The 121,896-nt window shown below is 42.9% G+C and overlaps 5 protein-coding genes and 1 long non-coding RNA gene across 11 annotated transcripts in view; 2 read left to right on the top strand and 4 right to left on the bottom strand.

Moving 5' to 3' along the window:
- Positions 1 to 6,381: 6,381 nt before the first annotated feature.
- Positions 6,382 to 15,965, top strand: LOC115567991 (cortexin-3). The gene is made up of 2 exons (XM_030394978.1): positions 6,382 to 6,681; positions 13,889 to 15,965. The coding sequence occupies exon 2, from the start codon at positions 13,967 to 13,969 to the stop codon at positions 14,216 to 14,218; it is 252 nt and encodes an 83-aa protein (XP_030250838.1). The 5' UTR covers positions 6,382 to 6,681; positions 13,889 to 13,966; the 3' UTR covers positions 14,219 to 15,965.
- Positions 11,383 to 31,111, bottom strand: LOC115567992 (uncharacterized). 4 transcript variants are annotated; one of them, XR_003981310.1, is made up of 7 exons: positions 30,995 to 31,111; positions 28,938 to 29,033; positions 26,573 to 26,722; positions 24,563 to 25,319; positions 22,128 to 22,667; positions 21,571 to 21,784; positions 11,383 to 14,224 (listed from the first exon to the last, which is right to left on the bottom strand). It is a non-coding gene; the product is annotated as an uncharacterized LOC115567992 (long non-coding RNA). The 4 variants fall into 4 exon arrangements; XR_003981311.1 differs by having other exon boundaries at positions 21,571 to 21,781; XR_003981313.1 differs by having other exon boundaries at positions 22,128 to 22,261.
- Positions 31,112 to 36,049: 4,938 nt separating this feature from the next.
- Positions 36,050 to 52,036, top strand: ptpn23a (protein tyrosine phosphatase, non-receptor type 23, a). The gene is made up of 24 exons (XM_030392691.1): positions 36,050 to 36,133; positions 38,065 to 38,139; positions 38,463 to 38,590; positions 39,240 to 39,316; positions 39,766 to 39,815; positions 39,902 to 40,033; positions 40,119 to 40,199; positions 40,297 to 40,428; positions 40,561 to 40,608; positions 41,405 to 41,461; positions 41,568 to 41,626; positions 41,749 to 41,828; positions 42,753 to 42,867; positions 43,374 to 43,439; positions 43,709 to 43,854; positions 44,291 to 44,608; positions 44,821 to 44,975; positions 45,081 to 45,412; positions 45,715 to 48,262; positions 48,625 to 48,809; positions 48,935 to 49,039; positions 49,327 to 49,465; positions 49,839 to 49,952; positions 50,644 to 52,036. The coding sequence occupies exons 1-24, from the start codon at positions 36,050 to 36,052 to the stop codon at positions 51,238 to 51,240; spliced, it is 5,823 nt and encodes a 1,940-aa protein (XP_030248551.1). The 3' UTR covers positions 51,241 to 52,036.
- A 1-nt stretch (position 52,037) lies between these two features.
- Positions 52,038 to 85,910, bottom strand: scap (SREBF chaperone). 3 transcript variants are annotated; one of them, XM_030392694.1, is made up of 23 exons: positions 85,693 to 85,910; positions 78,885 to 79,085; positions 75,206 to 75,326; positions 74,551 to 74,708; positions 73,875 to 74,095; positions 71,989 to 72,094; positions 71,220 to 71,392; positions 70,569 to 70,695; positions 68,743 to 68,855; positions 68,506 to 68,600; positions 68,293 to 68,391; positions 67,071 to 67,283; positions 65,724 to 66,109; positions 65,338 to 65,487; positions 61,057 to 61,258; positions 60,156 to 60,271; positions 59,469 to 60,015; positions 58,620 to 58,705; positions 58,412 to 58,494; positions 58,083 to 58,249; positions 57,831 to 57,911; positions 57,492 to 57,698; positions 52,038 to 56,234 (listed from the first exon to the last, which is right to left on the bottom strand). In XM_030392694.1, the coding sequence occupies exons 2-23, from the start codon at positions 79,004 to 79,006 to the stop codon at positions 55,989 to 55,991; spliced, it is 3,819 nt and encodes a 1,272-aa protein (XP_030248554.1). In that variant the 5' UTR covers positions 79,007 to 79,085; positions 85,693 to 85,910; the 3' UTR covers positions 52,038 to 55,988. The 3 variants fall into 3 exon arrangements, with proteins under 3 accessions (XP_030248554.1, XP_030248553.1, XP_030248552.1); XM_030392693.1 differs by lacking the exon at positions 85,693 to 85,910 and adding an exon at positions 83,596 to 83,835; XM_030392692.1 differs by lacking the exon at positions 85,693 to 85,910 and adding an exon at positions 82,423 to 82,955.
- Positions 85,911 to 86,441: 531 nt separating this feature from the next.
- On the bottom strand, positions 86,442 to 89,987 carry elp6 (elongator acetyltransferase complex subunit 6). The gene is given in 9 exon segments (XM_030392682.1): positions 86,442 to 87,516; positions 87,669 to 87,701; positions 87,703 to 87,834; positions 87,989 to 88,048; positions 88,050 to 88,206; positions 88,385 to 88,509; positions 89,128 to 89,198; positions 89,286 to 89,364; positions 89,535 to 89,987. Coding segments are annotated over 9 exon segments (837 nt in total). The 5' UTR covers positions 89,589 to 89,987; the 3' UTR covers positions 86,442 to 87,390.
- A 16,348-nt stretch (positions 89,988 to 106,335) lies between these two features.
- Positions 106,336 to 121,896, bottom strand: part of LOC115567787 (chondroitin sulfate proteoglycan 5-like) — a 35,049-nt gene continuing 19,488 nt past the window's right edge. Inside the window, exons 4-6 of the mRNA XM_030394633.1 lie at positions 115,925 to 116,003; positions 112,096 to 112,152; positions 106,336 to 107,418 (exon numbers count right to left, since the gene is read on the bottom strand). Of these exons, the coding sequence (XP_030250493.1) occupies positions 107,251 to 107,418; positions 112,096 to 112,152; positions 115,925 to 116,003 (304 nt within the window). The 3' untranslated portion in view covers positions 106,336 to 107,250. The remainder of the gene's footprint in view (positions 107,419 to 112,095; positions 112,153 to 115,924; positions 116,004 to 121,896) is intronic.

Genomic DNA, 121,896 nt, shown 5'->3' with positions numbered 1-121,896 from the left:
TTCCGGGTCGGGGAAGTCCCGACGCGACGATTACCGAGTGCGGTTAGAAATGCTCAATTCCGTTCTTTTCCCTGTCCGCTCTCGATAATAACTGTTATAAACTGGCAGGTAAGACACATATGAACTTTGATTGCTTTTCCATGGAGTCATAATCATACATTTTCATCCATGAGCCTCGGAACTCTACTGCACTCGGTAATCGACTCGTCGGGACTTCCCGTCAATAGGAAGCTGCTGCAGAAGAGTGGTAAATTTAGTCAGCTTTTCAGTAGAAATCCAGCTAAGCTAGCGGAGGTTAGATGCCCCGGACTATGTGCTGAGACCCTATTTGTACTGTTGCTGAAGTTTGGTGCTGTTCTGAGCATTATTTGTGGCTTTTTGGTGGCGGTTTATATTTGGATCCGTTTACTGCAGTGTATTGTTGTCATGCGGTCGTTTCTGAGGTTGATAAAACTCCGTAAATTAGCGGTCTGCTAACTTGATCTCTCGAGAGGGAGTCTAACACAGTTTCATGGTGTGTTAGACCATGGATTAAACTTACACCGGAATATCCCTTTAACAAAGCGACTGAACGCATAGCTTGCCAGTGAATCCCAAAACAACATGGAGACTTTTCTTGTGTATACTACTTTTCCTGACTGCCTCCTTTGCTGCCTTAATAATAACTACTGCCACTAGAGGTCGCCGTCTAATAAACTGCTGTCTTTTCTGTTGGTTTTCAGCTCTTAATAAGTCACTCTGCTGGAATTTAAATATGCATGTGATTTGGAGGCACTCAGCTGAGCTCATATAAATTAACATTCACAGCCGGCTCTAAACAATAATGTGCCCGCTGTTGGTTTTGGTAGATGATCAGTATTCGCCTCACTCTCATCCACTTCCTGTGGTTTCTCGGTGCAGCTGCAACATTTAGCAGTCAGACAAATGGAAATTGGTTCCGAGCCCAAGGAGGTATCGAGGCTTACAAGGTCAGGTAGCAGCTCCTCTGCAAGGTTTTTTTCTTTATGGAGCGCTGACAGGAGCGAGCGGAGATGTTTCACCCTGCAGCGGCTCCAGGATGAGCTCAACCCGCCTCGCTCCTCGGTGTCGCGGCGTAACGAAAATGAAAACACAACAATCCACCGAATTGAAAAGTTGCCCGGCCGTGAGATATTTGACTCGTCGGAACGACTCGACTTTACATTTACTGAAAGTTCAGAACCAGTCAACGAAGAAGTTTCGGAAGTTTTCAGCTGTGAAAGTTTAGCAGATGCAGATTGGGGTGACTCGGTGTCGTCAGTCGGACTTGGAGGCCTTAGTGTGAAGTGCTTCTGAGCAGAAATGGAATATGATTATTATAATTCTGTCTCCATTACCTGAAACTAAGGTTTATTGTATGTTTGCTGCCATCGTGTTCCTACAGTAGCCCAGAATGGACAAACACTTGATCGAGAGAGGGGCATTTTTAGCGCCCTGTGTAGGGGAGGTTGAGGCGAGGTGTATTCACCTTCTGGTTGCACTATATGCCACTAAATCCTGCACACTGAAACTTTGACTTTTTGCCTACGTCTCGGACAAAATCCAGCAAGCCGGATGTTAAATATTGTTGTATTGTGTGCTTGTAGTCGGAGCAGCTTGGAGATGAGACGGGGATGGAAGAAAAGCGATTATCCGACGGATGCACAACAGGAAACCACACAAACACACAGCCGAATTGAAAACACACACAGGCTGTAATTATGTCTCGAACAGGAGTCTACTATTCTGTAATCTGACTCCGGTAATAGCACTCATTAAACAAGCTTCATTGTATCCATAATTCATTCTGAGAATCGTTTTTTTAATGTAATTTCTTGCAGTGAAATAATCAACGCATTCCCATACCTAACGACGGAGTGCGTCGAGCTGACTAACGGTTTCTTTTGACTTCACTGTGTTGCTCTCCGGATTCTGATGTGTTCGCTGTTTGACATCAAGTGAGATAAAAGATTAATCAGTGTTTTTTTATTCTTTGTCTCCACCACACCCTCCCTCGTGGCATGTGTGTCTCGATACCAGCTCTGTTGTTTGTGAGGCTGCTCTTTTTGTTTGATATAAATAACTGCATGTGTCTGAGGCAGAAAGCATCAACATCTGAACCTTAAAGAGCGACTTCTGCTGCAAGACAGTGACTTTTGTTAAATATCTCGTAATCGGTACGAATTTGTCTGGGATCAGTTGTGCAGCAGGACCTTAAAGTCTGCAGTGACATGCCAAAATTGTATTTTTAAATGATCCTTTTGATGCAGAAAGCTTTTGCAGACATTTCACAGTCTCTGATTCATTAAAACGAATCAGAGACCTGATGAGTGAAATGAGCTCGTGTGGCGAACGTAACCGTGTGACAGCGAGATTCAGCAGATTATCTTTAAAATATTCAGTGGGAAACGATCACATGTTGCTCAATCAAACTGTTGCAGTGCAGAGGAGAGACGGATGCATTCGTATGCTGAATATTACACATCTCTCTGATTCAGTGCTCAGTGAGAATTCACAGATCTGCTCCAGAAACTCGTTATAAACGGTGAATTTGAGCGAAGGTGTGCGCTTATTCCTCCTCTGATCTTTGTCTTCTGAAGCGTGAACCGAGGGGCTGAGAGACTGACACGGCAGCAGCGACAACCAATCGGCCGCCTCCTCTGTCCGAAGCTGTCCAATCGGGAAAAACTCTACCGCTCAGGATTTCATAACCACGTTGTGTCTGGCGTGTCACACATGTGTTTATCATACCGTGTGTGTGAAGTGGCAGTCAGGTCTGGAGTTTATAAAAATGTCATGATAACAGAAACTTACAGGCTCATCTTAGATGCAAATGAACTAAAACACAGTTTAAATCTCATTTATTGGACGTGAGATTCTCAGTAATGCAGCTATTAAACAGATGTCATGTAGTCACATTAAGACAAGCATACCCATGCTGTGATCTAAGTGTCTAATTCATCTTATTTATGCAACTTATTTGTGCACAAACAACATATGAACAGCATTTCAAGCAACCCAAAATCGGCTCAAGACCCCAAAGTTTAGACACTTACAACTAAAACCGAACAGAATCCACTTATTTTATGCTTTTAAAACATTTCCCTTCATGATTAAGATGATATATAAATAAAATAAAGACATTTGCGGGGTGAATCAGTCTGTATTTGATCCTCGTCTTGTCATCTTTTATGTGATTATGGGTCTGATGGCTAATTATCATTAAGAACCTGCTTCTTGCCAGTAGTTGGATGGGAAGATCATGTTTGTAGGCTGATTAACATCAATAAAAACATCAAAACTATCAATATCTATATTGATATTGGGGATCCTGGCTCATGGGACTGAAACCAAATCTTGTGGTTTTGCCCATCCATGAAATAAGAAGCCATGAACCATCAAACATGGAAACATGAGACACAGCTCGCCCACGTGGAATAAAATCTGCCTCCCGACACTTCTGAAGTCTCATCCTGACTCCAGAGGAAACAAACCAGATGAAACACGCCAGTGATTTTATGCTAGCAGCTGGATTTTATCACCTTCCCTCCCTCCTGCTCTTAGTCTTCGCACTAAGTTAAGATCGGCTTCTTATTTACCGTACAGACGTGAGAGTAACATCTATCTTCTCTTCAAACTCTTGGCAAATAAAAAAGCAAGATAATCCTATTTCTCAAAATGTCTCAACTATTCCTTCAAGGGTTCAAATCTGTTGAGGCGCTCTGAAACAACAAACGTTTGGCTAGAACGAGGAGAGACGAGGCACATGAGAACACGCGTGAAGTCACATCGTTTGCACCGTCACTAAAAATCCACCGGGAGTCGTTCTGAATAGAAATTCACCATCCAGCAGCATTTAACGGTTTCAACACATCCTCCACAGGCTTGCAGGCAGCCGAGAGGAACAGGGAAGGTCTCATTATTCACCTCTTGTTATAATCTGCTCACATGTGGCCAATAAAGAAGTGATTCATTCAGGTAAACTGCTGCAATTTGTTTCAAAGAGCCCCTTCAATGGCTCCATGCACACATAAAGAGATCCACAAATACATTCTGCTGCAATGATCTTTGGATGCTACCTGTCAAAACATCTCATTACGCGTTAAAATTCCTGTAAATTCAGCTTCGGTGCATTTTCTGCATCCGCCTCAGCACCTCCTATCCTCACTGCCCTCCACCAGGTGGAGACGCTGCACAACATTTGGCTGCTGACAGCTGATTGGAGACATTATGTAACCACAGATTTCCCCCCTGACTGCTCTGCAGCGTCACTCTGTGACCCCTTCATGGACCGTCACGTCCTCCCACAGCTCTGAGGGGGATTTGGATCGGGTCAGAGTGAGACAGCAAACGCCCTCTCGCCTGTCACCGGGAAGAAAAAAACAACAAAATAAACAATACACAGGCTGAGTGTTTTTCTGCTTGAGATGCTCAGCACATCAACATCAGCACAGTCGCTGCCCACATCCGGCCTGAGCTACCAGCAGACCATCTGCAGCGAGGTCGGGGCTGATCTCCCCGTGGGCGTGCGAGTGTTTCCTGGATTTTGCTCTTACAAAACCTTTTTTCTTGGAGGCTAAGCTGCCAGTTTTACACCATAACAAAGTGTCTTCATAATGAAATCAAAGGATTGTGGTAACAAGATACGGGCTGTTAGAACGGCACTTTAAAACAACCGCCCTCTAAACCTGCATTATTTTTATGATGTCAGCAAGGTGACTCCACTGGTTTCATAAAGATGTCTGATTGTATGTAAGCTTATGAGAAAATGAGCCTACTTCTCACTTGGTTTATCACCTCAGTAAACAGTTTCCTGGTGATTTCATGATCTCAATCGTTAGTTTCAAGTCTTCTCCAACACAGCAGGATGTCCATTTTGTAAATAACAAACCCGTTTAGAGTAAAATAAAGCAGAGTATGCTTTAGGGGCGTGGCTACTTTGTGAATGACAAGTTGCTGCCACCGTGTGTCTGATCCAATCAGGATATACTCGACCAGCCTCGCCCCAAATATGGTCACTTCTGGGCTCCAGAAGTTCGGAAGTTTACTTGGTCAATTCTTGTCTCACTCTAATTGGACAGAACCATCTGAAAAAGGAGCCACTGGCAACACTTTGGAAAAGGTTAGCAGAGCGCTACCACCGGCGCCGTCCTCTGTAGCAGCCGCTACGCTAAACTCTGCTCAACTCTGCCGTGTTGTTCTCAAGTGAACAGTCGCTTCTTCTGCTGGTTGTCGGATCCAAAACCACACCTGTAGCTGCCACTAGTTCCCTCAAACGAGCGCAGTTTAAAGCCTGGCAATATGGATTTGCAAGATCGTACGACCATGTGAGCTGCATCAAAGGATAACAAAGTACCAGAGTCCACCTGTTGCACCGCCATGTTTCTACAGAAGCCCAGAACGGACAAACCAGACGCTAGAGTCTAGAGATGGTCTTTTTGAGTTTTGCAGTGTTTTTATCGGCCACTGTAGGTGAGCGTGAGGCGAGGGGTATCCAGTTGGTTGCAATATACAACCACACAGCTGCTGTAGAGGCTACTAAATCCTAAACACTGGACCTTTAGCTGGCTGAGGTGCTCACTCGATAACTTTGTCCGGAAAATATAAACATTGACTCTACCGTCAACGGTTTTGTCTGATTTTAGTTTAGTCTGCGTTGTTCTTTGACGAATTGGCACCAGACCGGTGGTTTATATTTGGATCCATTTACTGCAGTGTATTGTTGTCACACAGTCATTTCTGAGGTTGATAAAACTCCGTAAATTTGCGGTCTGCTAACTTGATCTCTCGAGAGGGAGTCTAACACAGTTTCACGGTGTGTTAGACCATGGATTAAATTTACACCGGAATATCCCTTTAACCTTCATATCCTGCATAAATTAAGCGATACAGGGAATACTTCTGCATATTCACAGTAAGAAACTTGTGATAGCACACGGACATCTCAGACGAGGATGCAGCTCACCTCAGCTGGGAAGCACAACAGCAAAAAGGAGGAACGTGGGAAACATAATAAACAGGGGGGACCCACAAAAATGAACATCTGGGTCCAAGAACTGAGTCTCAAACACTCCACATATTAAACTCTTGTTTGTCTACAGTATGTACATCATACAGAGGCGTCAGTGTCTGTAAAAACTTCTTAACGAGCCTGTTTTTTTAATCAACCTTCTCCTCTTTAAATCAGTGTTTATGTCACATCAGTGATTTACAGATATCACATGAAGGACCACACCTTTCCCCCCCCCCCACACACATACACACTCTCATCAGCTTGCAATATATATAGCCTACCTGGAGGATTGCTATGGCAACAGGTTGCCAGTAGCGACGGGGGGGTTCCACCACATCTCGGGGATGAGCGGCGCGCGAGGACGAGAAGAGAAAAAAGAGAAGAAGAAGAAGAAGAAGAAGACAACAAGCAGCAGCAGCAGCAGCAGCAGAGGGTGAGGTCTGCCCGGCTCAGTCAGCTCAGACAGAAACACACAAAAACAACCACACAGGATTTTTTTTGTTGTTCTTCCTGTCATGAAGTGAGGAGCCCGGCGGCTCTGAGAGGACGCGTCCGCTCGACGGTGCTGTTGTTTCGGTTGAGGAAGAGAACAAGACACGTCGGTGATCCAGCGGAGAGATGGAGAGCCAGCGCTGACGGAGACCCCCGAGCCCCCCTCCCGAGAACAACAGGTTAGTGCTGGCGGACCCGGCCACTCTCACCTGCAGGCGGCTGCTGCACCTTTCACCTGTAGGGATTTTATTTTTATTGTCTGTTTGATGTTGTGCTGTCCAGGTGTGAGAGATTAAAAAAAAAAAAGGTTTTGGTGCATCCACGTGCGCGCTGAGGAGTCCAGCTGATCACACACCGGCTCGTCACAGTGAACTGCAGCACACTGATCATGTGCAGTTTATTCATTATTTTCTACTATTAATGTTCATTTAAATGGCGGCTTCTCATTTCGCAGTGAGTTGTTGCTGCGCTGCTGGAGCTGCGGGTGTGTCTCACCTTTGGAGCACAGTTGGATTAAATGCATCCTGAAGGAGCAGCACACGTATTAAACTTTATCAGCGTGACGATTCATATTATTTTACATTTATACGTTTATGAAATGCCTGTTTATGCTCATACTGACTAGAATGGCGTCATATTTGCACCTAAAGTAGCAATTTTATGGTATTCAGCCTCCTGTTCTCCATATGAAAATATGTAATTCTTTACATGATATTATTGGAAATGATGTTAGGAAGGAAAATGGTTAGAAAAAAAGGGAAATATAAGGCTTTAATGTTTTTATCGGCTCGGTTATGGGGTGTTTTTTCATTGCAGTTGTCAAAACGTGCTCAGTTTGACTGGTTTTTGTATTGAAATGTGAGAATTTGTTGGCTTATAATGATTCAAATGATACTTTGTCACATGCATAAACAGCTTGTGTGGAATTCCCTCTGAAACAGACTTAATATGAGATCAAAATGCTAAATAATATACATATATTTGTATTGTTTCACTGCACAGATGATTGTTGCATCTCCATTAAGGAGATTTACAGTCATTTTACTAATAGAGGACATTTTATATCATCGAATGATTGATAACTTGTTGATAAATGATCCATTAATTCACCTAAACCATTTCACTTCAACTCCTCTGACACACACACAAACATAGAAATGACAGTTTTCTAAATCTTGATCAGTTTTACTGGTTTTGTTATTGAAATGTGAACATGTGTTGGATTATGGATTCAACAACATGTGTGGAATTATCCATGAAAAAGACTCAGTAAGGGAGTTAATATAATAAATAAGATAAAGATGGACACAAACAGACTTCAAATGTACATTTAATCACATTTATGATCATTTGTTTGATGGTTTTAAGTGTTTTAGTGTTTAATATCGTGTGTGTTTACATTGTAAAAGCTCCTCAGTTACCGTTTGACAGTCGTCTCTGCAGTCATGTGACAGAACAGGTCATTTTGTGTAATGACATGATTGACAACTTGCTGGAAAATGGCGTCTAATAATTCCCCCTAAACCATTTCCTTTCACTTCACCTCCTCTGATCCACGCACACGAAATCTTTCTTATATGTTTTGGCTTATAAGGATTCAGAGATTCAGATACACAAACAATATGTGTGGAATTCCCTGTAACCTGTGAGATTTAGTATAATAAATAAGATAAAGATAGAAACAAATATGTGTAATATGTGAATACGTTTCATGTTTATGACCATTTGTTTTAGAGTTTTAATATGTTTTAGCGCCTGTTATCGTTCCTCAGTGGCCACTCAACAGTCGTCTTTGCAGTCAGGACCTTTTATGTCTTGAAATGCTGAGAAATAAAGTCGACTAATTCTCCCAAACCATTTAATTTCATCAGTCAGAGTCGCGAAACACACACTCGCACTCAGCCCTGCAGGTAACATCAACTTTTTAACATAATTGGCTCCATTTCTAATTCCGTCTCCGTGTTTGTATCACGCTCAGTGTTTAATGGCGCCGTTTCATCGTCCTCGCCGCAGCGACCGTCGATGATGACAAATAAAATAGCTTGTGCACTTACATAACGCTGGTCACCATCTGAAATCAGACATAGTGTATTTATTTTTCTCCCCTTAAACGCAGCTGCTGATGAGCGAGGCAGACAGGTGAACGTGTCGCTCTTCAAACGGTGCAGACCTTCCTTTTGAAACGGGAAGTGTTGCTCCCCTCTCTCTCTCTACAGTTGTCAGGGGAAGATTAAATGTGTAGCGTGTCTCTGTGCACGACTGTCAAGTAAAGCTCCAAACTCTGCGTACTTAGCCGTGGAGTCGCTGATGATGCAAATGTTGGGGAGTCTTTTGAAGTGCATTACATAACCCGCTAACAAACAGTGAGTGATTTCTGGCCTCGGAGTGCTAATGCCCCGTAACCTCACTGTGTCCTTGGAGGGCGAGATTATGATTTTGACAGTAAACGCTTATGGAAGACCAGCAGACAAAGAGAAAATGCCCGTTCCTTATCATTTTTTCACAACGAGGGCAATGAATCACTGCTGTGAAACATCATTTTTTTGAGTTTTAAGTGTGATGGATTACAGGCCGCTGATCAGCGAGGCAGGGCTGAAGGCTGCTCCCTCTCTTGTCTCTCTCCTGAGAGCTGCCTACAGAGGGTTTCTTTCATTTTTTATTTCTAAAGGCAGAAAGAGACAGCTCTCCTGCCCGTCCTGTCACTTCAAGCGGCCTCATAACATCCAGCCAGCCCCTCCCGTGCGATTGTCAGTCTGTATGACGGCCCTTCACGCTCGCAGAAGCGTGACCGAAGGACACAACACGAAGAGATTGGAGTTTGGGTTATGCAAACATCTCTCAGAGGCCACTGATGATCTGGTAACGAACTAATTGATCTGAAAGTGATAAATGGAGCCAATTAAGAAAGTTCTTCAACATTCGAGTGAAGCCAAGGACACGCTCAGCAGCTTGAGTGTTATTTTCTTCATCTTGGCTCCTTTTTAGTGATAAATCTTACTTACGCAGAAAAAACCCTGAAGATCTGGTGACGCAGCAGAGTTATAAACCTCCTGTTTGGAGATAAAAGCAATGAAAATTGCTTAGTTGTAATGTGCACTGTATTTCTACACGGCTATTTTTGGTTCAGTTTTGAGCTACTGTACTTATCATATATATGAGGATTCACGTTTTGTCAATACAATGCACAACCGTAAAGCACAACATGGTGCGTTTATACGGATGATTTGGTTGAGAAAAGCGTTTCAGAAAAGTTAAATCTGAGGGTTGTGAGAAGACGAGCAGAGAAACAGCCGTTTCTTCATCCCACCATTCTGTTTCAGGGTCTTTTCAAAGATATTCAAAGAAAACAAGGAAAACAAAAACACTGCTTTCGTTAAATCAGCCGCTATTAATAGAAGTCATTACTGTGTTTTACGTGATCACCAGCCAAAGAGTGGAAGGGAAACTCTGGTTTAGATAACTGCATCTGACCCTCATGTTGCAAGATTTCATCACAAATGATGTCAGTTGAGCAATTTGAGTAAAAAAAAAGCTGAATCTTTGAAAAATATCCATAATTTTAAGTATTATCTTAGTATTTGTTATGTCCACATTTTGCTTGAAAATGACAGCATGCACTTGAGCTGGCATGGACTCCACAAATTTGTATGAAAACCTGTAATCCCAGTGTGATTGTTCCACAAACTGGTCCACTTCAGGTTGTTCTTGCAAAGCTTTGTGTCAAACCACGCTTGGATAACACAAGTCATCAGATTTTGCACAAACTTGTGGAGTCCATGCCACCTCAGGTGCATGGTGTCAACTGAAATGTATCTGACTTAAGTTGTTAAACTGCTATTATCACTGGAAATCAAAAAAAAGAAAACTGCATCCCACTCAAAACAAATGCACAACAGAACATTTTACCTGTAGCGGTCTCAGACTTCTGGACCCGGCTGTATTTATGTATCGCGTGAGACAAAAAGGACGCTCAACAGTCCTGCTGGCTGTATCTGGATTGATGAATCCTCCCCCTCCTGCCTGCAACCCTTTTTATAGAACAGACAAGCCCACGATCTTTTCCAAATTCAATGTATTGTTCCTCTTTTAGCCAGAACAAATGATCCACGCAGAAAGCCCCAAGCTGCTCTTCTTGTTCAAACTACATTTCACCACATTTTGGTAAAATGGAATCGTTTTGTGAGAAAATTTCGTCCACTGCTAATGAGAACACTGCCAAGGCAACTAAACTGACTAACCTGACTGAACCACCTGTTGAAGTATTTACTGAGCTGAGCTTCATGTGTCATTACACCTTTAATTAATCATAATCACATTAATTACTTTCATTTATGTAATAACTAAGTCATTGTGCGTTGACTTCTGCAATCTAATCATAACTTAATCCAACTAATTTAACCAAATCCTACCGAGCTAAGTTAACATACTAATCATGCACTGGATGAAACAAGAACTGAACCCACATTTTTGAATTTAAAGGTGTTTTTTGTATGCCTTTAGCTCAGTGTGACCAAGAGCTACTGCAAATCTATTTCAGGCAAATCTATTAACCCGCCAGGCTGGACTGAGGCAAAAGCTGTTAACCTGCCGTTTCCCCGAATTTCTGGGTAATCGTATGTTTTTCTTACTGTCAGCGAGTCCCATTAAAAGGATCACTACGCACCTACAACAGCTGTTCTGTGTGGTTTTAAGAAAATGTTACTCAAACATGAGTAAACACTGCATTTGTCTGGGACTATTTTTAACTCTGGATTGATACACATTTGCTGCTCTAGTGAGTATTTTTTTGGCAGCGGGACAGTTTATGTGTGCCTGACTCAAAAAAATATACTGGAGTGTTTGTGTTGCGGTAATGAAGGAACACATCACTCAAGTGCAACGGCAAGGCTCAATGATGTGTTTTTTAATAGTTTTTGGACAACAATGGAGCTCTGTGGCACAGACGGATACACAGACGAGACTTATTAGTATTAGTAGCAGAAATCCATCTTTTGATTTTGTCTGTTCATGGGATCGGTTGACGGTAGGACAAATACAGAATATCTCTGGCCTTTTCCTCAAACCACAAACCACAGATTATCACTCTACTTGAGGGGGGCACACAAAGAGTAACTAATGATTAAGTAATAAGTCATTAATGAGTCTACTTAGTAACTACTCAGTATTATGTTTCACTTTACTTGAGGGGGCATACAAAGAGTACTTAATGATTAAGTAATAATTAGTTAATGAGTCTACTTAGTAACTAATAAGTGAGGGGACACACAAAGAGTACCTAATGATTAAGTAATAATTAGTTAATGTGTCTACTTAGTAACAAATAAGTATTAAGTATCACTACTTGAGGGGGACACACATAGAGTAACTAATGATTAAGTAATGAGTCATTAATGAGTCTATTTAGTAACTGCTCAGTATTATTTTACTACTTGAGGGGGTCACAAAAGGAGTAATTAATGATTAAGTAATAAGTAGTTAATGAGTCTACTTAGTAACCACTCAGTATTATGTTTCACTTTACTTGAGGGGGCACACAAACAGTAACTAATGATTAAGTAATAAGTCATTAATCAGTCTACTTAGTAACTAATAAGTATTAAGTATCACTACTTGAAGAGGGCACACAAAGAGTAATTAATGATTAAGTAACAAGTCATTAATGAGTCTACTTAGTATCTACTCAGTATTATGTTTCACTTAACTTGAGGGGGCATACAAAGAGTAACTAATGATTAAGTAATTATTAGTTAATGAGTCTACTTAGTAACTAATAAGTATTAAGTATCACTACTTGAGGGGGGCACACATAGAGTAACCAATGATTAAGTAATGAGTCATTAATGAGTCTAATAAGTAACTGCTCAGTATTATTTTACTACTTGAGGGGGGCACAAAAAGAGTCATTAATGATTAAGTAATAAGTAGTTAATGAGTCTACTTAGTAACCACTCAGTATTATGTCATTTTAATTGAGGGGGCACACAAACAGTAACTAATGATTAAGTAATAAGTCATTAATGAGTCAACTTAGTAACTACTCAGTATTATGTTTCACTTTACTTGAGGGGGCACACAAACAGTAACTAATGATTAAGTAATAAGTCATTAATGAGTCTACTTAGTAACTACTCAGTATTATGTTTCACTTTACTTGAGGGGGCATACAAAGAGCAACTAATGATTAGGTAATAAGTAGTTAATGAGTCTGCTTAGTAACTAATAAGTATTATGTTTCACTTTACTTGAGGGGGCACACAAAGAGTAACTAATGATTAAGTAATAAGTAGTTAATAAGTCTGCTTAGTAACTAATAAGTATTATGTTTCACTTTACTTGAGGGGGCACACAAACAGTAACTAATGATTAAGTATTTAGTGATAAGTCTACTTAGTAACTGCTCAGTATTATGCCATTACTTAAGGGGGGCACATAAAGAGTGACTAATGATTAAGTAATAAGTAATTAATCAGTTGACGTAGTAACTACTTGTCATTGTCACTCTACTTGAAGGGGAGGCACTAAAAGAGTAACGAATGATTAAGTAATAAGTCGTTAAAGACTGTCCTTAGTAACTCCTCAATATTATGTTTCATTTTACTTGAAGAGGCATAAAGAGCTACTTCTTATGAAGTGATTTGTGATCAATGAGTCGTTACTAGTTCGTGCCACCCAGCAGCTGGATCATAGTTAATCAGCAGGAATTAAAGAAGAACGCACTCAGCATGTTCACAGATACTTAAACAAATTAAACAAATTATTATAACCTACTGGCTCATTAATAAAGTATCTGCTAGTCACTTCTCTGGTACTTCACTATCATCAACAATTCATCATCAAATCGTTCTTGATGAATTCTTTGCATGTTCCTTCCAGCTTTGTGAGAGAACAATTTCCCCATTTTCCTGGTTTGTTATCCATTCTTAAAATGAAACGGTGACACGGACTTTGGTTTGCAGATACAGATTGGTTGCATTTCAATTTAATTTGTTGAAGTCAGGGTCTGAATTTTCAAACAGCAGGCTGTGTTTTTAATGAAAACAGTGACAGGCCTGCCTTCAGTGTTGCCGCCAATAAATGTCGTATAACTAAAACTCCAAAGTGCCATTTCAAACCTCCTGAGCAGCAGAAATTCAAGGCCAAAGGAGTCCCCGGAGCCTTCTTAACTCACAGAACGGGCTTTTTGCCTGGAGTTCCGAAAATAAACCAATCTGAGCGTCACTTTGTTCTGGTCCAGAAACACATTTTGTTTTGTTCCTCTCCTCTGTTGTGTCACTTTTTCTGTTCCTACGATTACATTAGGTTGACAAATTGGTTTTTCTGTTTCATCTGTCAAACCGCAGAGGACACGATCTCCACTATAATCCGTCTGTTTGGATTCTCTCGCAGGTTCTTATCCGCTGAGCCCATCTTCCACTCCAAAATCTTTAAGCAACCGTCAAAGAGCTGGAGCCGAGACGATCAAGCATGGATGTGCCCAGGATGGCTGAGGGCCTCTTCAGCAGCACGCTGTCCTCGTCGGGCGGCGGCCATCACGTGCCTTCGTACCTGACGTTGGAGCAGAAGGCGGCGTTCGTCTTCGTGTTGCTGCTCTTCATCTTCCTGGCCCTGCTCATCGTACGCTGTTTTCGCATCCTGCTGGACCCGTACCGCAGCATGCCCTCATCCAACTGGACAGACCACACTGAGAAGGACACGTTTGATTACCGCATCGTCTGAGGAGTCCTGCGGGTGCACAAATTGGAGAAAAAAAATTAGAAATAAAAAACTAATTTGATGCTAAAATAAAAAAAAAAAACCCTCTAATGACCGGTGATTCATCAGGAAAACAACAGCTTTCAGGAAATCTTCTGAAAGTTTGGACTGAGAGGAATTTCGACAGCTCGTCGGCTAATCAGAGTTCAACAGCTTCTCCCTGCCAAATCAGAATATTCTCAACTATAACACGACAACCAGAACTATGCTATGAAGATTATCGATCAAACCACAAACTACCATGAAGTCCAAGTGTTGCACCAGAGCCACTTACCCATGACTCCCCCTCCCCCCGGCATCAGTTCTCTTGTGGACTACCTCGTTCCTCCTCCATCTCATGTGTGGAAGACTTTTCTCACATCTCACACAGGGTTCAACATCTTTCAAGGGTCCAAGCCAGTTGGATAATAACAGTGTTTACATCTTATCATGTTTACGTCGTTAGATTTTTATTGATAATGTAGACAATCAGTGTTTAAAACAGCTAGTAAAAATAAGACTTTGCAGAGTAAATAGTCGAGGTTTGTTGAGGTCCTTGTTTTTTTAGCGTATTTTGTCTTCATTTGTGGACAAACACGAATTAGAGGTTCCGAGAGACTTCGTGTGACTGATGTGATATGAGAGGAATTTAATGCCTTATGTCTTTGTGAGATATTCTGCGGTGGTCATTTCCTTCTAGGCAGTTAGATAAGACTTGTTTCAAGGCTTAGGCAATCACAGAGAAGGATTTAGTTGTGGAAAAAAAGTCCCTTTAATGTTCTGGAGAGGTCTTGACAGATAGAAGCCAGCAGTGAGTAACTGTAACTGTTCTGTGTGTGTGATAAAAAAAATACAATTTGTCCTTTCAGTCTCGGAGGGAAGTGCGGTGTCCACGTCTTTAGATGTCAGCAACCAAAAGAGGTATTGAAGAAAAACAAAAGTTTACTGTGCTGTACCGTGTGCCTAATTTGAAAAAAAAAAAAACTAAACGAAACAAACTAAAGTTTAGATTGATGTTTTAGGAAAAAGCGAAAGAAAATGGGTTTCATGAATTTTTGTCTTTAAATGTTTTTAGTTTTTTCGTGTGTGTTGTGCCCACTTAAAGGAACTAAAACAGCATTTTACTGCCTGCAGTTGGTATATTGACAGTTGGTATGCCAGATCTGCAGAGTGTTGGTGTTGAAGATGACGCATTTTCACATCGAACCCTTTATGAACTGATGTTGTGGCTCTTTCGTTGGGCAAATTTTTCAACTGTGCGCCTTATAGTGTAGATTGTTTACAGTATCGTAGGTAGCGGAGACACTGGGAAATCAGCCAATCACTGATGCGACTGTGTCTTTGCACTTCACGGAGATGTCATACAACCTGTTCAAAAGAAAAACAAACCCTTCCCTGCTCTTGTTCCTGCCGGGACGGGATGTGAACTCTGACCCTTTCGACGACATGTGATGTTCTTGTGATCTGCCGTGGCCTTTTCCTACCTATCGCAGATTTTGCGATGTTGTGCTGAGGTGATGTGTTCCCCTTTTATTATTTCTTTTCCGCATGTATTTCCTGCTGCTCTCCGTGCATGATAAATGGTGAAGTGCTTTAATCCTGATGTTGTAGCTGTGGGTCAGTCGCTCAAGCAGCTATTTCCTGTCTGTACTGGAGCCTTTTTTGTTTTCAATCTGTTTTTTCGCCTGGAGCCGACATTCTTTTTGTAATAAAAACGATCAGAGTGAACAACCGCCTTTTTAATGTGTTTTATTTTATTAGGTTCATTCACCGGGTGGTAAAAGTGGCAGGTGTTAAAGAGAAACAAAAAATGGATGAGAACTGAGAAAAAAATGGTTCTTCCAAAAAAAAAAAAAAAAACACACACTGCCCTTTTCAAGGCGGCCATATGTGCCGGAGGCCCGATATATTCTTTTCCTGTTTTATCAGCGGCTGGCAGTCGTAGCCGGCAGGTGTCTCGATTGGTTTTCTGTGAACCCAGACACTTTGTCTGGCTACACACACACACACACATTAGTCTCCAGGCTCCAGGCCGAGGCTGCTCTTTGAGCCGAGACCCTCCAGAACGCCATGCAGAATAACAATCTGCCTGACACCGACGCTGAATATGTTGATATGCAATCATCTGCTGCACGCCTCCCTGAGACACCTGCTTCATTTCTCACATTGAAGCAGAACGTGGGACCGATCGACCTCTGAATTCTGTTTTGCGAGAGAATCTGTTGTGTGTTACTTAATAATTCTGCTGATATCAGACATCCACAGGTTTTTTTTTTCTTTTCTTTTTTTTCTCCCCCATTTTTTTAGGGAGGGCCGTGAGCTGAAGCGGATCAGAATTTTAAATGCGAGCTGATCCCACAGAGGAGAAATGTGCAGTCTGCGCTTTCTGGATTATTATGTAACAGAGACAACCTACGTCTTTACCGAACCCTTTCTAAAAAAGTCTAAATAGTGGTGTGGATGCCATCCTCGGCTGATAACGGCTGCGATGTGGAAGCAGAACTAAACATGCATCATTTGTTGAGAAAGCTGCTCCTCGCTCGGTGCATGCTGGCACAGAGGAAAGGCAGCGCGTTACACAAGCAGCTGTGAGTAGTGAAGACAATCGTCTGGGAGGTAGGAAACACAAGCGAGGAGTGATTAGACATCCTTCATTTGACGAGAACGACACCATCCAGTCCTCCTGAAACCATTGCCTATCCAGAAATAGTTTTGTTTTTCTCTAAATATCACCTCAGACGTTTGAAACTCTGATCATTCCGAGCGATAACCAAAATAGAAACAAATCACTTTTTGGGAATTGAAAGCTTTCATTTTCTCTTACTGAAATCTCATTAGCTCCTGCCAAACAAAGATTATAATCCAATCTAAACACGTTGTTACACTGCCAGAGGGAGCGGCAGCCGGGAACATTAACCATTATGGATCAATATCGCAGTCATGCTTTATGCAACATGACTCATATTAAAAGAAAGACACTCATAATTGAATTATTTTCATTCTCTGCTGCGCACGCTCAAACGCCTTATACTGAATTTACTCCCTTTCCAAATGCCCCATTTCACTATTCAGCCTCCAGTTAATTTAATGGTCTCTGAGCATGTTGGAATGGACCGTTCCCTCTGTGAGTGTGAGTAGCTGTGCGTGAGGATATGAGAGGAACTACTGATATGTGTATAATTGATTTTTTAGCAGTGATTCCTCTTATTCCCGAGAGCCGGTGACGTTTACAAAAGTCTGCCGCCCGTTTCAGTGACGAATCGCGGGAGACTTCAGGGAACATTGGCACCAAAGAAAAGCTGATTGCCAGCATTGTTCAAGAGCGCTTCAAGTCTGCAGCCTTCAGAGGAAATATTAGATTGCTTTGTGTCTTTGTGTTTTAATATGCAGCGCGCCGTGCGTAAAGGTTTCTGCAAAATAAAAGGGAAATGAATCGACAGTTTTGATCATTTTTGATTCATTTTGACAAAAATGCTTGATATTTGTGGGTTCCAGCTTTTTTATTTTGAGGTTTTGCTGCTTTTATCTGACTTTAGTTCACTGCAAATTAATTAATTATGGGTTATAATACAAGTGTTTTACATGGGGTGGGTGCAATATTTGGCATGTGGAATTTATCGTTGTGACTGAAACAGCTAGTGCTGTTTTGTGTTATGTAGTTTATTTACTGCATGTTGGAGTGCGCAGCATTTCAGTCCAAGACAAATTTCCCAACAGGGACAATAAAGTATATCGTATATAGGCGGTTGGTATAGTCTTTGTTTTAAGTTTGATGGATTGGTTTGTGTAAGGGGGTATTTCAAATCCCCCCCTGTGAAAACAAACCAAGAAGGCAAGAGTCGGGTACAGCTGCATTTTAAGAGCTGATTCTAAAAGGACATCACTGATTCTACTAGCCGTTCTCCTCAGGCAGGACCTTCTGGGCCTCGGGCCCTAACAGATGAGGTGCTGTCACTCCTGGTCCCTGTGGGGCGGCCCGAGGGCCCCCGCCAGGTGATTTCAGGCTAGGTGAGTGCTCACACGACCTTCAAAGCGCCTGTAACATAGCGAGGACTCGGGCCATGTAGTGCCTTTTAAAGCTAAAATGTGAGATCCGTTCTGAAAATTACAGGCAGCCTGTGTGAGGAGGATGAAACAGGGTCGATGTGATCCGTCTCCTTCGTTTGGAGCTGGTCTGTCAGATTCATGTCAGCCACAATCTGCTTTAGTCCTTAAAGTGTGAAGACAGCTGCTGCAGAACACACATCACATCAAACAGCAGCACCGCCTCCCACTGAGCCGGGCTGTGCCCACATTTCAAGGGTTTTACGAGTGCAACGATATTTTTTCACCGCACTGCCCGACTGCTGGTCACTGGGAGCTGCCCAGTATAATGACAGTCATTACTGGTGACCACTGGAGAGATTCAGTGGCGCAGCTGGAGGATAAATACTTCCACTGGCTGCTGCACAAAATAATGTGGACAATTTACATAAACGACTGCATAAATTCACATGCAGATATTAACTAGCTAGTGTTTGGATTTTTATAAACATGATGCCAATTAGAAATTAAAACACAGCATTATTATGTAAGTGGAAAGAGATAAGTCTGTGTTTTGGATCTATTCAACTCCATTTAATACTGATTTCCCAAACAGAATGTTCTGCATTCACAAAGAAGGTCTGACTTTAGATTAAAGCTGCTACAAAGAACTTTTCTTTGTGTTGATAAAAGCGGTATGAGCACGACCGCCTCACTACTAAAGATCTTGACCACGACTATTAATCTTTTTTAAGTAGGTATGTAGGATTAATAACTGTAATATGACGATGGTGAAACAAAGTAATCCGAGTTTTCGTCTAACAGGGCGTTGAAGCCAGTTTGACATGGTGGTCAGATGATGTAATTACAGCATTAAATACGGGACCCAAAAATACTTTTTCCGATGAACTTGGATAGTGAGAGAAACATCTGTTAAATACATTTATATGAGCATCACAACCCCAGTGAAATGGGTCTCACCTGTTTATGTAGGTCATATAGCGGCATAAGTAATTGAGTTAAAAATTCCGTGTAGTACATTTAAACCTAGAGGGATACTTGATCTTTTATTTGAAGTGGGGTTTTTTTGTTTAGTTTTTTTTTTTGCAAAGAAATGACAGAGGAGATTATTCCCTCCTGCTTCAGCTTCAGGGATCGGAAGACTTTCACGACACCGATTAAAAATGGTTAAATTCAGAGCAACAGATGTGATGCGGTGAAATCTTTAATTAAAAACAGTCACTGTGAGAAACATCACTGACAACCGATATTGAGCTTTGACGACGGGAGACAACAAGTGTCAATGTGACAAAACTAACCATCCTGAATGCGACAAGAAATGATAGAGTGGTGAACTTAAATGAAAATACGGCTACAAAATGCTTTTAACTCCAACTTGTTTCACAGAATTGGCATTTCATTTCCCCCTGACAGACTCTGCAGTCTTAAAAGATTGGTGATGCGAGTCGATAATGTATTTCTTTGTATTTACCTTCTAAAGCGATGATTCAGCAGGCTTCTGATGAAGATGCCTCAAAATTGATTTCATGTATAATGACACAGATTATACGCAAGACTTTATCAGACCAGTCCCGCATAATGTGACAATTACTGTCGTGGCACAGTGCACCAGCGTCTGTAGTCTGCAGTACATCTTTCACACCTCCGACTGTAAACACGCTCTCTCTTATAAATCATCTTTGAGCTCTGCATGTTCGGCCATCACAACAACGAGCTCAGCTCCAGATCGCATGTTTCGTTGCTCCGGCTGGTTGCAGGTCCGTCCAGCGGCCTCCAGAGGCATTTAGGCTCGGGCCCCTTCATATTTCCCTTTGGAAATCTAAAATGAACTGAGAGGTTCCAAACTCATTTGCATTTGCAAATTGGCGTGGCGATGGCAGGCTATTCTAAAACCGATTTAAAAGTCAGTTTTCCTGCTCCTGAATGTTTGCCTCCTCACACAGGCCGCCTGACTAAAGTCCTTGGGTGCGAATAAAATGTCCCCAAATGTCACCTGACAGTTTCAATAAGGAGCGTATGGATGTGTGAATAAATAACCCCATTCCAAATCATGTAACACTGTTGACTGCAGTTGCTTTTCTCCCCTTAACCAAATGTTTTTTTGGCTCAAGATCCTGAACCTGCTCCCTAAATGTATTCTGTGAGAATTGTCTCTTTTGCTGCCATGTTTAAAGGTTGAATAATGATCACATTGTATCTGCAGTCTGCACAGAGTAAGAGCCATTTTGGGAGACATTTTTCACCTGCTTTTAGTTCTTTTTTCACCATAATAGTAAAAAGAACTGGATGAATGGTGGCTTAGCAGTTAAAGAGGCTTCTCTATAAACATAAAGGTCACAAGTCTGATTTACCAGAAAAGATAAGCTGTATCCATCAACTGCCGTGCATTCTGTATAAGAGTCCTTGAGCCCGACACCGAGCTCCTATCTGCTCGCTGTAGGTCACCCTGGATAAGAGAGCATGAAGTGCTCTTACTGTAATTGCTTCATGATTATTTTTGTCCGTATTGTGCACCTTCATTGAGGCACAGTGGCACATCACAGTCTGAGGGCCCTCATCACCGATCGGGTCGGGAAGAAGGACGTAAACACAAAGTACACAGATTGATTCATAAAAATAGATATAAGATTAACCGTGGGTCTTTTTTTTTTTAACACAAAAGTAAATTTGGTCGAGCTGTTACTGTAGAAGAGTTGGTAGGTTGAAGTAAACAAAGTCTAGTGATGCTAACTGATGTAGTTGTGACTTAATGTACTGTAACAAGAGAATGTGACATGAAATGTAACTCTTAATTTTCCTTTTCCCCCAAAAACACCTAAGTTGGAATAAGGTATTTGCCACATTCACACATGTGCGTTACTGTGAGACGTTCTCATGTGTCTGATCCCCTTTTTCCTCCCATCACATATAAACCCTCTTTCAATAAGCAGCTTTTTGCCACTTGCAGTAAAATTTATTCAGGATTTGTTCTAAGGTTTTTACACGAGTCGTGTTTGAATCCAAGAGGCAAGTGAACTGCAATGTCATCCAGAGGTTGCCGGAACGTGTCCCAGCAGGTATAAATAAGAGACTCTTTGTGTAATTCCAGCACCTCTGTTTTGTTTGAATTCCCCTACAGTGTCACAGCAAAGTCTGCAGAATTTCAACAATGTTACCAACTGATTGCGGACGTGTATCTCGTGTTAATTTCTGTTATAATCCTGCTGTTTTTAAATCAGTTTTTGTGACGTCAATGCATCCCTGTCCTCAGTTAGGTCCTGGTGTGTACTGGAGAGCAGTGATAGCCCACTCACTCTGCTGCCCCTGCAGGGTGACGATGAACCGCTCTCCCGGGGATTCTGGCTGCAGCCTGCCATGTTGGTCCGTCACTCCGGTAATGACCTTCCGCCCACCGTCGCCCACCACATTCTGAACACTCGACCTAGCAGCTGTCTTGCCTGAAGGCAACAGTTGGCTTGCATGGTTAGATAACAGCTGCCGCCATCGTCTACTCCCGATAATATGCTGCTGTACAAAAGAAGTACAGAATGTTTCACAACAAATAAAAGTTTTACACGTTGAGATTTTAATGTGCATGGCTGGATGAAATGAAAGGAACGAATGGATGGATCTTGATTGTTGTTCTACAACTGCCTGCCATTTTGTTTCTGTTCTAGATGGCGGCGTTCACTCCAGGTGTTGCTTGTTTGTTGTCAGATGTGATTATACGTCTCTGGAGATAACACAGTGAGTCTCCAGAGATTTAGTTTTTTTCCCCCCCCCCACCTGCACAAATTTGAATTTCACGTCCCTTCCATCTGCTCTTGATTCATCAATTCTGTCTCTTCATTTCTGCACTTAATCACTGCACCTTAACACAAGTGATGAATGCGTGTGCGGTCTTGTCTTGGTGGTGGTGATCAGTTCTGACGGGTTGAGTAGCCCACCTGCCGGGATGATGAAGTGGGAATCTGAGTTCATATTTATCTGGTTTCGGATGCCGTCCTGTGCAAACACACAACAAAAGCTTTTGAATTCTGTCGCAGTAAAGAATAATTTACAAAGTGATATACTGCACAAGAGAGTCCAAAACAAACACGAACATAACCCTCGATTAACTGATTTTGTTTTTACTCGGGCACAGCAGGAACAAGCTGTAAACACAACTAACTTGACTTACGATCACCTTCTAAGTTGGTTAACCTGTACTCAAACAATTGTTTATAGATCTTAGCAGTAAAGGAGCAGCATTAGCATTCATCTGGGGATGAGTTTTTGTCCAACACTATCTCTGTTTTGAAAAACATCCCAATCTTCGGCTTTTCAGTTCTCCACTTTGTTCACCAGCTAGTTGTGGTGCTGAGCAGATAGTGTGCAGTTGGCTTTCGGCGCTTCCACTGAAAACAACTGCCTGCAGAAGCCAAAAACCAAAGCAAGAAAGTAAGAGAGGATGAGAGGTTTAAAGTTGGATGCTGCAACACACCAAAACAATTAGCTGTCAGACACAAAAATGCACAATAAAGTGGTCGGGAACCATCTAATAATAATTACCCGTGGGTTCGTCAGTATGTGTGACACCTTTAACAACATAAATAGTCACGTGATACATTATTATTAACACCACATCTTATCTGAAAAATCTTTCCTTCGTTTAGTAAATCACCGCTTGGTCTTCACTGTAGATCTGAATTTAAGAGCTAAAATCTAAATCCTAATTTTTCATCACTTACACGGACATTTAAATGCCCTTCTGAGGGAGAACGTGGCATATAATAAAGTTTCTCATCTCTTATTACGTTTTAGATTAATGTGTCATCCAATTAAAAAGTGACATAAAGGCATAAAATGAAACACTGGAAGGCTTTGATGTGTAAAGTACGACCCTATTGTTTCCGTTTTCATCGGTCTGTAACTGACATCAAAGGTTTACACACAAGATAACAGAACAGTCATCTGCTGTTAGTGTCTTTAGCTGACACCACTGCAGTTTATCAGCATTACGTAACTGGAAAATGACACTTTTAGCCGCTAATTTCTTTCTATTAGAAAGAGTCACAGCCAAACAGTTTTAGCCCCGGAGAGCTGCAGGTGTGAGAGTCATTTATGGTGAGACGTTCCCATTTTTTCGGCTCAAAGCGATCAAGCAGTTAATGGTGGATAAAATATGACGGCTGCAGCAGGTTTCAAACAAATAGATCGTTTCATTATTTAGCCACTGACGATTCATTCTCAGAGCTGTTGGGCACCTTGTGGCATCTGCAGTGATTTCAAACAAAGGAAGACGTTTTTATCTGCACAGACTTAATGACAGAGAGAAAACAATGTCATTATTTTCTGGGTGGGAAACAAACATTTGTTCATGTGTTCCATTTTCGTCTCGCTTCTCACCTCATCAGAGCACAGCGGTAAGTTATCGTGTTGCACTAACGGTGATTCATCCCTTTCTAATTCTGACGTCAGGGGAGCGTTTTCACACTCGTGGCTGTGGTGGGTGTACATGTTTCATAAACACGTGTCACTGCACTTCTGTACGGGTCAACCAGCTGCTTTTGCTCAAGGCCCTACTATCTGTATCCTGGCTAGTTGAAGAGTCATGACCGGGGAGGGGAGTTATCTAACGCTAACTACAACCGCCTACGTAGCACCTGAAGGCCCACACACACACACCTCTCTTATATAAACCCTATGGAGGAGAGCATGTGGGCCTATTATAATCTCATTTTTCTGAAATACTGCATCTGCTCATTTCAACATAATCCTCAAACACAGTTCTGTTATTTCAATTATTAGTGTGGATCCTGTTTGCGCTCAAAGACGAGGTCCTAATCCCATCGTGTGTGAAATGGTGTCTAAATACGGGTGTTGTGGTAAGAAGTGTTTGCAACATGGCTGTCTGGCAGAGAGAGGCTGCATGGCCACTGAAACCATAGCAACGCCGGGGAAAGTCCGACCGGAGCTTCGCGAGTCGCACTTAGAAAACATCAAACGTATGTTTGAAATCACAGGGGTGCCGTGCAAACATGTCGGCGCCTGCAGTCTCACACTTTCGTCTTCTTATTTTCTTTTGACTTTTCTCCTCCTCTTTTGGTTAATCTCCCAGCTGCCTCCCCCCTTTTTCTCCCATTCTCTCCCCTCCCTTTGAGGAGCGCTCTGCTCTCCCCCCCTAATCTCTGTCCATCTCCCTCCCTCCCTGCCTGCCTCGCTCACAAGCCCCTCATTCATCCATCCATGTCTCCTTGTCTTCCCCGCCTTCATCTATCTGTCCATCTCTCTCGCCGCCTCTCCTCCCCCGTTTTTCATTTTTACCTGCATTGGCTGAAATCTGCTGGGTCATTTTCTGTCTTTTCCTCCCCGAGTGTCTCCCGTTCTCTTATCTTGTTTAATAACCTCGCAACAACGTGTTTGGTGTTTGAGAAACTGAGCTGACCCGACTTGACTCGTCTCTGCTTCTCTGTCCTCCTCCCTGCATGCCTCACCCTTCTTTTCCCCTCTCAATTGTCTGTCCTTCTATATCTATTTTTCCCTGTCATCAATTTCTCCTCCCTTTCATCCTCTCCCTCCCTTCATCATCTTCGTGGTGTCTCTTTCTCTTTCCCCTCTCTCTCTCTTTCTGTCTTCATCCATCCTCGTCTCCCCACCCTTCATCCGTCTGTCTCACTCTGACATCTGATTCATCTTTGCCCCTTTTTTGTTTTTCTCTCAACTCTGTCTGTCTCTCTCTCTCCCCTAGTGTGTCCCCCCACCATCCGTCCGTCCACCTGTAGCAGTATCATCAGCTCAGTGTTGCTGGTATCCATGGCGATGTCCAAAGGCGTCTCGTGGAACTTGCTGAGGCAGTCGATGTCTGCTTCGTACCTCAGCGGGAGCTCGGCCACCTCCCTGTGGCTGCGCTGAGCCACCCGGTGCAGCGCTGTCATCTTCGGCATGTCTTTAGCATTGATGTTGGCGCCATTCTGCACAGATGCAGTGCGCCCCCCAGTGGCCAGAGATGGAAAGGAAAAAAACACAGAAGAGAGGGAGACGGAGGGAGGTGATGAAAACAGATGTCTGTGATCAGGCACGTCTGAAAGGTAAGGTGGAGTGAACACAATATAATAATGTTGAAAACGGTGTTAGACGTTGAAAAATGTAATTTAGAGCAGATGTTGAAGTCTCTCAAACATCCAATATCAGACAAGCTTCACATGTTTTTATGTCTCCAACTAGAAAACTGTTTGATGGCTGTTTGCTGCACGTATAAATGATTTCAAACACTCAAACCAGGGTCACCCATAACACATGTATACATTATTTAGGATATGGTACAATATAATATCACACAGTATGCGGCCAAAAGTATGTGGACACATGTCTGAGGCTGTTTTTTCATGTCGTTTACTTCCACTTCAGATATTCTTAATTCAACAACAAACGGTCGTATTTCAGACCACACTTCACCTCCAACTTTATATAAACAGTTTGTTTTTGGTGTCTTTCATGTTTTAACAAGACTGTATGCTCCCACATACAAAGCCAGGTCCACAGAGACATTTTTTTCCAGTTTGGTGTAGAGGAATAACTGTGCGGATTTGCAAGTGGTTGCGGGCGTGGTTCAGGTGTGAGAACCAGCAAGAGAAGTGACTGTTTGAATACAACAATGGCGGCTCCCAAAGAGGGTAGCGCAAAAATGGCAATGAAGCCTTTTTTTGATGGGAAAGATGTTTTCACTCTTCTCCCGACTGACTTTGGTTGTTTTAACCGCTGGCTCCTGCTGTTGTTCTCACTGGTTGAAGCTACCACGTGATAAGCAGTGATAGGTAGATTGTTTGTCCAATCACATGCCAAGTATTATTTGAAAACAGTTTCAAGTGGCACCTTTCAAGGAGTGGCAGATTTTGGGAGGAACTCCTTCAAGATAAACTGGAAAAGGCCAGATCTTCTCACCCGACATTGGAGTTGGACCTCATGATGCTGTTGTGGTTGAATAACAGCAGATTCCTGCGGCCTGAGTCCAAAATGTTAGTGTAATGTTTGGGTGTCCATATATTTTTGGCATTGTCAGGCTTATGTCTAGAATATTGTTGTAGTATCAATGTAGTACATGACAGTATACAACCGTAAAACCACGCGATATTATCACATTGACCAGTTTACATGAGAACGCTCTGCAGAGAGTAAAACAAAAACTTAAATGACGTCTTTTCTTTTGATCTATTAAAATCATATTGTGTCTCACAATAGCTCAGAATCAATCACCTTTACAAAGTGAAAAACATTCATGTAACATGTAACATGATCTTCTTCATTCACATTCACCGAGCAGATGTCTCTTCTCACCCGCACTAACAGGTCCACCGCGATGGAGTGAACCTCTGAAGCGGCCGTGCGAAGAGGGGTCTTATTCACCTTGGTTCCTGATTACAGCAGCACCTCTGCAGAGGAGCGATGACCTTACTGGGCAGCAATGTGCAGTGATGACAAGCTCAGCTGAAGGAGAGAAAGAGGAGAAAGAGGGAACAAAATGTGTAAAGGAGAACTGGAGGTGATGAGATCTGTGAAATGATTTTTCATCATCTTTATCCCGTTTCACTTTACATGAGGTCCCAAAGTTTGTACTCCCACAGTTCAACACCATCAAGTCTGGATCCTGCTGAGTTCAGACAGCTTATATTCAATGTTTGAGGCACACTCGATACTCGTTATTGAAAAAAATGATTAAGTGAATCTCTATCATCTTCAGGTCAGAAAGCTCAAATCCTTGACTTTAGCACTAATTTATGTAAGTTTGAGGCTGCTGCTGAGTGAGTAACTGATACCAAAGACGACTGGATGAAGAGCATTAAAAGAGAAGTTACATAGTATTGGACTTCATAAAGTTGGAGAACTCTTGAGAGAATGACATAAAACAGAATAGTTTAAAATCCAGCAGACAGCAGTTATCCTAACATTTAGTCCGTTATACCAGTCATGCTCACTTCCCATAATGCAATTCAATAGCTTCTTTTGAGACACACTTTCTGCCTGGTTAACACTCACATTTTCAAACTGTGTTAAAAATCAGTAGTTTTAACACAAGCCAGGATATCTTCACTGATGTAATTTGAGTAATTAACCACCTCCAGAGCCACATATTATAAAACAACTTACTGTTACTGTTACAATTACTTTAAAATGTAATAAAACTGGAGGTTAAAAAGTAGTAAAAACTCCTCTACAGTACATCTACGTCTCTACGTCTGCTCAGGACATGTGCAATTTTCCACAAACACAAACTGCCAGCGAAGAAAAACTCTCACATTAGTTTCTTTCTGTGTAATTACGACTGATGCAGGAGTTTGTCAAAAGCTTTGAGGTCCCCCCCGTCCTCCGCATCATACATTACCACACACACGACAGCTAATCCACCAATGTTGACACGCTGGGTTAATAGAAATCTGAATTATCATCTGTCATATTCACACAGTCAGCTTTGCTTTGGAAACGAGTGACAAATCTGTTTCATTTCATCAATGATTGATAACGAATTCATACATATAAATGAAGTTGTAGTTGTAAAAAATTCAAGAGGTGAAAGCTCCTATTTCTGCCCACATTTTAAAATGCAGACGTCATGTGAACGTGGCATGAATTCACCAAATCACGTGCTCTTTAATGCTGCTGATACTCATTTTACGTATGTTTCTAAAAATGTGCCACACTGTGACGGATGGATGACAGAACTCCTGCTCTTAAATTAATCTCGACACCCTTCCATTTGTTACCTGTCCTCGTATAGTAGATACAGGTGGCATTACGGAAGAGAGAGTTCAATGAATTTGCATTAGTGATGTACACAGAGCCCGTGAGCAGTAAATTATAAATGAATGTTATATATAGATATGATAATAAGAGTCAGAGGAGATGCCTGTGGAATTTTGATGTGGACTTGTGTGTTTTAAAATAACACAAAATAAAATGTGAAAAACAATTATTTTACATTCTTGTATTAGGTACATAGAGGCAATAATATATAATACAGTCAATAGACATAGAATGATCTGTGCTTGTAGAAAAGCTCAGAAAAGCACCGTCAGTTTGGAAGGGCCAGTTAATGAAGGGCATCTATCTCCATAATCGATTAATTATTAATCACTTGAGTCATTTTTCAGCTTCGCAGGTTTGAGGATGTGCTGCTTTTGTTTTTCTTACTTGACTGTAAATGAATATTTTAAAGCTTAGGACTGCTGGTCAGACAACATGTGACATTTTATGACATAACCTTGAGCTTGAATTTTCTTCGCTGTTTTCAGATATTTTGTAGACCGAATGATCAATAGATAACACAAGAAAATGATCGGCAGGTTCGTGAAGTTTATATAATGTGCTAATTTGTCTTGAAGCATTGCAACACAGCAAACTTGAGCTGCTGCTACAGGCAATTTAGTTTGTTTTATCTTCCTTCAAAAGTGATAAAGCAGAAGCGATGTCCTGTGCGTGTACAGAAAGTGTATACAGAAAGTGTCTCGTCAATTTTCCTCTTGCTCCTTCTTGTCTTTTGATCTCAATATGAGGCCTCAGCGTTTCTGTCACACTGTCACTGCCAAGTTCAACGCGACAATAATAGCCGACAATCTCCGTTTCCTGGAAGCAGGCGAGCATTCACACTCATCTCATAATGGATTAGTTGGAAGATTATTCCATAATTAACCCATATCAACCTCACCCAGTCTGTGGCGAGCAGAGCCTCATTGGTCATCAGAGCCCTGACATCATCATCCTGTCCAGTTCCATGCTGCTGCCCAGGATACGCCAGTGACATCTGCTGGCAGGTAGGAGAAACACTAAGATGAGACAACAGTCCAGACAAGGAGGAACATTTGGACTGATCTAAGTTACATACAATCCATGTATTGTTCTTTTTGTTGAAATGATATTATCCATCCACCGTTTTATTACAGGTTTCGTCTTAAGTTTAGCTTTAAGTTTGCACTTCAGAAAATCATGATTTAATATCTTCTCTCAGTTTATCGGGACTGTAACACTGAAACTATAGACAGATAATTAGCAGTTCAGCAGTTAGTGGTCTGCTCGGCAAACCTGGTTATCATTCTTAGTTACAGGTTAGATTGACCGGAGTTCAGTTATCCTGCATTGTAGTGGCTCAGGCTTGTGTGAACCGACCAACCAGAGCAGACTTAGGCCCCAACTCAAAACCCACAGGGAGTCAGTGCAGTGATTTAAATAACACATTAAACCAGAACTGAGACAAACACACTGAATACATTCTGTGCAGACTACGATGAGGCTGCATACTGTGTGTTTAACTACTCTAGCTGCTCAAAATGACCTTCTAGATGCTGACATACTAACATACTGAGATATTATTAAACACAACACAGGGAGCCTGTTAGCTAACTGTGCTGTACTCTGATAACGATGCTAACAAGTTAACATTACACAACACGATAATGGCGTCACGCTAACACTCTCCAACAGACACACGCGTAAGCTAACATGTAAACCTGTCTGTAAAAACACGATGATTAAATGTCTCAGACCTCTTTATAACCTCATTATAGTGTCAGTACCCAGTTCTGACAATTAGTGGTGCGAGCTGAGGCAGAACCTGTAAACTTTCTAGACTAAAAAGCTTTTTGGATTAATTCCAAGTCAAATGTTCTCTATTATAATCGAAAGTAATCCGTTTTTAAAACAAGATTTCCTTAAGATTTATTTAAATATCTTCAAACAAATAAAACCTCACCTGACTTTACTGAGTTTGCAAGTTTACTGATGTACAGTGGCACCATTCAGACACATGCTTTACGTAAATATACATCTCAAATAATACAATCTGTATTCTTAATTCAGTTTGTGAATCCAGCGATTTGTCTTCTGCAATAAAAAATAAATAAATTTTAAACTGTAAATCCCTTTTTAATCTGAACAATTTATCGATGGATTAATATTTTCATTTATAATTCCTCATTTTATTACTCTTCAAAACATCAAACAATGACACATTTATTATAATAATATAGAAAACTTTGTAATTTAGTCTATTTTAGACTAATGATTTATTTTATTAATGCCTATATTTATTGAGCAATTAGTTAAATGCTTGATTACTATTTTACGTGACAATTGTGGTCTGTCTGTGAAAGACAAAATGGCCGACAGCCATGGACATTAGACTGACCCTAAGTCGTATTCAGTAACTACAAAATACTTATTAAAAACAAAGAAGGGGAACATTAATATTTGACAGGAGTTTCTGCCTTGATGAATGACAGAATGTTTGTGAGTTTGCTTAACACCTCCTGCCCGTATTAAAACACAGAAACTCTTATTGCAAAATTTTACATTGTGAGTGAAGGGAGATTCTGAATGAATTGATGTGGATTGGGAATGATGAAGGAACAACAGCGAGAGTCAAGAAAACTGATTCTGTTTGTTCTCCTCCAGACATTTAGGCTGAAATTGAACATGGCAGCTTCTGAGGGTCGGTGGCGCTCTTGTGTTTACAGCCGAGAGTGTGAGTCTGTTTGCAAGCAGCACAACACTTCCTAGTGATTTGATAGAAAACATTTGACAACACCAGGCTTGTAAAATAAGTTTGACTGATTTATTGCTTCATCACAGACGGACAGAAACCAAAGCAGTCTATTTTGTTGAGGATGTTCAGGAGTCTCACAGCCTGAGGACAGAAGCTACGTCAGCGGTTCCTTCTGGTTCTGTTAGTCTTTTCAGTATTCTTTGAGCTCTGAGCAGACACCTCACCTCTCCTGTCACTGATGCTCTGTGGATGGATCACCTGCTGCAGAGCCTTCCTGTCCTGGGCCGAGTACCAACCAGACAACATTCAGTCAGTCCATAAAACTTGATTACAGGAAATCAGGATTCAGTTCAGGAAACCCACACAAAGTGCCCACACTTTCAGCTCCTGGTTGCTCTCGTTCAGGAGAAACAAACAGTGACCATCAGGACTCTGCAGATATATCAGCCATGTTTGATCCCCCTCGTAAAGTACAGGTGAAAGAAACTCACACTTTCCCTTCAGGCTCCTGTGGCGGCTCGTCTCCATCGTTTGGCTCGTCTCGCTCGTCTTGGTGATTCGTCCTTTCAACCGTCCATCACCTGCAAGATGAGAAAGAAGAGCAGTGGTAGTTTCATGCCTCTTTGTGCAGGTTTTGTGGGGATTTTGAGGACGTTTTTAGTGAATTTGTGGAAGTTTGAGTATATATATGAAATGTTTGTATATTTGTGGAAGTTTTTAGTGAGTTTGTGAAGTTTTGTGGAGTTTTTATGTGTATTTGTGAAGATTTTTAGTCTTTTTTGGGAGATTTTGAGTGTATTTGTGGAAGTTTTGTGTGTTTTTGCGGAAGTTTTGTGTTTATTTGTGGAGGTTTTGAGTGTATCTGTAAAAAGCATTCAACATGTGTATGCACTGAGAGCCACAACATTACAACCAGTGACAGGTGAAATAAATAACATTCATCATTGTGTTCCAATGCCATGTTCGGCTGTGAAACCATGAGTCCTAGCATTCATGTGGATGTCTCTTTGACAAACACCAGTCACCCAAACACAGCTGCAGACCGAGTACACCCCCTCATGGCAGCAGCACTCCTTGATGGCAGTGCCCCCCCAGCAGGACAACGCGCCTGCAACACTGCAAAAACTGCTCAGGAACGACCCGAGGAACGTGGGAAAGAGCTCAAGGTGTCAACCTGGCCTCCAGATTCCCCAGATCTCAATCCAACTGAGTTTCCACTGGATGCAGTCAGAGCCAAGAACGATCCACGGGGGCCCCAACATGGATGGGAGTTGGTTCTGGCACATCCAATACATGCTCAACTGTATTGGGATCTGGAGAATGAGGAGGCCAGTTTGACACCTTGGGTTCTTTGCCATGAGGGGGTGTAGTTGGTCTGAACGGTGTTTAGGTGGGTGGTGTTTGTCAAAGAGGCTCCACAGAAATGACAGAACTCAAAGTTTCCCAGCAGAACATTTGATTGTAACAAGATGATTAATGCTCACTTCACTTGTCAGTTGTTTTAATATTGTGGCTGAACAGTGGAGATATACGTGTTAAATAAAATAGAATTATATCATTTATATTATATATAAATGAGATCAAATAAATGCAGGCGTTCTGAACAGACAGGCTGTTTATATTCCCTCTCAGTAAACAAAAAACATGTAAAATACCACTAAATTTAAAGAGTAGTGTCCCAACAGAGACACTATAGTGGCTTCTACCAACCCAAACTGTCGGTATTCAACGACCTGTGAATGAGACTCGACTACCCTCTAGAATCATTTACTGATCCTAGAGTATTAATGAACAGCAACTGACAAATCTCACACTTTCTGCCTTTAATTTTTGCACCTCCACTGCACTGACCTGGCTGGACCAGGTGTCTCTCCTCTCCAGGTCTGATCATCATACAGGTCAGAGCTGTTCCACCTGAAGCTGAAGACACGTCCCACTGTTCACCTGGAGAGAGGAGGAAGTACTTTAATATAACATGATGACTACATGCATATGTGTGTGTGTTTGCATATATATACTCTGATTATAGTAGTAAAAAAGAAGATGTAATCAGATTACAGACACATCTGGCAAAAAGGGGATTTCTTACAGGATTATAATTTCATAATAAAGAATGATATAGCAGTCTGTAACCATGTGCATGACATCACTTCAGGAGTCTCACATCACTCTGCACTATAAAATCTGCTATAATCTGATTTAATAAATGTGTTTTTAAAGGTAAACCAAAAGTAAACCAAATGTATTAAATCCTGAGAACATTTAGTGTTTTATAGATGGGTAATATGATTTTAAAGTCTATCTTTTGACAGACATGGAGTCAGTGCAGTGATTTAAACAGCCCGTTAAACCAGAACTGAGACAAACACACTAAATACATTCTGTGCAGCTACAATGAGGCTGCATATTGTGTGTATAAACTACTTTCGCTGCTCAAAATGACCTTCTAGATGCTGACATACTAACATACTAAGACATTATCAAACACAACACATGGAGCCTGTTAGCTAACTGTGCTGTACTCCGATATAGTAGTATAGTATTAACAAGTTAACATTACACAGCACGATAATGGCGTCATGCTAACGCTCTCCAACAGACACACACGTTAGCTAACATGTAAACCTGTCTGTAAAAACACGACGATAAAATGACTCAGACGTCTTTATGAGCTCGTTATAGTGTCAGTACTGGGTTCATGTGTCCTTAAGTTACCCGGTAATAAAGCAGCTGAGCCGCTGGTAACTGTTTCCCACACCTTGCAGTGCATCTCCAACAACTTTAAAGTCAGCTAGCTAACATAGCATAACATAACCACTCACTTAAACAGACCAGCAAACGTTAGCTAACCGGCTTTCATGGCGTTCTAAAGAATACATATATTTAAAGAAGTTTCATGCCGATTTTACCAAAACTACTAATGTGTTTTGAGAAAGTGACCAACGTTTAAATAAATGTGCATTATTCATGTTATAAACACTGCAGAGAAAAAACGGCCAAAATCACAATGGAGGTTTGGTGCACCGAGCATAACATAACGTCCGTGGCGGATTTAATTGATGTTGTTGGAGGATTATGTTCCAGCCGAATTTACCTCAACACCTAACAGTAAAATGAGACGTCTTCAGTTGCGTGTTTAGAGTTATTTCAGAAACATTTAAGGCAAAAACAAATCTCACCGACATGAGAGGGAGGCTGGCTCCCTTTTAACCGGCACATATGTAGAACTTATGCGGTTTACACAACGCATGTGGAGCTCACTGATAGATGAAGGAACATCACCTGGCCTTATTACCTGAGCTCAAGAAGTAATAACTGATCTGTACACCTCCCACAAAGACATAAATACACCTGTACTGAGCAGGTAACTGTACACATAAAGCAGATTCGTACAGAGCAGTTTACTGACCGTGTTCGTGTCCTCAGAGAAAGACCAGAGTGATGATCCCTCAGCATTAATAAAAGCATCTACAGTTTTGGAGGGAAATGCATTAACTTCGCGCGGGAAACGAGCGAGGCCGCCCCTTTTGGCACGCATCACCTGGATACGTCAGAAAATCTGGGGGCGTTACTTATTTTGCGTGGCTTCCGACGATCCAACCTGAGAGTCCAGTTATCATGAAATGCTGTTTAGCTCAGATGGTGGAGATACAGGTTCCCACTCATTGAGGGTTTGTCCTTGCTCTCGGTTGGAGTCCCAGCCTGGGGTCCTTGGCTGCATCTTGTATTCTGTCTTCTCAATAGAGGGTAAAGTGAAAATAAGGCAAATATCAATTTGATCAACACAGATGAACAATTGTTAATAGCTTTAAAAAGTGCAATTTTTTAATTGATATTTCATTTCTCTGGTTTTTATCTGTTATTAATCCCAAAGTAACAGAAAGTAATTAAGTTACATTACTTCGGGTGAATTCAGATAATTTGGACACCTCAGCTCAAGTGTTATTGATTTCTGTTCTGTACGTTTACCATAAAAGTAATTAAATGAAATGTAAATGATGATTTCATGGGGGTGATACTGTTTATTCTGTACTATTATTATTGTTTATTGTTAAATTGAACTGTCCTTAGGCTGCTGTGACACACAGATATCCCCGTTTGCAGGACCAATAAAGGAATTCTGATTCTGACTCAATCCCGATCCCTGGGAATTGCATGAGGAGGTCAGTGACGTAATATTCTGATCAGTCATAAATAAGAGAATGTTTCTAATATTCTATCACATTATGTTTGAGTTGGGACTGTCACATGGTTCTGACAGGAGAGCGGCCTTAATTGCACCAATAAAGGAAAGTGCATCGATTCTAATGTCCAGTAGGTGGCGCATGCTTGATACCGTCCCCCAGGTTTGACTCTCCCATTGTCAGAGAGCGCACCTGAATGCAACGTCCGTTCCGCAATGATCGGATGAACTGAGAAAACAAGTTAAAAAAATAATGTGCAAGTTACAACCATAGACATATACAGTACATCATTTCTTCATAAGCCTGTGCTTTAAGTAACAATAATACTTTTGGTTTCTAAACCTGTCCACTGGATATTTTCTAGTGTCAGGATAGGAAATAATAAAGGTTCGTGATGTGAATAATTTGTAGTAATAATTTGACGCTTTTATTTTGTAAGTAAAATCCGGTTTCAGCTCTGCGGGTTTTAGTGAACTTGAATTTATTCAAACGTTTTGAATACACGATTTTTCCTTAGTAAAGTTAGTGTTAATTAAAAACTGTTCATTGGTGAGTTTGCCAAGAGCAGGCCCAATCAAAGAACACAATTTTAAAGTAATACTCTGCGATATCTTCATAAAATCAGAATAAAAATGAGGAAAAAAAGTAAACAAAAAATTACAGTAGTAGCAATCTGCATCCTCTGTTACAATATTAACTGTAGAGGATTTTATAAAGAAGCTTTGATGTGGTGGTGCATTTATCAGAAAAAAGAAAATAACCTTTAATAATTTGATTTAAGAAATACATTTAGATTGTTGTTTTTTCCCCTCAATTGTGCCAGTGAAGTTGTTTTTTTTAGAGAAAAACAATTGGTAAACTGACAAAAGGAAATAATTCAGGTTACGCCCATTAACTACATTTCCCACAAACCCCCGCGACACGTATTTGGAGCTGGCGTCACGTGCTTCTCCAGCTTCCGGTCGAAGTGTAAATGGATACATGACACAGTTGTTTGGAGGAGAGCTATCTTTTGGAAAACCGTTAACGTCCACAAAACTACCGACGTGGGTTTGACATCGTAGCGGCTGACAGTCGGCTGTAGAGTCGGCCGCGATGGAGGCGGTCCCCCGGATGCCGATGATCTGGCTGGATCTGAAGGAGGCTGGGGAGTTCCAGTTCAGCCCGGCCGTCAGGCAGGTGAGCTGGGTGGGGAATGGAGCAACAGGGCTGAGGTCGAAAGTCAACTAAACAAGGATTACGGACGACTGGATAACCCAGTCAAGAAGCTAACGTTAGCCGCCGTCCAAACTCACAGTTACTGCCACTGTCTGTCGAGAAGAAGAGAATTTTCCAGAACGGGTAGCTGGCCAGCTAGCTAAGGTCTCATCCTGGCAAACCCCCCTTGACCACCGCCTATTGTTTGCTAACGATAGCCTCATGCTAGCTAATAATAAGCTAGCAGCTCAAGTCGAAGTTCATAATTAGCTCTCCTGTAACCGGCTAACTACTTTGAATAACAAAACAGTTGTTCGCGGTAGAGGCAGAGATACACATAGCTAAAATAACGAGCCTGGCTCCTTACGGCCCAGTCACACTGACGACATTAACATCATAATAAGTGATCTCATTGTCACATGCACCTGGCTGCAGCAAGTTCCACATCAATGTAGGATCCCTGCCAGAGGAGAAAATATCAATCAAAACAACAACAACAATCTATCAACGAACATTGAGACTGTATATTTAATCCAAAGATTAGAGTTAGCCACATCCACAGGGAAAGAGTAAAAAGGAGTAAACAAGTTGCATCTGTTAAAATATCCTTCTGATATAAGTAAAGTTGTTTTTGTTACCACATTTCCTTTTGTACAGTTCATGTACATGTGTTTACAAATGTACACAACCGTATATAAATACGTTATATACATAATTTTGGATGATGAAGATGTTTAGATGTCATGGCTCTTCATGCTGTGCTGTCAGATCTGTCCTGAGAGGAGATGTTGTTCCGTTTGTTTGGTCTTGGCTCTGACATAAAAGCTTTGTTTTGATGTTACGATGACAATCTGACATGTGGTCAGAGCTCTTCCAAGTATGATTTTAAAACACAAGTACACATAATGGATTTCTGTTCTAACTGGCATTACAACACTGTAAAGTTCATCCTATTTCCATGCTTGCGTGTCTGACATTTACAAGATTTAGGAAAATTCCAATCGCTCAAAGGCTTCTTGAGATTTACTTCACGTCGTCTTTGTCTGATGACACATTTTTCCAGCACCTTCCTGATATAGATAAATTAAAAGACCTTTGCCCTGTTGGGTCACTATAATTCCTTTCGGTAATACTCCTGTTAGATATCCTCCAATGGACTTCCTGCTTCAACACCGCCATGTAAAAATGCTAGTCATCAAGCATCGAGACTATATATTTAATCCACATGTCACTCTGTAATTAGCCACCTCCACAGCAAGAAAGGTGCACCTGTTACAGTATCTTTCTGACACAAGTAAAGTAACATATTTCCTTTTTTAAGCATTTTTTAAAGCCAGTTTTAAAGCTAGATCTCATTTTGGAACAAGTCTCACTAAAATATGACAGATTAATGTTGTGTTTTCTTATTCCTAAATTCGTGTTTCTCAGTGTGTCGTTTAGGACTACATCTAAATTAGCTACCATTCCTTCTGTTTACGGAGGACAATAGGGAGATTAGTGCACAATCAGCACAATGCCTGCCTGTCTGGTTGCTGTGTCATTGTGCGTCTTTCCAGCAGCCCTGCGACGTTCGCGCAGCCATGATTTCATTATAAACAGAAGCTGAAACTTAAGGAAAAGAATGATTATGTCTGCAGTGTAGGTCACCTCCTGACCGGACTTTAAGTAGCTTGCTGCTTATTACGATGGCTCACGGGGACTCAGAAAGTCTTGGCAAAGCATGATGGGAGTTTAAACTCTCGGCTTTTGCTCAGGGCCAAAGATTAGCTGATTGATTCGGAACTACAGTTTAAACTCTCTTGTTAAAGCCAAGGCTAACAAACACATCAGTCCAGTATAGATATTTTTTTTAAAAACATCTTAAAATATTTCATGTTTATCTGCTTTTTATCTGTGTGTCTCTTCTCCTCTAGTTCATCTTGAAGAATTATGGAGAGAATCCGGACAACTACAACGAACAGCTGAAGAAACTGGAGACGCTGCGGCAGGTGGGTACCGTGTGAAACATCTCCAGACGCAGCAGAATCAATTTCTGATCTCTGTGGCTCTGACCCGTCTGTCAGAACCCCACACCAAACACCAAAACCAGTCTAGATGGAAAAATATCACTACAGGCATTACAACTATGTACTTTTGTTTTTGGGGCGAACTGTCCATTTAAATGCGATGCTACCTGGTACTAACAGATTGTTATGTTGAGTTAGGTCGTTATAATCGTCACAGTGTGCGCACAGAACTAATGATTCTGTGGCTGCAGAGGTAGAGAACAGCTAATTAAGCACGAAAGAAACACGGTGTATTTGTTTCGCAGAGTGCGGTGAACGTGACGAGGGATTTCGAGGGATGCAGCACGCTGAGGAAGTACTTCGGCCAGCTGCACTACCTCCAGAGCCGAGTGCCCATGGGAACGAGCCAGGAAGCCTCTGTACCCATCTCATGGTAATGACACACATGCAGAGCTAAATGGAAGCAGTGCTGAGTATTCATACACACACATCCTCCTGCGATCTGGACTGTTTTTGGCCTGAATGTTACAGATCTGAAGCTAATTTTAGTGTTACTCTTGCTGCAGTTTAGTTTGTACAGGAGTGGACAAAATAATATGAACGTTTCACATAACAGTTATTTAATGATGCCCGCCTGTAAAAGCTGCTTCAGGGTCGTTTTTCATTAATGGTTTTGTTGTAGATGACTGAATTATATGATCATTTCTTCCTCTTTGTTTCCTCCAATTTTACAGAATTATGTCAAAATGATACTTAACATTGTATATTATCTTATTATTTTTTTTTGATATTGTCCTGCACTAATATGAGTGAACCTCCTACTTTATTGCAGCAACGAGAAGCTAATGGAATTAATTTAAAACCTTTTTAAAAAAAACATTTTTCAGCACATTACATGTAGTTTAGTACCAGAATGTCTCATGTTGATGCGATACAATCTTCTGAATGTATATCTCATTATATATCATACTGTTCACAAAGTCACATCAGATATATATATGTGTATACACACTCGTCCCTACTGTATTTTGGTCGTGTACTTTGTAATTCACACTTTCTTTTTTATCTTTGTTTGCGCAAAGGACTGAAATCTTCTCTGGAAAAACGGTCACCCATGACGACATCAGCTATGAGCAGGCCTGCATCCTCTACAATCTTGGTGAGTTAAGTCATGTTGAGCAATTTAGAGTCAGAGACCAACTCATTTACTTGTGCAGAAACCTTGTAGAAAGACTGACTGATAAAATGAGACCGTTCAGAGTCGGACTATGACATTTTTTGGGTGTTAAAAGAAAAAAAATGTTTCTTAAACAAGTAAGCTTGTCGCTCACAGGAATACTGCAGAGAAGTGTAGATCATAGTCAAGCTGTATGCCACACTGGCCAGTGCTTTCTAAATGTGCAAAGCAGACTGAAGATTTCTGGCACAAGTTCTCCTTCCAAGGTGAATGGAGAAGGGAAGAAGACTGAAGAGGGTGAAACGCCTGCAGCACATTTACAGACAGAGTTATTCTTTGTACGAGCAGTTCTGCTGGATTTCTGACTTCCTCTCTATGTGAAAAGCAAAAACCTGCTCACCTCACTGAACCTGTCGTTGGTTTCTCCGTAGGGGCCTTGCACTCTATGTTGGGGGCCATGGATAACAGGGTGTCCGAGGAGGTAAGACACAGTGACACACACACACACAGAACAATCGTAAACATGTACGCACACACAATCCCACTGACCCTCGGCTCTGCGTCCAGGGGATGAAGGTGTCGTGCACACACTTCCAGTGCTCGGCGGGGGCTTTCTCCTACCTGAGGGACCATTTCAGCCACAACTTCAGCGTCGACATGAGCCACCAGATCCTTAATCTCAACATCAACCTCATGCTGGTAGGTCACACACATGAAAATACATAAAAACACAGACACACACACATGTAGAAAAATGTCTCATCAGCTTGTGTGTTCCTCTCAGGGTCAGGCTCAGGAGTGTCTCCTGGAGAAATCCATGCTGGACAACCGGAAGAGTTTTCTTGTTGCTCGCATCAGCGCTCAGGTTAACATCCTCCTATTGATTATTACTTATATTTAACTGTATCATAACAATCAATAATTCAAATATTAAAGGTTGATGACTGGCTGTGGTGCTGCAGGTGGTGGATTACTACAAAGAGGCCTGCAGGGCTCTGGAGAACTCCGAGACGGCGTCTATGCTGGGGAAGATTCAGAAAGACTGGAAGAAACTGGTTCAGATGAAGATCTACTACTTTGCTGCTATTGCACATGTGAGTGTACTAAGAAGGAGTGAGAGTGATTATAGGTGTGTGTGGTGGGGATAACATAATGCCTGTATGAACATGCAGTCGTGTTGACAGTTGATTACTCAGTGTGTGTCTGTTATTTTTTTCTCTTTACAGCTTCACATGGGAAAACAGGCCGAGGAGCAGCAGAAGTACGGAGAGCGGGTAGGACCAGATTTCACAGTTGTTGCAGAATGTAGAGTTTTCTTCCCACCCACTGTCAGAGTGCTGTGCAGGATTCATCAATTAATTTTAATGTTGTAAAATGGTAAAAACTGAGAGAAAGCTCTACGTTTTTATGGCAGTTGTCTGAATAAAATATCAATAAATCCAGGATTGCTTTTAGAAGCCAATGTATAATAACATCTCTCAGTCTGCTCAAACATGAAGTGAATCATAAAGCATTTTGAAATGTCTCTACCTCATATAGCCATTTAACAAAAAGAAGAGCTGAAGCTGATGGGAGTGTCATAGTTCTGCATTTAGTCATAACACAAAGTCTTGTCTTATTCATTCAACTCCCTTTTAAAGTGGCCAAAACTGAACCACTTTAAATCTAAAACCTAACATGATAAACGCAGTGGAACGCGGTATGTTGGCAGCTCTAATTTACCTCATAGACTCAATTCAGGGAGAAAATGACATTAGCTTGTTCAACCTCCTGCCCGGCGAACAGCAGACACAAGAGGTTGCTGATATAGAAGTAAAAGGCCTGTTGTGATTTCTGAAGAGCTCGAACTCTTCAGTGTTTCAGGGTCATTGTAACAATTAATATCTTTTGACAGATTTTTTTTTTTTGCTTTAGTTTTTACGTAAAAGATGGATTCACGTCAGATGTTTTGGGTCATACTACTGACAAAAACCTCTGTTGCAGTCATAGTAAGCTGTGTTTTCTTCTGCTAAATGTCTCAAATATTGTAATTCTTACTGCTGCTAACTTTAATGTTCTCTTTCCTAACAGTTGGCGTATCTGCAGAGCTCTTTGGACAAGCTAAGTGAAGCCATCAAGCTGGCCAAGGTAGACGCATAATATTATCATTTAAGTGTCACTGTAACCTGTCCTGCTGTGTGCTCACATGGTTTGACAATATCAAACTATCCTTGTCTTGTCTTGGATCAACCAGGGTCAACCTGACAGTGTGCAAGAGGCGTTGAGATTCACCATGGACGTTATCGGGGGAAAGTGAGTAATTGGTTCTTGTGCCACCGTTTTGATATATTCATGTGGTTTCACCGCTTTATTACTTTTGATCAAACTCTGTTTTAGCAATATGTTAAATGTTGTCTTTAAACTTTCACCTTCAGGTTTAATTCAGCCAAAAAGGACAACGACTTCATCTACCATGAGACGGTTCCTTCTCTGGAGACTCTGGCCTCAGTGAAAGGTAACAGGAAGAAGCTGCAGCGTGTTCAGTGTGCTGGATTCGCTCAGTGCCTTTATCACTGTGTGCACGCAAAGCTGCATTTGCATATAGATGGATTTTGTTACATGTATATCTGCAGAGTGATACGAATAACCTGTTTCGTGTCATTCACTGTGTTTAACTGGTTGTGTCAGTTTATGATGACATCCTGTTGAACTTTATATTTATTGTGTGCCTGGTGTGACTTGGATGCAGTTTTTGTTTATCAGGGCCGTCCTGCTCTGTCTTCAGCTGTGGCCACATTTATGTATTTGCAGCCACAGTTAATAAACAATAATACCAGTCAAATCTCAGATTAGTGAGTTAATCGGTTTGGTAACAGGTTTTATAATTTGGTAGTATTCAATTCTGGGTTAGGTCCTTTTTGAGGTCATATTTGTCTTCATTTTGGAATGGGATTTAGAATAAATTAAAAAAAAAATTCAGTATAGGAAGATTTATTTGCATCAATGACTAATCCACCAATTATTTGATATATGAATTGTGCTAAGTGAAAATTATGACAAATGCCCGTTGCAATTTCAACCCCAGTTAATATAATCAGATTACTTGTTTTGTCCGAAAAAAGTCGAAATCCCCTCAAAATTCAGTGTAATACAATAGAGCTGCAACAATTAATCGATAAGGTGTCACAATTGAATAATTTCCACCTACTTTGATTATCAAGTTACTCTTTGAGTAATTATTTAAGAGAAAAAAGTAAAAATTCTCTGATCCTAGCTTGTTAAATGTGAATATTTTCGTTTTTCTTTACACAGTAAACACAATATCTCTGGGTTGCGTCTCTTTTGATTTTGATCTTTCCTCTCCTGTAGATCTTATATTCATAAAATCAAGCTTATGTGTTTCTATCCCAGTAAAACCAGCTCCTCTCTGCCCTTAAAGGTGCCCCACTGGTGAAAGCTCTACCAGTGAACCCCACAGACCCCAGTGTTACTGGACCAGACCTGTTTGCCAAGTTGGTGCCAATGGCTGCACATGAGGCTTCTTCACTGTACAGGTAGGCATCTTCAGTGGAAGTTCACATTACAAAAGGAGAGAAAAGTAGCATGTTAAGTCATGCTTTCATGCATCAGGGTTCCCAAGGGTCCTTGAAATCCTTTAAGGTTTGTGAATTTGAGGGGAAAAACAAAGGCGTTGACATTTTTTGAAAATGGACATAAACATCCCTGGTTCATTGAAAAGGCTTGTATTTAGATGTTTTGTGCGAGAGTATTAAATAGATTTTTTTATTTCTCAAATACATTTTTTTAAGTTACAGTTTGTAAATAAAGGCTTGTGTGTCCTGTACTCTAACACAGCACACATCCAAGCCTTTGATTGTTGTCTGTGAGCTGCTAGTTCTCATTATGAAAAATGTCAGTGTTGTAACAGAAATAAGCCTTTAAATTTGAGAGAAATGTGCCTGGAAAGTGCTTGAAAAGCCATTGAATTGGATGATCAAGAAGGTGTGGGAATCCTTATACTTTGTTTTCACGTCTGTATTTATGCTTATGTTTTTTTCAGTGAGGAGAAAGCCAAACTGCTGAGGGACATCATGGTCAAGATTGAGAGCAAGAATGAAACACTAGAGTGAGTACACAGGTCTGTGTGAGTGCAAAAATATTAGCTAAAGAAAATGTTCAGGATCGAGCAAAAAAATGCACATGTATGTTAATGTGTAATATGTGCAGTCAACTCTATAATATGATTGAGTAACTCCTTGTGTGCAATGTTTATATATACTCAATTCAAACTAAATCACAAGACCCCATCGTCCTTAAATAGATTCAATTAAATAAAAGTAATAGAAATGAACTGAAAGGCCACTGCGAGCTGACTGGTCTTGTCTCTTCCTGCAGGCAGTTCATGGACTCTCTGGGCTTGGAGCCGGAGTCTGTGGACAACCTGGACATGTACAGCCACATCCCTCCGGTCCTGATGGAGAAGTGTGCTGCTCTCAGTGTCCGACCGGACACCGTCAAGAGCCTCATCCAGTCTATGCAGGGTCAGTGGCAACACACACACACACACGCGCGCACACACACGCATGATTCTGAGAATTAATTTAACGTCACATCTTTTATGACAATAACATGAATCTTAAGAATACTTCCATGTGGTAATAATGTTTACATGTCTGTTAATTTTAACTAAGAAGAATATAATGCATGCATGTTTCATTGTTGGTGATGAGCCTGAGATACAGATAACATTTAATTTCACAAAACTAAAACCAGTTTCAAACATTGTATGAACCCAAATGAACTCCTCTTGCAGCTTTTTAGATGTGTTAGTGAGTTCCTTCATGTCTACACACATACTGTGCACAGTTTCTTTCCCAGACAAGTTTTGTTTTTTTGTTTAACTTTTATGTTTGTTTGGCACCTCACTGTGTGCTTCAGTGTAAATAATGCATGTCACATCGTTCCTTGGTTCTGAAGGGCTGTCGGGTGTCTTCACTGACGTGGAGTCGTCACTGAGAGAGATCAGAGACGTGCTGGAGGCAGACGAGGCTGGCGAGCGATCCCTCCTGGAGGCCGGCGGCCCTGCTGCAGGCGAGCTGCACACAGCGGCGCAGGCCCAGGCTCTGGCGGAGATCCGCCGGGACCTGGAGAAGTACATGGAGGCCCATGAGAAAGCAAGTTTCACCAACACGGAGCTCCACCGGGCCATGAACCTTCACATCAGCAACCTTCGTCTGCTCGGGGGGCCACTGGAAAGCTTGAAAGAGGCCCTGCCCCGGCCCCAACTCAATGAAGGTGAGAGTTTGTTTCATGGTGAGGGTTTGTGTACATAAGAAGAAAAAATATGACATCGTCAAACGTCTTGTTTTGTCCACAACTTAATGATATTCTGTTTATTGTCAGAGGGGAAAAACACAAAAAATATTCACATTTATGGAGTTGTTTCTAAAAACAATAAAAATGTGACTGATTTGTGAATGTAACTCTGTGTGTTTATATGTATGTAGAGGAGGTAGCAGGGCTGCAGTGTATGAAGCGGATACTGGGGAAAGTGCAGGAAATGAGGGAACAGAGAGGCTCTTTGGAAAAACAGCTCCGCGACCTCATCCAGCAGGATGACATCACCTCCACCCTCGTCACCACAGAGAGGGCAGACATGAAGGTATGTGGCTGAAGTATAATACAGAGGCTTTATTGAACTCTAGTTAGCACAAACCATATCATTTCAGCATTAAATGAGACCTTTGACCAACCTGTGTCCTTCCAGCATATATTTGAGGAACAGCTGAAGAAGTACGAGCAGGTGAAGGTGTATATTGACCAGAACCTAGCAGCTCAGGAGAACATCCTGAAGGCTCTGACTGAGGCTAATGTCCAGTATGCCTCAGTACGCAAGGGCCTGAGCCAGACTGAGCAGCAGTGGAACGGCACTGTGCAGGGACTGGTGGGCTCGTACGAAGCTTACGAGGACTTAATGAAGAAGTCACAGGAGGGGAAGGAGTTCTACGAGGACCTGGAGGCCAAAGCATCGCGTCTGCTGGAGAGAGCGAAGACCCTTTGTCAGACGAGGGCTGAAGAGAGGAAGCCTGTCCTAGAAAAGTAAGGCCGACATTGAAACAGTGATGTGTTGATGTTATCAGAAATGAGACTTTTGAAGGTTAGAAATCTGAAATACAACAAATGTTGAATTTTGAGTTTCAGTACATTACTGTGACTATGAGGCGCTGAACTTTGGTTCATATGTTTGGACCTTTAGCATTTTTTCAGCCTGTTGCTATTTGGAGTGTTCACCGATTGTGTCATTATTCTATAGCCATTACATTGTGCAGTCAACATCCACAACATAAGGACAATTAAAACAAAAAACCTTAAAATCTGCTCTCTGTTGTTTGTCTCCTCAGAGAGACCCAGAAGAAGCCCCCAGCACGGCCTACAGCAGCTAAACCCTCCTTGAAGCCAAAAGCATCAGATGTCGACTCTGCCTGCTCTAGCCTGGATGACCCAGAGTTGGCTCAGCTTAGTGCAGCAATCTTGGCCTTGGGGGGAGACCTACCGGAGGAACTCCGCAGCCTACCCCCTGACATTTCTTCCTTCCCCACCTCCGCAGCTCATTTGCCAGGCCCTGAAGCCTTCATCCCGCCTACTGCAAACCTGGGTGGCAGCAGCTCCCTGCCTTGGCCTGGTGCTCAAGCTGCTGGTCTTCCTCGTTTCCCTGCCAACCTTCCCCCACCAGAGCTCCTGGCAAGGATAGCTCAGTTTCCTATGTCTGGGGGTCTTGGAGCTCACGGACCTCTGCCGCGGGGACCACTCCCTCAAATGCCTCCACAGATGCCTCCACAAATGCCAAACCAGGCAGCTGTGCCAGGTTATAGACCACCCCCTCCTCATGCCCCCCAACCTAGGCCTGTCGCCCCTGCCCCAGTCCGGCCCTCGACCACCACTGTGGATAGCATCCAGGCCCCTATCCCCAGCTACACCCCAACACCACACCACCCAGTCCCTCCTGCAGCCTCAACTGGCTACACTCTACCACAGATGGGGGCATACCCCCATTTCATGCCCCAACAAGGAATGCCCATTCATGGCCCGGCACAAACACCTGCATCCCAACCACAGCAGCAGAAACCGCAGCAGTATCCTCAGCCCATTGGGCAACCACTGCCTCAGGGATACCAGCCTGGACCGAGGGCTGTTGGCCCTCACCCTCCTCTCCAGACCCAACAGGCCTATCCACATGGATACATGCCCCCTCAGCCTGGTGTTCCTCCCCAGTACCAGCAGGCGTTCCCAGGCCAGCTGCAACCACACCAACAAAATGGCTATCAGCACCGGCCTCAGATACCCCAAGGCTACCAGCCTCCACAGGGCTACGTACCCCAGCAGCACCCTCAGATGATGCCAGGCTCCATGGCGAGACCACCACAAACTGTACATCCACAAATGCCCCCGACCTCTCAGCCAGCGCCTCCTGCATCTCAACCCTACATGCCCCATCCCAACCAACAAATGCCCCATCCTAACCAACAAATGCCCCCTCGACTTCCTCACCAACACATGTTGCCCCCTCAGCAACAAATCTCAATGCCTCCTAATGCTCAGCAGCTTCCGCCCCACCCACACATGCAGATGCCAGGTGGACCCAGAGCACAAATGCCCCCTACAAGTCAGCCAATGCCTCCAGGCTCACAGAACTACATGCCTCCCACCAGCCACCCCATCCACCCAACCCTGCACCCACAGATGCCTCCTGCCTCACAACCTCACATGGTCCCAGGTCCTCAGGTCCACTTGCCAAGGGGTCCTATGCCACAGATGCCCCCCAGTGCACTACACCCCCATCCTGGACAGCCTCCTCTACCAAATATGCCCCAGCAGCCCATGCAGATGCCCAGCCAACCCCAAGCTCAGCCCCCTCACTCTGGTGGATTGTGCTACCCTGGAGGGGCTCCGATGATGCCTCAGCAGCCGCTGGCACCCCAGCCTGCAGCTCCCCAACAACCTCAGGCTCCTCTCCCCATGACCCATCAACAGCCCCCCACTATGTACCCTTCAGCTCCAGGAGCTAATGTTCCTCCAAGTGCCCCACAGCAGCCCGCCGCCATTGGCCCACATGGTCCACTCGTTCCCCCTGCTCAGCACATAGTCCAACCCTCTCCTGGACCTCCTTCAGTGGCTCAACCACCCAACGCTGTCCCTCCTTCCCCTTCGCCTTCCCCCTCCCCATCTCCCTCTCCAGGTCCTTCCTCTTTGGGTCTGAACCCTCAGCAAAGACCTACACCAACCCCAACCCCTGGCGGCACAGCTCCACCCACTCTTCCCTCTCCCTCTGCTGTCTCTCCCTCCACGTCGCTGTTTCAGCGCCAGAACTCGAGCACAGATGACCTCCTCTCTTCCAGCCCTGAGAGCCAACCTGGTGGCACCACAGCCCCCACCAATGTCCTCCAACCCACTAAAGCTGACCCACAGGATGGGGAGCGTCGGAAGAAGAGCTCGCAGGCAGTTCTCCTGATCCAGGGTGATCCCTACCAAGCTCCAGAGCGTGTTGCCCGTCTTCACGGTCAATTGGAACGTTATAGAGCCCAGGTAGATTCCCTGGAGCACCCGTCAGAGAGCGAGGGTGGGCTGTCTGTTCTGGACGCCCGCTGGAAAGAGCTTCAGGACCAGCAGGAGAAGGACGCTCGCCAGCTCTCGATTGCCATAGCCCGCTGCTACACCATGAAGAACCGTCACCAGGATGTCATGCCCTATGACCTCAACCGCGTGGTGTTGCAGTCAGGCAAAGACGACTACATCAACGCCAGCTATGTGGAGGACTTGTCACCATACTGCCCACGCCTTATTGCCACACAGGCGCCACTCACCGGCACAGCTGCAGACTTCTGGCTGATGGTGTACGAGCAGAAGGTGTCACTGATAGTCATGCTGGTTTCAGAGCAGGAGCTGGAAAAGGTATTAAGTTCTTTTTCCTCTTGATTTTTTTCATGGAAGTGATTAAAACACCAAAAATTCAAATGTGTTGATATATACATTTAACCTTTGAAACTGTTTTTAAGGAAGCTTAACAGTTTTTCAAAACAAAAAAAGGTTTTCAGTCAGGTAACACGACCAGCCTTCATGTTTATTGTTTCAGTGAAAAGAACTTAAAGATAGTCAGCTAGTCTTTGTAGAAAAGATGTTTTTCATTTTTCAAGGATGTATTTAATTTAAAGCCCCCTTTTTGGCAACAGCTCAGATCTCCTCTCTAAATGTCATTACCTCACCTATTCTGTTGCACCAACTGTGTTTTTAACTTTGACCTCTTAATCTCTCAGGGAAAGGTTGTGCGCTACTTCCCAACAGAGCGCGGCCAGCCGCTCTCTCAGGGACCAATCACACTCAGCCTAACCACACAGAAGACCACGCCGACTCACGTGGAGCGCATGATCAGTCTGCAGTACCGCGACCAAAGCCTGAAACGCACTGTTGTCCATCTCCAGTTCACCTCCTGGCCGGAGCTGTGAGTCTCTTCTTTTTTTTTAAATACACATGTTGAGATGTATTATTAGAACCTTTATTTGATGAGGTAATGTCATTTAAGTGTGTTTCAGTCTGAGGACTCATGATTTCTTCGTATCTCTTCAGGGGTCTTCCTGACAGCAAGAGCAACCTGCTACGCTACATCCAGGAGGTTCATGGACACTACCTCCACCAGAGGCCCTTACACACACCTGTCGTGGTGCACTGCAGGTGAGTGTGTGCTGAAATCTTTCACAGTATAAATCCAAGTAGTTTGGTTTTTGTTTTTTTTGTAAGCTGTTTTGTCATTAGACTTCATGAGGGGTGGGTTGGTAGTTGTTGTTTGAGTAGTGTTTGGTGTTTATTTTTTTTAACATCCCGAATACCTGAAAACCAGTGTTTAATTGAGATACATGCAGATAAAGAAAATACACAGTCCATCAGTGGATATCATTCCTCTCTGCAGTCATTTTAACGTTTTTTAGCGTTGTTAATCAGTCTGTTTCCTGTCGTCTCAGCTCGGGTGTGGGACGCACCGGCGCCTTCTGTCTGCTGTACGCGGCACTGCAGGAGCTGGAGGCAGGAAACGGGATCCCAGACCTTCCACTGCTGGTGAAGAAGATGAGACAACAGAGGAAGAACATGCTGCAGGAGAAGGTCAGACACATCTCAAGTGTTTAACTTTTGAGGACTTCATTAGCCAAATGTTATTCAACGTGACATCAAGCACTCCTTGATCATAAATTACTTTCTTGATGCTGATAGCTGATACAAAGGTTTTTAATCATTGCTGCTCACAAAAGTTCCAGTTAATCACTTCCTTTATGCTTACAAGGTTTCTTTTGAATTTTTCTGCACTGCACTGAACAGCAGTTTTAGAAAAAGTGATGTCCTGGATAACTGTTAATAAGGTGACTGCAGTGTCTGCTGTAGCTCCACTTTATGATTTGTGCTGATGGTAATGGTGCATGGTCAGATACGTTTTACACATAAAAAGGTTTCTATTTAATATTCTCTTTTGTGCCTCCAGCTCCACCTGAAGTTCTGCTATGAAGCGGTGTTGAAGCACGCTGAGCAGGTCCTTCAGAGACACGGCATCACCACCGCCACCTGCAGCAAGAGCACCAACTCTGCAGCCACAAAGGTACTTTGACAGTCTGAAAACACCTTTCAAGTGCACCAGATAGTAGAATGGTTGAATTTGCTTTCAGGTTACATAAAAAAAAATTCTTGAGAAATTTTATTTTTCTCTTGGTTTCAAACATGGCAAAACATTTATGAGAATTGTATTTTCACACGTGAAAGGACTATTTTTTTTTTTCCTGGAAATTGTTTTTTTTTTTATTAATTTTTCTTCTGTAAGATGTTTTTCCTCATGTCAGGATTATTCTTTCGATTCAGTCAGTTTCACACATGAAAAGGAAATCTGTGAAAAATGGAAATATAGCTCAATTTAATGCGTGAAAAAATGTCAGTTGTCAGTTTCACACACACAAAAAAAAATCCACTCATAACACAAAACCTTTATTTCCGTCAGTTCTTAAGTCAGAAATAAGAGAAAACAGTTAATAGTTACATTATTTAGTCATATTTTAGTCAAAATGTTTGCTGTCAGAAGGAGTATTGTTCCCTGGTAGTTCCAATCATTTTATTATTGTTTTAATGTTTCATTTTCTTAAATCTTGCATGCCTGATTGTTCTGAAGGAATTCTACGAGTTCTGGTCAGATGAGGTACTTTTTCATTTCAGTAGAGCTTCGCAGCAGCAGCAGCAGTAGTTAGAGACACTCTATCCTCAGTGTTTCTTCCTTAACTTGTCTCTCTTTCTCCCTGCAGCCTTACCTGAGACAGGAGTCCCAGCAAGACATCGTCCTCGGTGGCGACATGCCTATCAGCTCCATCCAAGCCACCATCGCCAAGCTCAGTATCCGGCCGCCCAGCGCCACAGACCCATCCATGGAGGCCCAGTTTGGCCTGGAGGATCAGGTTGGCGGCATCTTACCCGACCTGGACTCGCTTGGTGACGTCCAGACGCTTCAGTACCCCGGCACCACCACAGAGCCCCAGCCGCCCTCCTCTTTCAGCCCGCCTCTCACCTCCCCTACCCACTCTCCTCCTCCACCCAACGGCCTGGATGCTCTCTCGCCTTGCACGCCGCCGGCAGACAACCACCAGCCCGTTCCAGAGGCGGAGCCGCCCAGCATCAGCCCGCCTCCTGCGTCCTCCGCTCCGGCTCCTTCGTCCCTGGAGCTGCTGGCCGCGCTGACGCCCGAGGCCTTCTCCATGGAGGGAGGGGGGAAGGGCAAGCAGCGGGTGACCAAGCAGAGCTTCTTGCAGCCGGCGGAGGGTCAGGGTCTCCACGGGACTCGAGGGGAGGAAGGTGACGACCCGCTCAGTAGCCTGGACCCCCTCTGGAGCCTCAACAAGCAGTGAGAGTCACACATATCGCTGCCTTTCTCTCACTTTACCACCAGGCGTCAGCGAAGGCCTGTAGCTCTTTCTAATCCTGCTTTTAAGAAGAAAACAGACTGAATCCTGAGTGTGGGACATTTTAGCGGTGTTGATTACCAAGACGTGCCTGGTGGCAGACGGTAGGGGGTTCAGCTTTAGGAGCATCTCCATTGTTTTAGGGGCGTGATGCCCGAAACACAAACGCGCACTCGCTTCTCTCTCTCTCCATCACTGGTGGCTTCTGGGACCAGATCACTATGCACTCGTCTGTATTCCTTTGATTCCTTCTGTCGCTCTTTGCTGCTTTTCTTTCTACGTCTGTGATGGATTGATGGATGTTCGACACTTCAAACAGCACCAGATCTGGGCCTAAAAGGAAAAGAATTTAATCCCAGCATGCACTCCACTTTCATGGTCCACCCCCTGCACGAGGCATCACAGGGGGGGGTGATGGTGTTCGGCTGCTCCGCGATCGTTTTAATGACTGGATGAACGGATGCATGGAGACACGGGCTGGACGGAGGAGCCGGGTGGAGCCATTTTTGAAAAAGACACAAACCCCCCCTTCAACTCAATCAGTGCGTATAGCTCAGTCGTCATGGCAACACGGAGCAGCATACAAATCAGCACGTCTTAACAAGTTGATTATTTTTCTTCATCTGTAACACTGTAAATATCTTAAATAAAAATTAGACTATTCCAAAAAAGTCCTTCTGGAAATCGTCTCACTAACCATTCATCACTGTACAAATATCAAATAAATCCAGTAGACGGACAACTGCTGTGGTATCAAAGCCTCTTTATTTGAAAATTAGTAAAAAGTTTTGCATTTTTTTTTTGTGTGTGTGTTACAAAATAGTAAATAAGTTACCTCCACTACTACAGCCTGCGTAGATTGTAGCCAGCCACTGAAGGGGAGGAGGCTGGAGAGGAGCAGGCCTGTGGATTAACTGACTGAACCGTTCACGGATTTTTTTGTTCCTTCTCTCACAGCTCTGATTTTCCTCACAGCTGTCTAAACGGTGAGAAATGATCTGATTTCTACTTTATCAGCCGGCGGGGTGGGTGGGTGGGGGGGGATTAAATGTGGACCACAAAGCCGTTATTTAGAGGGTGCAGCCACAGGAAATGTTCCTTTTTCCTACTCCACCAGCTCAAAGGATGTCACGGCTGCACACTCAGACTTTTGATATGACGCGCTGACCGCCGGATGAAAAAGGTTTGAAGCTAAACGGCAACAACAAGCATGTTTCAATGAAGTAAACTGGGCAGAATAATTCTGTTGGATATGGATTGTTACAAGGCCAAGTCCATACGATGAACCAAAACATTCAAAAGAAGCAGAGATTCAATTAAAATTGCCACACTAACCCTCCATCCGGCCCTCGTTAAAGGAATCGTTTGACATTTTGGGAATTTGCTTTTATTCGCTTCGTGGTGGAGAGACTAAGAAGATTCATACCGCTCTCACATCCGACTAGTAACAGCCAGCAGCAGGTTAGCTTAGCACAAAAGATGGGAATGACTGCAGGGAGCGGTCTCTGTAAAAAGGTGAAAACTGCAAGAATGAACCTGTTGAAAGTTCACCGAAATATGAAAATTCAATCATCTCCTCCCTCCATTCCGATGAAGTTTCGTAGTCCCACACAACATTTTCCGGAGCTTAAACTCTTCACCAGAAAGCAAAACGCGTTCAGCAAATTTCCCAAAATGTAAAACTTTTGTTATAAATCAAATTCACATTGCTAGAAAACAGCAAGTAAAAAAAACTAAACAAAACAAAAAAATCTTAAGATCTAACAACTAGCTACACATTTTCCCATTTCTAAAAGCTTTTTTTTCCCCACTATTGTTACAACAGAAATACACAAAGCTAATAAATTATCAGGTCACAGTGTCGAGGAGGGAACAGGTCTTGGTTTCTGCGGTGTCTCTCAAACACCAGATTCAGCTGCTTGTTTCGTGAAGAGAGAGAGGGGGGAAAAGTATTTGGTCGCTCCATCCCAGTGAAACCAGAGCCTGCGTCCTCAACACGACTGCAGCGTGCGTGTTTGCGAGCGCTGCAGGCGTGAAACTCGCTTCACGTGTGTCCTGTATGTAAGCTGATGTTCGCAAAAGTGCCTAACGTGTGTGAGCGTGTGCGTCAGAGGGGGTTAGTAGTGCACTGAATTAGTGTTGCGATGCGATACTGTGAAGGATTCAGTTTTTCCTAAAAATGGATTCGTTGGTTGGGACTCTACATTCAGCAGACGGATGATTGGGAGAAATACATTCTGAATGTTGTTGGATTGAGTCTTAAACCTGGAGGACTACATTCTCTCAGCAGGTGTCCAGAGTTCAGATTATGACCAGCAGGGGGAGCCAGAAGTCACAGAGTTGACAAATATTTTGGGATAAAATGGGTTCTAACAAAGTGTTAGTTAGTTTTATTGGCCAAGCTATCATCGCTAATTAATCTTCACATTATATTTTTAACTACTCACATGTGACTTTGAGGGTAAAGTTACAATAATAACACTAACGAAGAACTGAAAGCTGCTCGACTCTTTCTGTAGGACGAGTCGGCAGCCGTTCTCGTAAAAATGTAACCAGCAAATTAACTAAATTATAATTTATGAAACAAGATTCAAGCAACTGAATTCAGATATATATAAAAAAAAACAAAACGTGAGGGGACTAATGTTAGAAACTCTACTGCTATCGGTAAAACCACCCTGCTGAATTATAGACTCGTTCTGTATGATACAAGTCTTTAAACAAACCAATGTAATCTATCAGTTACGAAGCAAAAAAAAGCAGAATCAGCACCGTTTCTGTGCAAAATGTCCAATCAAACATAGCTCTCAATCAGCTACACAGCATCTCCAGTAGGGAGGCAACTAACAATCGATTTACAGACAATGAAATAATGTTTGTTTTGTCTATAAAATGGTGAAAAATGTTTCCCAGAGCTCGAGATGACGTCCACAACACAAACGCGTTCACTTTACTATCAGAGGAGGAAATAAACCAAGAAAATATTCACACTTAAGAAAATAATTTGGACTTTTTTCCCCCCTAAAAATGACTTGAATCTGTCAGAACAGGTGCTGACTGATTTAATAATTGATAACTTATCAATTAATCATCGCAGCTCTCGTCTCCCGTGGAGCACTCAAGTGTCTCTGGTCGAGGCAAACTGCCGGTCAGACTGGATACCAGCTTCTTATTGGCATTGTTTGGAGTTTGCATACGATGTGATCTAACGATTCATCACAATTGAACACAGAAACAGTGCGAATTCTCTAAAATCAAGCTGCTTTAATCTGTCTGAGCGAGAGCGTCTGTGTATGGTATGTTAGTTCAGTTAGCCTACAGGGTGTAAAACAGAGCTGGAGTTGTTTTTCTGGATATTTGTTGCCTTCCTTCACATTTTTTCTCTGCCCGGCTGCAGAAAGAAAGCGAACAGGTTTTAAGACTTAAGTTTGCAACGACAACAACGCGGAAACTAGCCGGACTGTGAGCTCGGACGTTGGACGCAGTACGAAGCGTTTTGTTTTTGTCGGTGGCCAAAAAGAAAAAAAACTCCAGGATTAAAAACAGTTTAAGTTGAATTAGTTACAGTAAACAGTGATTTAAAAAAAAATCTCTAAAGGGCACAATTCATAAAAAATATGACATGTTTTCTCACCTAATATTCAAGCAGTTTGGAAAATGGAGGTAGCCTGAAGAAGCACACAGGGGCCCCAGAAATCAGAGGCCGGCGCTGAGATACAAGCCAAACTCCACACCAACGACGCTTCAGTGTTTCCAGTTCAACATCACAAATAACCGTCATATAGCCGAAAGCCCCGACCCCGCCAAACAAACAATCACCATCTTACATTTAGGTTATTACGTCCACATTATTATTTTCTTGTTTAAGAGCCGGGATTAGCCGTTAATAAACAAACTGTTATTCAAAAAAAAGGTATCGCTAATAAATAATAGATTTATACATATAAAAACAGCCCCCTCTGGAGGTTTACTTTATACAGTAATCATCAGTTCTCCCTCACACACACACTCACTCACCTCACACACTCACACACACACACACAACCAATCAATTTGTTCTCAGCAGTGTTTCTCCATAAAAAGGGCCTAGATTCATTCATCCACACTCACACTCACATTTCTGTATAACTGCGCAGCTCGTCCCAACAGGCCGTGGAGCCGCGGAGCTCGCTGTGGCTGCACTTCGCTGAGGCAGCAGGAATATTAAAAAATAAGGAGACAGTTTCATCTTCCTCTCTGGGCGGGTGGGGGGGGTCACAGTGAAGCCCCACCCGTATCAGCAGCATAGAGGGCAGAGCCACGAAACAAACGCACACACACGCACACACAAAAAAAGCACAAACTGGTGACTGGTGGGTCCTCGTTTAGTGAGAAACATCCAGCTGTTCTTGAACCTCATGACCCTCGAAAATGTCGACACATCTGTGCCGAGGGTCCTTCGCCCTCCTCCGATAAAATGCAGCAGGTTGCACAATCAGTCCTCAGCTTGTTTTTACATCCAGGTTTGTACTTAAAACACTGAGGAAAAAAAAAAAAAAGTAAAGTTTTTTTATGCACATGGAAACCGGTCGTGTCTCCTCTGGGTGTCAAAAAACAACAACATAAAAAAGCCGAAAACAGGAAAGTCAAAAACGATGAAGAGGAAATGTTCTGAGTGCACATTTTTCCTAAGCGAGTGCTCCCACCGTCTCTCCTCAGTCTAGTTTCTCCAGCACCGACGGCACGTACACCAGGCTGAGCTCGCTGCCGAAGTCGCAGACGATGGCGGCGTTGTCGAGCACCAGCAGCTGCCGGACGCCCTGCCCGTCGCTGCTCTGGCCCAGGTAGACGGTCTGCAGCAGGTCTCCGAAGTTTAGGTCCCAGAAGGAGACGCAGCCCTGGCCCCCCGTCACCAGGAGAGACTCTGAGATCACCCCCAGACTGGCCCCGCAACCCACCTCCTGTCGGGGAGAGAGGAGTTAGTCAGGAGAGATCAAACTGTGTGACAAGTGAGTAAAAAATACAAAGTCAGGAGAATGTTTTTTAATCCTTGTTTATAACCAAGTGGGGAAAAAAAAGTTTTGCCAGGATAATATTTCGAAATTGCTACCTTTTTTTCCTCATTTTTCTTTCCAATTTCAGTCCAGGAGATTTATTTTAATGTTTGAAACGGAGAAAAAAAAACATTGGCAGGAGAAAAAACCTTCCTGAAGGCTAGCGCATTGTCTCAAGAGCTGGTGCGGAAAGTTCTGCCAAAATACTAGTTTCCATCTAGACACATGAAAAAAAAAATTGGGGGGAGATTTTTGTGTGTTTTATGTGTGAAACTGAAACATTTTTCCTTGAAGAACAGGGTTTTTTTGTTTGTTTTTTTAAGTGTGAAACTGATTTCTTTTTCCACAGGAGAATAAAAAAGAATTTAAAAATGCAGGGAAATTTTTCATTCATGCGCGAAAAATAATTTTCCAGGAGTAAAAAAGAAATGTTTGCTACCAAGTGAAAACATTTTTGGGCAAGAGGAAAAACATTTTTTTTAAAGAGTTCTGCCAGAATACTACATTTTTCCAGGAGAACGCATGACAATAACACGGAAAACTTTTTTAAGATAATTTTTTTTCATGTTAAACTGAGTGAAAAAAAACATTCACGTTGAAAAAATCACGTTGAAAATCTTTGGGAAAAACAAAAGGTTTTCATGTGTGAAACAGTGATTTTTTAAAAAATGTTTGGCAGGTAACAAATATTTTTTTCAGGAGAACGAAATGTAAAAACATTTTTTTTTTCTCCCTGTGTGAAAAATGAGGGAGAAAATGTTTTCAAGTTCAATGCATGAAAAGAACCTTGAATACTTTCTTGTGTGAAAATGAGGGGGAAAAAAACTAGAATGTTTTGGGAATTTTTCTGTTTTTTAAAATCGATTTGTGAAAAATTTGCAGGGGGAAAAAAAGTTGTTTCATGTGTCAAGAGAAAAAAAATATTGGTGGGAAAAGAAAAAAAAAGATTTTTCCTGCCATCTGTGAAGTCCGTCCAAAAACCAAAATTTTAGGAGATTTATTTTTTCATGTGTAAAAACTCCCGGGGCTCAAGAGGATAAAGTTGTTTGCATTAAAGGACCAGAAGAATATAAAACATAAGAAAGTGAAAAGGCTGCTTGCGTCGGCGGGATGCTCGCTGGTTATTTGTGTATTCCAGAACTCCAGAATCAGCCTCATCTGTACCTGCTGTATGGAGTAGAGCTTGATCCCAGTGCTGCGGTCCCAGATACAGATGAGGTCATCCAGTCCCGAGCTGATGACGCAAGAGGTGGTGCAGACCAGCGAGGTGACATCGCCTCGGTGACCGTAAACATGGCTGACGCGGCTCCCGGTCAAGACATCCCACAGGCAGATGGCGCCGTCCTGCCCGCCGCTCGCCAGAACCATCGTCTGAGGAAGCCGAGACACAAAAACACGGTGATGAAAGCAAATCCTTTTTTTATACAAGTCCAGAATTTAAATCTTAGGGTATAAATACAGTATACATATTTACTGTGAATTAGAGGAAGCTGTCTCACTGACCTGGTCTATGTAGATGGATGTGATCCCTCCAGAGTGACCCTGCAGGGTGAAGAGGCAACACGAGTCCTCTAGACGATAAATCTGACGAGTAAACAACAGATCAAAGGTTTGTTAGGACTGAGCAGCAACAATTCGTTTCGTTTCGTTCGTTCGTTCTCTTCACATCTTTTAGTTTTTAATCACTAAATCTGTAGACTGAAGATCTGAACACATCAGACTTTCTCAGCCTCTTGTTAGTATTCTGTGTGTTACCCGGACAGTGTGGTCCTGGCTGCCGGTGACGACCCGTCCGGCGGCCGCTCGCAGCACCGTGATCGGCTTCTGGTGAGCGCACTGTACCGAGCGCGTGAGCTGGCAGCTGATCACGTCCTCGCTGCTGTAACAGGGGGAGGGAGGCATGCTGCCTCGCCCGGGAGCACCTGAAGGGAGACGACACGCAGTTTTCATCAGAAATGTTCAGCAACCTTCAATTCTTTATACCGTTTCATCTTCGTTTTAGTGGGAGATCATGTAAAACAGCAAATTTACACATTTGCAAACCTTAAAAAAGAGTGAAAACGAGGGACGTTTTTGAGCCTCACCTCTGTACTGCAGCAGACACAGAGGTTTGTTTATCTCAACTGTGAAGAAATCTAGAGACCCGTTGAGTCGAGCCGCTACGATTCTGAGGAGGAAGAGGGAAAACACAGACGATGAAGTAAAGTCATGTAAAGATAAAGTCAGACTAGTCTTTCTTTAACAAAAGAGAGAGACATGTTTTTTCTGCAGGTGTGTGTTTGTGCGTTTCACCTGTTGTTGAGGAAGGCTAGAGCTGTGATCCCAGAGACTCCGTCTTCATTACTGCAACGTAACGAGCCTTCAACTGCATCCCACAACTGACACAAACACACAAGTTCACATTCTTTAACATGTTTATCGTACAGTGTTTGCAGCATAGTATTCAATTTAGTTTATGTTTTATACAAAAGCTCTTCAGACTCTCAACATTTACACACCGTTAACCTCCACAATATTTTTCACATCATTTTACTTTACTTGAATTTAAAGTGATAAAGATTCTTTCCACACAACATCCAGCATGTGAAGCAGAATCTGCTGATGCCGACTGTGTGAATGCAAAATTTAAGTACTCCAAATAATGCTGTATTGGCTTATAATGACACATATAATCAAATAATCTAGACAAATGAAAAATGTTTGAAGATATCAAGAGGCCGACAGACTCTTTAGTAAGTAACTCTTTAAATATTAAATCTGTACTCAAATACAGAGTGAATCCTTACACACAAAACAGAAATAATCAAAAGAGACAAAACTAATTGGTCAGAACTAGTTGAAAAAGAGCCTTTATCCATTTTGCTTCATGAAGAAAATTCATTGGAAACTATTTTGATAGTTGATAAACCCTTTTCTGTAACTTTTGAGACGAAAATGTCAAATATTTTTTGGGTTCCCGCCACTTAAATGTGAGGATTTGCTGTTTTCTTTGTCATTCATGATAGCAAATGAAAAGCCTCTGGGTTTTAGTCTGCCTGTGGGACAAAAGAAGCCAGGAGCAGAATAACAAATCCTGAAAATAATAATTAGTTGAAAGCCCTAGCGAGCATCTTCTGTAAGTTAAACTCGTATGTTACACACCTCCAGTTTACCGCTGCTCCTCCCAGCAGCTATCAGGTTTCCTCTCAGCTCCATGGCCCAAACGGAGCTTTCCCAGTCTGGTGTCGCCTGCGTTCCTGCTGTGGAGGCTCTCTCTTGGGGTGAGAATACAGATGCATCCCCTAAACTGGGTCTCCTCTGGAACTGAGCTCCAGAAGGGGGCGAGGAGGAGGCAGAGGAAGGGGCGGGATAGGTGGAGGGTGACGGGGGCTCATGTTCCATGTAGGCGCGCTCCACCAGGCCTCCGAAGTCGAAGCCGTCCCTGGGCGGGGTGGAGAGGTGGGAGGGGGGCTGGGAGGTGAAGTTGGTGTCGATGAGCGGGGTGAGATCGGGCTGGTCGGTGAACAGAGTCGGCCGGGCGGGAGCAGTGCGTCGCCTCAGCGGGTAGCCCTCCTCCTCTGACAGGCCGTCAGCAGTAACGGAGCTGCCGCCAGCTTCAGATCCTAAACACTCCGACTCTGACGCTCCGCTCACGTTGTCCCAGCCGTCGCGCTGCTCCCAGCAGCCACTGCTGCTGCTCCGCCTGAGCCTGAGAGGGAAACAGAGTTCAACCTGAGAGCGTGCAGCATCTTTTGTTATCTTAACAACTGGACAAACTTGGAGGGCAACGTCGTCATCATCAAAGCACAGAAATCTTAACGAACCAAATTAATATTGTAACATTCTCACCCGTGGTTTGGGATGACGGTCAGACAGTCACCAGTCTGGGCGTCCCAAACCCGAATCTGTCCTGCCAGGCAACAGCTAGCCAGCAGCATCCCGTCACTGGCCAAACACTCGATGTCCTGCAGGACAGAAAGACAGAGCACCAACCAAATGAACAACCGGGCTTAAAGTTCTCCAGTTTATAACTCGGTGCTCTTCCAAACTACAGCATGTGTAACAGGGTGACTGAACTCATTGACACTGGCTCATTTAAACGCAGGTTTTTTAGGCTCACACAAGCAGCTGTTTCTTCTGCACAGTGCAGCTACAAAGAGTCCACGTAACCTCAACGACAAAAAGTTTAATCAGCCTTTATCACAATTCTTCTGCTGTTTTCCAAAGCTTTTTTTCTAGCAAAAGCCACACTTTGTATCGGATTCATTTGTCATTCATGGGGAGCTGGAGTGATTTCAACATTACCTCCCATTAACTTTTACTTTGCTGTCTAGAACGTGTCTGGACATAATCTTTTTACCCAGTAATAATTACAGTCTTTATGTGAACTGGCTGGTCCTCTGCAGCGACGTCCTTTTATATCAGAGCAGATTTCTGAGGTTGTTTCAACATGAAAAGCTGCTTGTTAGCTCAGTGTGAAATGATATACTAAAATTAGCAAAATAAACTTTCCTTTGACAAAATGTTTTTGCTAATCTGCCAACACCAACATTTTCCTATGACTTCTAAGCAGATTTATTGACTTCAAAGATAATTATATCTTTGAAACAAACCGTAAAAAATGATTTTTAATCTTCTGTCCAAATTCCAAAGTGAAGAAATGTTCAAAATTCTATTCAAAGCGTCTTAAAATCAGTTGTTGTTTGGTGATAAACTGCTGTATGAACATATGGTGTATGTGTCTTCTCACCATACTGTGGCCCCTCAGCAGCAGAGGTGAGATCTCGCTGACAGGTGGCGAGTAGCCGTAATCGTCACAGGGCAGGTCCCCTCGGCGCCGGCGCCCATGAGGGACGCCGTTCTGTCCGTAGTTCCGTGGACATAGAACCCGGTAGAGACAGAAGAGCAGCAGAACCAGCAGGACGCCCGCCGCCAGGCCCAGAGCTGCCACCCTGCGTGGAAGGAAAGACAAAGAAGGAGTCAGATATTGACTTATTTGTCTTGTTATCAGTGAAACATGGTCGCTTTCTGCAGCATCACATTTACTCAATTCTCCAGTGGACTTGACAAGTACAACCGGCCTTTTAGTCGCCGTATTTCTACATTTATTCATGTAATTATTTATAAACATTTCTAAAACTAACAGAATGTGTCACAAGTGTTCAGTTTCTAATCACAACTGTTCCGTTATTTTACACTTTAAGAAAGGAATCGTGCATCTTCCTGTAAAGTCATTTTGGCTCTCTCTCAATTACATACAATAATCCACAGTGTCTCTAACTTTGTGCAACAACTAAGAGCTCAGAGTTTCCCCTCTAAAATACTCTGCAGCTACTCTCCCACAAATTAAACCTTAACATAACAGTCTTACAACCTGCTGAACGATCTGGTGAAGCATGACGTAGCGTATCTGCCTGCTTTACTACCTGCTGTGGAATTTGGCGTAACTGTGATGATGAAGCCTGCCAGAGACGTGTGACCTACTCTGCCTGAAATACCAGTCCTTTAAAACTCAAACCCACCTTTACAAAACACACACCAAGTTCACATGGAGTTTAACTGTTGTGTCATCTAACAAAAGCTACGGATGAAAAGGAATATTTTGGTAGACGGAAATGAGAGGAATGCGAGATAAGCGTGATGACACTGGCAGCATCTCAAGAAGGAGATTTATCCTTCAGGTTGTATGAAAATCAGCTCCAATCTTTTTTGTAATAATTCTGTTTCTTCGAGCTCTCACACTGTCCAATTACAAATTAACCGAGGGTTGTGAATTTAATTTAAGAGACTCATAAATTACTACTTCATTAGGCTGTTCGGGTGTTTCGGGTATGAGTCAGTCTGTACTTGAGCTTGAAGTATGTTCTGTATGACTCACCGCTCACTCTTTGTTCTCTCACAGGAAGCTGAAGGAACAAATGTTTAATGTGCTCCTGTCACAGTAAAGTGGGTAGAAAACAGTCTGGAAACATCCATGTAAAGTGAAAACATCAAGGTGTGTTCAGATCAGTCGACGTCTGACTTCAGAAGGAATCAAATCTGATCTCGGCTGTGATCAAAACAGTGATCTGGAGGTTTGATCTCTTTGATGACAGACATTTATGACTTTATTACACAAGGAAGCACAACGTGGCCCCTGCTGTGTTTGAGAGTGTTTTCTGCAATCGAACCAGCATCAAGACGTATTTTACCACCTAAAATAAATCCAACCTAAAATATATACAGATCTGTGGACGTGAACGCTACGTTTTCAGCATTTTTGGTGCTTTACGTTGTCAACAGCCTTTACCTGTAGCACTAAATTCCCTCAACTGTACAACCTGCGGAGTTAATTTAATTATAATCTTAGGTGGCTAAAATACGTCTTGCTGCTGGTGAAGGTTTACAGCCGTACTGCTTCCTGCTATTGCTACGTGCCACATCTACACACAGGTAGAAATCTGATGGCCATCTTCTGCAGGTAACACAATGACTAGGGATAAATACCTCATACAACCTCACATCAAAAGACCCCAAATATCACCTAAGCCTTTAAAAATGCACTTATTTTACACTACAGTATTTGGCAACAGTATTATTTCTGGTTTAATAGGCAGCAACTATTAAAAACAAAAGCCAAAAAACAAATATGTGGACAAAATACATAAATAAATAAACTAAAACTCTAATAAAAAATGCTCATGTGATTTTATAAATTGTCTTGTGAAACAAATCAATCTTAAAAGTGGGAATCGTATCATCAAAACCTGTAATCGCTGCATCTCTAGTAACGTTATGCAGAAGACTTCAGGTTTAACAATCAGAGCTATACAATGTGACTGTTGTGCATTTCAGAAAAACAAGATTACAAAAAAAATAGCACATACGTATCAGGATGAATTGAGAATCAATCTTCAGTCATACGTTTCAGTGGCACTATGAGCAAATTTCACCTCATGCATTCAGGGCAAACAAATCTAAATGCTAATGCAGGAGGAGGTTTGTGAGATGATGGATTTGTTTTGACACAGGCTGAGCTCGAGCAGCAGCGAAGCAGTGCTGAGTGTGCAGACTGAATTTGATTATATGAAAACTAGCTGGTGGTCTTTGAAAGAGGCTGTAGTCATATGATCGGATGTATGTGGAACATTTGACGGTAAAGAACTTGTTAAATGTCTGAACGTCTCAAGGCTCTGTTGTTGTTTTTTAATCCTGCCTGCAAAGATTTTTTGTAGTGATAAAAAACAAGCCGGCCTGTGTTGCAACCTGCTCTGAATCCGGTTGTAACAGCATGTTCAACTTTATCACACTGGCCTTCTCTCCATCTCAGGGTCATCTAAACAAAGCTGCCACTTCCCTGCTGTGCAAGGTCATGACCCTGACCTAGCTTCAGCTGATAGCCTTCGTATCTACTGTCCAAAGATGAAACGAAGGACTCAGCCTCGCACTCAACAGTCAAGGTGACAACACGGTGCCTTCTGCAACACACAGCACAGTGAAAACTACACTTCAGGCTCTGATGGTAAAAAACATGACAAAACGCTGCCAAAATGTTTCATCACGTAAAAGTTGATTTGACGTTTGTGTAATAAACAGAAGAGATCTAAAGCTCTAAATCATCAATCCTGTTAAATATGCAGTTATCCTGCTGCCACAACTTTTGTTTTTAAAGATGGAACAATGAAAGATTTTATCAAGTATCTTGATAAACACACTCAGGGCAAAGATTACAATATACTCAAATCTAAATGCAGTCATCATGATGCATGTTTACAGCTGAAATAGACAATTATTTCACTTTTTCTGTTGACGCCATTAGCAACATGGCTACTGCTAACAGCCTGGCTACTGTCTTCATGTGTATATTTTTGGAGAAGAGCCTTATTAGGTTAATTAATTAACCTTTATGATGGGAGCTGTATCGCTATTTTGCCACAAGGGGGCAAAGTGAGATGGTCAAACATCTTCAATAAACTGAAACACGTCCAGTTGCCTCCATACAGCACTTAGGAATGGTGCATGTTTTTTTTCTGTACTCTAAAAGCTCACATTTAAGCTACGGAACAAAAGGCATGCATTCAGCTAACTATGATGTTAAACTGCCCTGACACTATACAAGATAAATCATTTTCCTCAACGCTGTTGGATCACAGACCTCGAGAATCTTTAAAGCAGCGATTCAACCAGGCCGCTCGACTTGCCTGAGGCGGAGGAAAACAAGCGACCTCCCTTTTTCTTTGTCTCCGTTTTTGCCTCAGATAAGATAACAATCAGTCCAGTGACACTTGACACAGTGCACGCCTGAGTCAAAGATGTAGCTTCTCCTTTATTTCTTTCTTTTAGAAATAAAAGAAATAAGTAAAGGGTCATTCCGTGCACAGAGCTGGCCTGAAAATCTGATCTGTGACATGACCTTGACCAGATATCTCTTTGGAACCTACTCTAATTTACTGCTCTACCTGCCGATGAAGACTGTGAAGAAGAGACCCAAATTAAGTTTCAATGTCCACTCTGCAATCAGTTCAATGACACCCTGGTGGACAGAGCCAAGGCCAAGGACCTTTAACTGCTGTGGTCCCTGCGAACACTAGTCTGTTTGTGTGAATGTTACTTTTAAACAAGATGCTGATTTACAAATATACATTGTTTCCCTCCAAATTGATCAATTCAAGGCGTCTAAAAACAACATTTGTTTCTGTAAAAACAACAAATATCACTAATTGGAGGAGGTTGTAAAGATGTCTTCATTACGAAATTGTTATCTCAGTGTCTGATTACAATGTGATTCAATGTTGTAAAACAATAAAAAAAATAAGACTAAGTGGATGTGAGTGTTTTACAAGCGCAGTGCAAACGATATAAACTCAACATGAATCACACAGTCACAACAAATAAATTGATTTTATTCTAAATGCTTTAGTAAGTTGACACAACAGCGGGACTCACTGACAACCACTGTTGTTAGAGCGTTACTTTTTTTGCTTTCTGATGTTGTGTCATGTACATTAACTGGTGGAAACACGTGTGTGTGTGTTGTTGTTTTAGTACTAACTTGTAGAGGGTGAGGTCGGTCTGTAGATCTGCAGCGACCTTAGGAATGGGTGGAGGGGGGTGTCTGGTGTCCTGAGGGTGGCGTGTCTCAATTGCCTCCTGGGGGCTCAGGTGAACAGTGACGGGAATGACAGGCAGGATGCTGATGTACCTGAAACAGGTAGAGAGACAGTAAGTAAAAGAGGAGATCACAGAACCTGCTGTGGTCTTACAGTGGACATTTGTAAGTAAAGAGGGTTGGAGAGAAAAAATTCAATTATAGATCCTTCTTCTGATTTTGTTTTTTAACTTGAAATTTCTCCTCACTTTCATGACACCCCTTGTAAAAAACAAATCTAAATTTCTTCTACAGTGGATTAACGCTGGATATCTTTCCTGCCCTCTCACCTCTTGGCCAAAGTGATGTTGTAGTAGCTGAATAGCGACGGCCAGTGCCTGAAGGAGAGTCTCCTCCAGCCCTCCTCGTCCTCGGCCCCCCAGGTGATCTGGGGCACGGCAGGTGGAGCCTGGGGGAGGGGCCCTGCCCGGGCTGAGCCATGGTGGCCCTGTGATTGGTTTTCAGGTAAGGGAGTTGGATCTGGTGCGGGGTGGATGCTGAGGGTGCTCGTAGGATCTCCTCCACGAAAGACAGGGGCTACGCCCAGGTGAGGGGGCAGACCACCTCCTCCAGGATCTCCCAGGGGGCTTTGCTCAGACACCTGTGCAGCCAGGTAGGTGCGTATTCCAGCCGGGTCGGTGTAGACGAGGATGCCGATCCAGATCACCGTGCCAACCTGTAGATGAAGCAGAAGAACGACAATGATCAGTCAGTAGAAGGTTTGTTTCTGGAGACTTCTGATCGGGTTGTTTTAAACAACCGTTTCTCTCTAACTGATCACGTCTCTTTCTTTTATTCATGCTCATATTTATAAATCACATTCACATCATATATCATATCCCTCTGTTCAATCATCAGACGTATTTTCTGCTTGATGTAGAGATTTATCACAACTGATTTCTTCTTCACCAAATGTCACAACAAACCAATCACTCATATGCATTCTCAGCATGAAATAACCAGCAGAGAGACACTAAAGCTCAAATGTTATTTCCTGCAAGAGTCTACATGATGCCCATTTATTCATCTGCCCTTTATTTTGTATTCAGCACAGTAGCTGTGTTTTATACTCCTTAACAGACTTTATGATATAAAATGACAATGGGCGTAATTTATGGTCCTGTTAGGTTACAGCTAGACCGCTACATTAATCCGGCTCTGGGCCTTCCTTTGTGTGTGGCAAACGAAAGAGCAAACCTCGAAAATGTTGTTTTTCAGGTCTCACATTTGGACTTCAACAAGACATCCACATTTCAGTTTCGGCTGAGAACTTAACAACCTAAAAAAATGCTGATGTGGACACGTGTTTTTAACTTTTCTTTTTCAGATGTAGCGGTCTTAACGTGGATGTGACGTCTGAAGCCATCTGTGTTCACGTGGTTTCAACTGCAAAGCTACTTTATCCACTTTAAAGCAATGGCACACATTTAAGAGTCAGCTTGAGGGTGCAGCCACACGCGTATATAAATATTTGAGTAAGAATGTTCCTGTCAGTCTGTGTGACACTAACACAAAAGAATGCAATTACTTAAACTGACTTCAGGCTCAGGAACAGTGCGGTTAGACAAACAATGCTGGACAAAAGACAGACAGCAGACTGGAGACAACACAGAACAGCTTTCTATCCTTCTTCTCACCATGATGATGCGCTGAGCCAGACGTGTGCGGGCCAGGAAGTACACAACACGCAGCCTCTTGGGGAGCCTCAGGTTACGGAAGGCCGGAGTCTGCAGGGTGATTGTGTGGGGGGAGGGTCGTGGGGGAGGAGGGACCTCTCGTGTACGCAGTGGGCCGGGCTTGGGTGGCGGTAGTCCTGCTTCGGCTGGTAGGCGGCGGTTCAAGTCAGCCAACTGTGCGGAGAAAGAAGGTTTACACATCAGTTGGCAACTAAACTATAAGCAGGGTTCGTACACATTTTTCAAGGTCAAATTCAAGCACTTTTCAAGCACTTTTAAGGGTCATTTTTAAGATTTTTCAGCACCTTACTGCTGGGGTAAAATACGTATCTAAAGGAATATATATACTTGTGATTTTTTTCTTCACTTTTTATCACAATTATGTACACTGTATTATGCTGTAAACATCTAAAATTATATTCTATAATAGCAAAAACTTCAGAAATCAACTATCCAGTCTGATCCCAATTTTGTAAAAGACACAGAGTTATAATGTCAAGCACTTTCAAGCAATTAAACTAAAATCCAAGCACTTTTCAGACCTTGAAAACACAACACTGAAATTCAAGCACTTTCAAGGATTTCAAGCACCCGTACGAACCCTGTATAAGTAAACATTTTTTATAAAAAATCAACTGATTATTTGAAAATAATCACTAATTGTTACCATATTAATCACATAATTTACTCACAGCAAATATTCTTCAAGGGATTAAAGGTTTACGGATCCTAATCAGATTTTTCTGTGTATGTACAAGTATAGGCTTATGGTGCTAATGCTAATTTAGCGGGGCACTGAGTTTAACACCAATGAATGATTTCAGTATGTGTGTGACAGGTAGTTAAAACAGTAAGAGGTTTTAGAAAAGAAGCGCACGTATGGGAAACAGTAATCTGAAAACTATGTGGTTAATGTATTTGGGTCGGAGACTGCTGCATGACCTCTTGTATCACCAACATCTGCTCATGACAAACCAGTTGTGTTTGTTAGCCCCAGTTTCCATCTGCAGTTATCTTCGTGTTTACATTTGAGAGTTTTGCATCGTTTATTATGGTTGATTTACAGATATATGCTGCTTTTAATTCATAAAAAGTAAAAACTGGCATGTTTAACTTTTACTCTTGAGGAAACGCTGCCTTATATCTATTTTAAGTGAGTGTGTGTATGTGTGAGAGTTCTCACCTCCATGCGTCGGATGTCGATAGATAGCACTGTTGTGAAGAAGAACATCTGCAGGAAGAAGTCAGACACCAGCCCCACAACAGCGAACAGACAGAACTCCTGCAATATACAGAAAACAGGAGAGACCAGATCATTGTTTTATATTCTCATGGTTTCTCAGTTGTTTTCGTACAGCATCAACATATTTCCATTCAGATAAGATAGTTCTGTTACCTGGATAGCTGGCACCAGAGTGAAATATCCAATGAGGATGATGCAAAGTTCAGTGGCCATGTTCTTCATGATAGACCAGCTCTCATTACTAAGGCCTGGTAGAAAAAGAAACAAACATTTAAAACTCAATATGCCAGATTATGCAGTAAGACATTCAGGAAGCTGTTCCGTTTACTCGGTTTTGATCTCTTAGAAAACAGAAGAGGAAAGTTATTGTTGGCTCCTCTATAAAATTACCCTGAGCGATGCGTAGTTTAACCTCGAGGTCGACGGGGGTGGACACAACAGACTTGGTGAGGACCAAAACGTTCTCGAGGCCGATCACCACAACCAGGTAAGGGAAAATCTCCCTGCAGACAGAAAAGAGCAAAACCACAAACACAAGAATAAACAAAGACTTTCTTCAGAGTGTACGTTTAATTACGTGTATATAATGTGTATAAATCATTTCTAGGTCTCATAAACAGTCAAGAATCTGACAATGAACGCAAAACTACAGTATGTTTTAGGTCCTGGATCATCAGCACAGGTAAATCATCAGGTTTTCCAGTTGTCACATTGGTGCAAAGTGTACGTCTCACTGATCAACTATACACCAGTGATTGTACAACGAGGTCTCTCTTTCTGTCAGAGCAGCCGACAGAACAAATCAAATGATAACTGTGCTCTAAATTATCTATCAATACTTGGCAGGTGTCTGCGGCTAATTTTCTCCCAGTGGAGGTGTAAAGAGAGATTAGTTTGAGGGTATAGATAAGCTTCTCCTGTTGAAGAAGTGTATAACTGGGTCACAGAGGAGTCAACAGCTCTGTGTGTTACATCAGACACAATCAAACACACACGTTACCACTATCTCAGCCCTACATGCGCAGTCGACCGTGAGTAAGCAGAATGCGGCGTAGCTTTCATGCATATCTTTGCTACGTTGACCTTGATGTGTGTTTATGCAAATGTACAGAAAGTACAAGCGCAGCTCACACCGACTTGCGTGCTTCTTGGTCAGTGGTTGGACAACAGTGTGCAGTTATCACGCCACGGTGTCTGCTTTCTAACAGTCCTCAAATGATTGGACAGCCACTGAACGTCAACATCTGTTTCGGGCCACCCCTTCCTGAAGTCCCACCCACATCCACGCCTCGTCCCTCCTCCTTCTTCATCCGCGACAACAAACTGACTTTTTGCCCACCTGTGTAAACATTAACACAGACCCATGTGAAATCAATGCAGAGGAAGTGGGAAGTCAGTAAGCCGGCTCGTGTGTGTGCTAAAGTGTGTGCTGGTGGACCCGTCCTTGTCTTTCCATGAATAAGATAAGAGATGATGATAACATTGTAACCGTATGCTGGGGCAGTAAATATTAACAGGAAACACTCAAATGTCAATACCAGAGCATAATGAGGACGACATGACAGCTGCAGAAACAGTTCTTCTGTGATCTCACATAAACAAATTGAGGATTAATTGCTAAAATCAGCATGCTAACATGATAAAAATGATAATGCTAACATGCTGATCTTTAGCAGCTACAGTGTTTATCATGCTGACCATATAAGTTTACTTTGTTAGCATGCTAACATTTCCAATAACAATTTAAAACTAAGCACAGCTGGATGGGAAAGTCCTTCATTTTGCAAGAATTGGACAAAACTTTTGGACAGTTAATGGTGCAAGGTGGAACATTTAAGGAATGGTAAAACATTGTTAAAATTCATGACCAAATTTCATGGCAATCCATTTCTTAGCTGTCAAAATGTCTCACTAAAAAGCAGAAATGTCAACTTCAAGGAAAAATCAGAGGATCATCGAAATAGAGAAATATTTCAGTCTGGACCAAAGTGAGCCGCGCCGCTAACGTGGCTAATACAAATTAGCAAAGACTTCAACAAGTTCCCTGTCTGCCGATGGCTTTAAGGCTTTAAGGGTTAAGGCTAATGATTTAAGTTAAACCAATAATTTACAACTGAAACACAAACTCTCAAACCGCTGACCGGCAGGCAAATCAACCAACAAAAGGTGGAGCCAAAACTTTTGGACAATCTTCCAAAACAAGTGGGCATTCCTACCCTCCATTGAGCGTAGGCGTCAGTCCAAACAGCGTACACAGTCCCACAGACATGAGCAGGGAGCTGAGGACTGTCACCACAGCAGCCAGAGCCAGACCCCACTTAGACTTCACCATGTCAATCTTACCTGCAGGGAGGGAAAGAGGATACATTGAGGACGGGACACTATATAGCTACCCGCTGTTACATTAACCATTATAACTATTCAACATCTCTTCCTTTTTGTTTGGGTTGTAATCAACTGTGCACAAAGAGTTATCAGATTTGAAATAAATGTCTTGAACAAGGTGCCAGTCTAATCAGCTTGAGTGCTTATAATAATTTTGTGTACTTGGGAGTATGTGTGCATTTGTTCCATGAACTAATGTTTGTACTGGCAAGTGGCTGAGGGTTAGGCGAGTGCATTCTTACAGCGGTGTGCAATGTTCCTGTGTGAGGATTATCCCTGTGCCAGACAGGAACAACCTTGGCACACAAACACACGTGCGCACACAAAGGCGCAATAGGCATGAGTCTGGATCTTTGACAGATTAATTAAAGATTAATTGGTGTAGAGGTGTTAGAACAAAGAAAACTAAATGAAGGCAAGAAGGAAAATATTATCGTGGAACAAGACACTCAGGACAGAAGCAGACAAGGAGCTGGACTGACGTGTGGAGAAGTAGATGTAGGCAAAAAGGATGATGTATGTGGTGACGAGCGGGATGAGCTCAGCGATGCCGATCTCCTCTTTAAAGTGGACGTGAACCATGTGGTCATCTCTCAGGCTGCAGTTGGCTGAAGGGTGGAGCTGCTTCAGACGGGATCGCAGGCTGCCCAGGAACCTGGACACACACACACACACACACACAAACACACAGACATAGATAAACATCATCATGACCAACAGATACATCCCAAAAACTGATTAAAATACACAATTACTGCACGGATATGGTAGAACGATACAGATGATTGGTAGGCTACATCTCAGAGTTGGACAGATATTGTTGCTCAAAGGAAGCAATTAATCCAGCACTTTGGTTAAATTTATCGTTTGGCTCAGTGAAAGAATAATATGAGTCTTAACAGGGGCAGTTTCATTTTTATTTTTATTCAACCCCTCTTTAATCAGGAAGTCCCTTGAGATTAAAATCTCTATTTTGACCGCAGCACACACTTACAAAGTTACAGAAATCACAGAACAGAGCAGGCAACAACGGACAGTTTGAAATATGAAAAAATATATTCTGATGCATTAGATAAACACTGTGTGATTACATGAAAAAGAATACTGAAAGGAAAAGAAATGCAAGCTAATATTTTATATCTAAGAGGTAAATTTACTCGTCACAGAAGAAACAAAAGCTGATGTGATCTATGTGAGTACAGTAAACGAAATCCAAGAAAAAAAAAAACACTTATTTTCCTCTTCACTCACCCTGCGTCATAGCTGGACAGCACCACAGTGATTGTGTATGTCACCACTCTCTTCCTGTTGTAGTGACTGACACCGGTGTACTTCCCAGGGACGCCAAACAGCAGGTCTATAAACACACAGGCACAACAGTACAGCTCATTACTGCAAATGGAGCAATTTCCTGTCACACTGATTAGCAAACAGGAAGTCAAAAGACATGGTAGTCACACTTAAGCTTCCAAGTAATCTAGATCGGAAATCATGAGTTGCATAGAAGCCAACTCAACATCCCTACAGTTGTTTTAATCGGCTTTCAAAGACACAATATGAAACATTTCTGCATTAAAATGTCTAAAAACGACCCTTTGCTATATCATTTGTTGAGTTATGTACGGACATCAGCCTAAATGTTTCCCAGCAATGTTCAAACCCAGAAATAAATCCACATTTTCTCAAGTTAAGAAGGTGAAAGGAAGTCTGCAAGCGTGACTAACCATAACATGAATAAAACTAATCCAGATTAATCTACATTGATGGAGAGGGACAGTGTGGGACCCCCCTGCGTCATGGTGGCTGTGCGGACATATTTTACGATCCAGGTTTCTAAGGCAGTCTGACTGGCCTTCCATCAGCTCGGTAAAGAGTATCAGTCCGACTGTATCTGGCAGCCAAACTGTCTCTGACTCCAGCATAAACTTCCCAGCTCTAAATCAGTTGAGCTGGCAGGTGAGGCAGAATGCTGAGCGAGCTTTGGCCAGTCAGGGAGGGCGATTTGGTTCACTATGTCAGTGGGTAAAGTTTCAGAGAGAAACTAATGAGTTCCCAAGGAATGAAACTGCTTGTTCTCTGTCAATATGAAAGCTGCTTAGTTTTCTGATACCACAAATCCCCACACAAGCCCTCCCTGCAGTTACTTCTGCTGAACGATGGCAGACTCCTTCCAACAATGCACTCAGACTACAAAACTCCCTGAATAAACTCCACTACTATGTTGCATTTTAAAACAACCATCATCATAATCATAACAACTACGAATAAGTGAGTCAGATAAGATGTGTCAAAGATGCTCAGCACACACTCAGATACCGCTCAGACTGTCGGCCTCTCTGCTAATGGATTTCTCTCTTGGTGAGTCATTCGGGACGCTTAATGGAACTGAACAGTAAGAGCTCAACTCTCTCTCACAGCACAAGTTATTAAACTGAAAGCTTTAGAAATTAAATGGCATTTTATAGAAATGAACAATGTCACTTCATTTCATACCTCTGCTCTGTAGAAGTTCACGGTCTCAGTCACTAGTTTCAAGTCTTCTTTAATGCAGCGTGTTCAGTTCATTTTGTAAATTAAAGTGTGATTTAGATTGAAGTAGACAATAAAGCAGGGCATGTTTTTGGGTGTGGCTACTTTGTGATTGACATGTTGCTACCAGAGCAAGTCGTCAAACAGGACAAAGACGTAGCAGTGTGCATGTATGGCACTGTGCGCATTTGAATAGCCGCGAGTTTGTTTTTGGGTGTCGTCTGTGTTTTTGTCTGCGAACTCTGAAAGTTAATTATAACATTTTGGTTGCCACGTGTTCAGTTGTCCTGTAAGACCTTCTAAGGAGTCAACTGTTTACTGTTTAAATACATGTTGTTTGTCGTATATCTATTTCAGCTCCTCAATTAATATCAGTTAACTTGACTGACAGATGCACACTGCCAACAACGCGGGCTAGTTAGTGCTAGTGTTAGCTTCTAACTTTGCTCCTCCCCCAAGTCCAAATATGGTCAATCCTGACTGGCTGTGATCCGTCACATCTCACTTTTATAGGTAAATATCCCTGAAGCAAGAAAAGGGGGAGACACTATTTCACAAGCAGCTGTAGAAGTCGTCTAATAGCTCATCCTCGTCCTGCTCGTCCTTACCTCGCAGCGTGGCCGAGGTGTGCAGGCCTTTCGGTTCATGTTTCTGGATGGTCTTGAGGAGGTCTGGGTCCGAGTCGAAGAGCTCCTGTTGGTTCTGCCAGTAGTTGCCGGGAGAAACGAGCAAACAGCCGTGCTCTGGCAGCACAGACTGCATCCGCCGCAGCCCCGGAAACAGGTCGGTCACCTGGAGACAGAGCGACTCCAGACTGCGAATTCCGGAGCTGACAAAGGACAGAGAAGGAGCAGACAGATGGAAGAGTTGATATTACAAAGCTCACAGGCACCAAAAAAGAAAGAGGGACAAGAGACGTATAATGTCATTAACTTCTCCGTTAGTAAAATGTCTTGGATTTTAACAGACTTTATTAAGTTCAGCTCCTTTCCCTTTTATCAGAACACACATCAAGAGCTCGGTACAGTACAGCTGTTGAACAATCAGAGGGGTGCAACACGTGCTCGGTCTTTAAGTTCATAACGCTTCAACGACTCAGTTTGTTTGTTTTTAGACCACATTTTTTTGTTAGATGTCAGAGATGTTTCTCTTTCTTCCTCTCACACCACAGGCAACATCGTTTTAGGTTCAGTTCTTGACTCTGAACTGCTGAACAGACACCAATGTGTCTTAAAAAGTAGATGACAGACCTTTAATATTCACTGAGTTTTCTCGTGTGTTTACCTGTCGGAGTAGACATGGTTGCGGATCTCCTCCAACAGGCTAAAGGCTCGACCCAGTGGCGACCGAAACACATCCACCGGCACCAGGCTGCTGTCCCATGGAGACACCGCCGCCTTCACCAACACCTGCTGGATGTAGGCAACCGGAGGACCCCGATACTACAGCACACACACACACACACACACACACACACACACACACACACACACACACACACACACACACACACACAGAAACACAAAGATGTAGGTGACACAAAACATGAAACAGAGTGTGTACTGCAGCAGCCACATTAGCAGGTAGCACAGTTTTATGATTACTTTTGTAAGCAGAACTCAGACGGTGAAAGTCGTCTGTGAACACTGTTGTCCTGCCTCGAAGGCTCACAGTAAATTAAAACTACTGCTGACATCTACTGTAAGTGAGCCAATCGCTTTGTGTTCATCTTCTGTCTTCATAATTTATGAGCCTCCATCTTTGCTGTGAAACCTGTGTGGCCTACGTCTGGGTCTGAGAACCAGTTTTAGACTTTCAGAGTGAGAACAACCTTGTGAGGAGACTTCAGTTTTGGCCTGAGGATTAGGATTGAACGTCAAGGAATGAATGCAGTCTGCGGCGAGATGTATAAACATGTGCGTGCGTTCTCTCCACCTACCCAGTCGGGTCGTTCTCCGAGGTCTCCCTGAGGCTCATGGGAAGGGACGCTGTAGTCTCGCACCCCTGTGGTGAACTCCACAGGACCCGTCCCCGGCAGGGGAAGCCTCAATAACGGATAGCTGTGGGGGAGAGAGAGAGAGAAAGAGAGGGAGGAGGGGGGTCACAGGGTGTATTACAGATATGACATACAAGTGTGAGAGTGACTGACGTGATGTAACAAGTGCTGACATGATCTGTTTGAAATGTTTTTAACAATATGTCAAGGAGATTTTATTTATCTGATATTTCAAAATTGATTCTTTACATACATCGATTCAGTGGCTGATTTTCTTCTACGATTGCTCCATATTTAAAACTGTCAAATATTCATCAAGATTTCCTAACATAACTTCTTCAACCAGCAGTCCAAAACCCAAATGCTTTTTTATTTACTGTCATAAAAGACAAAGAAAAGCAGTGAATCCTTAAATCTAAGAAGCGAGAAGCAGAACAAGTTTGGCATTTTTGTTGTTTTGAAACTGACTTACACAACACGATTTATTTAACTATCTAAACAACTGCCAACTAATTTTCTTTCGACCAATTAATTGATTCATCAACTAATCCCTGCAGCTCTGTAGGCTTTCCGAGCCTAAATAATTTCCTGATCATTTATTTCTCATTCTGACAAAAAAGCAGCCCAAAAAGTATAAAATGAAGTGCAGAAACATGATCAGAATTTAGTATTTCACTGCACAGTAGCTTATAATCAGTTGATACATAACCAGATATAATAATGAACAAATACGACATGTTTTCCAACTAATTAATTTAACAACAAACTGATTTGACATTAATGTGGACCAATAAATAATATATTCACTCAAAGACAAAAGGTGTACAGGTAGAGATAAAAGACTACTTGATGATGATGTCATGCTAAAGCATCCGATTAAACGTTAGCATCTGTGTTACGTGTGTGCGTGCAACACTTGAGAACATGAAACCAGGGCCTCCCGCGTTTCTCCACAGGTGAAGTGCTACATGGAGAGACCCGCTCCCTCTTTCTCTGAGAAAATGGGTGGGTCCTTATGAAACAAGTTCTCCTTGAGCACTAAACCACTCACTTCTTGTCCTGCACGTGTGTCTGTAGAGGGAGCGAGTTCATTTTGAAATAGTGTTAGGCAACCCTGACACACAGCGAACAGACTAAAGCTTTCGGTGCTGGCAGGAGAGATGGATAGATAATAAGACATAAGTTCTGCTTACTGATCACGTACACCCACATCAGAGGATTAACGAAATGCAGCTGAGTCCATTTCTTGTAAAACCACAATCAGGAGAGAAAACTCGAGTGTCACTAAGCCTTGTTGTTGTCAGACATTATTAAAGTATGTTGTCATCATGAGCTTTTGCAATCGGCGGTCAAGTCAGGACAGTTTGTACTCAAGAAAAGCCAGTTATGGGACTGTCGTCAAGACCCAGACAAGTCAAAACCAGAGCCGAGTTGAACTGTTACGACATACAGGAGACGAGCATTTGACACAGGTCTACTCAGTGTGTGTTTGACCCATGTTGGGGAAACAGCTGTCACACTGCTAACAAAGACTCCAGTCTGCAGTGTAGATCCTGATACACATCACTGACAAACAGAAGAAGTACACCGTGTGCTCAGACTATCGCCTCACAATCGGCCGCTATCTGTCTACAGACAATCTGTTAAATATGCACTTCTGTTACTTCGTGTAAACAAACAGCACACTCAACTGGGTGCTGGAAATCAGACTGGAAATGTAACTTTTAAAACAGAAAACACACATTTTATAGTCAACAGCATGTCGGTTGTGTAATGATGGTGTGTTATCTTGCCAGATAAGATGTCAAAGAAAGTTTCCAAACAACCACAAGATTTGATTAAGTTTTGGTCGAGTGTCTGCAAAATGGTCCTCAAACTGAGGAGCAGGTGATGAAGTGAAAGTATTGATCAAACACATCGATCATCAGCTTCCACGTGGACTGTGTGTAATGTCATTTTGTGCTGTTGGACAGTACAAACATCACTTTCAGTCAGTTACAGAAAAACCTCCCTTCACTCTTGCTTTCCTCCCTCTCTCACCTCCTTCCCCTCCATGCCTCCCACTGCCTCCCCCACTCTCCGAGGTCACTGTACCTCCACAAAGGCCTCTTTTGTGCGGAGCCGGCCCCCCTCCTGACGGACAGATGGAGGGACAGGCCTCCCATTCTCACAGGGCCATTTTCTCACAGCCCTGTGCTCTAGTCCTGCCTTAAACATCCCCGCCGTCAAACTCTTTTCTTTCACGTCGCCCCGGGTGGCGGTCAGCCGTCCATTTGGATCGGAACCCCTGCTGAAAGGTGCTGCGAGGACAGCACGCAGCAGGTGCGTGTGTTTCAGATTGCTGAGATTGTTTTACAATGCCTTTAGTGATGAAGCCAGGCCAACTCTCTGACCTGTGTTCTCTCTTCTGACCAGAGATTTAGCGAGAGTACATATGTGTGTTAAGTGGATGTTTGTATCAGTGTGTCGGCGGGGGGCGGGGCTGTTATGTGTGTGCAGATGGCCGGTTCAGAGGAGCTGAGCCGGTTACTCGCCTCCTCTGTCTGTCCAACCACTTTCTCTTCCATTCAGTTGAGAAGCCTGTAGAGGAAGTGGTTGGACAGTTCCTTTATTTAGAAAACTTAGACCTCGAGAGTGAATTCACCCCACTAACTGTCCTCTGGACGTACAAAGGTCATATTTACAACAAAGAATTATAAACAAGTTATACGTTTTAGCTGGAGGCAGGTACAGTAACGCCGAGTTCACACTAAAGGATTGTTGCTGTAATTTCTCTCACACTATCTTTTTTTGAGATCACCCACAAAACCTCAGATCAGAGGCGAACTTGCACTTCTTCCTGTGAGTGACAACCACTACGTGTGACCGGTTAAAAGAAGCAATCTGAGAGCTCGCAGGCGCCAAAGAAGATATAAAGCAAGCTAAATGTGTGGTTGTGTTGGGGAGCCATGCAACAGGGCCGCAGCCAATCTGAGACGACAGAAAGCGACACATTCTTTCGCCTAAATTCTTTCCTTTTTCCCCCCTCGCATCATTTCCTGTGTCACTTCTGGCGTGTTCTGTCATAACAACACCTAGTTTAAAGACCAGACACTGGTCTGATCGGTCATGTTGTGTGCAATCCACATCTACTTCAAGATTTCCGACACTAAGAACAGAAAGTTGTGCAGTGTGAACAGTACAGTGATCTGATATAGACATGTAGTGTAACCAGGACATTAGGAAGTCAGCTAGAAAAACCTTCACATTCACTGCTAGGAGAAGTCGTCTCTGGAGAGGTTACGTCAAAAAAAAATCTCTCACATTATGGATGCATGACGAATCGTCAGCCCGAACGGGAAATGGGACATTATTATCATCGGCTACAGTTTCCCCAAAACAGATATGAAATCATTACTTCCATTTCATGTTAACTGAACAAACAAGACAGATGTTGTGATTTCAGTTGTGATGAACTATCAGTGATGTCGCCACAGCAGGACACACTATGGCCCAAATAAATGACCACTGTGGCGACAGCTCAAGTATGAGTTTTGACCATGAATTTCTACAGGTGCTCTGAATGTAAATCTAAATGTTGAGCACAGAAAGATAAGCAACAAACTCCAGACAGAACACCTACCAGCAGGTGAGGATGCTGGCGGAGGTGAAGAGGATGATGGGGACCGGGTAGGAGGCACACAGCAGCCCGTGGCGGTAGAAGGCCGCAGAGATCTTCTCTCTCAGCTGCTCGCGCAGCGTCATTCTTGGTGACGGGGTCAACTCCCGGCCATTGGGAAGCACTGCGCGACCGATGACGGCGCGCCGCGGGGCATCCAGGGACCTGGAGGAGTCGGAGAGGTCACAGTTTAATAATCCATTTAAAAACTAAGATGCTGGTATGTGTTTCACATTGCAGAAGCGACCATCACGTGTACCAATTGCTGCTTTGTTTCTCAGCACACTTTCACATCACAGGGAGTTTGTCTGACTCATCAGATGTAGACGGTTGGTGTAACAGAAATAGGTGGCTAATGGCAGCTGTTTTCAAAATCTCTATGGGAAACAACAACAAAACCTCTGAGCCCGCAACCTACATGTTGAAAATGGCGAGATACCCTGACCCTGTCTAGCATTTTAACATCAGGACCTGCCTCCTGATGTGTAAAACTAGTTTCCCCTGACATGATTTTGCAGGGGCACCGTGATGCATCCTGGGTTTTAGCGCTGCCCAAGATGATCATGGCGGTCCGCGGGTTTAGATTGACAGGGGAAACACCCGGACGTAATCATCATATCGTGTACCGTCACGTCCCTTTAGGAGCGGCAGCACAGCTTTCCGTGTGAATTACATTCAGTCATTTACAGACTGAATGACTGAATGTAATTCACACGGAAAGCTGCATGAGACTGAATGTAATTCACACGGAAAGCTGCGCTGCCGCTCCTAAAGAGACGTGACGGTACACGTCATGATGATGATGTCTGGGTGTTTCCCCTGTCAATCTAAACCCGTGGACCGTTTATAATGTGTAGTGATTGAGAACCCGGCCCCCTAAACATCCTGGAAGGTGAAAGAGTTACGTTTTTCGCGCTAAATTACATTATTTCATAATCGCCATCAGTAAACAGGTCGCTGCGTGACTCTGTCACTTGCAGGGACGGAGGCTGTTTTCTGTGCGAAAGTTCACTAAAGTCTCGGTCGGGAGGGCTGACCATGGCGGTAATTTCTATCAACACAACCACTTGAGTGAGTTAAAGGTTTTTGCCGGTGACAGACGCTGTTTTTCGGGCAGAAATGTGATGAAGAGTTGGTAGGACAGGCGGGAGGACAGACGCTGCTCCGCCTACAACTGCGGTATTTTTCCCCTCATATAAGTTTCCAACGACAGGTACTATGTTTTTTGGTCATGAAACGTTAAATTAATCGTTAGATTAGTCGACTAATCGAACAGGTAATGGCTAGATTAATCGTTTGAAAAATAATCGTTTGGGACAGCTCTAGTAACGTGTCATTATCAACTTGTTACTTGTTGAATACTTGTACAATAATCTGATTTTAAGTTGATCTTAACTGATCATCAACAGAATAACTACTTGCACTCCCACTTTGAGGTTTCGATGAAATGGATTAAGTGAGTAACAAATACCAGAATCGAGTCAAAAAGGTTCCTACAGCTCATGATCACCACAACCTCCTCAGACTGACTCATGTTTGTGCAGCCATGACATAGATTTGATCTCTGACTTACAGTTTTAGTGCTTCCTGAAAGCCCGGAGTTAAAAAATGTGAAAAACAACTGTGACGTTTTTGTAAATACTTTCTTGCATCATGTCTCTGCGGCACATCTGCACAGCCACATAGCTAACACACACTCACACAGAGGCCAGCTCTTTAAGGAAGCTCTGTCCTGAAACACCTAATTCTCCATGTGTTGCCGCACGTGCAGGTTGTCTACAGGAATGTTGTGTTTTTTCCTTCAGACAGACTCTCACAGGGGTCACATGCTCGACAGCACCTCAACACACAGCAGCTCATTCAGCCGCAAAAAGAAGGTGTGGACGCCGGCCCACCAGTAGGAAACAGGCAGCTGCACTGATGACGCAAGCAGATGTACACGTCTCATCGATCACACATACCTGAGTGAAAAACAACCACCGGGTCGCCTGTTAGGAGGCTTTTGTTATCGGACGCTGGGTAAATACCACTTCCACTCAGGTGGGAGAGCACAGAGAGATAAGCTGGCCGAGGCGGAAGAACAAAGCATTTAATAAAAAAGTCCTTAAATATTTACCAGCGCTGGAATTCATTAATTTTAGAGATCAATGGTTTTAGGGTAAAACGTTCACATTCATTAGACTTTACCTTAAAAATACGAGGATTTACTGCTTCTTTTTGAAGTATATTCAATCTTAAGTATATTAATTTTATATGAATAACTAAATTTAGGTCGGAGGGTGAAAAGTAATGTCTGTTCTAACTTGCAATCTTTTTATCTCAGTTTTAAAATGTCCTGTAGACTTTAGCCAGACTTGAGATATCCGGTGATTTTTGCCAGTTACACCTTAAAAACAAAACACACCATGTCGTAGCTACACCTCACACTGCATCCTCAAGGACACATCACCTGAGCAGGAGCCACCTGAAATAATTTGTCCGATCATCAAAGCCGTCTAGTGTCTTCATCACTTTATTGGCTTGTTAACGCGGCACAAATCTCTTTGTTAGAAAACGAGTGAGAGGACATTAAATACTGTAGTCTCTGTGATTCACAGAGTCCTCAAGATCGATCACAATCTAAACTCACCTCTTGGCTTAAAGAATTAGCCAAGTAATCAATCAGTGGATTGACAGAAAGTTAATCATCAAGTTCTGTAACTATTTTCATAATCAAGCAGTCATTAAAGAGACTGTTTCTAGCTTCTCCCATGTGAGATTTTCATGTTTTCTGTGTTTAATATCGTTGTAAACTCATTATCTTTGGGTTTGGTCTGTTAATTGGACAAATGTCACATCTGGAATATTTTCTTTTGGGGAATTATGATCCATTTTCTCAACAGTTTCTGACAATATGTTCGGGTTTACACAGTTAGTCGGGGAGAGCAACTTCAAGATGTCACATTTTGACTTTCCCGCTTAAAAAAAAAAAGTTAGCTGTCAAATTAGTAACTGACAACTAATCAATGAATCATTGCAACTCTATTATTTATTCTACAGTACTGCGGAATGCTTCGTGCAAACAGGGATTCAAGATCAACAAGAAAAACGTGGGGAAAAAGGGAAATCTTTGCCTTTTGGTTGGTTCATCTAACTTCAAACATAAATCAGGATCCTTCAGTTTCCCACATCGACTCAATCTGCTGTTGACTTCTCTGCTCAATCTCAGCTCTGGTCTGTGTATTTGCTCTGCAGACAGGCTGAGCGCTGCTTTATCAGCGTTTGTAGTCATACACTGTTTGACTGACTGCCTTGGCACACACACTGCAGCTGGATTTGCACAGTATCTCATTCTACTAACCACTACCAACATATCTCTCTCTCTTTTGCCTCAGCCTCTCATTACATTATATCGTTAATGCTGCCAAAACAACAACAACAACAACAACAACACAGCTCAGTCGTATTAGCCGTAACCACGCTGTCTCCATCATACAAGTGTTAAACTGTTCAGAGACCGTACCTGCTAATTGGAGACCAGGTTATCTCTCTGGCTCGTGGCTGCTTTTGTCCCCTGAAAGCAGCGGCACTGGGTTTTTTAAGCTTAAGCGGTGCCTTGTGGTTAACATAGTGCTCCCCTCTTGACTCAGGCAGAGTGTGCGACTGCTTGGCTCGTCCCCCCGGGAGCAACGGAAACATTCCCCGGGAGGAATTCGCCTCAGGAGTCTCTTGATCTGCCGTTATAAATACCCTATACAGTAAAAACAGCAGCGTCCTGGTGAGCTCGCACAATGGGATCTGCAAAGGTCAAACACAGCTTTGAAGCGAAGCCTTTCTGCTCTCTGTTTCTGACGGGAAGTCGACTCTCTGCCGGGTTCTGGTGCTGCTCGCTGTCCGGCAAGGGAAAACTTTCAATGAGCGGCTCCATTTCTCAGCTGTCTGTCCAGTTCACCGAGTGCTGCGGTGTTACGTGGGTGTAGCAGCCGAGACCTGATTTGGCAAAGGCTCAGCCGCATCTCCGTCAGTGGACTAATCCGGGATTGAGCCGATCGGAAACTCAACGAGCAGTGCTCCGGGCCTATGGCCACCCCCCACCGCTTCCCTCCTCCTCTGTTCAGCCTATCGTGTATGTTCAAGCACGCCAAGACAATCGCTTCTCAGAAGCATGACGAGTCTGAAAGAAAAACCTGAACTTCACAACTAGGGTACAGGTAAACTGTTGTGTCAGGCTGGTTTGACAGGAAACCAGCAATTGTTCAGAAAATCCTATTCTGTCTGGCCAGGTTGTGTTTGTTGGAAAATACCATTTCTGCTTAAAACCCATCAAACCGCAAATAACTTCTTCATGACACCCGCGTGGAAAATGTCTCAGTTAAAGAGAAACCCTGTGCTTTTAGCGCAAATGTGCCAGGCGACTAATAATCTAACAAAGAGTGTTCTATACGCTTCCCATGTGAGAGGCCAGCACACTCAACCTGCAAACAAAAACACCACTACAGACATGACGGACGCAGCGTTTCACGTTGCCAGCACAAATTCAATTAAGGAGATCATTGTGGGTCTCTGCAGCTTAATTAGGAGGCCTGCAGATTAAGATTTATAGAGCCACATGCCTTCAATATAAACCCAGACCACACACACTAACACTGGAATGGAAGATTTGGAGAACAAAAAAAGCACAAAAATACCAGCTTACCTCTTTTCAACACTCGCTAAAATGCCAAGTTTGAAGGCATCACCCGGGCTTATAGCGTCCAGTTGCATAACGATCAGCTTTCTGTGTCATCCAACTCATTTACATGACTTAATAAAAACATTTTTGCAAGCCAGAAAACTATATATCCACAAATATTCCAGAGAGCTTTAGGCTGTGTCCGTTTCCCATCACATAACTGCATCAACTTTTAATCCCTTAGCGGCAAAATGTGGAGGCACGCTCCAACGATCAGTGACTCCCATCAGGCCAGCTGTACATGTAGTGAGGAGCAGATTACTGCAACACGCAGCCTTTTACAACCAGAGGGAAACGTTCTGTCAATCAGTAACCATATTGTAATAATAATAATAATAGGCTGTCCATTTCCGCACAAGGATAGCGTTTTTGGCACAGCATTTAGAGGAGGAAGAAGATGCAATCAAGTACATTTATTTAATTCTTTATTTCCAATAATTCTGACTATCATCATGCACATGCCATTGACTGAATACTACACTTGGTAGACTTTCATAGGTCAACTCATATAACTACCCTTTTAACCCTAGACCACATTACAGTAGCCAAAATGGTGAAATAGTAATCACAAGACAGCGAACACATACAGGATGGTGATCATGAGGATGATGAGGGGCTGATGCAACCCTGTCGCAACATCACCTGCCAGGAAGAAGAAGCTAAAACAGACTCACAGAGCCACAGAGCCGGAGCACCACACAGCAAACAAGGTTTTAAAGATGCTTTTCCAAATAAATGGAGTTTTACTTGTAACTTCAGGTTAGATTTGACACAATTTTAAAACAGGGGAGCAGGAGGATTGAGTGATCCATCGCAGGCTTCCTCTCCAGCAGCACTTCTTGTACACTATATTTACCTCAGACATGTTTACCACAAAGCATCTGTCAGATCAGTTGGTCTCTGAAAACATGTCAGCGGAAATAACAGCTCGTTGCTTTTCCTCGACAACCCTATAATTTGACCTGAAAAGCTGTAGAAACCACTGATGTAGCACATGAAAATAATGGCCTCATTTATTACTTTAAAACGCTATTAACTTTCTCGGACATCACACATGAATAATCATCTCTGTGTGTCCTTATTTTGTGATTATTTCAAGAGTGAATCTATATTCAGGATGCTGTCAAGTGTCAAGTGGCTATCTAGCCAACCTCAACTGACCACAGTGGTTAGTGGACACAGCTAGCTAGCTGGCTGGCTAACGTTAGCTCCCAGCATCTTGCAGGGTCTTTCCAGCTTTTATTTTCAACAATAACATTGACACCCAAACTAACCTTAACCCACCAACCAAGTTTCCAACTGTACTTTCACAAAACGTATGAAGTGTGTGGGAGTTAAAGTCGAGCCCAGTAACTGTTAGCTAGCTTGCTAACGCTGCCCGAGTGCGTTAGTGGCACACAGCTCTCTAAACCCACAACATTTTAACGCCATACACTGTTATTTCTTATGTTCTCCGCCACAAATACACACACCCATTAAGGAATAAAGTAACTCAACTGTTTACTTTCTCTGTACCTGTAAACAACTTGTTATGGAACCAAGCTAACACACACAGCTAGCCATCGCCTAGCTACGCTAGCTCCACCGTGAACCCAGTGAACCTAGGTCCCATTCAATATGTATTTTTACGAATTACTTAGAAAAGCTTGTTGTAAGTAAAAACACGACTGTATGTTCCACGAATATACAGTTGTATCAACACTCGGTGTACATTATTTGTCACTGTGAGACTATGAGAGTAGTTGGTAGCCAACAACGCTGCCAATTACCAAATTAACGCTCAAGTTAGCTTGTTTAGCACGGTGACGATGTTGTGTTGTGCAGTGGGGTTTTGGGATGTCCGGGGCTTTTTTGTGATTTTCTTTTTGTTTTTGCTATACAAAACTGATGCATATGAAACCCAGCGAGTGCAACCCAATTGCTACGGCCACACAACAACGCTCCGGAGCTAGCAGTATGTCATCAGACGATCCCAGTAGCTCCCATGCTTTCTTTCGCCACGGAGCTAAGTTTCGCAATACGGCTAACGCTAATGCTAGCACGTTATAGCTTCACACTTGCCTGGACAAACTTCAGAGGTTCCCCAAACGTAGTTGCTGTCACTGTGTTGCTCCGTGGGTGATCCGACGAGCCCACCGCTGTGTTATTCCTTTTGTTTTGACACTTAGCTGGAGGCTAACTTGTGTGTGTCTCGGATGTGATGCTGACATGCAGGAGCTTCAAATCTACTGGTTGTCAAATCCCAGAGAGAACCCTCCACTCCGACCTCTCACCCTGCGGAGTGCAGCGCAGGCGCAGTGCGACCTCTAGTGTGCACACAGGGAATAACAACATTTTGCACTGTTTCTTTATTTAAAGGTCCAATATTGTAGAAAGTTCTGTTCCAAGTTCTGTTTTCATAAAGCAGATCTGGGTGTTATATAAATACACTAAAAGTATCAAAATGCTAAAACCTAATATAGGAATACAGAGAGCCCATTTTCAGAAACTGTGCCTTTAAACGAGCTGTCATTGCCTCTGTAACCTTGTGATGTCACAACTGTACAGTCATCAGCCTCAGTCGTGACCCCCAGGTGTCCAGATGTAATTAAAACTATGACCCCAGTGTGTCCATGGTTGCAGAAACATGACAGGTGGTCCCTGCTCAGGCCTGTGCGAGCTGACCAATCAGAGCAGGCTGGGCCTTAAAGAGGCGGGGCTAAAAAATGTGAATAGAAGTGCTACAGTCATTGACAGTATGAGGAAAGAAAATAAAATCATGAACCTGAAAATGAAAATGTTACTTCTGTCAGCCAAACACCAGCAGGAGATGTAATCAATGCATTTCTTTTATTGGTCTACATCCATCAATAACGTTCACTGACCATCACGAATGTCAACATCCTGCATTCACACATGATCATGATGTCATCGAACAAGAACTGATTCAACTAGTGACCGGATATTGACGACAGCACGACTCTGTAGACACACCAGCCTGACATTTATCACACCGAACTGACATTTTGTTTCCACTCTAATTGTTTTAAATAGCTAGAAATAAAAAAAAAAATTGAGAAGTGAGCAGCTGTTCAGTCATCTGGAACCCGGCTGTCGGATCACAGTGTCTTTATGATGCCTTCCGGTCCATGTTTGAGGTCGGAAATTCTTGAAACTTGCTACCTCCAAGCGTTTCAGCTCCACAACGCCAAAAGTTAACAAAAGATTTGGCAGACTGTAACAAAATAATGTTTCTTTGGTGAGTGTACACACAACTACAGCCTCTGTGTTTTTAGCCTTCTTGTTTATACAAACCAGATAGAGGAGGGAAAACAACACTAGAGGCAACAGACGCCATTATATATTCTATTTTATGGCACTTTTGTTCCTAGAAATCAAATCTTAATATTCCATTTACTAGCCTAATATACATCCTACCCCCCTCTCCATGGGAGCTGCCATTGTTGTGTGACAGCTGCTCCCTCGTGAAGTCGAGGTAGGTGGACGTGCCCTGTGTTTCACTGCACTTATCTTGTAGGAGGGTGGACATTTTTAATTCGTCTGGAACACGGCATTACTCCAGACAGTCTTTGGTCCAGGCTGAGTCCTTCAAACCAGCAAGCATCCGAATGTAAAGCTCGGCTTTGGCTGGTTATTAATATGTCGACTTCACCGACCCACTGTGGCGGCTAAACCACCAACATTTGTATTGTCTGAACAGAACAGTCAAGCTGTCAAGTAAAACAGACAAAAGGCAGACGAGGCGGTTGGAAGGTGGAACTAGAGAACAGCGCTGGACGTCCCGCGAGCAAAGAAGGACGCTCCTTTATCGTGGACCTTGTACTGGAAGAGTTTGTTCTGTGTGTACTGCCCGTCAGCTTGTCTCCTCCGCCAACGCACCTCCACCTGAAAACACAGAATACGTTTCGATAACAACTGGCAGAATATTCGATTACACTCTTAAGTCGCAGTTCAATGTTGTGTCCAGTTTACTTGGACTTCGATCACATCTCGAAGAAAATGTCTGTGCAGTCAGAATCAGAAACACACACACACACCTGTCCATGTATGTCCCTGCAGAAGCCAGTAGGGGAGACCCCGTACATGAAGGGTGAGGCTACACTGGTGGGTCAGACCCTTCAGAAGTCTCTCCGGGCCTTCGTCATCCCCCTCGTCCTCCTCTTCTTCTTCACCGTCACAGCGTGTCAGCATCACCACGTTACCCTGCAGTCACAGTCAAAGTAAAACGTTTTAATAGAGCTTTTCACTTCATCCTGCCATTCTTACAGGACGTACTGTACAACAAGTCAGTGTGTCACTTAAAAAGAAAATAAAATTCATGCTGGTGGAGAGATTTTAAATCGTGTGACTTGCAAACCTGCAGCTGGGAGCAGACGGTGGCCCGGCAGTAGTGGCTGAAGTCCAGCACGGCTCCCAGCGCTCACCCCCAGACTCAGCAGCACACTGAGGTCATCCACCAGCACCACAGGGGGTCCCCACTCCTCCGTGTCGTCTGCCCCCTCTCTCCCCTCACCGGTGCTGCTCAAACTGGACCGGACAAACTCGTATAGACTCTTCAGGCCAACAGAAGGATCCCTGGAGTAAGAGACACGAGGGAGATGGAGATAATGGCTATTATTACAGGCCAGGACTGAAAATATGTGGAGACATTCATATGATATGTGGGTGATAAACAGTGAAAACACATGATGCGGGTACAGCAAAACAAAAACACACTCGTAGAAAGAAGAAGACAGTGATTCTTTGTATGTACCTGAGGAAGTCCATGGCCTGACTTCCTGTGTCGGTTTCTTGAGGAATCAAAACAGACAGCGACTCGTTGAGTCCCTCTAAGAAAACCAGCTGACCTTTTTCCTTCGCTTGCGCCAGGCTAACACCCTGAGGACACACAAGTCACACACAGAGATTCAGCGTTATTTGTGTGATGCCACCAAGCTGAAGGCAAACATTGCTATCAAGTGGCTCGATATAATGTATCTACTGAATATGTGCCTCTTTAAAATAAAACCCGGAGGATAAAAGTAGACACGTCAGCATTTGACTGTGGGAAATTAGGCACAACTGATATGTTTAATCAGTCGTTTGGTCAATAAGATGTCCTAATATTATGAAATATTTCTATTAGTGTTTTCTAAAAAACAAAATGACATCGGTGTTTAGCTTTGTCCGTATCTCAAAGATATTTATTCAGCCGTCTGAGGAGTTAAGGAACCAGAAGATATTCACATTTAAGAATCACAGACATAATGAAGAAGTTCTGATTATCAAAATAGGAACGTGCTTACATTTCTAATAAGTCCGAATTAGAATCAAGCAGCCAATAATGATCAATAAACCAATAACTCTGGCAGTGTTCCTGTGACCGAGAATGACTTAATCGCACACGTGACAACAAAGAACATTAGATCAACTGCACTGTGAAATGTTAACTTATTCAAATCATAAAGTCTTCTTAAATCACTCCACTCAACATGTAAATGTAAAATGTGGACTCACCATTCTCTGACTGATGGCACTGTAGTGATTGAAGGACTGAACCAGACCCAGAAACAAAACTCTGCAGCGTGCTGAAGAAACACAAACACACTGTAGTTCACACTTTGCTGAATAAACTACACCACATTTCAGCGTCTGTATATCAGCTGATAACTCACCTCGTAGGTACAGAGAGAGGAAGTGGTGAACGAGGAAAGAGGCATCACTCTGTCTGTCTGACACTAAGATGAATTCTCCCTGCAGGATTGGAGGAAGTTACACATTTAAGAAAACATGTATGCTGCATTATGTTGCGGCTAATGTCACATAGCATGCACAGCCAACATAGTTATATATCTAAATATAACAGTGTGTAATGTAACAAGGCACATCACCATGCTAGGTGCATCAGAATGTTGAATCTTTACCTTTGTGAAGCTGTCGGGAGTCGTGTTCAGGATACTGTTGAGCTCTGTATACATTGCTAACCCTGCTAGCTAACCTAGGCTAACTAAATAATACAAGCTGAACAGTTTGTAGGTGAGCTGAAACAAAGTGGCAGAATAATACTTGTTAGCACGAATTAATCATAAAATATATCCTGTGAATATACGGTTAAAACGTAACGTTAGATAGTCTACTTTACACCATTATTTGACAACTTTCCTCCCTGCTAGCTGCTGTGCTAACGTCAAGTAGCATGCAAGCAAAGATGAGTGAAACAAAACAGGAGGTCTCGCTCTGCACCGAGCGGAAAAGTCATTTACAACCACGAAGAAGCTCAACGGCAACAGCATAATCTTGTATAAATGTTTTACGTTAAAGAATGATTCATGTACAACACAAACACTAAAATCGTACGGATCTATAACTGATTTTTCTTGTGATAACAAGAAGTGTTTTGTCGCAAAAAAAACAACCACTTCGGATCTGTGGCAGAATGGTTTCCATGGCAACAGCAAGGTGCCATCTTTTTTCTTTTTTGATAGACGATCTTTGTCCGCACATGGCGACTTCTTCGACGTGCCTCTGTCCTGATGCGGCGTGACGTCAGCGCCCCCTGCTGGTCATAGGAGTTCCTGGTAGACTGGCAGCAGTATTTGTAGCAGTAAAGGCATTTTTGTGGTGATTTTGTGGATGTTATGATTAAGTTATCACTAGAAATACAAGTTACAAGCAGGAATAAACTCAGCTGGCAGGTTTTACTTTTAAATTCATGCTTTTTAGCATCAAATCATGACTCAAGACAGAAGAAACTTTCCTTCTGAGGCAGTTTTATGATACCAAAGTAAAGTAAAACAGACTACCTTTTATCTGAGTAGTCAGAGCAAATTCAATGCTCACCCTGAAAAATGTGGTATAACGCTCCATAAAGACACTTTTGCACCAGGAAACCAAATGTGAACTTTAGCCACAGCTAACCCAGCTGCCTTAAGGAACGGCACAGGAAATCATTCCTGCACAACGCTCACATAACAAAACACAAAACACACACATAACTACTGCGCTTTATATTATTTCTGTACATAAACCTGCACCTTTTTCTCTTGCACCTTAGTTCCACTTACCTCTATCTATCTATCTATCTATCTATCTATCTATCTATCTATCTATCTATCTATCTATCTATCTATCTATCTATCTATCTATCTTACCTTAGTCACACCATCACTTTGCCTTATATGCATTAATTACCAGGTATGTGGAGGTAATTAAGCAGGAATTCTCCCTTTATGTCAGAAGAAAACACAAAGATAAAATGGCTTAAATGTCGACATGAGTATCTGCAAAAATTACCTTAATCTAATCAGCTAAACTCTATATTCTTACAAATGCTGTCTTTATGTGTAGTTACCATGTGTCAGCACAACTCTTTAATAAGAAATATATATCAGCATTAGAGTATTTTACAGTGTAGTTGAACCTGTGAGCATAACCATCAAACTCTGGATTATCAATCAAGTATCCTCGCATCGCAGTTCTGTCTCTTACAGATATACATCTTTATTTTCCAAGTTGAATCAGCATCAAGTCACACAGTGGTAGAAGATGCTCAGTAAACTCACATCAGAGGTTTCTTACATGATGCTTTAATGTGGCAAACATCAGTGAAGTGAAATCATATTGCACATTTTTTCGCTGTTTCAATTTTCCAATACAGTAATTTACTTTATGCAGCACTCTCAGGGGCGACGATGACATAAATAACAGCAGCAATAATTGACCTTGCAAACAATGCATCAAAGGTAGTGACTTGTGCAGCTTGTGCAGAGCTTTCCAGTCGGTTTCAGCCCTTTGCAGCTTTACTGTTCTGGTTCGGTGTCACCGCTCTCATCAGCTTTCTTTCCACCTGAAGCGTGCAGCTTTAAAAAACTGTGCACCTACCAGACGGACAGACAGAGTGAGAGATTAGCTGGTGAACGTTGTGCAGCATTTAGCTGCTATGGAGACACATATTTCCCTCAGGAGCTGGAACAGATCAAAAACAGGGCGAAGGAGATTTAATACCACACTTTGGTCTCACAATCATCAAACACAACGTTCACTAACTCCAATAATCAATTTAAATGTTATATATTAATGCAGGGTAAATCAAATTATATGCCCTGCCACATCAAATAGAGACGTGTCAACACCTGCTGTCATACATATCTCATAATTCATTCTCGATGATCAACAAAAACTGTGCAGCTCTGCATTGAAAAGAAGAGCAAACCCTTATTTAGTGTGATCATGTTGAGGATGGTTGTTCATGTAAGTCATCCATCTTATACTCATGCTTCATGCAGAGCAGCAGAATAAAACACTCTCAAGTAAAATGGGAGATAGAGAATTAGCCGCTGAGCTTTTATTTATTTTTTCAATCAGCAGATGGCAGTGTGTCGCTCTCCAGCAGCTCGCTATCCAGCACATCAATATTGTAAAAGCAGTGAATCTGCAGTTTAATCTTTAAAACATGTTTCATATCGCCCTACTAATAACACAACCCTGTTGTACAGACAGCGCAGAGCCACCAGGGAGCTGCTGCACTGCAGTTCAGCTCGCATCCACTGTCTCCAGGATGTGTTGTAGTAAAGTCACCAAAAACCTGAAGGTGTATTGATGGATGGTACTGTGTCCTTTGGGTGTTGATCTTAAAATCTCAATAATCCAAAATGAGCAATTGAAGGTGCGTTAATTGGTTTTGGGCCACGTCAGATGACGACCTTATAAAACAGTGGCAAACATTTACACATCCAGTGGATTCATTGTGTCATGTGTGTGTCCATATTCACTCTCTAAGGCTTCATTCTGGTGTTCAACAATTACCGAAGGAATCATCGAGTGTTTTAGCAGCTGAATGCTCCTCTGTGTTCACCAGCTAATCACCAGTTTTGTCTACCTGTCCTTTGACAGTTGATCAGAAAGGTGAGATGGAGCCAAAACCAAACCAAACCAAAAGTTGCGGACCATGTGACCAAAACACTGAGCTGAAAGTCACTAAACAGATGAGTTCATCAATTCAAGCGACCCTTTACATTTCACATATAGTCAATTGATCCATTGTTATTATAAAAATGTTGATCAGAGCAGCTTCAGAAATTGACAGCTGATTGACAGAGATTTTTAACACCATCAGCAGTTTAGCAGTCAAGGCAACGTCCTGTCAATGGATGTGTTGTTACTTATGTTTCCTCCTCCTCTGTCTGTATGTTTGTCTGATCAGCTACATATCAGGGTCATGCTAACATATTATATATTGATATTATCAAGCTAAAGTTCACAGAATGACATTCGATTACATGTTTATTAATTTAAAGTGGCTTGTAGTTTTCTGCAGCTTTGTCAGCCTGCATGAAAAAGAAACAGACTTTTTCAGCAGGGATCAATAAAGTATGACAAATTTAATACTCCACACTTGTACACAGACATCAGCGTAACTTTACACTGCTGAGTCAGTCAGACTGAGCTGGATGTACGAGGGTCAGACTACAGACACCGTCATGTGAGACGAGTGATGTGGAACAATCCGATGAGCTGTCATTGACTCTCTGTTTGGCAAACTGCCGGCTTGTTCTGATATAATTGTTGGCACGGACAGATGTATAAATAAATGCTTGTGTGTGTGTGTGTGTGTGTGTGTGAGCAGCCTCTGTAGCTCAACATTCCTACAGTCCCTGAAGTGCTCCTGAGCAAAGACACTGAAGTTCGATACTGTCTCGACACAGTGTGGTGTAATAAAACTGCTGCAAACCAGTGCAAAGGGGACGAACACACCTCTGTTTTGTGTATTTTTATTCCTGCTAATAATAATTGTATTTATTTTGTCTTACACATTTCATTCTTTTCTGCTTGTCTTTTGTTGCTCTCGCGATTTTACATTATATTTCCTTCTTCGAAGCACTTTGTAATCAGACAATTCTTCATATCAATTTATAATTAATACATTGAACAACAACATTGTTGTCTTGTTGTTACCAAACTGCTGTAATTGTAGTTTTACCTCCTGAGAAAACAGCTTAATGTGGGTGTCAATGTCATTGCACAACTGTATAGTATAACAGTCCTTCCTCATCAGGAAAACGACCATATTGGTTGATTTATTATTGTTTGGTGGCGACCTCTAGTGGCCATAGTAATAATTATGGCAGCAAAGGAGGAAGTCCCTGGCGGTGTATAAAGGTGACAAAGCCAGCCATCAAACACAGGAGTTTCACTGCTCTGCAACGCGACGCAGCGTAACGTGATGCGATGTACTGCAACGCAACATAACTTGACGTAGTGCAACTTCAGGTAACACACCACGTTGCGTTACGTAGCAACGTGGTGTGTTACCTGAAGTTGCACTATTTCCTCATATCAATTTACAATTAATACACTGAACAACAACATTGTTGTCTTGTTGTTACCAAACTGCCGTAATTGTAGTTTTACTTCCTGAGAAAACAGCTTAATGTGGGTGTCAATGTCATTGCACAACTGTATAGTATAACAGTCCTTCCTCATCAGAAAAACAACCGTATTGGTTGATTTATTATGACCCATATTTATGTTTACTGTTTGGTGGCGACCTCTAGTGGCCATAGTAATAATTATGGCAGCAAAGGAGGAAGTCCCTGGCGGTGTGTAAAAGTGACAAAGCCAGACATCAAACACAGGACTTTCACTGCTCTGCAACGTAACGAAGTGTAACTTCAGGTAACACACCACGTTGCTACGTAACGCAACGCAAGTAAGCAACACACTGTAATGCAATAAAGCATGTGTGCAAGTTAAGTGATGCACTTTCGTTAGCCCACACCACAACTGTTTCCCAAACCAAACCACAACTGTGAGCGTACGGCGACGGTCCGGTTCACATGTCACTGGTGTGCTGCAATGCTCACGTTGTTTTGAAAATGGCGATATATGTCGTTAGGGGATCTTTGAATTTTAACATACCACTGCCTTTGTCATGAAACCTGCTACAACAACAATTATTGGTTATTTATCACCACAAACCAAAACATATTATGCTTCCCAGTTGCAGACATGAAGGAGTTTTTGGGAATGCAGACATTTTGACAGCTACGAGCAGAAGCCGTTGTCCTCTACAACAAAATGCAAGCGTGCCTCGACTTCCTGTGAGTCACTTTCCACGTTTGTCCCACAGACTGTGTCGTCCTGGTCCAAGACAGACACTTTAAGCACATCGTGCTCCAACTACAGAGGAGCAGAACCCTGCAGAAAATTCTTGTGAATTTTAGTTTCCCTGAATAAGAGCTTTTGGTAAACGTCGACAAAATGCAACACACTGTATGCATTCACAGAGCAGTTTTCAAGATGACAGCCAGGACGACACGATATGAGGAGCAGTTCATCAGGGCGTGTAGGGCTTCAAAGTCCACGGTTTGGGCGGCTGCAGCTCGTCGATCATGGCGGCTGGCAGTGAGTGAGTACTGTTGGGGCCGCAGACGGAACAAGGGGGAGACGGCGGGTACATGTCGTCCTCCCACCGCAGGACTCGGCCCTTGGCTCTGCTCTGGGGGCCGTTCACAGTCTTGGCTCGGGGCCCGTTGGCCAACTTGGATTTGTTTTTGGGCAACCTGTAGAGGTAGACGTCGTAGTGGGCGAAAGGAGCTTTGGAGGACTTGAAATTAGCCTTCTTGGCGAAGTGGAGCTCCACGTCGATGGTCACCTTTCAACGCAGGAACATACCGGTTATTCAAACAGAAAAATACATTAACATGAGATATACTGACATATAAACAAACAGGATAGATAGACATCATGCTGCAGGGCTCATAATAATAATAAAGCTAACAAGATGATGGAAATTTTGCTTTTGCTTTTGGAAAGTCAAGTGATCATCAAAGTTATAACAACTGTGTTTTCAGTCAAGTGAAATCTTAAACCTGCTTGTGTCAATGGAAAAAGAGTCTAGCTAATGGCACCAACGCTAATAAGACCACCAGCTGCACGTCTAACTGAGCTAACCACCTAGCAGCAGCTATAGTTAGCGGCAGTTAGCGGTTCCTCCGGTGATGTGCTGCTCCCTGTTTGTTTGTGGTATGAATCTGATATGTTGCAAATTTTTATATTTCAATTCTTGCATGAAAAATAGAAACTAAACTCTGATTAATGGTTACTTGCTGAATAGTGCTAATTAGCTTTTGCAGCTATTTCGTTGCAAAAGAAACGGACAAATGAAAATTTTAACCTGACGATGGTGTTCGAGGTAAACTTAATGGATCACCACAGTTTTTAGAATCGTCCTATGGGAAACATTATTGCGTGTGTACCATTTTGTGTCCAATTCCCAATGATTGGGATCACCGCAATCAGTAAGATTCCTCCTCTGGGAGCAGTACAATATCCGTACTGACTTTCAAGCCAATCCATTCAACAGTTGATTAGATATTTTAGTCCGGACCAAAGCGGTGGACTGACTGAGCGACAGGCTGGTTGACATCGTCGTTCATACAGCCATGTCTAAATACAGTGTAAGAATTATGCACAGTTGTCAGGGTAAAAAGTGATAAAACACCAACCACAGAAACTCCAAAAATAAACATTCCCACCCACACTTTTTGATTGACAGGTGAAGAAAAATCATCGCAGCCGCAGATGAAGCTCAGAGAAATCTCAGTGACCACATCGGCAGAACAAGCCAAGACTTTATTAAATCACATGGCCTCATCACCATCCTCATCCTCATCATCATTCTTTCCTGAAGTGAACATTGGGTCACATCGCTCTCTCGGCCCTCTGAAGCCGCTGCCATCAGTATATCTCACTGCCAAACCCGTCAGTCATTCACATGTAGCGCAGGGCAGAGAGAGGGAGCGTGGAGGAGGGGATGATGGTGGTGGTGGTTACTCTGCTTTAGACTGGTAATGTATCGCTACATTTCCATCAGAAAAGAAGCCAAAGGGTTCTGTTCTGATCGGCAGCATTCCTCAGAGCCTCATTAGTAAACTAGACGGTGCCAGAACGATTCATTTAGACTTTACCCCCCCTCGCTTCTCTCCTCTTCCCTTTTGGTTTCAATCCCCTCTTTCAGGCGGCTTTGTAAGGCACACTGTGTGCTCGTGTGCGTGCATGCGTGTAATTCTAAATTAAGTGCAGTTGTGCGGTTTTCACATATGTGTCATTATGTGTGTTTTTATGTGCATGCATGTAGATTCAGTGTGTGCATTTCATGTTAATTTGAGGATTTTCATACGTGTGTGTGTGTGTGTGTTTTTTTTTTGCATACACAGCCCACATGCATGATTTGTGTGCACTACTACTATGTGTGTGCGCCTCTGCATCAGCCAATCACAACAGCCCCTTCAGGATCCTAACACCATCATTCCACCACATCGTCAGCCAATCGCAGCTTGCTGATGAATCCCAAGTCCCAGCAGGTTTGACTCGGAACAGCAGAGAGAGAGAAAAAAAAGAAAAAAGAAAGAGAAAATCTTGACACGCCTTCGCCATGTTCTCTGTTTCCAGTTCTTTTCCCTGTAGCCCCTCTTACACCCTTCAAACCCTCCACATGCATTTCAGACCCCAGAGAGCTCTTTGTGTCCCCGAAGACCAGCAGTAATGAGAGCGGGGCTGCAGGAATTTAGATCAAATTTAAATTAAATTAAATCAGCACATTCATAGAACTGTGTAAAAAAGAACATTTTTGAGGTTTTGCATTTTACCACTTTAATGTCCAGCGTACGCCGACTAAAAACCCCATGAATGCCTGAACATGTTGGGTTAAGGTTTGATGTATGTGCCATCGTGAATGGGTGCCATCTTTGTATTCTGGTATAGTTCTTCTAAATCTATGTTCCAAAATCAACAACAGCCTCCAACTAAATGTGTAAGATACCCTAACCCTGAAGGCCCCGATACACCAAACTGGCAGAGACAAGACCAACAAGACTACAGTCGACGACCATCAAGCTTTCTTCTGCACCTGCGCGAAAGGGAATACGGTTCTAATTGAGAAAATGTCACAAATGGCACTGGCAAAGAGGAGGAGGCAATAAAAATAAGGAAAAATTGTGCTAAATGGGTGAAATCATGGATATAACAGCGACAGAGTCAAGTGGCTTTCCTTTTCTTTTTCCGTTTTTCTCTTCTCGTGCAGTGAAACGCTTACCTGAACATCCAGTCTGAGTGATTTATCTCACAGAGGAGCCGCCACCAATTCTAAATGCTGAATGCTGAATCGCCCAAAAAGCCACCAACAAGGATCATCCAGTGACACACCGCGCCGACTAGAACCACGGCCCCGACAATGGATGACCATCGGCCTGGACTGGTATTGACAATATCTCCATCTCCAAAACATCCTCGGAATTAGTAAACTAAACGTTGACAATGGCAAGTTACTCTAACTCGGACCTGGTCACTAATGGTAGGAATATTAAAAAGCTTTGTGTGCTTTCCGCCATCCAAGACGATTGTGATCGGTTTAAAGAAATAAAAACATGTCTCACCATTTTTTTCCCCTTCAGTAGAATAATGAAGGCAGCAGTGAGCGCTCTTCCCAGCACTGGAGAACACTCACCTGGTGCTCCGACCTCCCAGTCCGGGCAGTTAAAAGGACCACTAGCTGCACAGCTAACTGAAGCTACAGTTCACAGCAGTTAGCGGTTACTCTTGTGAGAAGATGCCCTCTATTTGTCTGGAATATGAACTCAACAGGTGGCCGCATTTTTAATTTGATGTACTTTTTTCCCTTTTTTATCAAAGTTTTGTTTTAACAGCTGACACCACGAATTAAATGAAAAATCTTCAATAGACTAACTGAAACTAAAGTCTGACTCAGGTCATCATGAGGACAGCGCTGTGTGTGTGTGTGTGTGTGTGTGTGTGTGTGTGCTCTGAGACAACTGTAAGTGACAGCTGGACAGCTGTGTAGGACGGGATTAGGGTCGTCTGAAGAGATCGCGGGGTTTTAACGTTTCACCTAATGTGAAGTCGAGAGTAGTTTTAATGCTCTGATATGTTACAGTTCATCACTGGACGACTGTAAAGCTGCATAAGAGTCACATAATCTGCCTCGCCCATCCGTGTATGTGTGTGTGTGTTAGTGTGTGTTTGTGTGTGTGAGGAGGTCGTCGAGTTTGGAGCTCGTCTCTTCAGACTGTAGCATCAGAGCTGGTCTCCATGGCAATGACGCCCTCTCTGTCTGAAGATGCATGAAATCGCTGCCAGCAGCAGATAAGTGAGCGAGAGAGGAAGAGAGTGGAAGTGTTCGGAAACATCAGTGGACGTTGAACACACACACATGCACACAAAAACACACACACACTTGCAGGGGGGTCACTGTGTCCTTTCTCCTGCTGCATTAACACAGATCATCAAGTTGCTGCTGTGCTCAGAGGGGTCAGGTGTTAATGATGCTGGCGTGCATGTTGTTGGTTAAAATGAGTTCCTTTAAACTCTTCTAAGCTCCGGTTTACGTCTTTCACCTCCTTATCTAACTCCTGGAGAAGCATCAGACAGCTATCACAACACAGGCTGGTGCAATTCCACAATGATTTTGGGATGCTTGACGTGAAGGAAGTGAAGCTTAAATAAATACTCTCTACTTTCTGTCGCACACTTCGATGCCTGGTTGCTTTTCTCTCTGCTCATACGGCTGCAGTAACTTTTTGTTTGGGATAAACCTGAAGAAGCGCGTAGTTTGTTAAGATTATCTCCTAAAACCCCGGTGAGGAGAGGGGCTGTAGAGATAGACCGGAGAAACCTGCAGGTGAAACAGACGCTATTTAGTGTTTTAATATTACACACATTAAACGCACACACTGGTGTAACTACTTATTTATTTATATCTACTGTTATTAATAGATGCTTTCTATTTTTTCTATCCCATTTGCTGCTGTGATCTTGCAAATATCCCCTTTGTTGGACTAATAAAGGATTTTATTATCTAATGTCTTAAAAACAAAACACAAGATCAACTTAAAATATGACAGCTTATGTTACTGTGCTACAGATTCAACTATTAAAGGTCCCGTTTGTCAAAAAAAACTTTGAGTCTCCCTTCCAATTTGCCAAATTATGTCATTATTTGTTGATAAATTAGCAATGAGAAATCAACTTTTTCAAGCTTTAGCGACCAGCTAACTTGAATGGGAATAAAATAATGTGATCTTGTGGCTCTTCTGGACTTTCCAGATTCAATTAGACAGAATGTCTCTGATTATGACAGAAAAAAATACCCAACGTTTGACAGATGCTTCTTTCACAATGTAAGCTTCTTTTTGGGCTGCAGTGCATCACATGACGTTGTAATTACACCGTTCAGTCTCTACGAAAACTGTCTTCAAAGCCTGGCGCTTGTTCTGGGGGCTTCACTTCACCTACAGCAGCTTTAACAGGATATAAAGTTCAAATGTGCTCCACGTCCAGCTGTAATACTGAAATGCTGCTCAAGGGGTAAATGATACTCATATGATAATACAACTAGTCTTTCCTGCCCAACTACTCTAACTTTTTTAAGTGTTTCTAAGTGGCAGCCTGTTCGTGTTGGCGCCACTTTTACCAAGACAATTGGATCGTTTCCATTTTCCCTACAGTCGTAAATAATAACAACACAGGTAACTTGTATACTTATGTAAAATACATGAGTACTTCTTCCAGCATTACACTGTAGAGGAGCTTTCATTTACTTGTTTCTGCTGTGGGAGAAGTATTAAATAGCCCTGTTATCCCTTTTGACTCTACAATTTTAGGTTAGTGTTTGTAAATTGCATCCTCTCAGGCGAGCGGTTTTGAAAACTGCATTTGCGGGTGGAAATAAAGTCAGAGAGGGAGAAAAGATGGTGCGAACGTTCGGCGAAATCGAGGATGCCGTCCCGCCCGAGATGCTCGATTGACAGCTGATCCCAGAGACGTAAAGACACCTCAGCGATGATCAATCAACGAACAAAAAGGGTCAACGTGGATCGTCGCTCAGCAGCTACACTTTCTGTTTTATCGTCATGCATTTTTAATTCGTCATCACTTCTAACTGTGTTTTTCGAGCACATAAAGGCTCGCTCTGTCACAGGGATGACGGCACCTCCCCCCTCCTGCTTCACTTCTCGCTGCTGGTAACGTGATGCCCACTTGTTGCCATGGCGTCCGCTGGTACTTCTGGCTTCACTCGTTTGGATTCAGAGGACCCTCCTTTTAGTGCGAGGGTGTGTAGGTGTGTTTGAGCATGTGCAGTCATGTGCTGCTGCATGTGCCAACGTCTACAAGTGTGTGTGTGTGTCTGTGTGTGTGTGTGTGAGAGGCTGACAGGGATAAAAGAGGGTCATGATCACAGTTGTTGCTGTTTTTGTTGCTCACCTACTGCTGTTTCTTATTCTGTTATTTCAAAAAAGTCTTTTCTTCGACCTTCTCCGGGCTGAAATGCTCTCTCACCCCCCCTCCTCTTTATTTATTTGAAGAAAGGGAAGTGCACCCAAGACCTCCACCCCCCTCCACCCATCAGCACCCCTCCACCCTGGGAAGGCTCCCCCACAATAACGCTGTTTAACCCGTTGCTTTCTCAGCGATCCAAATGAGGAACCCGACAAAGGGCCGGCAGCACTGCGGCCTCATCTGAGAGCCATTCAGGGTTGTTTATCACATCGTGTGTGTGTTCATGTGTGTGTGTGTGTGTGTGTGTTGTTGCACTTCTATCCTTGTGGGAACCAATTTGAGCTCTTGCACAAAAGGGCAAAGACTTGGCTGAAGGGTTAAGGTTAATTAGAGATGTAGAATTGAGACTTGGACCCAAATTAAGGCTCCAAAATTGGGAATTGAAACTTGACATAGATTTGACTACTTGAGAGCTGACGCACTAAAGACTTGACTTGAGAGCTGGAAGGAAAAACATTCAACAATAACTCAAGACTCCGTTTGAACTCGTCTAGAATGATCTGAGGCCTGACTTGAATATATCTTGAATATCTTGCGCCTGAACCTTAAAACACATTTTGTATAATTTGAAACTCGTCTGAAATCTGCGGCAGTGTCTTGATGCAACACCACGAAAAGAGAAACGGATCAGTATCACTTTATAACATCAGAAGTTAATTATCATAACCAGATTTTTCAAGTTATTATACAATACAAACTTTTCTTGTTATAACAATATGATATTTATGTAGTTATTACAAGAAACATTCCATGTTATGACATGATAATATGACCTGGAAATATCTTGTACTGTCATGAAAATGTCTGGTTATAACCTGGAATGTTTCATGTTATAACAAAATAAATATTGAACAATCTAAATATCATATTGAGGAAAAGTTTTCTGCAGTAATTTGATAAGTTTGTATTTCATAACAACCTGAAAATATCTTGCTATTACATGAAGACATCTGGTTATAACAATAAACTTTATGAATTATAATATGATACTGATTTTTTTATTTTTTTATTTTCAGAAATACCCTTCCTTAGGAATGACTTGAGGACTTGACTTGGACTTATCTTGAATAAGTTGAGATACCAGTTGAACAAAAGGACTTGAACTGAACCTGGACTCAAGACTTGTAATGAATAACTAGAAACCTGACTTGAGAATTTGGTTGACTAAGCTTCGGCTCAACTTGTGGCTTGTCTCAAATTACTTGAATGACTTGAGGTTTGACTTGGACTTGGCCCCCAAAATAAATTTTAAAAATCAGCTCTGGTTTACAAATCAGCTCACAAATGCATTATGTAGCTGAGGGTCCCTGCTAAGCTTCGTGGACTAACCGTTGACATCACACCTTTCTTGTGAGGACATTTCGCCTGGTCCTCACAAAGAAATGCTTGTGTGTGTGTGTGTGTGTGTGTGTGTGTGTGTGTGTGTGTTCGATAATAAATCGAGTGGCGGTGAGCATGGGAAGCTGACAGATGCTTTGTGCGCGTGTGAATGTAAGTGTGCGTGTGTGTGTGTGTGTGTGTGTGTGTGTGTGTGTGCTCTATTGTTCCAGCTCAGCATCCTAAATGGAACAAAAGGTTCTATAGAGCAGAGCTGAAACCTATGTGGGAGGTGTGTGTGTGTGTGCGTGTGTGTGTGTGAGAGTGTGTGTGGGCCTAGGGATGAATATGAGCTCATTTCTATACGTCCATTTGAAAGAATAAGGTAGAATTTCTGTCCACACAGTTTATCACAAGCCGCTTTTAGTTAGAAAGTGCACCACATCTGCTGTCTTGTCTATGTGAAAGGGAGGTGTAATATTCCTTCTTTTTTTTTAAAAAGCCGCCACTGGGGTAGGCGTGAACATGTGGCGTGATGTGAAGCACGAAGTTGGGCGTGAACAGTGACGTACAACATATGCGTCGGAAGAATATTTCCGTGACACCCGCATCTCCTGGATCTCAGCAGCTGTCCAGTTGCTCATCTTGACGTCTGCGGATGAAGTGATGGACTGACTGCTGTGATCAGCTGTTTCCTGGTTTTAAAACTCCTCGGCTGTGGGTCACACAACAGCGCAGGTCATCGACACCTCCGCCTATCTCACACAATTGCCAGCATATCGACTACTTGGATTTACAAAGCAATGGAGGTGGAAAAACGTGTGTGTCCGAGGCGTCATATTAGTCGTTTTTATACTGGGCAGCAACCCGCCAATTTGGCTGTTCTTTTTACGGCTAGGTCCATGAATTTAGACATATTGAGGGTCTGTTTTGGTCCGCCAATATTATGCCTAGGAAGGGGAAGGTGGGGGAGGGGGCTGCTGTCGAGCTAGCTTCATTTAGCGGCAAGCTACTATCAGTCGCTACTTTCAAATTCAAAGCCCCCTGATAAGAACCCAGTTCTAAACTCCAATGGGGTGCAATGTAAAGCTCTTATTTTGAAGACAAATTTCAACCTGCTTCCTGTTAGCCGTCTGTTCGCTTGAGGCAGCTAACGGAGGGGGCGAGGCTCTCTGCTGCACGCTTCCTTTGATAGCGGGGGTAAAACATCTGCATGTGTTTGATTGAGGAGGCGAGAATATGGGCCACGGGTCTATAATTAAGTAAATCTATCAATGTCACCACATTTGATACCACAGCAGGGGGGGAGCACCCATGACGAGGCAGTGGCCATTCATGATTATACTGCATCCTGTCGGCCTTGAGCTGGCAGCTGCTGACACGGGTATCACGGGGCTAAATATTCTTCCGACGCATATGTTGTACGTCACTGTTCACGCCCAAATTCGTGCTTCACATCACGTCACATGTTCACGCCTACCCCAGTGGCGGCTTTTTTGAAAAGAAGGAATATTACACCTTCCTTTCACATAGACAAGATGGCAGATTGCAGCCTTTTACGAGCTGCAAATGTGGCGCATTTTCTAATTAAAAGGGGCTATTGGCAGACAAAACAGACCCCCAGTATATCACGATCTGTCTAAATTGGTGGACAGCCACATCGGTGGCTTGCTGCTCAGTATAAAAACAGCTACAGATATATTTCTCTCCTCGGGCATTAATTTTACAAAATGGAATAACATCTTTATATTACAGTAACAACACTTCACTAACCCTTAACTTACCCTTTCACACAACAGAGAGAAGCAAAAATACTCATCATGTAGAATATCTAACTTCAGAATCATTACATTAACATCACTGGATTGTAACTAGATGCATTAACCGTGTTAGCATCAAGATTATGATGAATCTCAAAGACGTGATGGAGGTTCATTACAACATCTTTATATATTCAGCTGGGTTGGTTAATCTGTGGTAATGCATCATATAATATTAGTTTATTATACTTTGTAATATTAATTTGAATCGGCAGAGTAAACTTAAAGTGTCAGATTAATGAAGTGGGGTGAAAAGTACAACATTAATGCTCTTCCACCTGTAAAAAAAAAAGTGACAAGTTGATGTCTTTGAATCTAGAAACAGAATCTAATCAACTCTTTTCATTTAATCTCATCCAGTTCCTTGATAAAGTTCTTCTACAGGCACTTTATGTAAGAATGCATGTGTGGGCGTGTTGTTAATAGGTGTTGCTCTACAGAAAATGCTGACTTTTTACCCTACGTGCAACTGTAAGTGTTTTTTGCGTCCAGCTGGAAACAGGGGGAGCGTCTCTGGAGGCAGCGAACATGCAGAAGCAGCAGACTGGTACCTGGTGTCGGCCGTCATGATTTATGAGCTGCGAACAGTTCACCGGCTGTCGACTCCGAGATGGTGAAACTCACAGTCACATCATCAACCTCCTGGATTTATATTTCATGTCGGGCTCTTGTATAAACCACAGAGGCATGTAGCTGATGTGTGCTGACGTTTCACCTCTTGGTTCACCTCCAGATTAAAGTTTGGGAGTCTTCACTATATTTTGGCCCTCTGGCGCCATTAGTTTTCCCACCACAGCATCAGAGTCAATCAACCCAAAGATATTATTTGCTAAACTCAAAGTTGGACCTTAACTTTGCAACATGTGACCAGAAAACTGAGATCTGAAAACGTAGAACTGATTTTAAGCACAGGGATCCCTTTTAAGACAGATCCTCCACATTAGATAAAGAAAGCCTTATCACGATGTCCGCCAAGAACAAGTTTAAATCAAATTAGCATAGTTGGCACACATTAAGCCTGGAGCTGTGCAAGCTGTGCCCAGTTGGTATCTACCCATGTGACTCATCAAGGAGCACGTAGCGACTGAGTTGAGTTTAATCAAAAGGCAGAAATCCTCAAAAGTTTTGAGATTTTTGAGTTTTCTGATTTTCATCAGCTGAGGTTCTCTGCCTCTAGACGTTGAGGATCAACTCAACTTAAAGGTCAAACTGCAAAGTAGTGTGTAAAGATCACAAATTTGACGTGACGATAACTGTTTTATATGTGTAAGTCCATATTCATCATTATAACCCAAAAATCATATTAAGGGCCACTTATTTGGTTGTTCCACAGCTTTCAGACACATTTCTTGGCCTTCATCAGCAGATTGAGCCGGCTGAGATGAGGCTGAGGTGAGACCGGATATTTGCTTATGGCGAATAAGTCATACAGCCTCATTCAAATCACTCGGCTCGACTGCTTTAAACCCCAAATACTGCCAAATTGGCAAGCTGGCACTCTGCGGCAACAACAGCTCTGTGTGCATTATCTTTTCAAAATAAAAGCCAGACAATGCTGAGGTATTCAATGATCGCAGTATTTTATATTATCTAATATCAGCCCAAGTCCAGTTCAGTTGTTTGTCTTGATCCTGAGCTTCAACAATAAGTTTTTTAATTGATTCATTTAAACTAAACTAAATTGATCACCAACTGTTTTGATAATCGATTAACAAAAGTCATTTTTGAAGGAAATGTGTTAATCATTTGCTGGTTCCAGTTTCACAAATGTGAGGATTTGTTGGATTTTGTTGTCATTTAAGACAGTAAATGAAGAATCTTTGGGTTTTGGACGATTGGTTCGACGAAAGAAGCAATTTGAAGACGTCACTTTGTGCTCTGGAAACTTACAAAATGATTAATAATGACTAGAAATCGGCGTAGCTGCAGCGCTACATGGATTTTGGCTGTGTGGAAACTTAACATCTTCATGCCATCTGCGTCAACTCATCCACAGATGGAGGCCGGAAAAGCAGTAATAGAAACTATCCAAAACAACTATATACTGCTGGTTAAATGCGATAAAATCCTGACTTCATAATGTGTGTGTGTGTGTGTGTGCGTGTGTGCGCATGTGTAAGCAGGGAGGCACATTTCTGACAAGGATCTACGAAGCTGCGTTCAAAGCCATGCAGAGAGTGTCGGAGGAGAAAGAGGGGAGGCGATGCCGAGGAAAACACAGGCTCCACAGAGGTCATGTTAAAAAGGTTTATTTCAACAACTGTCTGAATCTTGTTTTGTTTATTCTCTGGTCGAAGTCCCAAAAAAGTACAAAAAAAAACAAAAAAACAAGTACATCAAAGGATTAGAAATCACATCAATGAAAACCAAGACACATTGTGTTGCTTCTTTTTATAATCAATCCAAGCAAATTTTTTTTTTTTTTTCCAATATTTATACATACTCACTGGATTAGTCAGACAAACATCAAAACCTCTCAGTAGCTTTATCTTAATTATTATTTTTTTTTTACAATGACGTTTTACGTACGTTTTAAACTTCTGTATGATTTCTTTCTTTTTACAAAATACACCAATGCAGGCAGGGGAAGGTGTGTGTGTGTGTGTGTGTGTGTGTGTTTACATATAAGCGTGTTTATGTTTTCATCTTTTCACTGTGTGTGTATGCTTCATATGAGTGTGTGTGTGTGTGTGTGTGCAGGTAAGAGAGATAAGGGAGAGTAGAGTGACAGCAACAAGGGGGGCGGGGCTGCGAAACAGGGGCGTGAGTGGATGTAAGGGGGGGGGGCGGGTTGCAAGGCGGCGGCGGGATGAGGCTGGTGGAGGGGGGAGGGGTTACTCTCAGCTGGGGTGGAGTGGCGGCGGCGGTGGTGGTGGTGTACGTTTTTTTTGCGGCGGCCCGGGCCGCTTGGTGGCAGTGTTGCCGTGTCGGAGACAGTTGCAGGTTGGTTGGCTGGTACGTTGACAGGCTGGTTGGTTGGTTGGTTGGTTTGTTGGTTGACCGGTTAGGCGCACTCGGCAGCGGGCGGGCGAGCGGGCGGACGGACAGCAGGGAGGGGTTTTGGGGGGGCTCCCGTTGCCGGCGCACCTTTGTCGTTTTCAGTGTCGTGTTGTCAGGTTGCTGGGGTTGTTTTGTTTTTGTTTTGTTTTCACATCATGTTGTTCTGCAGTGAGTTTACCTCCGAGGAGTTCTCCTCGCCCAGGACCTTGTGGTTCTCGTGTTTGGGGGTCAGAGAGTTGTGGATGTTGAGGGAGTCGTCCTCCTTGGTCGGGGCCTTCACCGGGTCCTCCAGCTTGTTCTGGGAATTAGGATCGTCCTACCCATGGAGGGGTGGAGGTGGAGGTGGAGGTGGAGGGGGTAGAAAGTACAGTTAGAACCACAAACAGTTTCATGTTCAGATGCAACTTTTACCGAGCCAATTGACAGAAAACTTAACTTTTTAATTCTTTTCAAAGCCTTTGAAGCCAATTCTGACCAACCCATCAGTGCTAGACTTCCTCAAAGACACTCGTTCATCTTTGTTTAAGGCAGCAACAAAGAAAACCAGCCCTTCATCCCAAAGAAACACATCCATGTTGGACTATTCTGCACATCTATGTCCAACATCGACATTCAGTGCCAATTCAGGACCAAAGTTAAATGAACAATGAACATTGTTCGGTGTTTGGCAGAATCGTCCCACATGGATGTTCTCCTCTGGTGATTGGGTTGTATGAACTGAAACTCATTATGTTTTTGAAGAATCCCAGAACTTTGGATTGTTTTCTGTTTCATGCACTCCAGCAGATATTTATGTTCCAGCTTCATGCTTTAAAGAACCCAAACCAGTGTGTTTGCAAGTTTCTCCCCTGAACTACAAATCTTTACATTCGCTCTGACCTTTTTCTGAACTCTTGCTTTACAGTTTGCATTTTTATGGTTTTGAGTCTCTTTCCAAAGCTTCAGTATTTGACAAGTTGCTGTGATATAAGCGAGCTTCTCGAGTCAACAAATAGATTTTTAAATGGTAGAGAAATGAGAAGTAAAAACAACGGATCCCTGGAACTGTTCTAAAACACAGCAGCATTATTCAATTTGTAGAAAAAGGGATAAAACCTGTAAAAAGAAGCACTGGTACGGTCCTTTAGAGACTTCCAGAATGCAGCAAAATACCATTAAATATTCAGCAAAATCAAATTGCAGATATTGTATTGTTACTTCAAGCAGAACCGGTCTCAGTAGCAGCCGTTTCAGCGGTTTGGAGGCTCCACTGTTTGATAATCATCATGCTCGGCTGGCATGTTTGCGTTTGGTTGAGGAAGCAAGCGAGGTGAGCTGCATGAGCGACACCAACCCGACCCCAACTCCCCTCTTTTTTTTTTTTTTTCAGGCAAAAACCCAGGAAGCACATGCACATCCACATGCAAGACCCCTAAAATGCCCCCGTGTGCAGAAACGGTCGCTCATGCAGAACGCCTCGTCTCCTCCCGCCTCACCTCCTCCATCTATTTACCGCCCCGAAACAAAAACAAAAAGAGGAATAATCTCTCCACCCTGGCCTTTTTTTTTCTTTCTTTCTTTCTTTCTTTCGTTCTTTCTGTCGGTACCACCGTCATACATACCCAAGCAGTCGCTGGAGGGGGGAAAAAAAAACCAACAACGTGTTTTTAAGAGGTTTCAATTCAATTCATCTGAATCTAATTAAGGTCAGGGGGAACAAATTGATTGCGGAGTCCATTTTGGCTCTGTTTTTCCAGCCTCTTATCCCCATTAATATTGCATGGCATCATCGACCCTGCTGCGCCCAGGCATCCTGGGGCGTCCGTCTGCGCCTCTTCGCCACACACACACACGCACACACACGCACAAAGGCCACACACACACACACACACACTCTTACAGACAGGCACACAAGTGGAGAATGGTGAGATGGACACATTCATTCAGACTCACACATCAGATTCCAGACCCTGAGGCCTGTGCCATTTGCAAACACAACCTAATTGAATGTTTGCGTTTGAATTCAATGGCACTTTTTTTTTTTTTTAGAAAGGAAGAGCAGTGAGAGCATTTACCCGCTGGCTGCTGGCCTAGATTGTAACTTCGGGCAGGACGTGTGGATACGTCACTTCCATGGTTACGGGATAGGGGCCCTCTGTCCTCCCGTCAGCGTGAAACTGGAAAATGTTTTTTGGTTTGTTGGATTTCATTGTTGTGCATGGGTGGAGGGGACAGCGGGCAGTGGGTGGTGGGAGGCACAGAGTCACGAGGACTTTAGAGTGGGTGTCGTTTTGGGGGGAGTGGGAAACAGAGATAAACAGGGTTCTGATGATGATGATGATGGAGGCACGCGGACAGTTCCTGATGTCCTTCTGTGTTTTAGAGGGCCGGGTAAGAGTGCTGCGCTTGATTTTAGGCGCTTTATTATCTAACGTCAAATGACGCCGAAACATGGTGGACGAAAGTAAAAGTTGGAGTGGTAAGGAACGTTTACAGAAGTCGCGTTTTGTATCATCATCGTATCGTTCCCTTTGTGTTTCATTGTCACGCAAATATGTTCTGAACGCTCTGAGCAACAAAATGCAGAAACAACTTCCATATTGCTTCCACTGTTGGGGACGATCGGACACTGACACACCAGGCCAACGATCAGCTGTCGATCAATGACGAGGTCCTGGTTTTAGCGGTGTGTCCAGCACTGTCGGCCCTAGTCGACTCTAGATGGCGGCATTTTCGGCCGACTGATCGGTAGAATCGGCGGCGTAGTCTGTCGCTGAGAGAATTAGAGAATGACCGATATGTCCAGAGGCTTCAAGTAAAGCAAATAAGAAATATCTATTAGATTTAGGCAAGTTTTTGGAAATGTGGTCCTAAATTTGATGTTGTGTAATTTAAGTCAACATTCATATTGATCATGACGCACAGAAATGACTGAAGCCTAATTTAATTTGAAGGGAAAAACATGTTCTGTGTAGCTTGACTTCCTCATTTTTGTCTGACTGCAGGGAGATCGTTATTTTTTATTCAACGTTTTTTCTCCCGCAGCTGATTTAATGTGTTTACATTATTTGCGAGTCCGTTCACCTGCGTGTTTGTGATGCTCGGGCACATAAACCTCGGATTAAAATATTTGTCTTGGTGTGTGTGCGAGTGTATTCTCGCCTTGTTTGTGATTTGCTTGTTTATTTTCTCTGAGTACATATCTGTGTTTGCATTCAGACGGCGCGTTTGTGTCCGGTTCGTATGCGCGAGTCTGTGTTTGTGTGGAGTGCGGAGGAAAAAGACGACGACCGATCCTGAGCTGATTTTAAAACAGACGCACGGATGTGTGACTGGTGCAGGGACACGACGTTTAAATTCATTTCACATTTAAATATTAAAAATTAAGGTTTTTCTGATTATCACGTTAATGATGTCCGTCAGAAATCACAGAATCTGGCCGATCTAAATGGTCTTTTATTTGTGTTAGTACTCCATAAAGGATCATATGAACATATTCAAATTAAAAAGTGGCTATTAACTCATTTTTTAAAAGCACAGTTTTACTGCATGACTGCAGCATCTGGACTTTTAGGGTCAGTTCAGTCTTTGCGAGAGGCCGATTCAGTCGATGGAAATGAAATCGTCTCGGAAATTACGTCCAGCTCTGCCCGGTCAATTCATTTTCTGTGTTGAATTTATTTAGTATTGACACAAAAAAAACAATTCAATTTCGCCGTTTTGCTGCAGAGGAAACTGTGTGACTGCTGAATTACTGTGGAGGGGAGATTGAGGGCAAGAGGGTTCAATTTGACACAGTGAACGACGCACAATAGCTTTTCTGCTACTGCGGGGAAACATAAGTGCTTTCTGGGTTATTTTTCAGAAATGACAAGTGTGCGTGTGTGTGTGTGTCTCTGAGGTGTTACGTCTGTCTAGACATGCGAGAAGGCCCTCACAAGGTCAACAGAGCCCTGCTGCAGGACCGATGCAGTTCACGTCTGTTAATGATTGGGTTTTTAATGTTTGTTAAAGGGCAATTTCACACATTTTTTGAAAATGTTTTTGATCAAGCAGTGCTTTAACGTGTGATTCTTTGAACGACAGCGACAAAACAAAACATTTCTTCCAGGTCCAAGATCCTGTAAGCCCTGTAAGCCTCGCTGATTCTGCTCGGAGCACGGATGGGAAGTGTTGGTGTTTACACAGCTATCGCAGCAGCTGTGGACCTCCAGGAGGACGAGGTTTTTCAGGTCCTGGGCTGCAGAAGCACCAGAACCGGAGCCAGGCCCGCAGGCAATGGTATTGAGTTCAGCAGCCTGTACGACACACACAGCCGAGGAGGCAAAAGACAAGAGTCTCAGACTCAGACATTTTATGTCTTGTGATGCTGGACTTGCTTGATATTTAGCCGTGTTAGCAAAGTTGTGAACTAGTTTTTGATCATAAACCAAGTCAGCCCATTTCGACAGACGTTTAGCACGTAGCATGTAGCAACCAGGTGTCACCGTCTCTGGTTCAGGCTACGTTAGCTTGCTGTTAATGTTCTGGTATGAAGTATGCATGTTTGATTCAAGGCGTGACATTGATGTGACCTTCCTAGTTTTGTTTGTAGTTGGCACACGTTACGTTACATCTGTCAAACTGTTACAGAAACCTTGTACTTTGTATTTATGACCGTTGTGTTGCACTCAAACTGTGGGGGGCGCCAAACTGCACAAATATACTAATATCTATATAATGTTGCTTTAACTATTTCTTTGTATTTGCTATATATTTGCCAAAAAATGTTGGTAAACTCTGATGGGGACACAGATTGGGGATCGTAAAGGTCTGCTGTTGTTGTATATCATCAGTTGTGTGGATTAATTGATTGTCTTCATGTCGGGAGGAGGTAAACACTTGGATTGGTCCACTGAGAGCTGAGAGAGGATGATTGACAGGGCCACAGTAACAATGAGAGAGCTGTTTGGGGAAGGTGAGAGAGAGAGGAGGGGGGCGGGACTATCTGACATTTGGGGATTTTTGGTCTTACCTCACAGTCGGACTCCTCTTTGGTCTTACACTCCCAGGTGTATCTGCTCATGGTTTTCTGAGGGGAGGGGGATGGGGCAAAGGGTTATACTCCTCAAAAACCATACAAGCCATCCTCAGAGAGAGATTGAGAGAGAGTGAGAGACAGATCGAGACGGACAGACGAGGAGAGAGACAGATCCGACAGAGAGAAGAGAAGACGAGGAGGGAGGGAGCGACAGATCAGAGACGATACGGAGAGATTGAGAGAAAGAGGAGGCAGACAGGAGGAGATAGAAGCAGACAGATAAAATAGACAGAGAGAGATCGAGTGTTGGAGACAGAGTAGGAGTAACTAGACTTCCTGTCAGACGACAGCTGATATTCCCAGCTGAGCTACAGCGTCTCTGAGGTAGAACCCGACTCTGCTGTCTGTGTTACCACGGTCAGTACAAGTTTGTTTCTGGTGAGGTTCTCCACCGTCATGAGTGACACCGGGATATTAGTTTGGGAGGGAGTTGAGAGTTGAGAGTTTTTTGCTGTATTAGAGGGTTTATTTTGGGGGGAAAGTGGTCTGGTGTTTGGTTTGGGGAAGCTTACTATACACGTCTAGATGAGTTTTGGTTGGAACATGTGAGAAAATAAACCCGGACTGAATAGTAGTTGGAAATCTGTACAGTTTGTTTTAGGCTACAAGGGCAAGAAAGGTTGTCAGTTTACACCAAGATGATGATTTAACTCGTATATCAATGGGGTTGAGGTTCAATTCAGTTTTATTTGATCTCAAAACTGGGTAATTAGGACAACTGAGACTAATGTAAAGCAATAAATTAGATAGTTTGAGACAATACAACTCAAATTGGCAACATAATGAGAATAAATAGAAGTTTTGACTTTACGATGATGTATTTTGTTCTGTAGAAAGAAGTAAAGAAGTTATTACGCTAACAAGCTAGCTTCAGCCTGTCCCCGGTATGTAGCTCCTGTGCTAACGATGTAAACACTTACACTCCCCTGCAACTCCAAACCGATAGCTACATGGCTAACTAAGCTAACTTGCTAACAGCAACTATGGTTAGCCGCAATTACAGCGGTCACAGTCGTAATCTGCTTTCCTCTAGTTGTTGAAAGCTTTAATAACATTTTCTGACACCTAATACACATCGGCAAAGCTAATAAAAAAACATTTATGCTTGAAACTTTATTTATTTACTCCTGTAATTGCTAGTTTGCCGTCTTCTTCCCTGAATTTCATATTGTAATTACTCATTTCTTGGGACAATAGCCTGAAACTGGCAGCGGAAATCTGCACTGAGTGCATCCTTGTGCCCGGTACAAACAAAAGATCATAACACTGCTTGATAATCATCAGGGTATATTTGCTAAAACAAACCATATAAAAGTATTTCCAAGTACTATTCAGTCCAGTGGATGATTTAGGATTTTAGGGGCTCTTATGTGGAGTAGGTGTCGAGTTAGGAAGTTGACATTTACAAGATGTTAGGAGGTGATGATGGATACTTTTTATTACTCTTTTCGAAAATGGCATTAGGGTTGTGGGGTAAATTGAGACGCGACAGAAATGAGACGTCTACAGCTGGAGAGAGATGAGGATTCTAGAGAGGAGACTAATCGGTGTGTCTTTTTACGAGGGGAGAGAAAACTACTGATGGAGTTGTTAGAGGGTGGTACCACATCCTAAAAAGCAAAACAAAATTAAAACAAACTCTACCTCAGTTGTAGCACTTGAACTACCCATGCTGCTACAACGTTAGCATTGCCGCTACTCGCTACCCATGCTTCGGTTAGTGAGGCACCTGTCGGCTCTCTGCTGCCGCCCGCAGGCAGCCGCGAGGCGTTGCATCTCAGATGTTTATCCTGATAACCCCGACCATTTCTCCCGAATGTCCCACACCTTTATCTTACCTGTTTGTGACATCAATCCTTCCCCCTTCCCTCCCCCCCGAGAAAACCAGAATCAACCCATTTTAGACCGCTCCCTCCCACAGCCCCGCCCATTTTCAGGATAAACAAGTAAAGCAGACATTTTGTTATACATAGAATTGTAAACAGATAGCGAAGCAAAGCTGCGGTGGCTAACATGGCCACCGGGTGGCGCATGTTAGCGATAGAGCCATGACATACCGATGCAAGAGGTGATCAGAGATAGAGCAGGTTAGAAGGAGGTGAGGTGGGGAGGGGTCGCAGTGAAGGATTGTGGGAGCTTTCTCTTTAAAGCGGTCAAACTGAAGCCAGGGACGACAGAATCATCCAATCGTAATGAATCCTTTAACGACAGCGTCAAACGTTCTTAGGTGTGATGTTGTTCGCTATGATGCCTTTCTGTCGCCGTCCTAGGAAAGAAGATGTTTCAGCCAAAGTTGCTTTCTAGTAAATGTCTGCTTAGTTTCATGTGGATTCAAACAATAAGCTGATTCACGTTGCGTCTTCTCCTTGTCAGCGAGCAGCTTAAATCCTTCTTGGACACGTTACAATCAAAATAAACTAGCGGGACGTTATTTGATGCAACGTCTCCACACATTACCTGAACTCCATTTACTTCTCGTAATCTCTCATGTGTTTTGTTTGTTTGTGTGTTTTGCTTGTTTGCCGTCGCCTTCCAAGAATGGATCAATAAGCAATAAACCAGGGGAGCGAAATCAATGAAACACAATGAAACTATGAGAACAGACAGCTGTGTTGTTGCCATGGTAACACGCCGCCCGGGGGCTCAGTGACTCCTTAAACACTTGTTACTCTGAGATGTTATAGTACATACATCCTGTCAGCAGGGATTGTCGGGTACAAAAGGAGAATAAAAGTGATTTTTCTCTTTAAATTTTCTTCGTTTTTGTCATTTTTTATTCGACAACTGCAGCCGCATCCTTTTTCTCTTTAACAGAAGAGTGTTTCTCCTTAAATTACGATCGGAAAAGGTATTTTTCTGCTCAAGGGAAATAGTTTATTAAGATCTTTTCAAGCAATATACTGCAGCTTTTATTGCTCACCACTTTCAAATGTGTTCTGTGCAGTTCCAGGCAGACATATTTATTTATTTCTGCATGGAAATAACACAGGAAGCCCTTAAAACTAACTGAATCATTCATCGAGAAAGTTGTTTATAGCCTCTCAAATGTAAGGATGTGCTGCTTTTATCTGTTTTAAGTGAACTGAACATATGTTTGTGTTGTGAAATGTTATATTTTAGGACATTTAAAGCGTGTCACCAAGGGTTCTTATGAGTTAATCATCTGGAAGGTATACGTATATATCAGATATAAGGCCACATTATTAACAACCTTTCTACAATCAAGGTTTGATCAGTTTGTGTCGAAAATGAGAACGCTTTCCATGTGAATCCTACAGATTTCTTTCTCGTCCCTTTCAGTGGATGAAATGCGACCTGACGTTAAGAAATAACAAATCTGCTAACGGAACAAGTGAAAATGATCCGAAAACACTCGCTTTATCTCACCGAAGTGTTATTTTCTAGGTGATTGTGTCAAATGTGTAACAAAATAGAAATTAGACACATGTTCTGCATGAGATTTTAAGTGTTTTTTCCCCTCGCCAACATGAGAAAACTCCCGCCGTCCTTCCTCGCACTTCCACCTCTCCGACCTCCCTCCTTTAGCGTTGCACACCTCCAGAGTATCAGAGAATACTCATGCCCATGCATTAGGGGAGGGGGAAGGGGGGAGTCAGAGGGCCCGGGCAGGGATTGCAGGGGAGATGCAGAAAAAGGGGTGAGAGAGAGGCGAGAACCACGTTACCTGACAGATAATGTTATCATAGTAAGCCAATGCACGGGCATGAGGGACGTTAGGAGGGGTGTCGCACAGTTTCCTTACATTTGGGTGGGAGCCCTCAGCGATGGTGGACAGCGAGAAATTATCATTGTGCTGCTCCGATGTAGGCCGGTACTTACTGCTGGGTGTCGGAAGATGGAGGGGAAAGGGGGGAGGGGGGTGAGAGAGAGGATGGGATGAGGGGAGGAGAAAAGAGTTTTAGGTAAAAAGAGTCGGAGAAGAGGCGAGGTAGGATGTAAAGAGATTAGAGGGTTTGGAAGATATGGAGAGCAGAAGGTCGAGAAGGATGAAGGCGTAGAGAGATGAGAATGTAAAGTAAGAGAAGAATAAAAAAGGACATTAAGGGAGACAAGGAAGACGGAAAACAGAGGAGAGAGAGAGAGAAGAAAAGAAATAATAAGAGGAGAGTCAAGAGAGGAAAATAATAAGGGGATTTGGAGGTGCAGATAACGAAGAAGAGTTTTTGGAAGATAAGAGAACGAGAAAGTTTGAGGGTTTAGATGAAAAGAAAAAAGAGGGAAGGGAGGAAGAAACGTGGGTGAAGGGACATTTTGCGGACGATGATCCACGAGGTGAGGAGGAGGAGGAGGAGGAGGAGGAGGAGGAGCGAATCCAACAAGGACGAAAGACGAAGAGACGAGGAAAAAAGACAAATGGAGAGACACAGTGGGACAAAAAAGGGGGGCAAGAAAGAGGACAAATTTCAGGAAAGAGATTACATCGTTGAGGAGAATACAGACAGAGGAGAAATAGGAGGGGGGAGAAAAAAAAAAAGCAAGAAAGCAGCATTAGTCAGACAGCAGGTTCACAAGGTCTGTTTGTCAGCTGGCAAACAGGACAAAAACACAGAGACACAAACATTTTATCTGTGATGCAACAAACGTTTGACGGTTGACCGTCATGATTTAGGTACTCGAGTCCCCGAAGAGACTTTGACTATTGCCTGTCTGTGACTAACAGGGAGAAAACTGTTTCTATTTTACACAACACAAACAACTCTTTATGTTTATTATAGATTGTTCCAACGAGAAATGGAAAAACCAAATGCTTTTGTCTGTAATCCGCCTGTGTCCAGAGATAACGGGGTAAAAACTGTACCTCAAAATTGAGAAAATGAAACGCTGCTGAAGTCTGTAAGCACATAGACGATGTGACGGTGTCTTCACCTAAATGAGTTCTGATGATAAACCCTGCAACGCAACGTGAACCTGCTGCTTTTGTGAGCAGTGACGGCTTTCGTTGCGTGATAAAATCGCCGTCAGACACCGATGATGCAAGAAAGTCAGGCAGAAACATCAAACTTTGATGCAGTAAATATGTGGATATTAGAGCCCTGCATGTTCTGCAGCATTTTCAGTCGATGGAGAACTCCACCAGATAACATTAAATCAGAAAAATGACAAATCTGGCTAAAAAAGTTGACAGAAACTTCTTTTAGTTGATGCGATACGTGCTTTAGAGTTATGAACCTCACAGATGTGCAAAGCAAATAAACATATTTTCCAAAAATGTGAAACTTTCTCCTTCTGTTTACACTTGCACATTATTTTTCCCCACTTGGACAGACATCTGTTTGGAGTTGAGCAGAGAAATTCCTGCTGACACGATGCAAACTCCACTTCAGGTATCTAACACTCGAAGTGGAATCAAATAATTACCAGAGAGAAATGTTCAGATTCTGAAGAGGTAAAGAAGAAACATCTTTCACGGCTGACGTGTTCGTCTCAGCTCGGTGACGCCGGGGAAACACGGATGATTTACGTCTCTCGTCTCTTTCTCTGATCAGCTGCACCGATTCATGAGAACTTGGTGTACCACTTTAAAAACCGACGCAGACAAACATAGACTTTCCTTTAATCTCGTCGGGGAGGAAGCAAACTTCGGGAGTTCCCTCTTGCCTGCGTTCGACTGAACTCTTTGAATCTCAACCCGCTTTCTTCTTCGCCTCCGACTTCTCAAAAGGGAGGAGAGGTTTGACAGGAGTGTCACAGATTTTTCTCACAGAAAATCCTCCTTCTCACACATGAAACGTTTGTCATTTGACCCGCGCTTATATAAACCTTTACTCAGAACGTGTCGGGACACCAAAGCGGCAGCAACCCTAAAGATGTCTCCCTGTGTTTCTCCGTCTCTCCTCTTTCGCTCCCCCGTCATATCTATAGTTAAAGAGGCCGTGATCTACTTCCTGCGAGCTTCCATATTCATATTTCATGAACGCTGTGACAGGACAATCAAAGACAAACAGACAAACCTCACGTCTGAAAGTCTAGAACCAGAAACCAGCTTTGGACGTCTCACTCTCATGTATTTCTTTGAACACAAAATACCAATTACTGATATTTATCAAATAGAACCGTGCGTTCACAGGGCTTTATAAGCTGTTTACTATAACGAATAAAATATGTGTGCACATTTCTGACTTTTATCCAACTGACTCTGGGTGTGTATTACTCTTTTTCAAATCAGTTTGGGATCTCAGGGCTTCCACGGACTTGGATTACACCTGACGAGCTGTATTGGAGCCATGAATGTTTATCTTGATGTTGCTTTTCCACGTCTACTTCAGTTGTTCAGGAGATTTCAGCAGCAAAGATCCGGAAATGTTTTGCGGCCTACTAAACTCCAGCTGACATTTTCATCAGCACGGGGGGGATGAGCAGATTTTAAAATTTTTTTTGGGGGAAATGATCTTTTAATGAAGAAGTCTTTTCATCTTATACCTCAGTGTTTTTCCTGACGAACACTATGCACTCATTTTGTCTTTCGTTGGGGGACATCAGATCAGAAAACACTTCCACGTCTCGCTCCAGAGGGAAGGAACAAACAGCGTATAACGCGGCTGCACCTCCTCCATCGTTTCGTCGCTCCCTCCTCTCTTCTCTTCTCTTCTCCTCTGTTTCGGTCTCCATCTTTGACCGGGATGTTGTGGGTCTGATCTCGACTGCGGCAGAGAAACACTGCGACTGCAATTACCCACAGCAGATGGGGGAGTGTGGGAGTCTCATGTATTCATGAGCCTTGTCAGCAGTACAAACACACACACACACACACACACGCTGAGCCTTTTTCTCTGTAACTGCCCTCTCTTATTCCTTTTTCCCTCGCTTTCACTTTCTCTTTCCATCTCTCCTCTCCTGCTGCAACAGTTTCCCCCTCACTCCCCCCTCCTCCTCCTCCTCCTCCTCCTCCTCTTCTCCTCCTCCTCCGTTTCATCCTGCCCTCCTTTTTCACTCCTCTTATCCGTCACCCTCCTCCTCCTCCTCCTCCTCCTCCTCTTCGATTTCTTTCAGCCGACCACTTGATGAGGCTGTGTTGTCTCTTTCATGCTGCACCCTGCTGCCGCTGCACACACACACACACACACACACACACACACACACACACACACACACACCCCTCAGGTCGCACAGCTGTATGTAGGTCAACCCCGCCTCCCCCCTGCTCCTCCCTCCCTCCCCCCTCCTGTTCAGACTGCCCTACTTTCAGCTGGATCCAGAGTACCAATGACATCACCCTTTTCTCCCCCCACCTCCATTTTATTTATTTTTTTATTTCTGTCAAGCTAGCGTCGAGGCTGCACCACTTTCACCTCCTCACCATCATCTCCATCATTTTATAATCTCCTCCGCCATGACTAGCGAGATAACCTCCCCTCATCGTCCAGATAAAAATAGACCCCCCGTAGCGTGGGATCTGGCGTTGAGCATTCGGTCGCTCGGTTCACATTTGCATCCGCGGCGCTCCATCGCCGGGCTGCTGCTCATCCACGACGGCTCTGTTGCTAGGGAGATGGCCGCCGAAACACCGGCACTGAACCACCACCTCCCTCCACCTCCACCCACCACTTTCTTTTTACATTCAATCCAGTCCTTCAATCTGTCTGTCACTCTCCTTCAGTTTAGATTCAGGCCACATCCCTCTCATGGTCTTTTTCTCTTTTTCTTTCTCAGGGATCTTCAGCGGTTTCTCGGGAAAGTTTGATAAAAGATTCAGCCTCTGTAACTTTAAAATGAGGCTGAAAATGTTATATTTTATAAGGAAAAAAGCCAAAAGGGAAATCTGATTCATGTTTGCACGTCCATGGCACATTTTCCAAATTAATATACGTCGACTTTTGCGCCTTGAATCATGTTTTCTTCAGATGCTGGCTCTCATTTACATATTGAACCAATAAAATGCGAGTGAGCTCTGCAGGGACGGACGTATTTAATGGTGTGTCACCTTCTTCTACTTTTGAATATATTAAATAAATCTTATAGTGTTTGAAATGTTTGCTCTGAGTTTGATGGCATCCTGAGCAAGATATACATGTATTTTAACTATATTTTAACAGGATTTCATACGTTGTTTTAGGTTCTATCATGAGAAACTTCAGCTTCAACTCAGTGGCAGGTTTATTAGGTGCACTTTTACAATCGAATGCAATCCGATACAGCTGTTCTGCCGTAACGTGTTTTCTTTTACGATGCCTATAATCGCACTGTTATTGGAGGTGTTAATTCAAACAGCGCAGAGGTTGTAGTCAGTGATGGTGTTTTACTGGACTGCATTATATTCAGAGGGGTAAATAGGTGACAGAAAATTAGACACACCTGTCAATTTAATGTAGTCCTACGGCCCCTTTATGACCTCATTACAGGTGATTTTACACATTTCTGACACTATAATTTAGCCAAATTGTTCAAGTGTTCATCAGTCACAATTTAACCAATCAGATCAACGGACCACATGACTTGGTGAAGATGACTGATGCTCTAGCAGCTACGCTAACCTCTCGAGGAGTCGCTATTGTTATTTTCAAACCGACAGTCGCTTCTCTTGCAGGTCGTCACACCGAAACATCCAGCTGCATCACGAGGTAATCATCTGCCTCAGATCAATGTCACAGGTGAAGTATACAGTTTACGTTCACACGCACCACGAGGAGCTCGGCGCTAAACAAATATCATTAGCAGAGCCCTTTTTTTCTCCCTGAGAGCGTCCACCGGCTTCTCTCCCCGCTGCCTCCTTCATCTGTTCTGTCATCTGGTTTCTGCCGGCTGCTCACCATCAGCTCTCCTCGCCGCCCCTCCCTCCTCCTCCTCCTCCTCCTTCCTTCCTCCTCTCCTCCTGCATTCCTTCATTGTCTTCCTCACTTGTTCGCTTTAAATCGCTTCCTATTTCAGCATTAGACTCCTCTCCTCCTCCTCCCCTTCACACTGTTCTCCTCTCTCTCTCTCTCTCTTTCTTTGTCGCCCATCCCCCCATCCTCCTCCTCCTCACCCTCATCTTCCACCCATTCTCTATCCTCCTCCTCGTCTATCAGGTTGTTTTTTTTTAACCTTCTTATGGTCTTCGCAGCCACGAACGCAAACATGTGACGATTCAAACTGCAGTGTCACCTTTACAATCTCACGCCTCTAGTTGTAACGGCAACAATGATCACGATCACGAGTATGAATAAAAACATGTAAATTCATCTAATTATTTCTAATCTAAAGCATTTTCGTATTAATGTAAATGTAACGGAACTGGTGCAGACAAACTAAAACGTCTCCGTATGCTGTGATTGTGGTTGTGAGGTGGAAAAATTGGAAAAGCAACATGTTAAATCTCCGTCATGTGTCCTGACGGAGGCTCAGGCTCTGCTGTCTGACTCATTCTTGCCCATAAATGTAACTTGGAGACGTTTTTTTGTTGTGGAAAACATTTCCTGTGTTCAGAGAAACACAAGCCTCTACAACCTCGTCTTTCTCTTCTCCTGTGAAGGACACATGCTTGTGTTTACTCTTCCTGCTTTTATTCGTTTGTATTTAAAATCTTAACAGTTCTCACTCCATAAACAGTCACCGGGGTAAAAATGAGGGCATTTTTATATTCCTGCAGACGGAGGATGCGTTCAGATTTGTCCGTGACATATGAACCATATTGAGGTTTATACATCCTGTTCACATAACATGTATATGAGCCGATTTTAATGTCAGGAGGTGGATTGGATGTTCGTGGCATTACACAAGACGGCTGCCAAGCCAGAG

This window comes from Sparus aurata, chromosome 17 (assembly GCF_900880675.1).
Source record: "Sparus aurata chromosome 17, fSpaAur1.1, whole genome shotgun sequence".
NCBI lineage: Eukaryota > Metazoa > Chordata > Actinopteri > Spariformes > Sparidae > Sparus > Sparus aurata.
The sequence above is the reverse complement of the archived record's forward strand: the minus strand, read 5'-3'. Positions and strand labels throughout refer to the sequence as shown.

What these genes read in the sequence shown, in the direction of transcription:
- LOC115567991 (XM_030394978.1), top strand. Translation starts at nt 13,967, where the DNA reads ATGGATGTGCCCAGGATGGCTGAGGGCCTCTTCAGCAGCACGCTGTCC.
- ptpn23a (XM_030392691.1), top strand. Translation starts at nt 36,050, where the DNA reads ATGGAGGCGGTCCCCCGGATGCCGATGATCTGGCTGGATCTGAAGGAG. An exon ending in CAGAGAGGGCAGACATGAAG is followed by an intron (nt 44,976 to 45,080) that starts GTATGTGGCTGA and finishes GTGTCCTTCCAG; the next exon opens with CATATATTTGAGGAACAGCT. An exon ending in TTCACCTCCTGGCCGGAGCT is followed by an intron (nt 48,810 to 48,934) that starts GTGAGTCTCTTC and finishes GTATCTCTTCAG; the next exon opens with GGGTCTTCCTGACAGCAAGA.
- scap (XM_030392692.1), bottom strand. Translation starts at nt 82,598, where the DNA reads ATGTTTCCGTTGCTCCCGGGGGGACGAGCCAAGCAGTCGCACACTCTG. An exon ending in TGCTGAGGGGCCACAGTATG is followed by an intron (nt 60,272 to 61,056) that starts GTGAGAAGACAC and finishes TCTGTCCTGCAG; the next exon opens with GACATCGAGTGTTTGGCCAG. An exon ending in GCCAGGACCACACTGTCCGG is followed by an intron (nt 57,912 to 58,082) that starts GTAACACACAGA and finishes TTTACTCGTCAG; the next exon opens with ATTTATCGTCTAGAGGACTC.